This window comes from Chelonoidis abingdonii, chromosome 21, assembly GCF_003597395.2.
Source record: "Chelonoidis abingdonii isolate Lonesome George chromosome 21, CheloAbing_2.0, whole genome shotgun sequence".
Taxonomy (NCBI): Eukaryota; Metazoa; Chordata; order Testudines; family Testudinidae; genus Chelonoidis; species Chelonoidis abingdonii.
In genome coordinates this window covers 3,909,611-4,031,570 of record NC_133789.1, presented here as the reverse complement: position 1 = coordinate 4,031,570, position 121,960 = coordinate 3,909,611, and the positions used below count along the sequence as shown (strand labels likewise).

Below are 121,960 nucleotides of genomic sequence, written 5' to 3'. Positions count from 1 at the left end.
TGCATTGCCCCTGCTGGCGGGAATCAGGGCACTGTGCATGGGGGGGCAGCGCTGCCCCCTGCTGGAGGGATTTGGCTCTGTGGGTGGGTGAGTGGGTGTGTGCATTGCCCCTGCTGGCGGGAATCAGGGCACTGTGCATGCGGGGGCCAGTTCTGCCCCCTGCTGGAGGGAATTGGCTCTGTGGGTCGGTGGGTGGGTGGGTGGGTGAGTGCACTGCCCCTGCTGGCGGGAATCAGGGCACTGTGCAAAGGGGGGCAGTGCTGCCCCCTGCTGGAGGAATCAGGGCTGCTGGGGGTGGGGGGGGACGCTGGGTAGTGCTGCCCCCTGCTGGAGGAATCAGGGCTGCTGGGGATGGGGGTGGGGAGACGCTGGGTAGTGCTGCCCCCTCCTGGTGGGAATTGGGACCCTATGTGTCTTTGTGTAAAATGGTTGGCAGCAAAACACAGAGAGTCTTCATCAGTCCCAGGAAAACCCCGTCCCCGCCACCCAGGCTGCGTTGTTTGTGCTCCAGTACCACCTACCAGCCCAGTCGAGAGCAAGGGGGCACCTGAGGCGATTTATGCCCCCAGGTGCTGTGGTCAAAACAGACAGGAGACCGACGAGCAGGGCTTGCCCTGGGTCAGAGGGTCACGCTGGGAACAGAGTCCAGGTCTCCTGGGTCCCAGCCAAGTGCCCTGCCCACTCGGCCATGCTGCCTATTACCCTACCCCTGCCAGCTCCCCAGTCACCCGCAGAGTCCTCCAGGGGCGACAGGCCCAGCTACCCCTGCCAGCTCCCCAGTCACCCGCAGAGTCCTCCAGGGGCGACAGGCCCAGCTACCCCTGCCAGCTCCCCAGTCACCCGCAGAGTCCTCCAGGGGCGACAGGCCCAGCTACCCCTGCCAGCTCCCCAGTCACCCGCAGAGTCCTCCAGGGGCGACAGGCCCAGCTACCCCTGCCAGCTCCCCAGTCACCCGCAGAGTCCTCCAGGGGCGACAGGCCCAGCTACCCCTGCCAGCTCCCCAGTCACCCGCAGAGTCCTCCAGGGGCGACAGGCCCAGCTACCCCTGCCAGCTCCCCAGTCACCCGCAGAGTCCTGCAGGGGTGACAGACCCAGCGTTTCTCATGTAGACACCAAGCCCCCCATCCCTTGGGAGGGTCGGACAGGGCTCCTTGGAGCTGGTCCTCCTCCCCGCCCCCCATGCTTAATTATTCCCAGGTCCTGGAGGGAACTGCAGACAGCAGGAGGCACTGCAAAGCAAAGGGAAGTCGGCCACCATTTCAGGTTAATTATTTTTCCCATTAAAAACAGCCACCCCTGGGTCAGCAAGAACAGAGACCGAAAGTAAGAGAGAGGGAAAGCCCAGTCGTGAGGCTCCACTCCCAGTCCCAAGCTCTGGCGTCAGTCAAACTGGGCTCGGTGCTGGTCACTGGGCGAGCGGCTTTCGCCTGCATTCTGCCGGCTCAGGCTAGATTCTCGAATGCTACCCTCTAGCCCCGAATTCTGCATCGCTCAGACGTCAGCCCCCCGCCCCTGCCCACAACACAGGACTCCTGGGGAGAGCAGGGGTGACCTCCACAAAAGGCTTCAGCCTGCTCCTAGGAGGGCTGCTGGAGAAGCCTTGGGGGGCAAGAAGCGTGGGTCAGTGGGGGTGAGGCAGGGCCTGGCCCTGGAGAGCAATAGCAGGCAGGGAGAGCGTCCCTGGGACAGGCCCCACTCTCATCAGGCCTCCTGGGGGCTAAGCGGGACCACTGGCTCTGCAGGTGTGGGGCTGCCTGGGGGCATGGCTGGCACCGAGGCGGGCACAGCTTGGCTACCAGAAGCTGAAGAGGTGCTGGCGTGATGCATCCCTCTCAGCAGGCAAGGACTGGTGGGGTGAGAGCCCCTGCAGCCCCAATAGTCGCAGCAGCCCCAAGAGGAGCCCATGGAAGCACCCCCACCCATAGGGCACAGAGATCCAGCTCCAAGGGGCTGAGCTCGGAGTCCAATCAAGCTGGACTGGCACAGCTGGGGCAGGCAGGGGGGCCCCGTGCGGTGACACAAGCCAGCACAGGCTGGGAACCAGAGGGAACCGCTGGGTCTGTCTGCGTCCAGCAGCCTCGCTGAAGAAGCCCCTCGCGCATTCAGAGCAGCCGCAGTGTCTCTTCTCTCCTGCAGGGGACGCAGCTTTGGGGTTCCAGGCTCTTGGTGGAGCCTCCTGCCTGGCTCTGCGCGGCCCCCTAATCACCCCCAAACCCTGCCTGGCTCTCCTCCGCAGTGACTCCCAGCTGTGATTGGGGGTGGGGGCGCTCAGAGGTTGGGGTACTCTGTGCTTTCAGTTTGGCTGCATTGGGGGAGATGAGTGTGCAGGCCTCAGCCTCTTTCAGGGAGTGGGGGAGCAGGATCTGAGTTTTACAGATCTCCCCCAAGGATGCAGGGAGCAAGGAGAGACCCCCCGCCGCCCCTCCTCCATCCTCAGCAGCTCCTGGATCATTGCAAGGGCTGGTGTTTACTGGAAACAGGGCTTGTGTACAGCAAACACTGCGGGCGGGCACGGTTTCCCCCCGGGGCCTGTGATCCCTGCTGGGCCCTGGCCTGGAAAGGGGGGATCAGAGATAGGGGGGCTTAGAGGTGGGACTGCAGGGGAGGGGAGATGTCCCCACTCATGTTTGGAGTGGGCAAAGCCAAGGCTGGGGGGAACAGCATAGCCCCCACCCCAGGTGGGGGTCTGACAAAGGAGAGCTGTGGGGATGGAGCTCTGGAAGGCGAGACAGAGGTGGGGCAGGGGAGCCAGAGCGGATGGGGAGGGGCTAGGGGGCAGAACTGGGAACTGGGGAGCCCCCCCCCACTGGGTCTTGGAATGGGCTGGGTGGCAGGGGTAGGGGGTTGGCTATAGGGAATGAAGAACAGCAAGATGCATGGGTGACCCCCTCCTGGTCACTACCTCAGGGGGGCGCTGAGGGGACCTGACAGGGTTCCCCCCATGCCAACCCCCGGACTCCGGGGTTCAATCCTGCCACTGAGTCAGGAGCCTTGGGCTGGTTCTTCACCCTTAATCCTGATTCTGCAGCCATCTGGTTCCAGCCTGGTGTAAAGGAGCCAGGGTACCAAGGGGTTAATGCCCCCAGACCTCTCAGGCAGGGGGAGCATCGCCCCCGCAGCAGGACTTGGGCTCTCGTCCTTGGGGCCCTGGGGAACAGGGGAGCTGGTTCCTCACTGCAGCAGCAGCCTTTGCTCACTGCAATGGAAGGTGCTTCCCCCCCAGCCGCTCTGCAAGGATCAGTGTGGGGCCATCTAGCCAGGTATCCCTCCCCCCAGCTTCCCGGGCCCCCAGATCAGACCAACAGCTTGAAGTCCCTCAAAAGTCCCTCTGACCCCGGACTCCCCCCGGGTAGCACCTCCTGAAGAGCTCCCCCATCCCTGTACTAGTGAGGTCCATCTGTTTTGACACCAAACACACACGTCTTTCCAGGTTTCTGGGACAGCGTGTTATGGCCTGGGCTGTGTGCTGTGTAAACAGGGTGGGGGAGCGGACTCCATGCACCCCGCCAGCCAGCAGCATGCCCCCGTGTTTGTGCGTAAACACCACATGGGAGTATCAGTGGGGGGCGGCAGGCGTTGCCAGAGCGGGCAGGGAGCTGCTCTGATGCCAGCCCAGGGCCAACGGCATGGATGAAATCAGATGGACGGAGGGAGGGGAGATTCTTCAGTGTCCTGTTGCCCATTAATTGGTGCCCAAAAGCCCTGGCCCAGGGGGGCATCCCCCACAGGCACAGATTTGGCTCCCCTGGCTCTGGGCTCCCCCCATGTAGGTGGCAGAGTGTGCCCCCACCCCAGCTCTATCTGTGGGGCTGGCACAGCTCCTGGGTGTCATTGCAGCAGACGGACGGGGCAGCACCCGTGGCTGAAACAGCCTCCAGCAGCACTGGGTTGGGGGATGCAGGGCCTCTGTCCTGGCTCGGAGCTCTGCACAGACTCAGGGGTGAACTCAGGCCACAGGCTCCCCGGTCTCAGCCCCACGGGTCTTCCCGTCCCCAGAACCCTGCCCTTTCACCAGGCGATGCACAATTTAGGCCAACACAGGAAGGAGCAGCAGCTGCCTATTTTCCTAGTGTTCCCCCCAACCTCCTGCACTGTTTCCTGCTTTCCACCGGCCCCTTAGGCCACAGGCTCCCCAGCCCCAGCCCCATGGCTGCCCCAACCCCTGGGCCAGGGACACCTCCCAGCCCCTGCTACAGTAAACAGGGAAGACAAGAATTTCCCCAGCTCAGCAAAACAAAGGGCCCTTGGCTCTGCCTGTTTCCACAACAAACCCAAGCAAAGTGTTTGCTGTAAACCACCAGCCCTTCCCAGCCCCCCTCCCTGGGGCAGTCCTGGGCTCTGCTCACCCACCCCCTCGGCTCAGCCCTGGAGCCTGTTCCTGGAAGCCCTGGAAAGCTCCATGCAGCTGGGAAGAGACCCAGGCCCACACAGGCCACACAGCTGCTGGCTCAGCTACACCTGCTCAGGGTGGGAAGAGGTGTGGTCCTTGACCCACCCAGGTGATGGGAGGGCAGAGCTGGGAACGGGGGAGACCCTGAGCCAGCCACATGCACGCCAGGTGGGCATTGCTGGGATAGCCCATGTGCCCGGGCGGAAAGGCCCATTGTGATCTAGTCTGACCCCTGGAGAGCCCACTGCTTCCCGGGATAGAGGCCCCCATCTCAGAAGTACGGCCTGCAGTCTTCCTTCCTGACATACATGTAGCCACATTAAACCAGGCTGGCGGCAGCCGCAGACCCCAGCTTTCCGAGCACTCGGCGCCAGAGCGGAGCAAGTCAAGGAGTTTTTGGTTCGGTGCCGGGGTTCCTGCTCAAACCAGGGGCTGTGCAGACAGATGGGCCACTGCCGCCTCTGAGCCCTGCCCGCGTCTGGCCTGGCTTCGTTGCTCCTCACCGTCTGCCTCCCTACTAAAACTAAGTCTCACTTCGTTTCAACCGTAGGCCAATTTAGGTATCGTTTGTTGCTGACTCTGCAGCGTTCTCCCACCTCGGAGATGCCCCATGGGAAAAACAGGCATGTGACATGGCAGAGACGATGCAGGAAACCGGCCGTCACCGTCTCATCATGCGTGTCACATTCCCTGTCCCAGCTTTCCCAGGCCCGAGTGCACAACATGACATGCCGCAAGCTGCAGCGTCCAGGAGGTGAAAGGCCCTGGGGGATGAGGGCATGTCTGGAGTTCTCCTGCACCAGCGCAGACAGGGCATGGTAAATCCCTCGGCAAGAGAGACCTGTGTCAGTTCACGGCTTAGCTGTGCCATTACCTGTCTCCTGCGCCTCCAAAGCATGGGGAGGGGGTTACTCAGGCAATGCCTGCTATAAGGTGAAGCCTTCTGGCCCAGCTCCCCAGGGACAGCTGGACGTGGCTATGGTTTTCTGAGCTTGTTTTTGCTGTTTGTGCCAGGTCCCTGCTGCCTCCTACCACAGCTCTTGGTTAAGCGCGAGGGGCAGGAACCCATCTCTGGCTCGTGGCTCCAGCACGAGGCGCTTTGCCCGCTCATGTCCTAGCCATGACCGCCCACCTCCTATAACACAGATGAGGGCAGCTGCCGTGAAACGGCTCCAGCTTCCATCCTTCCCCCCACCCAGGGTGTGTCCAGCTGCTCAGAGCCAGATGGACGCTGGCCAATCCTTCAGCATGTCTCCCTGCACACACCCACCTGGGGAGCCTGGGAGCATAAAGGCAGGTGCCAGGAGCTGCCTCTCTGGACAACAGCCACCTGACAGCACCCCTTGGTCAGATCTGGGGACTTTTCTGTCCAGCCTCACGCCCTCACCATGCTGTTCTGGCACAGCCAGCCCGAGCACTACTGGCCAGGGCCAGGGGAGATGTACCCCTGCTCCGGTGGCAATCTGCTCAGGTAAGTGGTTTTTTCATATTCCCCAAATTGCTCCCCAACCCTCGCTGCCTCTGTGCCTCAGTTTCCACCTTCTGTAAAACAGGAATATCAATTTTTGCTTGGGCTTGGAGATCCTGTTCTGTGCTAGCTGAAGGCGTACATGTATGTGAAATGGACACATGTGAGAGGCGGCAGGGGCTCTCCTGCAAACTGCAGAAATGCAAGTGAGCGAGGAGAGGGGATTATCCCATTTCAGTACCCTCTGTATGAGAGAGAGGCCCTTCAGTGAGTGTTCGGAAAAGACCCAGGCGCTTCTCTTCGTGTGTCTGACAAAGCAGTTCACAGGCTCCAAGCTCTGGACGGGAGAAAGGCATTTGGTTTTGGTCTGTTCCCCACCCTTTGTCAAAAATGAGGATTTTTTTTTTTTAAACCCCAAGCATGAAGGACCTTTCTGGCTGGCTCGTGATGACGATGGATTGCCAAGGGCTGCCCAAGCTGTGTCACTTGTGATCAACACACAGCATGGGGAGACACGGCTGGTCTGATTGAATCTCCCCACACCAGCAGGCCCTTGGCAGGGACTGAACGTGGGGTCCCTGGAGCTCACAGCACATGCTTCTGCTGCTGGAGCTAAAAGGCCAGGCTGGCAGCACCACCCCCAATAAACCTCTACACTGCGTTCAGCCAGGAGCTGGCAGACAAGAGCCCCACCAGGATTAATGCTGGCGCCTTCCCAACACTCACAACCAGCCCTGGGAGGCAGGGACTAGAGCCAGAACAGCCCCCACTGGGCTCCAGCCACCTTCCCGAAGTCAGGGCAGGATCCTTCCCGCTTGTGTTTCCACCTGTGCTGTCCGGTCTAGGTGTCCCCAGGGCCAACGGGCTTCCACCCCCGTGAGACGATTCCAGGGTCCGGGGCATTTTCTTGCTACTCAGCAGAAATATTCCCTCCCCTTCCTCCTAACCTGAAATAATCCCTGGGGGCCCACCCCCCTTCAGGGCTAAGCACTAGCAGATGGGTCAGGATAATGCTTCTGAGGGGAAACTGAGGCTCAGGAGAGGGGGAGGGATGTGCCTAGGTCCCAGTGGTAGGAGCTGGGATGAGGTGGCTCCCAGGCCTGTGCTCAGGACACTAGGGGCTGGGGAGGAAGGGTGAGAGGAGAATTATACGCTCCTCCTCTCCTTCCAACATGCTGGGAAGGCTGCGGGGAGGGGGCGCGCACAGGGGAAGCCGCTCCCACCGCTGTGTGCTCTGCTCTGCCACAGGGAGTCCCTGGCGCTGCCCTTCCTGAAGCAGGAGGAGCAGAACAACATCTCTACGTCGGCCGAGCTGCACTGCCCGGCCTTCCAATACGTGCTCTGCACCCCCACCTCGCCCGCCATCAAACAGCACGAGGAGACCCTCACCTACCTCAACCAAGGTGAGCCAGGTGGGCCATGCCCTGGGCGGAGGGGGTCTCTGCACATGCTCACGCTGTGATCGCATCAGCTCCCACCCAGCCAAGCCGAAGAGGGTAAGCCCAGAGGCCAGCAGTGGTCCGGCTGCCCACAGCAGGGAACAGAGAACTCCTGGGGAGCCTCTGCCCGGGTCTCACACCGAGGGCCCTGCCATCTCTTCCAGGCCAGTCCTACGAGATCCGGATGCTGTGCAACCCCAAGCTGGGTGACTTCTCCGAGTGCCGGAAGCTGCTGAAGGTGAGGGGGGCAGAGAGTGGGGCCTGCGCTGTTAGTGCCCAGACTACCCCTGCTGCATGACATGACCTTTCCCTCCCCGGCTGACATGGCTCCATCGCCCATCTGCTCCTGGCCACGGAGCCCGGCTGAGTCACGGCCTGTGACAGCACCTGATGCCCCTCTCTCCCGCAGAGCGTGGCCAGGGTGGTGTTTCACGACCGGCGCCTGCAGTACACGGAGCACCAGCAGCTGGAGGGATGGAGGTGGAACCGCCCCGGCGACCGCATCCTGGACATCGGTGAGTCTGGCTGCCCCCGGGTTCACATCCCTAATATCTATCTCACACACTAAGCATGGTGCCCCTCGCTCCTGGCATCTGCAGCCCAGCCAGCTCGTAGTTAGAATCCCATCCATGTGGGCAAGGAAGCCCTCAAGAGCAATGCAGCCTCTGATGTGGGCAAAGCAGGGAGGGCAGGGGTCCCTGGGTCAGAGCCGAGAGGAACCAGAACCAGACTCTGCGCAGAGGGGACTTGGGGCAGGAGGAATCCAAGCTGGGCCTCTGTGCTAAGCAGGCTGGGCATGATCCTATTCCTGTGCTCTCTCACCTCCATCATGCCACTTACTGGTCCTGGCACCCCAGAAATGCCATCCCAGCCCTGGCAATCAGCTGAGAGTTCTGGGGGAACCCCAGGCTCCCCCTTGCTGGGTCTGGGCCAGCTCCACCACTCCACGCAGAGGCGCTGGGGGAAGGAAGCAGAGGATGAGAACAGAGGGCTGGGAACCAGGCTAAAGGAACTGGGGGCACTGGAGAGCTGATTCAATTCAGCACAGCCTACGCGGGCGCAGCTCCTGCAGATACCGGGAGCTGGGCCACCTGTGAAGATTTGAGTCCATAAAGTGCTTACAGGACAGGACTGTGAGCCTGGACTCCAGGATCGTATTCTCACCTTTGGGAGGAAGCCTGGTCTAGTGGTCAGAGCAGGCACTGGGACTGCTGGGTCCTAGCCCCTGCTTGAGGACCTTGGGCTGGTCATTCTCTCGGCCTCACTTTCAGAACAGCTGCCTACCCCTGGGGCTGGGAAGCTGAATTTGCTATGGCATAGAAGGGCTTTGTGATCCAGTTTCATGGGAGGGGTGAGAGCTCCGAGACCATAGCCAGCAGGTGGCTAGGCAGAGGCTCACGGGCACTGGATCCTTCAACCCCTTCTATTCCACCTGGGTTCCTCCATCATGTCCATCCCTGTGGTGTCTGGGCACCTGCTGCCCCACATACACGTCTCTCTGGCTCCGATCCTGCCTGATTCCTCTGTGCCCTGTTTGTAGACATCCCCATGTCTGTCGGGGTGCTGGAGCCGCATATCCATCCCACCCTGCTGAACACGGTGGAGTTCCTCTGGGACCCCACCAAGAGGACGTCCGTCTTCATGCAGGTCAGAGCACCGGGAGGGTGGAAAGGTAGACCGCGGACTGGGGGGCGGGAGCCAGGGGGCCACTCTCACCCCTCCCCTCCCGGCAGGTTCACTGCATCAGCACCGAGTTCACGCTGCGCAAGAACGGGGGTGAGAAGGGCGTCCCCTTCCGCATCCAGATCGACACCTACAAGGCCAACGAGAAGGGCGAGCATGTGGATCACCTGCACTCGGCCAGCTGCCTCGTCAAAGTGTTCAAGGTGCCAGCGCCGCCTTGCCCCAGGCATGGACTGGGCACCCTCTCTGGCTTTCCCTAACGTCCCCTGCTGCCTGGGCTGGGGGGAGGCCGGGCGGAAGCAGCATTAAAACAGACAGTCACGGTAACAGTCCTCAAGGGCAGGGGTCTGGCACCCTGGGATCAAGCCGGGGACATGGAACCCGAGTCCAACGCATCATCCTCCGATACAGCCACTAGATGGCCCAGCCCTGCCCTGGGTCCACGGCCTCGCAGTCCCGAAGAGAACCCAGGAGTCCTGCCCTGCTGTAGCCACTAAATGCTGCTCCCTCCTTTCTGTCACTGCTCCGGCTCTGCCCCCACCGGCAGTAGCTTCCCACAGCCAGGCCTGAGCTTCCACAGGATGGGGAGCAGTGCAGGCCTCAGCTCTCCCACGCTCCCCCCGACTTTTGTCTTCGAGGTCAACTCTGTCCCCCCCGCCTCAGCTTGGCAGGCTGGTGTAAGCAACACACAAGTTGTCTGTCAGGAGGCCCAGCAGAGGAGCTGTGTGTGTGTGTGTGTGGGGGGGGGGGGGTGCTCCAAGGGCTAGATTCGAAGACACCAGAGGGGTGCTAGCAACCCCGTTCAGAGATTTATATTTTGCCATCACTACCACATGGGAGGCAGTGTGGTACAGTGATTAAGACCCCAGAGTGGGACTCAGCCCGCTGGGGTTTTATTCCCAGCTCTGACCCAGACCTGCTGGGTGACTGCCCTGCTCTGCCTCAGTTTCCCCATCACCAAAATGCAGATAGCAGTACTAAGATCCTTTGCGAAGATTGATGGCTGCAGAGAGGTAGAGGGTGCTGGGGACTTTCAGAGGACCCTATCTTGCTGGCCGAGTCTGGGGGAGGGTCTGCACTTCCTGGGGCCAGTTGGAATCAGGGGAATTTTTTTTTTTCAGCCCAAGGGAGCGGACAGGAAACAAAAAACTGACCGGGAGAAAATTGAGAAACAGTCACCGCAGGAGAGAGAAAAATACCAGCCTTCCTATGAGAGCACAGTGCTGGCAGAGGTGGGTTTGTGGCAGGCATGAGGCAACCCCACAGCCCCGGGGCAGCTGAGAGGGGCACCAGCCTTGTTGGCACAGAGTTTCTAGCCGTACCTTGGGCCCCCCACGGCAGCCCAGCTGTGGGGTGTGGCAGTGCAGCGTTCCTGGGTAGGGCAGAGCTGGGCGGGCCTTGACCTTTAAAGGGGCAGGATCGGTGCTGTGCTCTCAATGGGGCAGGAAGATAACCAAAGGTGTGTCCCCTAAGTATAGGGCACTTGGAGCTAGGGTTAGGGTTCCTATGGGTAGGGCTTCCCGCCCTAGGGTTAGAGTTCCTAAGGGTAGGGCACTTGGAGCTAGGGTTAGGGTTCCTATGGGTAGTTTGCCCCACCCTAGGGTTAGGGTTCCTATGGTAGGGCGCCCTGCCCTAGGTTTAGGGTTCCGACTCCCCTGGCTGGGAAGTGCGCACTCATATAACCCCCAACACAGACAGGCAGGGTGGGAGGTGGTGGTGGGCGAGGGTGGTGACTAGGGCTCACCCTCCACCCTAGAGGTGGCTGCATTAAGGGGGGAGCTGCACGCAAAGCACAGCACTGCTAGAGATGGGGAAACTATCAAATCCTCTCCCCTCTGCTTCCAGTGCGGCCCCTGGCCAGAAGCTTCCAGCAGCCCTCAGAGCCCCCCAGCCACCCCCGGGCTCCCCTCGCCTCATGCCTTCAAACTTCTGCCCCCTGAAAGGTAAGCTGCAAGGACCCTCTGCTCTGATTACCCCCACCCTCCTGCGCTGCCTGCTGCAGGATAACCATCTCCCTTCTCCCTCGCAGGGGTTGTTCCTCGCCCAGCTGCCCCTCAGACTGCCCAGCAGAGAACACGGACGAGGTAAGAACCTGCCCGGCCCTCCCCTTTCCCTCATTCTGCTTTTCTTCCACTCTGCCACCCCCACCCTGTGCCATGGCCAGCTGCCCTCTGGTGGCAGGAGGGGACCTCGGCCTTGCATGTAACAGAGGAACCATCATTCCCTTCCCAGCGGGCGGGTGGAGGAACTCAAAGCACTTGCTTATCAAGCGAGTCTCTGCATGCTGCAGGGTGGGTGTTATTGCACCCACCTTGCCCGAGAGCAAACTGAGGCAGAGAGACTAAGTGACTTGAGCCGATGCCCTGCAGCAAGGCTGGGGTAAAACCCAGCGCAGAACCCAGGAATCCTGACTTCCATGAACCCCCTCTAGCCCTCCACTTTACATCCGCTCCTGGAGCCCAGTGCAGAACCCAGGAGTCCTGACTCCCATGAATCCCCTCTAGGCCCCTGATTGCATGTTCCCTCCCAGAGCCCAGTGCAGAACCCAGGAGTCCTGACTCCCTGCTCCTTCTCTAACCCCCAGATTGCACATCTCTGCCCAGAGCCCTGCACAGAACCCAGGAGTCCTGACTCCCATGAACCCCTCTAGGCCTCTAATCGCATGTCCCCTCCCAAAGCCCAGTGCAGAACCCAGGAGTCCTGACTCCCATGAACCAGCTCTAACCCGCGATCGCACATCCCCTCCCGGAGCCCAGTGCAGAACTCAGGAATCCTGACTCCCTGCTCCCGCTCTCATGCCCTGATCGCGCTCCCCTGCCGCTTGGGAACGGAACTCAGGGCCCTTTGCTCCTGTTCTAACCCCTGTGCCACACAGGGACCACCCTAGTCCTGCTACCGGAATAAGCTGCGGAGGTAACCAAGCTTCAGCCATCCGTGGATGCACTGGGGTTTTTACTAAACCTGCCCAATACCTTGATGAGACAGTGGCTGGCAAGAGATTGCAGGGCACAACTACCTGGCATGACGGTGGGATTCCTGCAGAGGTTAGATCTCACGCCTGGGTTGGGACACTGCAGCATTTAGTACTAGGACATGGCCTGGAGGTCTGGGCCCAGGTGGGACAGACACTGAAGGTGTTCAGGTTCCTGGGAGTTACCAGCATCACTGCACCTGGAGCCACGCCTGGCGGCTGTCTTTGCACAGGCGTCCAGCTAGCTCTCATGGTCACTCCACTAGGTCCAGGGGACCTAGGTGAGTGCTGGGCTGAGGCTTGCTGAGTATGTACAAAACTCATGATTGGGGTCTCAGCCCAGCTGTCACTCCAAACACTCCCCTCTCCATCTGTCTGTTCCAGGCTCTCAGTCCCTGTGCCTCCATCCTGGAAACCCAGCAGTGGCTGCACAAGAATCGCTTCTCCGGTTACTGCAGGATGTTGGCTAATTTCACAGGTGAGGCCGTCTCACTTCCTGAGCCCATGAAACTAGGGAGAAGTTTGGGGGCCGTGGTGGGATGCTGGGTTCTGGGCCAGGCTCAGCCTTGCGTGGCTCTGTCCCAGTCCTAAGGGGATGCTCACAAGACAAATACATCTCTGTGCTCTGGAGAAGTGCTGAGACGCATTGATAAACTCCGGGTGGCTTGGATGATGGAGAGGTTGGGGGTCAGAAGTCACATCTGTCTGTGCCCCTGGGGACCTACCATTGTCACCCCCAGAACAGCAGCCTCCACTTACAAAGGGACATGGGCCCCGTGACTGGTACCAGCTCTGCCAGCTGGGCTTTGGCCTTGTCTGAAGAACCCAGCTGAGCCAGGGGCTGGAGGAGCAGCCTGCTCTGAACAGGTCCATGCTGCTAGAGTCATTGCTCTGGTACAGAGATGGCTGCCTTCATCCCCTGCTGACCTAACCTTCCTCTACGGGGAGTCAGGGGAGGGTTTGAAACAGACAGGAGTCCTGCTCGGCTCAGTCCCACCCAGGAAGATGCTTTCCTTCCCCAGACAGGGACCTGCAGCATGGCACATCCGGCCCCTGCCTATGAACTGCTTCACCCTGGGATTTAGCGCTGCACTGGGATGATCGTGCCAGCCACACTGTCTGTCTCTCTCTTTGCAGGAGCCGACCTGCTGAAGCTTTCCCGCAGTGACCTCATCCAGATCTGTGGAGCGGCTGATGGGATCCGGCTCTCCAATGCGCTGAAAGCCAGGTGTGAGGAGGAAGAACTTCACTCTGCATCCTGGGCTGGTGGGAGGGGGAACACAGGGTCCCCTCCTGCAGTCCTCAGGCAGACCCAGAACCCACTGATTTGCACTGCAGTAGCACCTAGCAGCCCCAGTCACCATCCAGTCTCCCACTGTGCTAGGAGCTGTACATACAGAACAAAAAGACGGTCTCTGCCTGAACAGCTTTATACTCTAAGCAATCGCTTGGCTGCACCAAGTCACTGCTCTACTCATCTAGCAGTAGCTTAGAGAGAAGCTCCGTCTCCTTTGCACCCAGCTGGCGCCTGTCACAAGTCAGTAAGTTCTCAGTGCTGTCACAGGGGGTGGGATGTGGTGGCTACAGCCAGCTCAGGTTTAAGGCCTCGATTTCAGGGAGGGATTAGTGATTTGGGGGACCCCCCAGTTCTCAAAGGGCAGGTGCTCAGCCCTTGTAAGGAATCTGAACTTGGACCCCTACAATCACTAATTGCCTTTAGAAATCTTGGCCTCAGGCTGCAGGAGGTGGTGCAGTGGGTCGATGGCCCTGCCTGGCTACCCGCAGGCCAGCTCAGGACGGAGGAACAGGCTAGTCTTGTGGCGCTTACCACTGAGATAGGGCCAGGGCTCTGTTACAATTGCAGCAGCCATGGAGCGATAAGGTTCCTGCACAGGCGGACAGTGGTGACCTCATCACAAGGCCTGAGGTCTGATGCTGCTGATCTCAGGTGACGAGACGTGGGAGTGTCATGGAGTCACAGCTAGCTCCTCTCCCAGCCTGTGCAGGATCATTACCTCTTGCACACCTGCGTTACCACTCCTTCCAGCTGCTCTCGGGCCACGGGCTCCTGCTATTCAGCCTACATTGCATCCCTGCAGTTCACCCACATTCTCCAGCTGCTCTGACACGTGGGGTCTCATCCCAGCCTCCTCCATCCACTAGGCAATGCTATTGCTATCCCCACCCTCCCAAATAGCACAGCCTGGGCCCAGTTAGCTCTGTTCACACAGGAGCATGTTCCACTCACACAACCACAGTGATATTTTTCTCTCTCTCTCTCACACCCACCCACCCATCCCAGCTGGGGCAGATCAATGTAAGTCTAAGGGGTTAATTACAAGCTTCTCTTCAGCTGCAGAGGTGGTGGTGGGGGTGTCCCTGAATTCCACAGAGGAAGGAGGGGTGTGCATTTGAAGCCCTGTGCCAGGGACCCAGGAGATCTGGCTTCAGTTCCCAGCTCTGCTAAACTCCCTAGGCAGCTTCCAGTGAGTCACAAGCCCCGTGCCTCAATTTCCCCACCTGTAAAATTGGCATTGGAGGTCTTGTGGGGAGGACACGTGCACACATGCAGGCAGCACTTGACCGCTGCTGGATGCAATACATGTTACATGAGCATGGCTACAAGAGCTATAGGTCGATAGGCCAGTCAACACGTTCTCCTCTCCCGCAGGTGCGTCCGCCCTCGGCTCACCCTGTACATGTCCAGGGAGCCCCAAGCCAATGGCAGACACACACCCGAGGACTCGCCCCCAGGTAAAACAAGCAGCTACTCTTCACTGTAAGTGCTCCCGAGGGCCAAGTTCAGGGAGCCAGGTCAATGCTCCTTTGACCCTGGGCTGGGCACAGCAAGTCTTAGGCTCAGGAGAGATTCCGCACTGGACTCTAGCTATGCATTTCTGGTGCACTCATCCATGCAAAGCTGCCCCTGGCTGCATATTTGGCTCAGGGCTGGGGCCACAGTCCATTGAAGCCAACAGAATTATGCTGGATGAAATCCACTAGGACCTTTCCTATCAACTTTATGGGGAAGGGGCTAAGATCCCCCCCCGATGAGCAACTGTATAAAACCTTTAGGCAGACAGCCCTCCCTAAGCACTGGATCAAGCCCTTGGCTTGCAATCAAGCAGTGGCTGCCCTGCCTCAGGTCAGCAGGAGCTTTCAGGGATTGGGGGCAGCTACAGAGGCTGCATCTGAATCCAAACTTCCTCATACTGCAGGAGGGGCTGAAGCTGGGCTTGCAGGGCGGGTTTCTCTCCACTGTAGCTGCAGGTGATCCTGAAGGTCCTTTTGTCGCCCGACAAAGCTCTTGGGAAGGGGAAGGAAATCCCGGTACTGGCTCACTTCCTCTTTGGGGTTTTCTTTGGAAGCCACATACCAAGAGGTCTATCTGGAAGAACTCACTGCCACAGAACTGACTAGTAAACTGGCAGAGTTGCTCAGCCTCCCAGCCAACCAGATCCAGCAGGTTTCCAAGCAGGGCCCGACGGGGATTCACATCCTCATCAGTGACCTGGTAAGGGGGGATCCAGTTTGGGAAACCTGCTCTTCCCTTCACCCATTCCAACCCCTCCCTTGCTTGGCAGAGCCTGCTTTTGTGCTGGACTTTCCCATAAAAGATCAGCTGCTGCTGGTGAAGGGGTAGGACATCACATGGACGGGGGGGGGGGGGGGGGAGTCAGGAGAAGGATAAGGGGAAAGCCCCTTGAACTGGCAAGTGCATGTCCCGCCTTGTGTGTCCTTGCAGATAGAGCATTGGCCTGGGACTCAGGAAAACTGGGTTTTAGTCCCAGCTCTGTCACTGATCAGCTGGATGATCTTGGGCAACTCACTTCCCCTCTCTGTGGCCCACTTTCCTGTAAGACAGGGATAATGATGAAGATGGTGCTTTGAGATCTACCACTGAAAAGTGCTCTATAAGAGCTGGGTATTACACAATCACGCCTGCACTCAGCAAGATGACCAAGCAACTGGTACCCACCCTAGCAATTCACACCCTGCCTCTTAAAATCCTGCCAGAGCACCACTGAAGAATGAGCAGCTGACTCACACTGCAGCCTGCCCACGTTCTAACCTTGTCTCTTTCCTCTTTGGGGCACCGCAGATGGTCAGGAACCTGCCAGATGAATCCTGTTTCATAGCAGCTGTTACCAAAGGTATATGGCTTCTCTGGGAAAAGGAAAGGGTGGGAGGGGGGTGGGGGATGAGCAGTAAAAACAAGCCTGAGAGAGGAAACTCCAGTTCCGTTGTGAGCCAGGGCCATCACAACTGGATGGGGAAAATGACTCATATGAATATTGGTCATAAAAGAAGAGGGAGAAAAAATAGACCCACATGAGGTGGGAAGGGGGCTTGGGGAGGTCCTTTTGATAAACACATTTTTGGGATCTACCTACGCTGATCCCCAAATACTTTAATTTATAAACACGCCTCCATTGAAATGCAGCTTCATTGGGGGAGGAGAGAAGCAGCCAAGGAGCACATAGCACAGTCAATAGAGGGGGAAGGGCTACTGGGGGAAGCAGATGGCTACTAGAATACAGCCTGCTATTCGCTAGTACTCTATCTGCACAGCTGCCTGTGCAGGTCCAGTTGTGGGTGGGGAAAGCTCCTTCATTCTCACCATGCGACAGGATTTTGCGCTGTCCTAAAGCACCGTCTTACATCCTCTCGAAAGAACGGAGAAGCCCTCGCTCAAGCCGAATACGAGACATTAGGACTTCATTTCCCGATCGGGGAAAGTGATGGGTGCGTGTGCCTTTGTCTCTCTCAGTGCAGGCTCCAGAAGGCTACCACTTAATTTTAAGATAGGCACAGAGCGACCTAGGACACTTCAGTGCAGAGAAGCGTAATGAGAGAAGCGAATCCAAATCACTGTCTGGACCCAAGGGAGATTTCCCCACAAAGCAGCTGGTGAAGAAGCCAACAGGAGGATTTCCCAGCGAGGCAGTTCCCTCCCAGTGCTGGAAAGAATCTAGGCCAGGACAGCCGCAGCGGTCCAGGGCTGCATTTGTAAAATGGCCATGTGCCTCCTGGTTGAACACATGTTCTTTGTGTAGCCTTAGAGTGCAGCACATTATGTTTACACGGATGCTCCATGGTGGCACTGTCATACACACAGCCAGTGGCCTTCTGCACGCAGGGGCTCAGCCATACGGAGTTCACCTCTAGGCTGTTGGTGCAAATCCAGCGTAAGTCAGTAATGATATTCAGCCTCCTGGAGGCCTCTACATCATGAGGTTAGTGGGGGAAATCTGTGGACAGAGAACTTCTGGGCAGAATTTCCAGAGCACCCAACGTCCAGTGAGCTAGGCATCCAAACCCCTTGGGAACCTTTGCAAATCCCTGCCTGCTGGGGAATCCCCTCGCCCCTCTTTAAATTCTCCCCTTCACAGACCTGACTTGTAAGCAAAACCTCAGGCTGAGATAAGCAGGCTCCTTTAAATATTGTATCATTTGGTTTAATATTAACACTGAAAACCAACTGCCGTTTTTAGAGTTCTATTTTTATTTGGATGTTGTATTGTCTAATCTTTTTTATATTAAAAATAGCAGAGCTGAAGCTTCAGTCTATTACTGCCATCTGCTTCAGTTTGGGGGTGGGGGCACGTTAATGGGATTTCAAATCCCTCTCTGTATCACGGCATAGGGGGCACCTCTTAGTGATTAAACTAACCACTTGCAACTAGTTTGAGGGCAAAATGGCGGGGGGGGGGGGACCGGGAGGAGTCCGGCCTGCTCAGACACAGGATTGGGCTGTTGCACACACGTTTTTCACCATACAAAGCCAGTGGAGTACGAAAGCTGAACGCTCCAAGCCCTGGCTCTCCATTTGGACCCACACATGCAGAGCCTTGCACATGGAGCCCTAGTGGGATTGCCCCCATCAATACAACTGCAAAAGCAGGGATTAAAATTAACCCCCCCCCCCCCCAATCTCTTGGGTGCAAAGGCCTGGCTGGTTCAAACTCCTCCCCAAAACCATGTTCTGTCAGTTGTATCCTGAAAGGGAGCAGGTGACTCACACCTGAGGCACTGTTGACTAGTTATGGAGGCTAGGACTGAAATGCTTAAAAAGCCTCTGGTTAAACTTTGGCATTAGGCTCAATGCAAAGCGTCCCCCCTTCTCTCTCTTGTTTTTGTATTAAGCCTGGTTGCTAAAAATGATTTTTATAGAAATCCCCAGAGCTCTGTTTCGTGCACCACAATCAGCCATTGAAACGGGACTGAGGAAAAGCAAAAGCTGTTGAACCTTGGATGCCTTTGCTTAAAAGGGACGTGCATTCACTTCCAGGGACAGCCCTGTAGTTCAAAATCCCCCTGCACTTTCACATGGGCACATCTTAGTCACTCTAGCCTATGAAGCTTAGGACAAGTGGGGAGGTGTCATAGCTTTCCCCAAGCTGAGGGGTGGCCCCCTATGTTTAGCTTTCAGAAAAACATCTGGCCCTCATAGTGCTGATGAAAACCTGCTGAAGATGATGCAATGCTGTCTGCAGCAAGAAACATTTTTCAGAAAGGTGATAACTCTACCCACCCATAGAGCCTCAATACAGTGAGGACTCAATGCTAGCAATGACCCCTCACATTCAAAGAGCCCCTCTCATCCAGCTGGGAATGAAAATGTACCAAGGGAACCCAGATTTCTTTAACTAGATACCTGTTTGCATCCCCTTATCTGCCTTCCAGTCAAATGAAAGAGAAGCAGTGTGGTGTGATGAAACATTAATGGAGCAGACATATTTCACTTGCCATAATTAAGGCTGGAATTTTCAGAAGCATCGATAAAGGGTGGGACAACTCCCATTGCATTTGGAAATTAGGAACTTAACTCCTACACGCCTGTGTAAAGAAACCCTTATCAATCCTAAATACCAGGGATGCTCAGCATTGGAATCTCATCTTAAATAGGTTGGTTTTCTCCCTTTTCTCAACAGTCTCTTGTCATTGTTTAGCCACAGACAAACCCAAACCTGACTACATACAGCGATCGACCTGGGAGGGAAGCTGGCAGTGAATGAAATATTGATGAAGCTATTTTTGTGATCTGCCACTATCACTCCATTCCTTGTGACGACTACTCACCTGGGGTTTTCATGTTTTCTTCTTCACAGTCTAACTAGAGGGGTCCCAAAGTCCTGTAAATTACAAGTTTAGGATGCTTTGAGTAGGTAACACACACACTTATCAACAAGGATTGTGGGGGAGGGCACCTCCCCCCCCAGGTTTGGTACTAAGAAAGGAGGATAAACAACAGAAGAAGGGAATATCCTTCTTGGCTTCATCACAATGGGAGAACAGTGGTGTTGGGGCTAATGTGTCAGTGACATTCAGCTGTTGCCAAATATATTAACACTTGGTCCTTTAGTAACAAGTCTTCCACTTAGGGATCTCAAAGCACTTTACAACGTAAGCCTCAACATCCCAGAAGATTAGGTCCATATCATCCCCATTTTATAGATGGGGAAAACAGAGGCCCAGAGCAGTGACTTGCCCGAAGTCACACTGTGCATCAGTGGCCGAGCCAAGAATAGAACATAAACCCCGAGATTCCAAGTCCTACACACTGGAAAAAAGAAAGTGAGCCATTTACTTCAAAAATAATGAGAGTCAACACATGCATGCGCCAAGCAGCAATACCAAGGACTGAGGATCAGTCAGGACATGTAATCGTTCCCCCACACAATTAAGATCCTCTTTAAGTTGCGTTAATGGTGGGATTTCAGAAGTGCTCAGTGCTGGCCTAACTCTGCTCCTGTAAAGCCCAGCCTAAGTGTGTAAGAAACAGAATAGGTTAAAGAGCCTTTGTCAGATGATCCTTAGCTATTTGCTGTGTGACCTCTAAATGCAGTATTTGTGGGCACTCCTTTGCACTACCATCACCACAATGCAACCTCAGGGTTAGTCAGGATTACGGCATATCACACAGACAAAAAAAAAAGTACAATTTAGCTACATATATATATTTTTACTTTTAGTTAATTGGCAATATTATATCCACACTTAGTGTCCAGGAGAGGGGAAAGCACAGATTACAATATCATTAAAATAATATTTTACAGATCTCTCTCTATAATATATATAATTAAGGGAGTGTATGACAAGGTTCTAACTTGTGTGTCCAATAAAGTAGCCTAATGGACATGATGCAGCCACCAAAGTTTAAAAATATTTAAAGAAACCCTCTCCAACACATACAACTTTAAGAGAGCAGTACACTCAACAAATCCAAAACTGCAGCTATCTGGATTGGATCGAGATAAGAGGCTGTGGGGGGCGGGGGGGGGGGGGGAAGAAAAAGGAACTATAAGATAAGAACATTAGCCCAATCCTGAATGCTAAAAAGCAAACAATAAAACAAAGAAGTCTTCTCATCACAATAAAAACTATTTCTTTGAGTTAAATTCAATTAAAATTACGAGCCTTACAGCCAAAAATAAAAAGAGTCTGAACCACTCTCTGGAAGAACTGAAAACCAGGTCAGGACTACACTACAAAGTGACACCAGCATAGCTATGCTGGGAGGAGTGTGCAAAAAAAATATGACACCCCTTAGCTGGCATAGCTATGCCGGCAAAGTCCCCAGTTTAAATGCAACTGTCAGCATAGTTCATGTCCTTTGGGGACATGGAGTTACTATGTGGGTGGAACTCCTTTTTCTGCTGGCATACGCGGCATCTAGACTCTATACTAATGGGCTATGCCCAGCATAGGCTCTGTAGTGTAGACATGGCCTTAGTTCAGGAATTTGGTCAGCTGCAGGAATCCACAAAGGTTAAAGATTTTAGTGTGGCAGGAATGGCCTCAAAGGGAAAGGAGGATTGTAGGGGGTGACTGTGCAAGAGGGATTGTCATGGTGAGAGCTAAGTAGTCTGCAAGATCCCATCTGTCCTGGCCTTACAGCCAATCTAAGCATCATGCCTCAGTGCATGGGTAGCCATGCTGATGACATCTGGACAGAATGGATGGGGCCAAGACTGATCAACAGCCGCCACATACTAGCCTTGCTAGGCAATGGTGCAGATGGGGGCGAGGACAGGAACGGCCTTCATGTGGCTGGGGAGGGATAATGCACATCTGAGGGGACATGAGGGAGATTGTCTTAGTGGGGACAGTAAACAGAGGGATGAAGGAGCAGCAGAGGCGGGTTGGTAAAGCCGGCAATTTCACGTACCTTGGCTGTTGCTTTAAAAATCATTGTCCAAGTAAAAACAAAACCAGAAGGTAAATGTGGTGTGGAAAGCTAGACCTATTCGGTGGCTGCAAGGACATGGCAACATGTGATAACTCCACTGTGGAATCCAGAGGTACAAGGCCACGTTCCCTGCAGCTGTAAACGACAAGGGAGCAGAAGTGATCTGAGGTGGATTGTAAACAAGACGAGAAGTGTTTAAAAAACCCAGCAGACTTCACTGGAGATGTGGCTTTGTGCTGAGGAATCCACTCTGCACCCGAGCTACTGCAATTGCCATCAACTGTGCAATTGCCTGCAATTGTGTGGATCTTGGCATGGAACCTCGGGAAAGGTTATCCTCAAGGATGGAAACGAAGGGCTAAGAAGGTAAGATACCAGATTTTTGAATGTGGACTGTGAAGATTTTGGCCTGAAGCTTTGAAAGATCAAAGTATGTTTTTTGGTATGTGCCTGGAAAGCCCTTGAGGTAGGCATGGGGTTGGGAAGCCCAGTGCTGAGGGGCAGGATTGAGACTCCTGGTGCCTGGGAGTTTTCCGGTTAACTCTGCAATATCGTTGGTAAAGCCGCACAAAGAGAAAAATCTGCAGTTTGGTCAAGTTGGGTGGATGCCTCTCACAAAAAACAAACACTAAGCCACACTCTGTATGGACAAAGGATCACAGGTCCGTTCAACCCTCGGCTCTGCCCACCCCCACTAACAGGACACTGTAGTGAAGAATCTTGTCATACTGGTCTCCCCTGCACCCCCCCTCCAAAAAACCAACACACAACACCATGGGCCAGCCATGAACAACACATTCGATTAAAATTAAAAAAAAAAAAAAAAAAAAGGAAAAAGGAAGAATAATGTTTAGAAAATAGGAATTTTGTTCAGTTTTTTTTTTTTAAATATTAATTGTGACAGCATGCTACACCTTTTTGTCCCGCCCTTTTCAGGAGCAGCTCTAGAATCATGACTGAAAGTACTGCTGTCTTTTTTTTTTTTTTTTTAAATTAATTAAAAAAGCCTCTTATTTTTGGTTGCTAGAGCTTCTCACAGCACCTCTACTGGAGGATGTCAAATTCCATTAGTCCAGAGGTTCTCTGTCTATTCTGTGAACCACTTTGTACGAGACATCTTCATTTACTTTACCTTCTTGTCTGTTCTGAAGGTCGTCCCCACTCCCCCTCCCAAAAGCGCATCGACTGGTGCAGTTTGAGAACTACAGTACCAGTCTATGGACAACTTTCGGCTGCTGCATGTTGAAAAGACAGATACAGGTTACGCAGAGGAATTAATATATGGTTCAACCTATACCACTATCACTGTGGATCACGTGGATTTCCATGGAACCACCCCAGCAATTTAGGCTGCATGTGGGGATTTTTGGTGGGTGCGCAAGGCAGGAGCCAATAAGTAAATGCAACAGTTAATGGCCTGACAACGTCTTTTTTTTTTTTTTTTTTTAAGACCTGCACTGACAGTCACTGGAAACGACACTCTCCAGTGAAAGAAGTCTGGTGTCCTTCAATTTAGCTCTCATATTTGGCACAAGCAGTCATCTTCAAATCAGATTAGATATTTAGCACAGGTTTGCTCCTTGCTGAACCTCTAAGAAGTTCCACTACTTCCCATCCCTTTCCCCTCAAAAACCTCCACTCCCCCTAAAAGACGATCCCTTCATCTCAATATGTGATACCCTCCTGTATTCATCAGGTCAAACAATGGTGCACAAGTCTATTACCACTTCTGCATCAGCAACACTTAGGCTGATACATAACCCTGCTGCCAGTGCCTAGAAATCCCATATATCTGACTGATGGCTAACCAAGACAAAGTGGGAACGCACCTGAGACCTAGTCTAGAATTCCAAAAGCCGGAGCTTGTCCAAAACACTAAGCTGTTGAAGTTCTTTCCCTACAAAGGCATTCGTCTGATAAGACAAAACTTGGAAAGTGGTTGTTTATTGGTATTTATAAATACAAAACAAAGGAAGAGACCATTTAAAAGATTCTTGACATAAATGGACTCTGTCAAGTAGTTTGGGATGCCACACAAACGGTTACCCTGTTCAAGAAAACGCTTTGGATTCTAAATTGTGTTCCTCCCCCCCAGCAATCCATTGCCAAGAAATTAAACAGCTCCTCTGTAGCTGGACTTACAAAATCACTAGTTTTTCTTCTCCTGCCCCACCAGAAATTAGCTACAAGATTATTCCCAGAGCTGTGCTAACACTGACTACTTCTAGTGCCCCAATTGACATACATCTGACTTGCTCAGGAGGTCAATAAGTTGCAACATTTTAAACCAGTAGCCAGGTTCCTTCTGACATATTGAATCAAGGGAAAGTAGCAAGTTTTGCAAATGGAATTTGAGCTCTGCTGTTCAGGGGAAAGATTATCTCAGCTTCTAAAGAGGGCTTCATGAGTATAACAGATACAAAAATTAAAATATCTGTGGGGGAAAACAGCTGTCAGTATCCTTTTAAACAGCGCATACTGGGTTTCTTCTACATGCCTTTCCAGCAGATTCACAGGATCTCACAGATTCGCAAACATACTGATGGATTGGTGAAATGAATTGTAGATGAAGGAACATAGCTTATACAGTGCTTAAAAATGACCCTTTTAACTGCCTGAATGACTCAGGTGGTGATGACAGCCTGGGAAGGGTAAAACACTGCCCTCCACATAAATGTGCAGGGAAAAAACAAACCCTCAGAGCTCTGAAGTCTATTACTAGTACTTTAGAAAACCATCTCTTCTTCCCCATCTCCTGTAATTCTTCTCCATAAAAGGCGGAGTGCCGCTTCCTCAGTCTCTGACAATTACGATGATTAAGCATATTCATTCCTCTGTGTCTCAGTCAGTCGGGAACAATTCACAAAACATGTGCTCTCTCTTCTATCCCAGAGTGCTGACAGCAGGAAAAGAGCAATTCCTTACACCTGATCACTCCTTCCAGAAACCTGCTATAGTCTGATCAAGTTTGCCCCATTAAGTTCGCAATGCCAGTGCATCTGTTAGCATCTTTTGTGCTGGGCAATCTGGACTCCTGGTATCAAGGAATTAATGATTACATGGAGGCTGTCTCAGGTTCTCGACCTTCCCTTGAAGCAGCAGGGTTAAGCTTGCCTGAATCACTCAAAACGCAGCTGCTATATAGATTAACCACGTCAATGTGCTAGAATATACCCTTTTTGAAAGTTCTGAGGAACTGGAAGCATGGTATATCCTTGTGACATAGAAGAAGCTCCCATTTCACTCAAATGGATGCTTCTCCAGGACAAGACACTTACCTGTGGAACATGCAAACGTCAGCAAAGTTGCTGAGAGTTCACAAACTCAATACACAACAATGTGGCAATAATCAGTGACAGATTTTCAGGTCTTCTGTCCCTTCTGCTTCAAACAGTGAGTCATTCCTTGATGAGGGCAACAAGCAGTAATGCAATTCTGATTTTTTTTTTCTTCCCTTTTTTGGGCAGGAGCCAGGGAATCAATATTAATTGGACTGTAGAATGCAGCTGTGTCCCCTACATTGTGAGCTATGTTCTCTTTGCTGGGGTAAAACTTGAAATGCAAAAGAGGTGAGACCCAAATATTGGTAAAAATGGGCAAACAAGCCCACGAGATCCTAGCCTGCGCTCCACTCTCTCTTTCTATTTAAGATCTTTCCATCAGACAGGCAGTTTCAGGCGCGGCCTTCTAATGGTAAAAAGTGTCTTATTTTTATTGATAAATAACTTATGTTCAATAATCTCAAAAAATTACTAAATTAGAAATCTGTAAAAAAAAAAAAAAAAAGAGCAGTGGGTGGGATAAAAAAAATTGAGCCTGACATTACAGATTTCAAGCTATATCATCACAACAATCTAGGAAGCCTCTGAGCTGAATGCTACAAAACACAGAAGAAACTGATGAACCTTCAATGTGAGCATGCTCAGTGTGTTAGCATGGAAACAAGGAAGTACTGAAGCACAGTAAATCATGTCTCACAATAGCTGCTGTTTTCATTCGCTTACTGAAGAACGGAAAACAAAACCTCTTTTTTTTTTTTGACAGTGGATGCAAGAATAAAGCACATTCATTTCTCCCCCACCACCCAACTTCGAAGGATTTTGGTGCTGTTCCAACATTAAAAAAAACAAGAAACAAAAACCAGCAGCCGTCGTTTTGAGTTTGCACAACCCCCTCCCCAGTAGTTTCTTCTGAGCATGCCCAGTAGGAATGGTTCAGAATTGTATCAATCCACCTACAGCAAAAGACAACACAGATCCAGCTCCCAAGTCACAGAGTTCATCAGTTGCTGGAACAGGTGGTGCATGTGTATATGCGTGTGTATGGGTGGCTACAGGGGCCCGGTGCCACAGCCCTTTTCACTGGCCCTTGCAAATGACACTCGGATCTCTTTCACTGAAGATACGGGTGTCCACTGTAATTCTAGAAGTGTAATTAAATACTCAGTTTGCAAGGATGACCAATTCCAATGTCATAGGATGATGCAACATCTGCAGAAGCGCTGTCTGCTGCCCCCTACTGATGGAGGTGGAGTCACAGGAGCGAAGTAGGCATGGACTTTAATATTGGGTAAATGGGTCTGAAAAGATAAACACAGTATTTAAAGAAAGAACAGCTGTGGCAGTGCAATACGCAGTCACACACAGGCAAGCAACTGAAAAGCGCGTGAGACGCTGGAGGGCCTGCTGTTTTTTCTGAGCTTGGCCACCTAAATAAAAGCATGTTTCCTCTTTCACAAAATATCAAGCCTTTTACAGACCTGAGCAGAGGGTTGGAATTTTATCTTCCTGGACTGTTACCAAGTTCTTTTTCTCATCTACAATTTCCCTTTTCTGCCTAGTGAGGGTGGCCTGGAAACCTCTCCTACTCCAGCAGAGTTCACCAAAACCACATTTCCTCACCCAAAAAAATCCTTATTGGATGAGCTATGACGAGGCAGTGATAGCCTTAAATAATAGTTTTTTGCCCTTCTTTGGTCTAAGATGCTATAGTTTACTTACGAAAGCTACTAATGTTAAATTATATCATGAAATAAGTCAAACTTTGCAGATTTGCACTGTGACTTGGGGACATATTGCAGATTACCAAATTATCTGAATTAGCAAGTAGGTTAAAAAACAAGTTGTAAAGGGTAAGGCATCAAGAGATGCTGTCATTTATTTGCAAGAGATTAGATTGAGTTATTTACTAGCACATGGGGAAGTTTCAATATGAAGTGCTCTGTCATATACTTCATCAGATTATTTAATATGAACACTAGCTCAAGTTATTTCTTTGCTGAGAAGTGAGGCGAGACTCCCAGGTTTCGAGGGGGCACCATCCGGTTTGTGGATCTGTGAAGTGAGCATTAGCGAGCTGGCTTCTCCCGTACTCCTTTTTAGTTCTATTCAGCAGGAACTGTAACTGGATCCTACACAGAAGGAAGGGAGCATTCCTTCCCCACCAGCTAGTGCTTACCCATCATCAGCCTTCTCTTGAATGAAGCAGCTATCATGTTAACAGATGATGGCATTACCCTTGAAGCACTCAGGCATTTTAAGGACTTGGTCTAGATTATAGTGAGTCCGGATCCTCACAACCACCCTCTCCCCATCCAGCCATTTAGTAACGTGTAAGTAAAAGCCTTGGGTTTTTTTTTTTTTTTTTTACCCTGAGTCTCTTGATTCCTGCCCGTGAGATCTGTTGACAGTCATAAAGTTCTATCCTCTCCAGGCTATGGCAGCTCTTCAGGTGTTCCAAGGAGGCATCTGTGATCAAAGGGCAGTTGTCCAGTTCGATCACTTCCAGTCGGTCATGTGCGCAGGCACCATTCCCCAAGTGACGAATACCATCATCTGTGATCAACTCACAGTGTGACAAACTCTGCAGCCAAACAGAGGTGGTTAGTGGTCTCTGAAAACAGCACTGTACAACCATCAAGAACACCAGGCTAGGAAGCTTTCTGGAGAGATAATGGGATGAACTGAGATAAAGTCCTAGAAGAACAAAAACACCCTTGAGCAAATCTACCATAACACAGTTCTTGGCAAGTCTGCAATTGTCCCTTGATGCTGGAGAGGGTTGTGAGCTGTGAACTCTGGTGATTAGAGTCCCTGTGCCTCTAACTAGCCAAGACTTCTGTAGGCCACAGAGGAAGGTCATATAATGTAGATGAAATCGAGAAGGGAGCCAGTCGAGTTATAGAATCATAGAAACGCTGGGATGGAAGGGACCTCAGCCCCCTGCATTGAAGCAGGACCAAGAATACCTAGACCATCCCTGACAGGTGTTTGTCCAGCTGATTCTTGAAAGCTTCCCATGACAGGGATTCCACAACTTCCCTTGGTAACTTATTCCAGTGCTTAACTATCCTCAGAGTTAGAAAGTTATTCCTATTATCTAACCTAAATCTCCTTTCCTGCAGGTTAAACCCATGACTTCTTGTCCTTCCTTAAGTGGACAGGGAGAACAACTGATCACTGTCCTCTTTACAACAGCCCTTAACGTATTTGAAACCTGTTATCAGGTGCGTCTCCCACCTGCCCCCCGGCACCTCTAAAGATGCCAAGGTTTTTGTTTTTTTTTTTGTTTGTTTAGCCTTTCTTCATAGGTCAGTTTTTCTAAACTTCAGATCATTTTGTTGTCCTCCTCTGGACTCTTCAATTTGTCTACATCTTTCTCAAAGTTTGGTGCCCAAAACTGGACACACAGCTGAGCCTGCACCAGGGCAGAGCAGGGTGGAAAAAAATGACCTCCCTTGTCTTACATACAACACATATACAGCCATGTAATGTCAAAAGAAAAGACGACAACTATAAAGTTTACCCGTTCTTCAGTACTACAGTATTATACAGTACTCCCGTCACAGTGGAAGGACCCCCAGACACATATCCTCATGCTCAGACACACCCGGAAGGACTATTGTGAGCTGCAGGTACTGGATCTGTAAGGACAGAGCCTTTCACACCATTTGCGGGCTGTCCTTATTTTTAAATATTCTTGTATGTGAAACTGAACTGTATAGGGAGCTGGGAGACTTCACCATTCCACCATTGTGAGTGATGTCGGTCCATTACCAGAGCATCTGCATAGTTCATGTATCATTTACTTTGCGGAGGAACAAGGAACAAGACCTGGTGCACAGATGACTGTAGAGGAGAATGCACTGGGTGAGTGCTCCAGAGACAGAACTCTGCAGCTAAGACAACGAAGCACTGTGCGGATAGAGAGAAACCTAACGTTACAGGACTTTCCTGTCCAAAGGGTGCAAGGAAGCACAGCCAGCATGCCTGAACACTTCAGCTCTAAAATGCCAGCAGTGATGGAACTGCCACTTTAAGGCACAGGGCAGGTAGAGTGCAAGCAGTTTCAGTGAGCGCTCCCTTCCCCAGTGGCCTTTGCTGTCCCTCTCCTCACAAGAAAGGAACACGCTATTTAGAAGTGAGAAAATTTGCTTTGCTGTCACCTCACTTCAGGTTGAAGCAGACACTCCCACACAATGTGATGTCTAACTCACTAGGGACTAATACAGAACATCGAGGCTTGTCAAAGCTGGATTCAATAGTTACAGGCCAAAAGCATTCATGCTCCAAATGAGTGAAGAGAACTCCTTTAAACTTCTCCATCCCTACCCCAAGTCTTTTTATTTAGGGCCATCACTTATGCCTTCTATTCTATGACTACACCCTTGAAGAACTGTAGCCAAGGCTGTTAAATGCTAACCCACAAGTCAAAACTTCCTGTATGAGAGTGATAATGCACATTTCACACATGGAGTAAGATTCAGAGGCGACGAGTGCTATTAAACTGTCTTTCAGCAGCAACGGCTTCTGAACTATAGTGTGAAGAAAGGAAACGAGGGTGGCTGCAGATTTCTCTCTCATACTTATCTGGTCCCCATCACTGCAGTATCTGAACTGCCTCAAAATCTTAATATATTGCTCTTCACAATGCTTGCGTGAGGCAGGGTAGTGCTGCCACTTGCACTGTACAGATGGAGAATGGAGGCACAGAGAGGATAAGTGATTTGCTCAAGGTCACACGGCAAGTCTGTGGTGGAGCAGGGACTTGAACTGAGTGCTCCCAAACCTCGGGCTCATCTCTGTTCTCCCTCCCAGGGCAGACAGCCCAGCCCTTGAACGAATTATATAGACTTCTATGATCTAGGATCGTAACGTGTGCCAGGATAATTACTTTCCAAATTATATAAAGTCTGAACAGATTAATGCACTTACAGATCAGAAGTATTGCTTTAAAAACACAAATAAAAATCCAAACATATATATTACTATTATTAATATTTCTGTGGGGAAGACTGGTTAAACGGCTAAACTTAATCCCAGACCAAGGCCTATTGCTTTCAGGCCACGAAGTGTGGAATCACTGAAACAGCGTTCAAATGAGCAGACAACTGCAATGCAGTAATGAGACGGGGAAGAATTTCTTTTTTGGATTATACAATGTGTGATCAGAGCTGTGGAACCAGAATGGAGCTATAAGCTCACAGAATGGAGAGAGGATAAAATGTCACTGGAAAAGGAAAGGTGTCTGAAGGGTTTTGGCAGGAAAGCAAGGAATGAAAGCTAATGACAACAGAGAACTTTGCAGTCCCAGCTTAGTCAGTCCTATGGATATCATTCTCGTTTCCACAGGTCCCAGTTCCATATTCAGGATGACAAGGGACTGCAGACTACTCCATGTTATACAGACTAGATATAACCATCACATGCCTGGCAGATTGCAGAGGCAATCTTCAACTGGGCAAAATTTGGAGGCTCCCATTTTACAAGTGAGAACACAGAAAACTGTTGCCCAAACACTTACCAACACCTGAAGCCGTGGACAGTATATGGAAAGCTGGATTAACGTACTGTCTGTTATCTGGAAGAGAGACAAAGCCCTATTAAGACTGAAATCTTTGTACAGTCATTTCTTCCCAGCCAAAACATGACCCCAAGTTAGTATCTTAAATATTCACCATTCTTCTGCATTGGAAATGGCAATCACTATCTCAGACATTTCCAGAACTGGCATGTTTCTGGACCACATTTCAGCCAAAGGTTCCTATCATTCTTTAGAAGGAGACTGGAAAGGATTTTTAAGAAATCGGGTCTGTATTTTTTGTTTCCTTACGATGGGTAATTTAAAGGAGTTTTTTAAAGTTTTTCCTCTTTTCTTGTTCTTCCCATTTGAAATATAAGGAATGTCTCGGTCTTCCCAGGTTTTGCTGGAGTGAGCAGAATACTTACGTATCAGAGGGGTAGCCGTGTTAGTTTGGATCTGTAAAAAGCAACACAGAGTCCTGTGGCACCTTAAAGACTAACAGATGTATTGGAGCATAAGCTTTCGTGGGTGAATGCGTCTGACGAAGTGGGGATTCACCCACGAAAGCTTATGCTCCAATACATCTGTTAGTCTTTAAGGTGCCACAGGACTCTGTGTTGCTTTTTACAGAATACTTACAGATACATTTCTCCAAAATGTTCATTTATCACTGAAGTTAAATAGGCGTTAACAGCCTGGTAAACACCCCTTCTGCTCTAAACTGCTCAGATTTCGGTCTCTGGCTCCTGAAGTGTCCTCACTTCACTCATTTTTCAGTCATTAGAGTATGTCTACACTGCAAGAAAAAAACCTGTTAGCATAGCCACAGCTGGCCTGGGTCAGCTGACTGGGGCTTGCGGGGCTAAAAATTATAGTGTGGATGTTTGGTCTTGGGCTGGACTCCGGGCTCTGAACACTTCCCCCTCAGGAGGTCTCAAAGCGTGGGGGCCAGCCCAAGCCTGAACAGCTACATTGCAATTGTTCGCCCCGTAAGCCCAAGTCACTTGATCTGAGCTCCAAGTCTGAAGGCCTCAGGTTTTTTATTGCAATGTAGATGTACCCTTCCAGGCTAAACAAGACATGAATTTCTAATCTAAGAAACATACAACCCTGACTCCCCTTGCCATTTAAACACAGAAAAACCTTTTCAGATTGTCTCTGTACAAAGCAGGAAGACTGGACACAGCTTTAAATCACTTTCTGTCTGGACTACTGTCATTTCCTCTTCTGTGGCCTTCTGAAATCCCAATTTTAGAATTGTCAGGCAGTGCAGAATGTTGGGGCCAGTCTATTTTTTCATTGCAGGAGGGGAAACCCTATTACCTTCATAGTCTTCTGATCCATTTCTAATTGAAAACTGCTCTGCCCTTATGGTATTCATTCAGTCTTTAAGGGCTTCCTCATACCCACTTAACACAATATTTCACTTTACCTTTCAATCTTACCTTAATCTTATCACTCTCATGACATATTTGTTAAAGGACAGTGTTCAGTCACATATGAAGGGCATTCTAAAAAAACCCATTGAATGAGTCTGTGGCACTGAGTTAATTGGAAAGTCAGATAACAGACTCATAGGCTGGTGAAGAATTACAGCTCACTGACTTCTGGGGAGGTTTTTGGTTCGAGGGCACCTCATCTTTATTTCTAGTTATTTCCCTCCACCTTCACGCACAAGGTCACAGTTGTTCAAACACTTCAACTGCAGTAACATTTAATATTTGGAGATTACCTTTACTGATCTCTATCAGTTTATGTACCAGAGATTTTTCCATTGACTGGAAGCAAAGAACTCACCCTGGGGCTTGTAGTTCTGGCAGTTGCAAGGTTTTTCAAAGGTGCCGAGATCTGCAGAACTATACATTGTCTTTAGCAGACAAGCACACAGTCTAAATTTGATGGGATCTTCAGATTATGTTAACATTTTCAATGTTCTTTCAATACAATTCTCTGTTGAAAACTGGACTAGAGGTGATTAAACATATACAAGTAATTCATCTCGTCCAAACGTGTCTCCTTTTCTTGATCAGGATTCTGGAACAAGTTGTCTTCATTTAAAAAAAAGGATTTTGGGATTCTGTGCTCTGACCCTTTCGGTGTCGTTATTAAAACCTAACACATTTGTCACAGACCATGTTTCCGCACTGCTGAAACTTCCTGCATGAAACCACCACACTCAGAAGGCTGGGTTCTTACCTGAACACACTCTTCCAGGTCCATTTTTTCAAGCTCATGACAGTTCTATATAGTGCAGGCAGGAAATAAAAACACACAAGCAAATTAGACACTAAGCCCAGTCAGTACTTGTAAAATTATTGGATCCCTCCTTTCTCAACACAGATGAAGTGTGTTTGAAAAGAAAGTCTTCTTTCCAAAGTTGGTCAGGACAACAGATAGTTTGTTGCTCCCTGGAGGACAATGCTACTAAAAACAAGCATAATACTGAATATCTATCAAGCCTGCCCATTTAAAGACATTTATAAAATATCTACTAACTTGTTTACCTTTTTTTTTTTTTTTTTTTTTAATCTACAGAAAGGAAAAGGGGGTTTAACTCAGTGTTACTCATATGGAGTACAGGTTGATCTGTCTAATGCATGAAATTGTACAGGGATTTGTTTCCTACTAAATGTTAATAATTTCATTGACTTTAGATGCATATTACTCATGAAATTGGGAGTTGGGTGGCTAAATACAATGTTGAAAATTTAAGCAATAATGAACAATTTATTCATCTACTTAGCCCTCTCATTTCCATGCAACTTCAAAACCAAAAAGAGATGTTCTGCAAAATATAAATTCATGGGAGACAGCTACTGTTACCCTGAGCTTCCAGGAAACAGAGATGCACCAGGTACAAAGTGGAATGCAGCACTTACCTTAGCCAGAGTGGTAAAGCCCACATCCGTTAGCTGCGAACACCTTGCGACTTCTAATATTCTGTACAGAAAGAATTAAGAATGTACTAGCTATTGGGTAATCATTTTGCTTTACAGAGTCTGTTTTATTAAAAAATTGGGAGCAGAGCAGGAAGAGATTAAGTCAAGGCAGTACTCTCAAAGAGTATTATTTCCATGGAGTATTATACTCATGCACATTTGAATGGAGGTCCCCCTTCACTCCATTTGATAATCTCACCATGAGGTAGCGTATTACACGGAATAGCATTTCATGATGATGCTCAGGTCATGCACGAATAAGTACTTAATGCCATAACATATGCATTTAAAGTTTTCTAGATAGCAACTTTCTCATTCCCAGTTCAGATGGCTGCCAAAAATTCTTTGCTTCTGCTACTGCAGTTTCATGGTGCCTCCCCCTTTTCCCTCATTTGTTTTATAATGTTTTACTTCTCAATGCTATAATGCTGCAGGGGAGAGCATTATTTCCATTTCTAAAAATTGAAGATCAGGACTTTCTTTAAATGGTGTGACATACTTTGGTTTTTGGCATTTTATGCAGTTGATCTCCAGACAGAGTTAAACATAAACATGGGATCCAGTTGGAATCACAGCATTTTTATCTGCCTCTTTCAAAGTTCGAACTACATATATATGAAAACTGATACAGGTATCCATAATCTTTTACTTTATTTTTAAGCTTATTATAAAAATTCCATTTCTATTCTGGACACCACTTATTTTAGCCAAATTAAAACAGGGCACACAGCTGTAACAGACGCCAGACAATACTCATCTTTTTTCTTTTCTCTGCCATGTCATTTTCTTAATTATGCTGTAAAATCTTTATAGAGATGGCACCTGAAGCCCATTCTCTGTCTGAAATAGTGAAAATTAACAAAACCACCACTATTTTTTGCTTCACCTGTTCCAAACTATCTTCAACACGCACTAACAACTAGGTATTGAGGCAGGAATAATGCAGTTTAAACCCTGTTTCCAGTTCTTAACACAAAAAAATCTGTGGACTAATTTCAGTGGTTTTAACCAAAAATAAGGCAATACGTAGACTAGTAAAAGGAAATTGTCACTAATCCTATATAAGCTCAGAGTGGCACACAACACTGCTGCACCAAGAAAGCTTGGTTGGGCAACTCCCACCTTTCCATGTTCTCTGTATGTATATACATCTCCTCACTATATGTTCCATTCTATGAGTCCGATGAAGTGCGCTGTCGCCCACGAAAGCTTATGCTCAAATAAATGTGTTAGCTTCTAAGGTGCCACAAGTACTCCTGTTCTTTTTGCAAGATATCTTGTAGAATTATATTCTGTGGAGCCAGAAATTAGGACATAACTAAATCATTGTCAGCCTCTTCCCGCTGGACAGCTGGAAATAACTTCAGTGGTAAACTAGTGGACTTCCAGATTGGACTAGAAGTCCTGACCTTTAGAATAAAGTCAAGGAGTTCCATTACCAGGTCCCCCATATCTTTACTCAATCTGCATTGTGAGACTCCAGACTGAAAACTCACCTAAGCCGCGGGCAGTTTTGTCCCAGTGCATTCAAGATAGCATCTGTAATGTTAGAGCAGCCTGAGGCACACAAGGATTGCAATTTATGGCAACCTCTACATATTGTTATGAGACCATCATCTGTGATTTGCTACAAGAAAAAAAACAAACATCAGAACCATTAGTAGTGATGATGAAGATCCAATGCATTGCCCAATTTTACCTTTTGAGACAAGCAAGGAGGCATTCAACTTAGAGTGATGAAGGCCAAGTTACGCTTATTAGCCAAGAAATGTGTTCAAATATTTTTACGGGAGAGCTGAAACAGCATAAGGCACTCTGATATGGCTTATAAATAGTCTGCAGCTGATTCCACAGGCATGCAAATATTTTAGGGGAAGGCACCACAGAATCTGCTGCCTAACACCACAGCGCTCTCAGCTTCCTCAGCAATGCCGACAAAGTAATTCTGGCTGAAAGATTAATTAGGAAAGTCTGTTAGAGGTCACATCACCACCATAGCTTAGTTTTACAAACAATCTTTTAAAACTCAGTCTTGCTGTCTTGGTGCACAAGAGATAAGTGCTAAGACACAGGTCTGAATCCTTGTCAGATTCAGCACCTGTGTAACTTAATGAAGTTCAATGGAGCTGCATTGTGTTTGGCCAGGGATACATTTGGACCTCAGTCTACCTCCAGGAACCAGTTTGGGATGGCAACATTTGAGGCAGAACCTGTCAGGAGAGTGACATGCTGGCTGACAGCAGCAATATTAACAAAGTTCTGGAGCTCACCTGAGCCCTGCCAGCTGGAGGACAGAGTGTGATGGCAAGACCAAGATATACAGTGGGAGGAGATAAAGAAAGGAGAAGAGACGAGTCAGTATATAGACACAGGAACAAACTGGGCCTCACTGGGTTATAATAAATAGAGATATACCTATCTCCTAGAACTGGAAGGGATCTTGAAAGGTCATTAAGTCCAGCCCCCTGCCTTCACTAGCAGGACCAAGTATTGATTTTTGCCCCAGATCCCTAAGTGGCCCCCTCCAGGACTGAACTCACAACCTGGGTTTAGCAGGTCAATGCTCAAAACACTGAGCTATCCCTCCCTGCCAGGTTTTGTGACCTGGCCAGTGTTGATTTCCCACATGGAAAGCACCAGCTTGGACACTGGCAGCAGCTCTTTTGGAACAACTGCTGAAGTAGGAAAAAAGGGGGAAAAAACCTTCTACAAAGGGTTAAACGAAAGTGAGCAAGAAACTTGCAACTTTCAGAAGGAGCTGAAAGGAAAACTAAGTATCTTCCAGGTCCCAATGTCAATAGTGAAAAGTTATTGTTGACAACATCCCCGTTCTCATCATGTATACATCATCATCTCCCCTCAGAGCGTAAACACTGCTCCTTAAAACACACTGTTCTGTGAGGCACAGACCTACACCTCTCCAAGCCCCTCCAGCTTTGGGGACAGTCTGTTCATTCTGCCATATCTGAAGAGCTGGATGATGCACACAAAAAACTCTTTCCAGTTCCTTTTTTGGCTCAAAGGTACATATTTGGCACTGTTAATAGTTCCAAATTATACACCAATATCTTCCTAAGATATACGCTTAGCTAAAACTGAGGCAGAGCCAGAAAACAGCAGCAGCCACGCACTGTTGTCAGTTACATCTCATTCCCCCAGACACACCTCATTCCCCCAGACGTTTTAAAGAAATCCGTTAAGTAAAGAGCAGAAAGTTTCATTGCTCCCCAGTTGGTAAATAGGTGTTTGAAGTTCCATGAAGATTTGAGATACAATCATTTTATTACTCTGTTTCTTGGTTGGTTCAGTGTCTTTTTGTAGAGAGCAAATGTGCTGCTTGATTCAGTTTTAAAGGCTACTGTAAAAGTTTGGATGCAAACAAACTTACATTCCAGCCCACAGGAAAGAATTTTTCCAGCTAGTCCTGCAAATGTGCTTAGAAGCCCTATGGGCAGGGCAAAGAGACACAAACTGAAGCTAACAAGGCTATTTTGGAAGCTTGTATGACTCTACCAAATGCTACCACAAAAAACCCCCCCCCAAAACCCCAAAAACCCATGCATTTATTTTTAGAACTTGCCAAAGTGCAGTTCTCCAGTCTGCAAAAATGACAACATTGAAGGGTGGAGCAGATCTTATTCAATCCTGTTTAGAGATGCCCTTTAGAGCTAGATTGCATGTAATATGGTAATCACAGGAAAAGATTACTTACTAAGCAGGTTTGCAGGTTTAAAGTCACTAGTTCAGGACAGTGTGTTCCAATGTATTTGAGAGCTTCATCCTCAAGCTGGAAAGAAAAATATATAGACTGAAACAATTTGTTACATTCAAAGTGGTCTGTACATGAAAATATGAGTTATCACTGTGAATTGTCACTGGGTTGAAAAAGCCACTCAGTTCTCAAAATGCATGAAATGGCAATATGCAAGCATCATACAGTCTATCTTCCACTGTCTCTGAGATTGAGAATCTACAGATTTGCAAGGTTAGTTTATTGTAGGGCTGTCAAACGATAAAAAAATTGTGATTAATTACGCTGTTCGACAATAATAGAATACCATTTAAATATTTTTGGATGTTTTCTACATTTTCAAATATATTGATTTCAATTACAACACAGAACACAAAGTGTACAGTGCTCACTTGATATTTATTTGTTATTACAAATATTTGTACTGTGAAAAAACAAACAAAAGAAATAGTATTTCAATTCACCTAAGTACTGTACTGCAATCTCTTTATCATGAACATGCAACTTACAAATGTAGATTTTTTTTGTTACAAAGCTGCACTCAAAAACAGAACAATGGGAAACTTCAGCACCTACAAGTCCACTCAGTCCTACTTCTTGTTCAGCCAATTGCTCAGACAAACAAGTTTGTTTACATATGCAAGCGATAATGCTGCCCACTTCTTGTTTACAATGTCACATGGAAGTGAGAACAGGTGTTCGCATGGCACCATTGTAGCCAGCATCGCAAGATATTTATGTGCCAGATGTACCAAAGATTCATACACCCCTTCATACTTCAACCATCATTCCCTAGAGGACATGCATTCATGCTGATGACAGTTTCTGCTTGATAATATTCCAAAGCAGTGCATACTGACGCATGTTCATTTTCATTGTCTGAGTCAGGTGCCACCAGCAGAAGATTGATTTTCCTTTTTGGCAGTTTGGGTTTTGTCGTTTCCACATGGAAGTGTTGTTCTTTTAAGACTTTTGAAAGCATGATCCACATCTTGTCCCACTCATATTTTGGATGGCACTTCAGAATCTTAAATCTTGGGTCGAGTGCTGTAGCTATCTTTAGAAATCTTATACTGGTGTCTTTTTTGCGTTCTCAGATCTGCAGTGAAAGTGTTCTTAAAATGAGCAACACGTGCAGGGTCATCATTCGAGACTGCTATAACATGAATGCAGAATGCGGGTAAAACAGAACAGGAGACATACAATTCTCCCATAAGGAGCTCAATCACAAATTTAATGAACACATTTTTTTTACAATCATCAGCATGGAAGGATGTCGTCTGGAATGGTGACCAAAGCATAAAGGGACACACAAATCTTAAGCATATCTGGCACGTAAATGTTTTGCGACGCTGGCTACAACAGTGCCATGCGAACTCCTGTTCTCACTTCCATGTGACATTGTAAACAAGAAGTGGGCAGCATAATCTCCTGTATATGTAAACAAACTTGTTTGTCTGAGCAACTGACTGAACAAGAATTAGGACTGGAGTGGACTTTTAGGCTCCAAAGTTTCCCATTGTTCTGTTTTTGAGTGCAGTTATGTAACAAAAACACAAATCTACACCTGTAAGTTGCACTTTCATGATAAAGAGATTGCAGTACAGTACTTAGGTGAACTGAAATACTATTTCTTTTTTTTTTTTTTTTTACAGTGCAAATATTTGTAATAAAAAATAAATATCAAGTGAGCATTGTACACTTTGTATTCTGTGTTGCAGTTGAAATCAATACATTTGAAAATGTAGAAAACATCCAAAATAGTTAATGAATTTCAATTGGTATTCTATAGTTTGACAGTGCAATTAAAACTGCAATGAATTTTGTTAATTGCAATTAGTTTTTGAGTTAATCGCATGAGTTAACTGCGATTAATTGCCAGCTCTTATTTATTGATTTCAATAACTTAATCATGTATTTTTTACCTGAGCATTAACAGACGGAATGGGAGCTGAAATTACTCTCTTAATTTTGATAAATTTTTTTCTAATAAATTAATACTTCATAGGGTTCCTCTATATCACCGTTCTTCCTCCTCTATATCACTTTGGCTGCTAACAAAAAGTGATTGCCAGTCTTACACCCCTGAGAACAGATGGCAAATAACTGATAACAAGGATGTATTGCCATCAATATTTCACTGGAATCCACAAATAACCAGAAGTTCGAACTGTTTTCCAGTGATCTGAATTCTGAAAATAGGCTCGGATTGTTAAACCTCTTACCAGTCAAGTCTCCTAGGCTATTAAAAACCACAGCAACGTAAGCTTAGGAAACTACTGGCAACGGTCCTAACACTTGGGCTTGTTTTGCACATAGTGATATATGCACTACTGCTTTACTTAACATTCTAAAAATGTATCGCTTTCTACACCCATGTACAGAGAGACTAATCTTTTGGAAAGTAAATGTTATTTAAGTTTACATGTCAACATCAGATAAAATACTGATTCCGTTTCAGAGGAACAAAAAGAACTACAACCTAAACCCCAGACCTCCCACACCACAATTTCAAGATTTGGCAAAAAGCAAACCACATACATCCAAGAAGATGGCTCACAGGTTTAATCCTTAGGTTTTAATTATGTAGATTTCCTGGAACCACAGGCTGGAACTACAGAAGGGACAACTCAGCATTTCACCTTCCCAAGACAGGAATGCTGAGTTCTACGTAGTTTACTGCATGTTACTCTTTCAGTCTTTCCTGCCTGATCTGCATGTGCATTGAAGATCCCATGGCTACCTTTTCTAAAATGATAAGGGGATTTGTTCGCATGTTCTTGGGCAACATTTCTCTTGCCTTCACTGATCTTCAGCAAGCTGGGTGCCAGTTTTCTGCCTACCTACCATTCTCTCAGCCAAAAATTGATAGCTGAAGTAATTCCTATGCTTACAGACACTTTGGGATTCTTTTGTTCTTGGGATGCAATATTGTATCAGGTTCTAGTGTCACTCTGATTTAGCCAGGAGCAGGTCTGTCTGCACAAGACAATCATACATTCAAGTCCTACATCAGAACTTCGTTCATATCTGAAGACTACAATCAAGAGTACTGGAGAAGGTACTACACTGTTTGAAGCTACTCTCTTTTAGATGACATTAAAATGGGCTCCCTCGGCTTGTTTCTGGCTAGCAAGCATTAGGACCTGTAACCTGGGTATGAACCCCCGACTCACTACACGAGATTCTAATACTCAAGGCAGATATCAGCTATTCTAAGTTCACAACTATAACATCTACCTAGATAAAGTCACAGTACTATCCATATTTAACCTATTAAGTTCTTAAATACCTAGAGTATGAAAAGAGTTATGTGAGTTTCCTTCTAGTTTGAAGCGTGGGTACTTTCATGGCCCAGCATGTAAAATAGTAAGGTTAAAGAAAATTAACTCCGAACAACGAAAGGTAACTGGAATTTCAGCCTTAAAAGCTAATGCACAATTTTTAATCTAAAGCATCAGGGCTGAAGATCCATTCCTGTAATAGGTTCTAAAGATACTACATCTTGGTCTGGACACAGTCCAAAGAGCAACATGGCCAGTGGTGCAAGTGGAATCCATTTCTTACTGGTACAGGAGGGCCCGACAGCAGTCACGTGACCCTCCATGTGACTTCGCCCTGCCCCCAGCCTGGGGCCCCCACGCTCTTCCTGTCTCCTCCCCATGATCCGCTCCCCTTACCTGGGGGCAGCGGGGAAGCTCTGTCCTTCTCCCGCTGAGCCTTCAGAAACACAGCCGGGAAAATGAGCAGAACGTGGGGCTGCTGTAGCGCCCCAGCCCTTCCACGCAGGGTCTCCTCCATCTGTACAGCAGCCAACCCCACCGGAGGACTGCAGTGGGGAAAGGAGCAGAATGCTGGCAGCATCTCCAGTGGCTGTACCGCTCCCAGCACTGCCCCCTCAGCCCTATCCTCCGTCAGGGCTGCTGTCAGACGGAGGAGACCCTGCATCGAAGGACCAGGGGAGTACAGCTGCATGCACTGAAGGAGCTGCTGACATGGGTCCCTCTTTCCAGTACACCATACCAGCCATAAGTATCTTGCTGGTACAGTGTACCGGACTGCACTGCCCTACTTGCACTGCTGAACATAGTGCCATCCTTTCAGAGATGTGCCAAGTGTCTAATTTGCTGTAGGAAAACCTCTGAAACAAAACAACTACAGTCCAATTTTACATTAGCCAGCTCGAAGATTCCACTCAGTCAGGAATTTTTATCATGTGATTCCAGATGCAACTATAGCCAGGCTTTCTACTAGTGTCTGACCCTCCTACAAAGGGCTAATAAGTCTATGGACACAGCCAGGATATTTTATAGCTTATTAAAAAAATGTCAACGCAAGTGTGATTTTGCTCACGACATCCTCTGAACAGGGAGATTCCACTACTAGATAGTTTTCATTATTCAGTGTTCAGCTGTTCATGCTGGACTCAAAGCTAGTAAAGAGTTTCAATAAAGCACTTAATGTCTAGTTGGTAGATCTTGAATAGTTATTTCAATAACGTAATGTTTGGAAATACAAGCCCTACAATACTGCACACTCATTGCTGTAACTGGCGTTGAATGCATAAGACACTCATTTTTGTAGTTAGTGTAATGTCGCATGTTCTCCATAGTCATACCTGCGTACAGCCCTTCAGAAACAAGGCTTTGAGTCCTCCACAGCCTCTCACCAGAGCCTGGATGCCATCCTTAGTGACTTGGTCACACCAGGAGATATTCAGTTGTTCCAGCAGTGGGCATCCCTCACTTGGGAGGCAAAAGGAAAAGTGGGTGGAAACTTATGAAATCCAGCTTCAAGCCGGATTACAGGAAATTCCAATTTCTAGACTTCAGCTGGGCACAGGAAGCGACACGCACACCCCACACCCACATGGAACATTCACGTATTAAGCATATTAAACATAAAAATCCCCAGATGAGAGCAGCTCTCCAGTGGTAGGCTCGGAAACCAGTAACTCAATATTGTGGCGCTCTGAAAAAAGAACGTTGATCTACTGCATCTAAAGCCAGTCATAGGGCTGCTTCCCACACCCTTGTCCAGAGACTGGGCGCATCCACAGTGTTATTGGCTGAGAGGCCTAGATACAGTCAAACCAACATTAAATCAGATTCAAAGGGCTTCATTTTTGAAACACGGCCTCTGATTTTCCAGACACACATCTGTGCTTGAAAACAGCTGCTGGCACAAAGAGAATGTATACATTTGATTTGCAGTCAGGTAGACAGACATGTAAATGGTATCAATTGTGATTGCAAATAATTGCAGGCACAAAACTAACCCTATAAAATTGGAGGCCAGGTTGAAGCCCTTAAAAAAACAAAAAAAACAAAAAACAAAAACAGGCTCAATTTTCTGAAAGCTAGCTACAAAAACAAGCCTCTCTCCATTTTCTGTACTGATTCCTTTGATCTCTCAATGCAGCCTATTCACTATTTTGTTTTCCTTCAAATTAGTCTTTCTATATTTTTATCCTTTTTAGATATAAGAATTTATCATTATTTAAAACCTACTTTACTCACTTTGTTTTTGTTTTTTTAATAGTTTAGGCTTCACTCCCTATCTTTACCTTCAGGGTTCTCTTTTGCCTCCTTTCTTCTGTCCCAATCTCTTGTCACCATTGCCTGTCATTCCCTTCCATTTCTAGATTACTTGGCAAATACATTTAGTAGGGTTAAGTAGTTACCATGTCACCTAATTAGTTTAAGACAAGTAATCATGCGCCAGTCTTTATTTTGCAACTACAGGACACTTGCTATCTATGCAATGGGCGTTGTGTAATTCAAAAGTCAACTATTAACAAAAAAGGTATTTACAAGGCATGTTAATTAAAAACTTAAAAAAACCTCTGCCCCCTGCTCAAAAAATAAATAAAAATAGAAACTTCAGTGCAATCCAATTATGCTACTGCTGCTAATCATTATCAGGACAAGGCACCTTCTATTTAGTTCCTGTCTCTTTTGCAGAGCAGGAGGCATTACCCATCAGAGCTCAGCATTCATGTCTTAGGTTTGGATTGCAATCCTAGTAACCTAGTCACTTATTGAAAACTCCATCAGGGGAGTTCAGAGAACAGGGGACATGGCAGAGCAAGCTATTTAGAATTAAACTGGTGCACAGGATCTCAATGCTGCCAGTTCCTACCTCAGTGCTTTTAGAGACAGGTTGGTTATGGAAGTGCAGGAAGCCAAGTCAAGGTGCCTCAGTTTAGAGCAGAACTTACTAAGGCTGGTACATGTCCTGAAAGAGAATATTTTATTTATTTTATATATATATATATATATAAAAATACTTCAGACAGTACATTTATCCATCAAAGACATACACAAAAATGATCGTGTACATTTTTCCATCACACTATGTGCACAAGTATATTCACACAAGCCCCCACTTAAAAAAAAATAAAAGGATGGAGAATACAACATGGGCAGGTATTGGAGGTGGGCTGGTGGGGGAGAGGATAGAGGAAATGCTCTTTCTAAGCAGTCTGCGTGTGTGAAGACGACAGCGATTTCTTCACATTTTGAATCATTCAGCTTTCGTTGAGGGATTCGTTTGCTCAAAACCCAATGCTGAAGATTGTTCTATAGGGCATTTCTAACATCTGCTATCAAAAGAACCAAAATAACTCTTACATCTGTACCCTCTACCCTATTTTTCCAGCTTTCTGCTCAAGATTGTTTTGATAGTACTGAGAAACTTCTAAAAACGAACAAGGGAAAGTACCAAGCATCACATGACTAATGGCATATACTGCACACCAGAAATAGGAGCTGGGTGCTGGCAGCCGTCTAGAGTAGATGGAGCACATCCAAGGGGCTTGCTGTTTAGCTGTGACTTCAAACTCCCCGACAACAATGGCAGTGATTTCACCTGCCTAAGGATTCATTTGAGGGAATAGCAACAAAATATGATTTTGTGCAGCAAGTGCCAACTGTAGGCAACTATGTACTGAGGAAACCAGCTGCTTCTTTTATCAAAGCCTTCAAAATAATTATTCAATTAGTACAGTGTAGAAAGACCCACAAGTGCCTGAAATATACTGCGAGTGACAGCCAGTGATACCCCTTAAAAAAAAAAATCTTAGTACTGAGGCCAGTCTGAAGGCCAGCTGAGAAACTCAGATGCCATCACCGACTCTGCTATCAGGAAGAACTGCAAAGGCAGAGAGTCTGATCCCACAATGTGCTGAGCATTCTGGCCTGGAAAATAAAGACGAGCTATGCTTTTGACTCACAGGCCTATATTAAGCTTATAAAATAAATTACTAGCAATGCAAAAAGGAGTACTTCCACCTGCTAATAAATAACTCATCCCTACACATCTTTGCTGGCTACTGTTAGTCTTTGCAGGATGTGTTATCTCCAGTGGAAGGCCGCAAGATACATGAACAATGACTAGGCTGCTTTGTCTGCCCCCAAAAGTATGAGTTGTTTTTAAAAGCTATTGTAACACTGATGCTTAGAAGTTAACACAACAAAAATCTGACAACATGAAGTGAAGGTATTTCTTAACAATAGTTGCTACTTGCATCAGAAGAATATATATAAAAAAAGCTTCTTTTTAAGGGTTCCTTCAGTTGGCAGATCTTATTTCTCCAAGGATGCAAATTGATTTAGTGGATTTCACCACTATTCTTCTAAGAAGAGTATTTTAGGCCATCACACTTTCATTTTGAGACTGATCTATACTTTTAGATGCAGAATCTATAGGTAATCAGTATAGAAAGAGCATACATGCAACATGGTTCTTCCATCAGTCCCTCATGTACTGCTACTGTAGGAAACAGATCTTATAGTTTTGTAAGTGATGTTATTTTAAAGAGTTACAAATAGCACTTGAGCAGGAAGATGGCAAAGTGGCAGAGAAACTAGATAAAACTTTGATACACGCCTATTTCAAGGCAATCCAGGTGTAACCTAAAGCATAGCTGACTAGCTGTCCATAGGAAAGAATCTCAAATCTATGTGGAGTGGATGGAAAAGCAGAACTCCTCCCCCAGCTCTTAACAGTCTGTGCTCGGCAATGTGGAAGTACGGCTTGACGTGCGTCATCACAACTGACACACATTTTACTGATGACATCTGCGGTCCTCGGATAATAAAATATTAACCAAATTACATCCATCCATACTCATAGCATGTGTTAAAGAAAGTTAGAGTTTAAAGTACAGGCGGGCTGACTCTTGCCAATTCTTTTAGGAAGGTTTCTTTGCAAAGACATACACCCCCTATCTTTTCCCTGGTCAAGGCTAACGTAGATAAGGTTTTGTGAGGAACTTCCTTCCCCCCCCCCCCCTTCTGAAGCTCCCCCTCTCAGCAAAGGCTTCAAAGAGAGAGACCCCTTTCCACCAAGACAGGCAGTCTCTCCATACTCAGATTCCCTCTGAGACCGTCTCCTTTCATCACAGAAATGAGAATAAGACTGCAAAGCCTCAAAGTGAAGCCACCCCCCACCATTGGCATGAAAAAGGGGAAAAAAACTGTAGACCTTGGAATTTAACAGACAGAATCACTCAAAGGAGAATCAGAACTGCTTGAAGTATACAAGAAGTGGCAGATGAGCACAAGCACCATAAACTAAGCAACTGTAGCCACTCCATGTGCAGAGAAATTGCAGTCTCCATAAATTCTGACCTGGGAGAACAAGAACAACATCCCTGTTTTGTTCCATTACAGAGTGAGCCTTACTGTTCTGAAGTGGACACTTTAGCAGCCTTTTCTGCATCTGAAAACATGAGTCAGACCAGTCTAAAAAGAATTATTTCCTCAATATATTTTCCCCTTAATGTCAACAACCTGATATGATCATCTGCCTTGAAATAACAAGTAAGCAACGCATCATAAGAGGTTTCCTGATGTCTTCAAATTATCATCAGACCACAACAAGTCATTCCATCTAGAGGCAGATCACGTACTCACACCACATTTAGAATACAAACGGTACTAAGATCATGGGGTGGGACAATGGAGGAGAATCTGGAACCTTCCATTCAGTCGAGACAGAATTCATGTATATTAATATTTACAAGGGTTAATATTCCAACATTCCCCGTAACAAACACGTTACTTACGTATCTGTGATCTTGGTGCAGCCATTTAGGTTCAATACTTCAATATTTCTGCAGTTTTGTGCAAATATCCTTCGGGGGGGGAGGAAAGAAAAGATAAAACTACTTTTCAGACAATGCATTTCCAGAGGTTTTGAAACAGATGCTTTACCCTCAATACTACAGAAATAATTAAACAAAAACAAAAACCAGGCACTGTTTATCTTGGGCAAACTGCTGATCCTCCCCACCAGCCTTTTACATGGGTGCATCTCTCAAGCACATAGAATCAAATAGGCTGCTGAATACGGGCTTAAAGGGCAATGCAGAGCAACAATGAGCTGTTATCCATACCATGTCTTTGGAGTTCTCTCAGCCCAGGAGCAAGGGACAGAGGTTCAAGTTTGCAGTGCCAATTCCCCCAATATTGCAACACCAGGTTGACTCTATGCTGCTATTTTTTAAGAAGGGCTAGGGAGAAAGACTCATATTTCAAACACACACACACAAAAGAAGGATATGCATACTGTTCATCATTTACTTAAGCGATTATTTTTGGATGTATATTGTTATTGGTCTCACTCTAGCATATGGATGAGTGGATATACACCATTCCATCCCTCTATGGGTGGGGAAGGAGAACCATTCTTTGCTTCATAGTTAAGAGTAGAATAAGCCATACCACTACCTTAACGCGTTGTCTCCCACTCCTAGACACCCACGCAGGCTTAGCTTTCGCAAGAAACCCCCACATCTTTTAGAAATATTCTCCACTACTCGACCCTGTAAAAAGACAGGAAAAGAATTCTACTGATATCACTTTTTAGTTTCCACAATCTCTTCATTAAAGTTAAATTCAAAACTTTGTAGTTTAAAAACAGTTTGTATATTATTCCAGGCATAAGGGCACTGAACACTATTACCATCATACCAATATAAAACTAAAGGAGACCGATTCAACTTCTAAAAATGGACAAGGAACAATTACCCAAAACCCAAGGAAGAAAGCTGAGGATAAGCAATAGAAAAATCCTTTACAGTCAGAGCTAGTGGGCAGTGCAAGAGGCTGCCCAAGAGATGGCTGAAGTATAATTACTGAAGAAATACAACAAATCACAGAAATACCACGTGACAAGGATTTCCAATTGGCATGTGTTGCCGTATAAGATGTAAAGATTTTTGTTTTGGGGGACAGAGTGGAGATGAACAGTGTAGGGGACTTTTCTCTTGTGGAGGAAGCATTTCAACTTTCCTCTCAAAAACATCTGGAGAAATGGAGTTTAATGTCCTATTTTACATGAGAGAGTACCTCCTCAGAGACCCCAGGACAAGTTTGAATTTTCCACAACTTTGGATGATGAAATGGTAAAGAGACCGAGGAGAGGAGAGAAAGACTATGCAACTCTATCAGCACACACAAGTTTCAGTGTCCAGTAGTAGTTAATTCTCCTCCTCTGATCATTGGAGAATGAAAACATCAATCACTTTCAAGTGTTAGCAACTAAGAGTTTGTATTAAGAAATTTTTAATTCCTCCTTCCCAAACTAAAAATGTGTGTGAACATTAGGGTAGCTGCAAGGTATTAGCATGATCTAAAAGGGCTATCAATGTGCTGAGGCCCCCTCATTTACCTTCCTTAAAATCTACTCTGAAATACTACTACTTTTCAAATGCCAACTGCAACTAGGATGTGCTGCCAAAGTGTTGCAATGGCGAAAAGGAATAAAAGAAGATAAATCCCATGCTGCATTTTAGAAAAGGAAAGTAACAGAACTTTAAACCACACGTTTGTACAGGCCCTCAGTGGCCTCACCACAGCTGTGAATATGTTTGGGATTGCAGAGGATTCAAATATATTTTAAAGAAAACGCTTAAAAGCTGTAAGTTTATCTTCCTTTAAGAATACAACTGTAACCCCTTAGGGTTTAGAGAGCATGGCCACTTTACATTTTGGGGGGTGGGGGGGCTTTGGAGCACCAAGGGAGAGAGAGGGGGCAGCCTGCAGGCCCTCGCAAAGGAAAGCAGCAGAGAACCTGTCTGAAGCCTGGGAACTGAAGGATGGGGCAGCCGATCAGGGACACCCCAGGAGGAGCACTGTGCCAGGGAGGACAGGCTGGAGCTGGACCCAGGATCACGCCCGCCCAGAGCTTTACGGAGCTGTGAGTACTGAGGCTTGTGACTCTGCATTGGAAACAACAAGGAAGGTCGCTAAATAGTGAAGTGCGGAGGTGGTCGCTCTGTGTGGCTTTGCAGAGAGCTGCAGGAGAGGGCACTGGAGGGGTTTGTTGGGGGAAAGTTCACTGGCACCGAAGATGACCAGGAGCACCCAAGACTCATCACTGGACTGGAACTTTGCTCAGGACTCCTGAACCCTGTGTGCAGACACGTTGCTCAGTGTCTGCCCTTCCAGACTGTGCTACCCGTGGGGCCTTGGCTTGGATGCAGCCCTGTTCTGCTGCCCCCCCCCCCATATTTCCCCTTGTTGTTTTCCTCCTCTTATCCCTCTGTAAATAAATATTTCCCCTTTCTTATATCCATTGTACTTTTCCTGTGGGTGAGTGTTTACACTCTGGGGGGTTTGGAACAGGTGCCCCTGGGGTGGAAGACATTTTTTCTGCTGCATTTCTGCGCGTGCTCTCTCATCACCAGAGCTGCCTGCAGAGCAGACTCCATATTGGCCACGAGGGCACTAAAGTTACACTTGGTGACCCGCACGGGGACTTTGCAGCACACGCATGCACACACCTATGTTGCGCACCTGGAGTTTCCCTCCTTTTTTCTCACTCTCCCCCTACCCCACAGGAAAACGATTTAAAGGGGCCATGCTCTCTAAACCCCAAAGGGCTTACACAACATTTAGGACTTAGCCTGAGAATGTCCTTTTAGGTTAAGGAACAGCAGCATTTTGGAGTAGCTTGTATTAAAATAGAAGGCAATGCTAGTGCACAAATACATATTTAGCACACACAAATGAGTAAGAGAATGGAGAGACTTTAAAGCCATGTAAAAGGGAGAGAAAAGCCTAGTTTAAATTCACAGCATTACTCTCTCCTTCTTACAAAGCACCACGGCTGAGAAATTCTTTCCTCATTTCCTGCTCCTACTTTGGATCAGGGAACTCCAACCATCTCCCTGCACCTGTGTGAAAGTGAAGTCTTATCCCAGCAGAGAATTTTAGGAACGCTCTTACTAGTTTTACTTTCTCCCTTAATCAAGAGATGTGTGTCTGAAGAAACACTTGCAGTAGAGAGCAGGACAACATTTGCTTTCCTCCTTCAAAACACTCAGGGCAATTGCCAGACTTTTTGGGTATACAATTTGCCACATCAGAGGCTGGTTCCTTTATGTCTACATGAGATGCTTAGACATGTCTGGCAGAGAGAGTACGTTAATGCTTCTGTCCACAAAGCCTGTGTAACTTGCAGCTTCCACCAGGACATCAAACAAGCCATTCTCGGCTTATGTTTTTCAGTTTGTGTGGAGCTGCTCTCCTCTCCCTATCTCCAAAAAATATTTTTTTAAATGAGAATGCAACAATCTGATAAGGATTTTAGTTTAGTTTGTTTTTGAAAATTCAGCCAGGAAGAATACAGGGACTTCAGTTTTCAGAACAGTATGACTACATGAGGCACAAAAAGTTATCATAACCTACATGGACGCCACAGTTCACGTCTAACAGATTTATCCGAAGTTACAAGAAACCATTCCCGCAGAGGTACATCTTTTAGAACTAACTCAGAATCGGAAATCTCTGGCATCTTCCTGGTTTGTGCTTCCATTTCCAACAAAGGAAAACAGGCACTAGAGACTAAGAGAAATTCAGAGTCTTAATGGTATAAGTCCAAGAATACCAGATAAAAGCCATACTTGATTATGTTGAGTTGGAGAGAAAAATCTAAACCAATACTTATCAGCAATATCTTTCAGCAAAAGCACATATTTACTCTAGTTATTTCAACTCTAAGTAAACAAAAAAACTGGTTCTTTAAAATAAGTGTACATGTACACACACAAATACCATTCAGTCCTGGTACAGTTAAATAGTTCTGTCCATTTTCAAAAGCTGAATGAATTGCCAAGACTATAAAGGCTCCCTGAAGCTAAGAAAACTGAAATTAATGATTTCTATCTCCAGGGAAGGTGGAAAGGGTTATGCTGGGGGTATTAATCTATTCCATACTGTAATTATGTTTTTAAACAAGAAAAATGGGTTTGTATGTCACTTAATTATACCTCAATATCTCTCTGGAAATCAAACAGGTCAATTCGCTGCCAGTTACTGCCATCCAGGGCCAGAACATTCCATGCCTTTATTGGGGGAAAAAAGTCAGTGCATGATTAATATGAAAAAAATGCCAGTGGGAATCTAGTTACAACTTGTTCCTTTTAGAAACAACATTGTGTCTCAAGTGAAAAAGCACCAAATAATTACTGCAACTGATTAAAAACCCTTAGATCAGCAATATCCTCAGTTCAGACAAGACTTACTACACTGACACAGTGTCCTCTTAATTCCCCATATATCACTGAACACTTAGACAGGCAGGTCCAAGGTGTCACTGAGATTATCCGCACACAAATATTTCCATTTATGGGCTGCACACACTGGACTTTTTATTTTGTATTTTAGAAAGGAGCTTTCCAACTGGAGAACATACACAGGGGCAACATATGGACCTCAAAGCATTTTACAAACATTAAACCTCTTAATATCCATGCAAGGTAGATCAGTATCATGTTTTACATTTCACAGAGGCGGAAACAGACAGAGGACAGCAGGTTGATTTCAGAGTTGTGGAGCATCCACAGATTCCACTGATAGCAGTGCAAGCTGTAGATACTCAGCACCTCTAAAATACATCAGGTCACAGGTGACTTGACAAAGGTCACAGTGAATCAGTGGCATAGCCAGGAACAGGCCCAGACCACCTGACTGCTAGTCCCTTTGCTCTAAACAATAGATCACTCACTATATCTTTTTCTGGCACTTTTGCTTCCTCAGTGACAGCTGTGTTCAATCGCCAGCTTTCCGAATTCCCTGATTTCCCATCCTCTCCTTCTACTCAATTTTCAATCACTTCACAATGTTGGATTTGTGACAGCTGAATCCCAAGAAACTGACCAAGGGTCATACACACAGGATGACATCACTGTAGCGTCAAGCAGAAGGTGAGGTGGGGATGTGAAAAAGGAAACAAACACCAGTCTCCCCATATTAGCAACAGCAGCAAAGACGAATGCTGAGGAGTCACAAGCAAAGGTAATCTGCTCATGTGGGCTCCCGCATGAAAGTTACAAGTCACTAGGAGTCTCACATATCTATATCTGGGATTTCTGAAGTGACATGGAGCATCGATATAAGCAAATCCAATCAATGTACAATGGACGGTGTTTAGAATTTTTTGCTTGGCACCAATTTTGTGCTATTTAACCACAAAAAAAAACTAAAAGGGATTATTATGGAGCTGACTTAAGACATGAAAAACAAGAAAACTCAGAGTTAAGGTAGACAGCCTGTCCCACATTCACATAGGTAGTAAACAGGCCCCAGAACAGATGTTATACATCATACATGCTAAAATGCCCAACAACAACGAGGTAGGTCAAGGATGGAGCCTTAACTTAGCATTTCCTTACCTCTGTAAATTAAAAATCAGATGCTTCTTTTTTTGATGTTATGGCTTATTTTTATACCAGCAATCAAACTTCAGCAACTGAGGCTATTTTTAGAACATACACGATTTTCAGCCAGCTAAGTTACTCACCTGTAACCAGAGTATTTCAAGATGAGCCTCTGCATATTCACATTTGTGGGATCAAGGCATCTGCACAGCAAACTTCCAGAATCTTTTGGAAAGCAGTGTCCATTGGGGCCACTCACATCTCTTCCTCCCCTCCCCCCCAGGGTTCCAAGGATCTGAAAGGGGGAGTGGCCCTAACTTCCTACCAACCCCACCCACTCCCCTCCAGCTAGCTGGTTTCACTAATTCAGGAATTCCTAACCCTGGGACTCAAAGATAGGCAGGTAGTGTAAATATGTAGAGGCTCATCTCGAAGATCTCTGGTTACAGATAAGCAACCTTCATTTCTTAAAGTGGCCTCTGCATAGTTCCATTTGCGGGAGTTTAGCAAGTAGTACAACCCCCAGGAAGGGAGGGTGTGGAGTTGTAGGTAAACAAGGAAAGCAGAACTGCCAAACAAGCATCAGCTCTGGATACCAGGGCAGGAAAAGCTACCAATCTTGCTCTCCCAAAACAAGTGTAAATGAGGGAACATTTTTGCTAAACACATGTATAGTTTCAGTATCAGTAATACAACACGATGCCATGAAGAGAGAGTGACAGCATGCCAAGGACACTCCCTTTGTCCAGGATAAGGAGTGACAATTCCAGGAAGATGAAGCCTGTGAAGTCATAATTGTGAAACAGATGAACAACCTTTGGCCCATGACAGACTGGCTCCTAGCGTGTCAGTTCCTTTTCTCTAAGGGATTGGGAAACATATAGATAGGCTGTGGCCTGATACAATAACAAGTTCTTCTGAATATGAAGATGTATGATACATTCAGGGAAGGAGGCCCAGGACAGAGAGACATTCCAGCGGTCTGAAAGAGATGGAAATCTCAGACTGTTGTCTACACAAAGACGGATACCCAACCATTCATGGAGAGTAGTCATGACAGCCAGGCATTTAATAGAACACTTGCTGCCAGAGCATGGGCCAATTGATAAGGTACTTCTCTCATTAAAAATGTTTTCTTTTTCTCCAGTCAAAGCTATGTGTAGGGGGACAGACCTGTGACTATGGCACAAAAGGGTGCATAGGACTAGTACCTTTCTGGAAATGGGAGAGTTCTGTTTCTGGAACCCAGAGGTGAACACGATGAATCTTAGCGTTAGCACAGCCAGACAGCTTTTTACCCCATGCAACACAGTCCTATTGTCCACATTATACGATAGGTGAATGAGACTTGCCACATTGTGACCAGGAAACAAATCTCACACACCACTAAGCATAGGTGATGAAAATCTCAACCCTTAGGTGCAGCTGTTCTTTCCAAGATGAGAGGAAACAAAGACATGTTTACTGAGAATTCCAAAAGTGCTAAGTCAACTGCTTCATTAGATTCCAGGTCTATTTCTTCCAGGGAAAGCTTGGTAATGCTAAGGATGGGTACCTCTAGGTGTTTGATAGCCCCTTCTATTGGTTCTAGAAAGACACTACCCAATCCTAGACACTGCGTACTCCAGGGTGGAACTGGAAGTAGACCTGAAAAGTCTCCTTCCTGGCTTAGAACTGAAGGTAGGTAGCCCAGAGCCCAGTAACGTTCTAACAACATTTTCTCCTATGAGAGCTCAGACACAGATCCAACCAAATATTATGATGTCAGCTTCAAGGATTATCACAGTCCCTCACACACAGCTCTTAATCTAAAATAGGACCCACAGAGCACTGCATCTTATTTGAAGACTCTTGGCAATCCGCCTTTTGAAACAAGTCTCTCTTTTTTTGCCTTTGCATTCAAGGGTTACAAAGTGACTTAGTCAACAGGCGATCCTTTCTGGAGCATCAGATGGATCCTGTGACACTGCATCCTGTTCCTCCTATCCAGGCTGTGTTGCAAAGAAATCTCTGGAGCCGTAAATCTCAGAATCAATAGAATTGTGATGAGTACAGTACCCTCACAACCTAAGGAAGCCTCTGAGCCAGGCATCAGTTCTTGTAAATCTGGTCCTGGACAGCTTAACTGGCCTTTAGGAATGGTCTGAGTGCCCAAGAGAACCAAGGGGAATTGATAATTCCAGGACTCAGTAAATTGGCTTATACAACGACTCATAGTCAAAAAGAGTTTAAGAATAAACCAATCCTCTTTTTCTCACCTCTAGGGTAAGGGTCTGATAGATGGAGCATTGGGAGGGGAAAACCTTCTCCCAGATAAGCAGGGCATCCAGCGAGTGCATCTGAAGATGACTGAACACGAAGCACAATGTGAAAATACTATGCTGTAACAGAGAACCCACAGTCCAGACCTGATCAGAAGTTTGCAATGCATTTCCCCTTTCTGGTTTGTGAGGACCTCCAAACTGATCTGCTTGCTTTTGCCACTATGTTGGGCACAGAATCAGTCAGGCAAGCAGTTCTGCAAAGATCATGTGTTGTGGTACCAGAGTCCAATGAGCTGAGCAGATCTGGGGCCTCAGTGGTACAGAACTCTTAGACAAGTGACTCAGCAGTAACAGATGTCAGCTCCCCATGCTGGCTAGATTCCAGGTAATCAGATTCCTTCTCGGCAACTGTGCTCAGCAGTCATTCATGTCTGACTGCTGCATCTGGATTCAAGCTCTGGCCCTACCTCCCATTTGGATCCAAAGCCAAACACAGCTTCCCCCCACCCTCCCACCCCGGGCGGGTAGGGTAACTCTAGATCTGTGCTCTGTTTGAATTCAGGTTTTGCAGCTCCCAGATCCATAGGAGGCCACCAAATCTGGATCAAGATTGTACAGCCCTGCATCCATGCTAGGCCACCAGATCTTGGTTTTGCAGCCGTAGATCCACACTAGGCTGCTGGACCTGAGCTCTGTGGATCCAGATCCACCAGAAATTGGATCCAACAGCCAGAGAGCCAATTTAGGCACACAGCTAGGTATCCAGGTCAATCTGGACAAATGCAGAGACTTTTATAATGACCAGCCTGAGATGCCTCCCATGTGCCAGGGTGCAAGAGACAGCCAAACCCGCTCCAGCAAGACAATCATTGAAGCTGACTATGAACTAAATCAGTGCCAGCTCGGCTGATTGGAGGAACCTCTCCCTCCTCCCCATGAGCAGGCCCAATCTGCTCCTGTGTGTCCTGACAAAGCCCATGCTCAACAAGCATCTCCTTGTGTCTTTAAAAAGAAAAACCTGGCTAAATGACAACCCATTACAAACAAAATTTGCCTCAAAAAGACAGAAAGAGAAAAAAGAAAAACTGACAAGGACACGGTGCAATCTGAGCTCGCTGCATCTTCAGCATTTAGAAAAGGACTGAGGGATAGTTGGGGCTACTCCCCCTTTCACACCCTCAGAACTCATTAGGATGAGGGCAAGAGGCGAGTGGCCTCAATGGACACTGCTTTCTGGAAGCTTGTGGCACAAGTGCCTTGATCCTACAAGTGGGAATATGTAGAGGCCACTCAAAGAACTGACTGTAACATACAGAGACTATATATTTAATGCTCAAATTGTTAACTAATCTAAATGGAGAGGACTCCTAAAAACTGTGAGCCTATGGAATGCACCGAGGACCCTCACTGGGAAGGGGGTGGGGAACTATATAAATGTGCCCAATACCCACAATGCGAAGGTTTGATGTGTGACCCGACTGATCGTTATGCTGTTCATAACTGTCTCATTGTTACCTTGTGCTCCTCAATTTCATTTGGTGCATCTGCCTGTTCTCTAATCTTATACTTTGACTGAAAGCTCTTCAGGGCAGAACCCATCTTTTTGTAACATATTTTTACAGTGTCTAGCACAACAGGACCCTGAGCCCAGCTAGGGCTCTTGGGTGATACTGCAATATAAATTAATAAATGTGAGGACGGCTGGGACTAAGCAGGTTTCAGTAGCTAGGGGAGAGAGGGATCTGGGCAGGATTAAACATCCAAGAGGGTGATCTGGTGCTCACAGGCTATCCAAGCAGCCAAGTGTAACTTCAGTCACTCAGGGCTATTTAGTGAGACAGAGGATTCCGTACATACCCATTCATAAGCTGAATATTTTTAGTAAAAAAGGGAAGCATCAGAGAAGGAGGTTGGCTTATGAACAAGTATAGAGAGGGGAAGAGGTGGGATACAGCCCCCCCTCCCCCACAACAGAGGGGGCAATGAGAGGCAGCACAGCCAGCAGGGAAGAGGCAGGGTCAGAGTCTCTCCGCTTCTGGCCATGCTGCTCTCCCACCAGCCTCCAAAGCAGCTGAAGCTCTGGGGCTGGCAGGATGCGGCTGCATCGCCCAGCCTGCTGGCAACTCTGGCCAGGCTAGAGACATCCTCCCCTGACCCACCCCAGGCAAGGTGGGAAGGGATGGGAAGCGATGGGGAGAGTGTGGGGGTCCCAGGCTAGGAGTGGGGTGGGATGGGGTTACACGGGGAGGGGTCATGTGGGAGGTCCCGGGTTAGGGGTGGCGCCATGTAGGGGTGGTCACAGGGGTTACTCCCTTGATCCCCAGCTTTCCTCTCCCCAAATTTCTTCACCAGTTGCTGTCCCAGCCTGTCAGGGTAAGCCGCTGGTGGGCTGCGACATTTTGTTTACTTAGGTTTACCTCCATGCCTGCGGACGCTTGCAGGGGCGGCTCTAGGGATTTTGCCGCCCCAAGCACAGCAGGCAGATTGCCTCCGGCGGTTTGCCTGAGAAGCATCCGCTGGTCCTGTAGCTTTGGCGGACCCTCCGCAGGCATGCCTGCAGGAGGTCCACCGAAGCCACGGGACCAGCGGAGCCTCCGCAGGCAAGCCGTTGAGGGCAGCCTGCCTGCTGCCGTCACGGCGCTGGCGGAGCGTCCCCCAAGGCTTGCCGCCCCAAGCACACGCTTGGCGTGCTGGGGCCTGGAGCTGCCCCTGGACGCTTGAGGTAAACAAACCGTCTTGGCGCACCAGCGGCTTATCCTAATGGGCTGAGAGCCAAAGTTTGCTGACCCCTGAACTATAGGGTTGGCTTATGAATGGGTCATAAACATTTGCCATTTTTACTTTTCTATCTTGGGGGGCGGGGGAGTGTCAGTTTATAAACGAACCAGCTTATGATCGAGTATATATGGTACTTGGGATTTTATCTTTTAAATGCGAAGCGAGTAAATACACCATCTCATACATGTGCACATCATGGTAGTTACGAAGGCAGAGGAGTTACTTTGCATTCACAGAAGCCAATATGTAGATATTAACTCAGCTCTTCTTTTAAAATAAAGCAGTGGCTCAAGCCACATTGTACAACAATCTGAAAAATGAAAGACTAAGCTGTTAGTGCAAAATATCAGCAGACTTTACTTGTTCATACATAGTTCAAGGCCGCTTATATCAAACTTGAGCACACAGCAGGTTTCAGAAATTTAATAAATCCAGTAGGGGGTAGGAGGAAGAAGGAGAAACAGGGAACATTTATAATTAATACAGTGATGCTTAGCTTATACTATTTGCCACATCTCTAATATCTGGAGACCAGATTTCCATGATAAGGTCAGTGCAGTTAGGTATAGTTGGGAACCTGTATTGGAAGTCTCTGCATCTCAAAGATTACCTCGGAATGATGGAAAAACTCCATTATATCTGAAACAAACAAATCACTGCCCAGAGAAGCACCTTCCTGCTCTGAAAGAACAGACTATGAACTGTGGGGAGAGACTAATTTCCTAATAGGCCACTAAGTGAAAAGACCCAATCAACACTAAAAATTAACTTCTCAGAAAAAAAGAATTAAGGAATTTCAGGGAGGTTTGGGCATTTCTCCTTTGTAAGTCCAAACCACTGACATAAAAGGTTCTTCCATTATAAAGCTATTTGATATGTCAAGTTAGTGTCTCCCAAGTTCCAAAACTTCATCATTTATCAGCATTTCTCCATAAGCTGGGGTTATGTGAGCAGAAGGGGATGAAAACCTTGCTGAAGCCCTAAAACTTCCTATTCTCTTCTGGCTCTTCACACACGCAACTCTCTATAGTCACGCCAGTAATGATTTTCACAGGAGTGCATTTCCTCTTCTCCTTATTTTTATCCTGATGGTTTTTGCATGGACTTGCAATGCTGAGAAAGAGGCATCATTGCTAGAAGATACGCCTGGAGTCAGGCTGAGGGTAACTGTACATAATAAGAATGATATGCCAAGATGAGCACTTTCTGAGTATTCACTATGGCTATGAAGGCCTTAATACACACTGTAGGTTTGGTCTTCAGCGACACTTTTGATTTAGCTGGCACTGGCAGCGCTGGGCAAGGGATTTGATCCCAACCTGAGGCTGAGGAGATGCAGACCTCGAGACTGATATAAAAGGTGGTGCCAAGGCCAGAGCAGTAAAATGAGTCTTGGGTCCCCTGCAGAGGACTTTGGCATAGAGACTGGTTTCAGTACCCTCAATGAGCCCAGAGTATCTGGTGTAGGCATGGAGAAGCCAGATGAGCCCTCAGCCTGAAGTTTCTCTCTTCTAGTGCAAGGAGGGATGATGGCATAGCAAACTGCACATTGGCTTACCGGAGAGTCTCACACAGACAGAGAAGGAACTGGCCACAGGAGTCAGTCTCTAGTATGACTGCCAAGCAGGAGGTGCATTTCTTGAAGCCCTTATGAGGGTTGGTGTCCCAAGATGGCCCAGGTGAGGGTTGGTGTCCCAAGATGGCCAAGGATACCAGGATAAGGACACGATGTGTATGCTAAACTGTTCTATGCTACTCAAACCCAGGGATAGGCAACCTATGGCACGCGTGCCGAAGATGGCACACAAGCTGATTTTCAATGGCACTCTCACTGCCCTGGTCCTGGCCACCGGTTGGGGGCCTCTGCATTTTAATTTAATTTTAAATGATGCTTCTTAAACATTTTTAAAAACCTTATTTACTTTACATACAACAATAGTTTAGTTATATATTATAGACTTACAGAAAGAGACCTTCTAAAAACATTAAAATGTATTACTGGCACACAAAACCTTAAATTAGAGGGAATAAATGAAGACTCGGCACAGCATTTCTGAAAGGCTGCTGACCTCTGCTCTAACCACAAGAAAAATAATCTAGGCCAAGGCCATAAATGTAAATTCTATTTACACTAGGCTACAGAGGAACTGAGGCAGTTGGTGGGGGGGCGGGGGGTGCACACCCTTATGCAGAGTAGGGCAAGTATGTCACTTTACACAAGATCTCTCCTGTTTCCCCGGAGGACAAAGTTTTATAAAGCAGTTCCACAGCTCTATGGCAGGGATGCCATATTCCACAAACGGGAATACACAGAGTCCTCCAAAGAAGAATCCATTGTTAATGTTTCGCCTCCTTAATAAAATGCACTTTGCAAAACATTTTTGTAGTATCATGACTGCTTTTGTTCACTTTAAAAAGTGATTTTTTTTTTTAACGAGAAGAAATTGACAGGCTTTTAAAATATGTATTACTTACCCTATGAGTAAGCACAAGTAATTGGAGGCCTGTAGCTTGTGTTTATTAAATGCAAAAAGGTACATTAAAGTAATGTTAGGATTGAAGTTTTAAATACATAAGAGTCATGGAATATAAAGTTACGTTCTCATAGCACGTGTAACTCTGCCATCATTCTATTCATAATACACAATCGCACAAGACATGCACTGAAGTTACCATTACAGTAAGATGAAATACTGCACGTTTTATGAACAAGGAGGTAGAGTTTACAGTAGCCAATGGAATCATAATGGAATTGTCTGATTTCTGTGCATTTAAAATCTCAATTGTGATATTGCTTTTATGTCCTGTTTTTCATTGAATTACCTCCCCCCCACCCCGCTCACCTCAGAAAATACGAAGTGGAGAAGAAATGTGCCAGTGGACCCAAAACTATTCAGCTTTCTCTTACAGAGTCAGCTGATACTGGGATCAGTCAACAAGGTAATTCCAATATAGTAGTGACTCCACAGACAAAAGGATTTTTATATAAGCATTTAGAACTCGATTAATTTATATGATTCATTACGGTAATTTTTCTGTGAACAAGGTATGTGTCTTGTTAGATGATGGCAAGATAAAAAGCAGAAATTCTGGACAAGAGTCCATAAAACAAGTCTAGTAGCTCCAGCGGAATTGGCACTCGGGTTAGTGGAAGTTGTACATTCATTTTGCCTCAAGGATTCTCGAGTTGAACTATGTTTGCTGTGTTGCTTGAAGTTACAAACTACTTTACTAGTTAAACACTGAATGAAACACTCAGTTCTCCTTCCATCTCTATTTGCATCAGCTACATTGGAGCAGAAGGATAACTGTTCATTGGGCTCTCTTCATTGTGTTAAAGTTTAATTCATGAACATGGTACATCTGCATTAAAAGCTCAGATGTTACCACAACTCATTTAAAAACATCATTCAGCTAACATGAATTGAACACATTTTCCCCTTCTAAAAACTGTTCAGAAAATAAGGTAATTTTTTTTTAAAGTAGCTGAGTTTGTTTCTTCAATAGGGCCTTAGCTGCCACCAAAGGGATATACCTAGACGTTCAAACCCACGCTCTGCTGTGGTAAATACCAGAAACTCCTGGAATCACTAGATTAACTATGGAGAAAGAGGAATATGTATAAATAGCTGAAACATTCTTTGAACAGAATCTGCCGGTACGTTCTTTCCAATCTGAGAAAAAGAGAGCAATATGGAAATGTCTGAGTCGGAATAAGAGAAATAGTGCTGACAGATTTTAACTGATACATAAAGACTCTTACCCTGGAAACCTGAGCACAACGACAAAGAGTGACCACATCCAGAAAAGAGAATATTCTGTAAAGAAAACAAAAGACAAACTTTCTTTATAAAAAGGTATTTTTGTTATTTGCATCTAAAATAAAAAGAAAGTGGAAAACTTAAAAAAAGCTTGAAGATAGAAAACTTCGTTGTAATGTAGATGAAAGCTTGACTGCAAATAAAAGTGCAGACCAAGTAGTTAACAAATGAAAGCAGAGTCCCAGATATTGGACTGCTATGAAATATTTAATCTTGTACCTTGCAGTATTTGCTGACACAGTAAACTGAACAATTATTTATCAAAACAGACACTTCCTGCTACCTTGTAGCTCAGCAGTCAGAAATGTTCAATTAGTTAAGGAAACAGCAGGATAAACGATTACAGTTCAACACAATAGTTGTACAAAATCTGTTTGTTTACCAGTGAAAAATCCCTTTATCCTTAACAATTGCATAGCTCTGATGGCACTCAGTGGAGCACATAACAAGTTAAACACCTCAGTAAAAACTGAGGATCTGGTCTCACTTCAGGAATTTATATATAATTTTCTGTGATAATTAAGAATTAAATACTACAATATGAGAAATGATTAAAAACACTGTGATCCTCATGCCCCAAGGATGAGGTGGAAGGAGTATCTTGCTTTGAAATAGAAGGTAAGTGCAATTTGCATCAAGTCAGCAGAGTTCATTAGGGTGCCTGTGTAGTTGTCTAGGTCACGTGTGTCAGAAGTAAGCTGGCTGGATCACTTCTACATGGAATGCCGTTCCTTTGCATGAGGGCACTCCCAAGTATTCTGAACAGCTTGGTGCGCAGAAGTCCACCTACTTATTGCCCTGCTTATCAGAATCCGAGAAGCACTTTGTTGTACTTTGTTGTATTTTTCACTGGGCTCAGTTTTTCTACTCTCTGGTCATTTAAGCATACACAAATAAAGTACAAAATCCACTTAAACTCAGAGGAAATAAGGTGTTTATTGATACTGCTGAGACGCACTGGTCTAGGGGTAAGAGATGGGAAGACAGGCAGGCTAACTGTAGAGAAGGTGGAAAAAGCATGGTTTGGGAAACATTTGGAGTTTGGAAAACAGAACTCAAAGACATTAAACAGCAAATGCTCATGATGGCAACTATAAAATTGAATTTATCACTGGACAATAGTTTACTGCAAAGATAAGACATTTAGTTAGAGAAAAGACAGCATATATACTCATGCATCTATGAAATGTGTGTATTCATATCTAAAATTGAAGAGTTTTTAGAAAGAAGGAAACTTATTAACATTTGCATTATACAAGGGTTAAGAGGATAAACTATTTTTTCCAGGTAACTATTGACAAGGTATTTTCAGTTTACTTTCAATCAAGGTACCTTTGTTACTGTAGTAAGTGTTTATATAAGCTTAGAAAAACCAGTGACTAATTTAACTCTATTCACCCCCAGATTTTCTCTACTGGATTTGGGAGTCAATTGAACTATTAAACCCCAGAATTTTTTGCACACATTTGATTCATCTATTTTCCTTTTACATAACAGGATTAGTTTTATTGTGGAAATATCTAAGTAGTATTTTAAAACTGCTGTGACTATGATGCAGGCTTTGCTAGTGAGGAATATGGTTAGACAATATGACCGATACACAACAAACAGTTTCAAAGTGCCATAAAGAAGACTGAGAGCTTCACAAACAAATGCTCCAGAGCATTAAGCTAAGCCAGGAAATTAAGGCTGTCTAGATAGTCCACTGACACGTATGGCAGAAGTAGATGGGGCACCTAAAGACTCAATGTACCCCAACACAGCAGGAAGTTGCTGCCATAATTGCTGCCAGATTTGAACTAGGAGGGACCTGGGACGAGAGCTGACGGCACTGTAGAAGTTGGACAAGGATTTGGAAATCCTCTAGTAAGTTATTCCCCTCCTTCACCCCCATGAGTTTACTTCAGAAAACTTCTTCTCACTCCCAAGCCTCATCAACTTCTGATCTTTCTCCAAATTGGCTAGAGAGAAAGCTAAAATTGAAAAGAAGTAGAAGTGAAAAGGTAAAGACTGATAGGAATGGTGGAGTAGTACCTTATATAAAAGTGGATGATTGACAAATCTCTCTGCCTACTGGTTGATGGGCACAGATACTTCAACAGTTGGGACCACGAGGTGCTCAAATGAACAGTCCTTTAGTAGGAAGGGGCTGGCAGCATGGTGTTCTTGGTAAGGTGTCCATTGTTCTAGACTTCACTTACCTCCTTTGTTTGAGAGAGCCTGGGTACAGTGACCTCAAGAAGATCCTGCAAGACTCCATTCATTCATCCCCAAGAGAGTATAGTTCAGTGGTGCTCAACCATGTGTGCCCCACATCCAATACTATCTGTATGGCCCTGAGGATGTCACGTGGGCCACAGCTATGTGCTGACTGGGCCGCAAGCAGCCAGCGGGCTGCAGGTTGAGAACCACTGGTCTAAGTGTAAGAGATGGGAAGACAGGCAGGCTAACCGAAGGGAAGGGGGCAAAAGCATGGTTTGGGAAACACTTGGAGTTTGGAAAATATTGCCAGTAGTTTGTTTTTCCTTGCATGATTTATAAGCCTGGCAAGATCCCTGGGCTGAAACTGTTTTACATTAATTGTGTAATGCATCCACAGCCTGGGATAGATGCAGAGAATAAATTGCATAAAGTCAGCGGTAAAGCTGGGGGAAAGAGGCACTTAAAATAATGAACAAACATGTACTGGTGACAAATTCCACTTTACATCATGTAAGAATTAGGAGGGGTTATCAAGGCTGCTGCTGCTGCCAACAAACCAGCAGGACAAAGCAATTTTTGAACATTAATGTGCATACTTTGTATTCAAAGATAGTACAATTATTTGCACAATGTAATCGGTAAGGAGCAAAGTCATGGATTTGCAATTTTTCAGAAGTGGAGACTCGCAGGGCAGAATGACATGATCTGCTACAGCAAATAGCATTATCAAAAGATAGTGAAAAACTTTGACACTGTCATCAGCGGAAGCATGTCTGCTGACTACCTTGAAAGGAAATAAGATTTTTATCACATCCACTTCTCATAAAGACAGGCAAAAATTAATTCATAGACATGCGCCTCACTGGAGGTCTCATTTGTCAACATGCTGAAGGTCACCCTCATTAGCCATTTCGTTTAGCTTTGCTGTAGGAAATAGGGTTGCAAGCCCTTGTTTTCATTAACCTTCTGACTTCTGATGCTCAACAACGCTGCACTGGCTCTTAAGTAGCTCTTTCCCCTACAGACGATAGGGAGAGAGAGGAGCGCACCATGGGTGGGACAGAACATCAAGAAACCTACAGCAATGCACCGAGTGTTTTATAAGCAAAGCGGTTAAGGCCTTGTCTACCAGGGAAAGCTTTTTCAGTGTATTTTCCCCTGCTATAACTACAGCAAAAGGGTGCTGCTACACAGCTTTGTTTATGCTGGCTTAAGCTACTTCCCTTGTGAATCATTGCATTCACAAAGCTCTATGCCTTTTTTTTTTTTTTAAATAACCACACAGCATTCTGGGCACATACCCCATGGTGCAATGCTCTGCCACTGGATTCTATATATTCTATGATTTTTCTCAGTGAATTTGTAAAATGTCGCCTGGAATTCTGTGGCTTGGGGTCAATCCAAAACTCCTATGACTCCCCTTCTGACATCCCACAATTCATTTGTTTTCTGCAAACCAGCATCATTTCCACCCAGCATGGAGGAAACACTGCTGAGTGCAGTGATCTGGACAGTCATTTATATAAACAGGCTCTTCCACATGTATTGGCAGTTGTGTAGCCAGATAGCTTTGAATGAGTTGGTAGACAGCCACTGTCACGTCTCAATGATGCTTATGCTTAATCTGTCCCATCTTGTATTTAGCCTGGACACTGGTTACTTTCTCCACACCTGAGGAAGAGCTCTGGGAATCTCAAAGGCTTGTCTCCTTCACCAACAGAAGTTGGTCCAATAAAAGATATTACCTCATCCACCTTGTCTCTCCTATCCTGGAACCAACACTACAATAATACTGCAAATACCCAGCCAGTCCACTGTAGGGTGGGAAAAGAACAATTACTTATTCTACAGTAACTGTGACTCTTCAAGATGTCAGAGTGGATTTTGCTATAGGAGCACGTGGGCCTCACGTGCACAAGATGAGATTTTTTTTGCATAGCGGATCCATTGGGGCAGTGCATCACCCATGGCTGCCTCATGCTCCCATACAGGGACATAAAAGATGGGAGCACAGGCAATAAAAAAGGCCAATGTAACTGAGGACTTCTAAGAGTGGAAGGGAGAGAAGGCAGTGGGATCCACATTGACCATATCATCTCGAAGGATCACTGTTACTGCAGGATAAGCAACTGAAGTACTGCTCTCCCGAACTTGGCATCTGACCTGGCAGCCAGTCCAAGGCATGGTATTTAACAAAGGTCAATGAGTTGCCACCTTACAGATTTGATACAGGCACATTCTTGAAGCAGATGGAGGACACTGCTTGGGCCCTGGTGGAGTGAGAGGCTCACCAGCCAGCTGATAAGACAGCGAGATACGCTGTTTTCCATTTCAATATTCTCTGTGAAGAGATGGCTTGACTTTTAAAACATCTGGCTAGGGCTATAAGCAGATAGGGAGACAGTCTGAATTGTTTGGTCCTTTCCATATACATTCATAGATTCCAGGGCCAGAAGGACCATAGTTATCATCTACTCTGAGCTCCTGTGTAACAGGCCAGAGAACTTCACCAAAATAATTCCTATCTTTTAACGTGTGCAATTTCTCATTCTCCCAGCACAGAGCATAGTTTTGGGAAGAAAAAAGGCAGGTTGACTGACTGGTCTAGGTGAAAATTTTAGACCACTTTCTGCGCTGTTTTAGGAAGGTCTAAATTAAAGTAGTAACCAAAAATAAGGGGAGTAAAGGAGGACTGGTTATGACAAAACTTGTCTAGAAAAGGAGTCTGAAGCTCAAAAGAAAAGTAGCAGATAGAACTTAAGCGTCCTATCTCACTGCCACAGGCAGACAGAGGGAACTGAGGAAAGGTTGCAATAACTTTATCCTTCATGTCTTCACACAAGTATGAAGTTATGCAGAAAAACGAACTCTGTTAATCAGAAAATTTCAATCTCATGTGCACAGGGCACATGCACACCTGCTGTAGGATCCACACCGACATACTGGAAGTATGACCGCTTTTTTCAACCTAATTTTCTGGTCCTAACATCCATTTCATAATTACACACAACTCTGGTTCCAATACTGGGTTTTCAGAAAGGAATCCAATACCTTGTTTGCAAACTTTTAACAAACCCTCAGGATACAAATATCTTCCCTCAAACTAAGCATGACATCACCCAACGTATCAGCCCTCATGCGAAGACTACGGGCATGTTGGAAGCAAGGAAAATACTCTTATCTCTCTGGATTCTTGTTACATGACACACAAGTATCTATAACTACAGGAACACAACCACAGCTAAGTCATCAGGCAAGCTCACTTTCCACAAGTATAAATATTCTTTCTCAATAGAAATTCCAAGCCATTAATAAATATTCCAGTAACAGGACTGTTGGATAGCTGTCAAACTCACTACTCTGTCCCTCTCTTCCCCCTCCCCAAGGTATAAAGGATGCTAACATGGCTGACAATTGGCCCTTTCACCCTCAAGGATACATCTCTGAGGTCAGAGTAAACACAAAAGCACATGAAAAGTTTTCCTGATCCTAAAAGTCCATCTCTATATGGTCCAATATGCTTAGATTACAGGGTTCTTACTTTTCATTTCTCCTGCCACGTCTCTCTCAATAGCCTCCCTGCGCTCTTCTTGTAGGTTTTTTGACTGCCCTAGCTAGACTGGTTGCTTGGAAGTGGTTGTCTGACAATGACTAGGTTCATGGAAGACAAACAATGAATTTAAAATCGTGTTCTTAAATAGCTAATAAAATTAGCTTTGTTTTCTTTTCTTTTTTTTAAAAAAAAAGCAAAAAAGACCCTTCTAAATGCTGTCTGCACTACTTTTTCCCTAGTCTTTTCTCATTGATACCAAAAAATGACTCAGCAGAATCAGACTGAAAAAAAACACTGTTTCAGCAACAGTCACTACTCTGCTCTGCACTTTGGCTGTTTCACAACTTGGCTCCAACCTATAGCACCCCACAATTGCTGGAGAGAACACAGGAGCACACTGAATGTCCTATAGGCTGGATGACCTGAAGTTAGTTTTCCAAAGTAACTCTAAGGACAGGCTTTTCTCCTCAGAGAAACTGCTTGAGGGGAAAAACAGGTTGCCCTGCATGGCTAGGCAATGATGAAACAGGGTTCCTCCTTCAATACACACACAGTATGGGTCATAATTAAATACTGGGCTTCTCCTCACCCTGGTCTGAATTATGCAGTCTGCACAGTAGAAACAGAACACAAAAACCCAAGCACAGATAATCCAACTCTACTTACAATGTAATAAACATTTCTTGTTAATATCCCATGACTGGTTTAAAATGAGAATGTACAACAGGGAAGCATTCTGTACTTTCAGAAGTCTGGAAGAGACCTATCTGCTCCTTCCTAGATCCTACATATAGCAACATTCATTTATTAAAAAGAGCCACCTCTTGGAGTTGTTCCAAATTATTTTGGAGGCTATGCCTCAGAGCATGAAAGTGTTGCATAAAACATCCTTCTTGTCCACTGTACATCTCTATGTTGTTATTTAGCAGGCTAATAAAGACAGCTATCACTCAGAATCAAACTTTGAGAAGCTGGTAAAAAAACCTAACAGGTTATTTAATAGTCTATCTGCATGAAGACTCCTAGTTTTGCCTTACTGGATGAGAAAAATCAGCTATAATTTCAATCAATCATGAAAATACTCATTCTGTTTTTAAGTTCTACACAGCATATTTATTTTGATGAAATACATCTGCTGACATTTGACTGCTATGTTGTTGCACTTGGCCTTTTTCCTCCTCATAGAGGAGTGACAGCAAGAATAATGTTAATACATGCTGTTTAACTTCTGTTCAAACAGTCATTGGAGGGGGAAAGGCAGATACTTTTCTAAATATTATCAGCATTAACCTGAGTTAAATCTGTTTGTTATGATAGAGATTAAGTCATTCCATTGGAAAACAACAAATTATGACCATGGGGGTTCAGAAAAGCTTTATGAAAGGGCAGGATACTGCCCTCTCCGGACATACTAGCACAGTCTACAGTAAGGCAAGTAGCCACAATATATTCTATGAAGAAATGTCCAGCACATCTTTATCGTTCCAACTTCTTCAAATCCAGTCAGGATTTTCTAAGATTCCTTACTCTCTCCAATCACCACCACCATTTCCTCTGACGCTACTGAGAGTTTCGCCTTTGACTTCAAGGTGAGCTCGATGGGGCCTTTAAAGATATACAGCTGTCAAAAGACTACCATTCAATTTATCAGCTTGACCTTCAACCCAGTGAAATGCTATTCAAGTCATAAGAACAGCCATATTAGGTCAGACCAACGGTCCATCTAGGCCAGTATCCGGTCTTCCAACAGTGGCCAATGCCAGGTGCCCCAGAGGGAATCATCATGATCCATCCCCTGTCGCCCATTTCCAGCTTCAGGGAAACAGTCAAGCTTTGTTCCCTTGTTATTAAATTGGTTCCTATAGCCTGACCAAGTAGGCACAGACTACCATTTGCTGCGCCTCTCATTGGTGAACCATTCAGTTGTATTCTGTTCTTCACTCATTTGGAGCAGAATTAAAGCTACCAAAGGAGAAATCAGTATGGAGGTAGATGCAAGCCACTGCGCTGTGTGCTGAGGCAAAGCAGAAGATTATGGAGCAGCAGAGTGGGGACTGAACAGAAGGTGATCAAACCATGAGAGGGGAGGATTTTAAAGCTGAGTGACCTCATATGAACCAGTTTGGAAAAGGCAAACTCCTCAGGGCCAGAGAAGTGTATATTTGAGGAGTAAAAATTCCTTAGAAAACTAGTAGATACCGATACCACCATTTCTCTAGGAAAACCTCTTTCAGACTTTCCGATGGAGGTTGGCCTACATTCAAAAGTCAATTGGCAGCTTGCCTTAACGTATAAATGCCCTTTGTCAATGGACTATCGATGCCATCACATTCGATAGTACAGAAACTATTGGCATGCAGTTATTTTGGCAAAACAGATGTCTAAATTAACCACAACTAGTACCAAAAATGAAACATTAATTCACCCTTCAGAGTCAATAAGCCAGCTGTTGGCCCGTCTCAGGGAGGGTGCATCTGAATTCACTGCTGCACAAACCAAGGAGCTAGACATTGTCCAAATAGAAGTTGGCAGCTCTGCAGGAATGAGAAGGCGATAAACTGAATTCTACCTTTTGATGGTTTGGCTCTTTTAGAAATGTACATTTTTTTAAAAGGTGTAAGCCCCTAGAAACTCATCTGGCAGCCGCAGAGAGAAGCAGCTGAAGCAGGTACAGCAATATGGGGGGGAGGGGGAGGGAGAAGAGAAAGAGAGAAGGGAGGAGCAGAGACCCAGCCGGAGTACCTCAACCCTAATGCTCCCTGAACTCAGATCTGTGCAGAGTCTTTTGGTGCACCAGGGTCCATGCCATTCAATCCCTCACTCCAGCCATAGAAACTTGGGAGCAAAAACGGCTGGGAGTAGCCAGCCAGAGACTCAGATGGACAGAAGCAGAGAGAAGCAGCTGAAGCAGGGACATGCAGACTCTGATATCATCAGAAGGCGTGTTTACGTACGTGTACTTTTTAAATACCTTTTATTGTGGACATTCTTCCCTTTTTGCTGGATTAAGTGCATTCACTCCAGTCTTTCCTGCCCCTTCCCTTACAGTCTGTTTATTCAAGCCTCACATCCCGTCTTCCATGTACCCCTTATGTTCTACCCCCCTTTAATGTGACCTCTAGCTTCCTTATCTCTTGAAATAATCCTCTCCCAACAAAGCTCCACCCTGCAAAATTAAAAAAAAACAAAATAATCATGGAACTAATATGGCTTTTGTGAAACTTTATAGTGTTCACCTGCTTGTATGTTACATCTCTCTCCTCCACAACCCTTTGTCTGTCTTGTCTATTTAGACTGTAAACTCTTCAGGACAGAGCTCTTATTCTATATTTGCACACTGAGATCCCTAGGCACTACCATAATACAAAAATATTTGGGGCAAACCCTGAAATTTGAATGAAGATTTCGACAGCAAGATCATACAGACTGATAATTACGCTGTACAACTGGCTTCTCTTAAGAGGGATACACTCACAGAATGCAAGAATCAAGTCACTATTTCCAACAATATTGTGGGCCATGTAGCCACAGCAGAACTGCTTAGTTACTGATTTAAAATCTCCTGCTCAGGATTCAAGAGAGAGAAGAAGCATTTAGCAGATTTGCTCCCGTATAAATTCAAATCAAACATAGCTTTTTGCATTGAGCAGAGGGATGGAAATCACAGACTCTAAACCCAGAAGAGACCATTGTGATTATCTAGTCTGACCTCCTGTATAACAGGCCCCCGAATGTCCTCAAAATAGTTCTTAGAGCATGTCTTAGAAAAACATCCAATCTCAATTTAAAAATTGACCTTGGTAAATTGTTCGAATGGTTAATTACTCACTGTCAAAAATTACGCTTTATTTCCAATCTGGAACACTTAAATTACTTTTAATCTGTGCCTCCATTTCCTTATCTGTAAAAAGGACAATGAATCCATTCCTACATATTCACAAAAGTGTTTAGATAGAGACCATCTGAAGATGTAAAGTGCTATAGGTCTTCACCAAAAACTTCAGCAGCTAGGCAGGATGAGAGAATGATAATGAATTCCCAGAGATTTCTACATTGCGTGGGTGACAAGGCCTATTGTCTGCCCATTTTGCACCCTCCCACGACCGAATGGGCTCAATTACAGTTTTTCACTTCACAACCACATACATGCGACATCAATATCATCCTCAGAATGACAGAACTGGAGAACAAGAAATTATCCAGCAGCGTTGCTTACACACACACACGTCTTTGTCTTGTAGACACTGACATTCATTTACAGGAGATCCCCCTAGATAAATGCATCCAAGTCTCTTTCAAAGGCTGCATTGTCAAACTGCACTAATTAATTTTCACAGAATGCAAATGATGTATTCCAGCACTCCAACCCTTACTTATGAACTTTACCAAGGAAAAGTGATATCAAGGGATGAACTACTGGTAACCTTCCCATACTAAAATTGCATCCAGCCCTGGGATCTTTGTCTGCACTATTGCTTCCATTGACTAACAAGTGGGAGTTTTCTGGGAGTGCAAAATACCCTAGTAGACATGACCAGAGAGAGAAAAAGCTCTTCCTCCTAACATCTAGGATAAACTTCTAATCCTTAACTTCCAGTTGCAACCACTTCCCTAGATTCAGAAAGGCCTATTGATCCCTCTGAGACCTTTCCATTGTGACCACAGTGCCAGAAATCTCATTCAAGCTCTAATCATCTACTCCCTGCTGGCCTTGATGCCTGCAACCTTTCCCCCCCCACAAGTCCATTCAAATGATGCTATAACATCTTTCTAGCTTGTCACCAACTGTGTCGTCCCTTCTAACTTCCTCCACTGGAACCTCTTCTTCCACTGCATCAGACACAAAATTCTTGCCTTATCAAAACCCTTTGCAGTCTGGAACCAAACCTACCTATACATCCAATTATCTTATTGTGAGGGTCGACTCCTACCTTTGCTATACCAGTGATGCCACTTGATCACCCATTCATCCACACTCACTCCCATGCCGCACTTACAGGTGGTAACTGGTTCAGAACTGTACACGCAGCTAATCTGTGCTAAGACATCCTATATCTGTTACCCTAGCCTCATCTTCCAGCTTATCTCATCCACCTACGGTGGCTTATCTTTTATACCGTAAGCAAATGACAGTCCCTGTCCCAAAGAACTAAGTGCGTACACTGCAGATTCAAAAACAAATATTCACAACAGCAAGGAGAACTGAGGTGTCAGCTGTGAACAAAACATTTTATAGAATAATCAGTTATTTCAGTTCAAGATTTACTCCCGTATTAGGAAGGTTTGAGATGCCTGTGAAGATGGTTCTGGAAAAAGTGTTTCTTAACAGAAACCACCTGATGAAAACTCATACGACCAGAGCAAGATTCAGTGTAGCAGAGTTGGTGCTTTGAGTGGTGGGTGCACCCCAATCTGTGGTCAGTAAACAACCAGACATTACCCTTCAAGGAAGATTAGGGAATTACACGTCCAGATGCTACAATGACAAGAATGATATAAGTAAATTTTTCCACAACAAGTAAGTGACTTAAGAACCCAAGTCTCAATGATTTTCATTAAAATCACGTAGGTGTTTTTGAAAGCTTTTCCCAACATCTATGGCTCCAACTAATGGGGTATAGTGAGAAGTAACAAACATTACAGAGTATCAGATAATCTTTATTCATCTTATTTTAAATGGACAAGTGCTTTTTTCAGAGACCAGGGCTCACCTCCAAAGACTTTTTACTATCATTAAATCTTGATGATCACTGAGCAATACCTACATGCATTTCAAGAAATTTGCTCATTTTAATAATTCAGATCCTCAGCACAGACTGACAGCTACTACTCTGTACAGGCTATGCTCTAGTCCAGGGATGGGCAAACTTTTTGGCCCAAGGGCCACATCGGGGTGCAAAACTATATGGAAGGCCAGGTAAGGAAGACTGTGCCTCCCCAGACAGCCTGCCCCCGTGCCCTATCCACCCCTTACCACTTCCCACCTCCCTCAGAACCCCCAACCCATCCAGCCCCCTGCTCGTTGTTCCCTGACTGCCTCCTCCTGGGACCCCACGCCCCAAACCGTCCTCTCCCACCCCCACACCCCCTCTCCCTGTCCCCTGACTACCCCGACCGCTATCCACACCTCCACCCCCTGACAGGCATGGAAGTCCCGGGGGCCTATCCAACCACCAACTACCCCCCATGGAACTCCCTGCCCCTTATCCAACCCTGCCCTCTTACCATGCAAGTCAGAGCAGAAGGAGCTCACAGCCCCATCGCCCAGCCAGGTTTAGCTGTGCTGCCCGCGTGGCTGCAGGGGAGGGGCCAGGGGCTAGCCTCCCCAGCCAGGAGCTCAAGAGCCGGACAGGAGAGTCCTGCGGGCCAGATGTGGCCCGCAGGCTGTACTTTGCCCATCTCTCCTCTAGTCTGAGCAAAACAAGAGATGGAAAAAGGGAGATTTTTGTTTGTTTCCAGATTTGAAAAGTAACTGCCACTTATGTTGCTCCATGTTGTTTCACTTCAGTAGTGAACGTCAAGGTAATACTCACAGCATAAGAAACAGACTGATACACTAACACAAGCTAGATTCCACAATACCACGACAGGAGTCCCATCCCATGAGTTGCTGAACACTCGGCTCCTTTTAACAGCAGCTTCAGCTAAATGTGCTCAAGTGGAAACTTGGCCATCTTCCAATAGTTTCTCACATTTTAAGTCTTTGGGAGAAAGGGGTTGTGTGGGCTTTTTTCAGGTGAAACATTTCACATTAACAAGAATATAGGCAGAGTGTCCTATTTTAGACTGTATAGATATTAGCCTATACCTAGCACTTATTTTCATTAAAGGCCTTTTTGACCTATACCTTTTCATCTATGAAAATAGAGGACCAGCAAATTCATTTAACACTTCACAAAGACATAAAAAGCAACAGCGAAATATTTAGCATAAACTGTCGCTAATGCAGGCCCTTGATCAGCGTAGTGTTTATGGCTTTATAATTGAAGCAATCCAAGCTCATAACTTATGAATGAACCAGCTAAATTAGCTATTGCTTGTAAACAGACACAGTAATTCCCCAATTTCACAAATGGGAAGGCAGCTTACCGAAGCAGCAGTTCTTTCGGAAGTTTTTTGTTGATCACAGCTTCATCATTGTTTGAGAACATCTGCAAACAAAAAACAAACAGTTTAAATCATTTAGCCACCCTGTATTTTCATTATAAACCATTACTTCTAAGAGCAAAACTGCTGGGTAACAAGACAGTTTCAACTACATCAACAGGGCCAACTTTGTGCTTAAATTCTCAAGTTCTTAGATTGGGCACCGTTGTGTGATTGGCATTTTATGCCTGATGTAGTTTTGCTCAACTGGGCCAAAAATGCTTCATGGGTTGATAAAGAGGGATTAATTATAAACAGTTCTGGGAGAATAGGGGTTGTTGGGTGTTACAGACTGAAACCTACCCTGTGAAGGAGCATCTGCTCACATATGCTAACAAGGGACTTTCAATCCCTGTCACAGTGCTGTGAAGATGCATCAAAGCACAGGCATTTCCAAGGAAGGAGAAAAATAGAACATTACACCAAACAACCTTGTGCCACTAGTGCCAGGGGACAAGAAGAACTGGAAAGAAAGGCAACAATGAGGCACTCAGAGAGCCACAACGTACAGGCAATGGTGACTCAGGAAGAGTGTGTGCTAGCTCCTGTTTCCTTGACAAAAAGTGAAGAAAAGAGCAAGGAGAGCTGATGAGGAGGAGGTATTGATTGCAACTCAGGAGCCTAACTATAAGGGTACCACCACTGCCTGTACAATTACAGTAAAAGGATAAAAGAACAGCTTGTGTGAGCTTTGAAGAAAAATCACCAGCAGTGCTTTGTTCCCCTACAGGATCGTGACCACAAGGCATGGCCCGAAGAGTAGTATGATATGCATAGATCTGCAATGGGAAGAGAGGACTCAGGGAGACTACTACTTTCCTCTCCATTGGCACGTAAGCAAGAGTTTGTTCTCTCTCTCACACACACACACACACACACACTCACTCTCTCTCTCACCTCCCCCCCACCTCCCCCCCACATCCCTAAAGATTATTCAATGACATAGCAGTCCACTAATTTACAAAAGGGCTCGCTTATCAGCTAATCAATTTTAAAACCACCTCACTAGCTGTATCAAAAACAGACTAGCCAAGCCTCAGTTTTCTAGTTACCAACGAGTCTTATAAGGAAGGCAGGAGGGCAGAATCTCATGTGCTCCCATGAATGATCTGCACCTATTTAAAGGCTTAGTACTTCCTCACATTGAAAAATGCACTTAAACCTGGGGGAGGGGCAATTAGAGAATACCTGTGAATACCCAGATCACTGATGTGTGCAGCCTTGTTGCCCTATATTCTTGAGTCAAGCATTCAAGTTTCCCATATCTATCATACAGTAATGCTGAAGCACATTTCCAACTGACAGTGAAAGAGTGTTATATCAAACCTGGAAAACAAACAAGTCTAAAAATAACGAGTTTCATTCATTAACAAGGTTTCTAACCTTTCTCCCAAAACACATGCAAGAACTGTTGTGTATGGATAAGTCATACCCCACAAATGCAAAGCCTAACAAGACTGATGAGCAGTGAAGCTACATTCTGAAAAGGTTAATTCTTATCAGCTGATTGGTTTAGTGAAGCCTACTTAATCTGGCTGTATAGATGCAAGGCAAATACACCCAGCATTAATACACCACAAGGTAGGTCACTCTTCTGTTGACAGAGGATCAGATTAAGAGTTAAAAAGAACAGTAGAAATCTCCTATGTCTTAAATAGGCTGTCTGAAATACAGAAGGCAAAGTAAGGAAGACATCTGAACGTTAAAAATGCTACAGGAGACCAGAAAAAACTCCAAACTGTCCTTACATATATCATACTTTAACATGATAAACCACCATGCTGCATATATGCAGGCTCTTAGCTAGGTATCATCCACAGGCAGAGGTAATGTAGAAGGTGGTTTGTAAATGAAAGTCCACAGAATATGGGTTTCTTTTCATATATAAAAAGTAACACACGTACCACCATTCCAAGCAGGTATCAGAACTGCTCTTTGGAAATAAGGGTAAAATTTTCAATAGCACTTAGTGATTTATAAGCCCAAGTTCTATTTCCCTACCGTTAATATTACCTGATGCCTTGCAGGTAAGTATAGTGTGAATCACAAGTTTGTTGTGCTGGACTTGGGGCTGACTATGACCGGAGAACCAAAGCAGCATTGTCAACATTCTGGGAGCTGTGAGTTGCCTACAACAAAACCCATTGCTCAGTAAGGAAATGAGATTCTGGATTAAGTCTTATTGGCAAAGAAATACAGAGGTGTACCTGACCTCTCCCCCCATAATTGTTGGTGCCAGGATTGTATGTTTGAACCAACATTCCACACTCTGTGGGGGTGGGAAGAGAGAAGCCAGATAACAGTAAGATAGCAGTTAGAAAGATTCATGCTAGAAGAGATTATCCAAGGCACATGAAGTCCTGAAATAGCGATGACACCTAGAAGTGCACAACTGAACTTCTCATTCATCTCCCACCCCTCAAGCCCACCTAAACTTGGCTATTAAGTTACAACTGCTTCTTTTGGATTCTGACCACCACAGCAACCCATGCATTACATTAATTATCTCCAGTCACTAGCTGAGGCTATACTTCAAGGCTTCTTGGAAATCAGTTACTATAGAATGCAGCTGCCTGATTCAAGTTTTCCACAGGCAGCATATTACACCTGACCACTTGCTTCAGTCCATTCCATGTGCAATTCAAGGTGTTGACCTAAATCTATAAAGCCCTTCCCATTGTTTGGTTTCTGACTACTATAGAAATTGTCCTTCACCTTGTGCAATACTGAGGAAGTTGCAAATTGTTGATGGTAATAGCTTGTAAATTTAAAGTGAGGGGATTAGAGGCATGACATTTTCAGTGAAGGGCCCTCATTCTGCTCTGAAAGAATCCGAGTTTGGTGACATTCAGGCTACAGAGAACGTGCCACCTATTTTCACAAGCCTTGTCGGAAAGCATGGTACTCAAGTGATGGGGGGACGGATTGACTAGGATTGCTAATGTGGCCAGTTGGAAATCTGATTTTTACATGCACTTCAAGTTCTATAAATGCATTGTAAAAAAATCAAAATAAGATTATACAGACAAGAATTATTTACACACCATTATTTCCTCCCTATGCACTAAATGGATATGCATGAGGGGGGAACAAGCTTGGCAAGAACTAACCTTAATTATCTGGCAGTGTATCAATGATAAACCAAACTGAAGAACTGACACAAATTCCTCAGAGTAAGAGGTCCTTACCTATTTTCTCCATGTGCAATTGAAATGAAAAGGGAGAAAAAGGGTAAAGAGAAACCATTTGATGTACAGTGAAAATCTGCAGTCTTCCATGTTTAGCAATCTCCGTTCCAAGTAAAGACTGTGCTTACCTGCACAACTTTTGAACAGGGAGACTAGTTTTATTGTGGTGTGGGGGCTCACGAGCAAGTCAGCACCAAGAATACACCTAACTTCTGAAATGTAAGAAGTTAACCGGGACTTCAAATCTTTTGACTTTATTTCTAGAAGTAATTTTTAATGACCTTGGTTTTGCTTTTCTTAACATCCCTCCAACACCAGATGTTTTTCTGCTGAATGGGTTTTCTTGCCAGAAACTAAAAGAAAACAAATGCATTTATTGTGTGTTAATTTTGCTGCCCATATAAAATGTAAAACCTACCCCAAACCTCTGCCCCCACAAAAAATGAAATCCACCCCTCATGTAAAGCCCAGGATGTTTGTGCCGGGAACTATACAAGAACAAAGGGGTAGAAGGAGAGTATAGAATTTACACACACACCTCCATCGTGAAGGCAAGCCATGACACAGAAACGCAGCCCCTCCCCAGCCACTTTTCCAGTTTATCTGTTGAAACTGTTCCCATCCCCTCCAGTCGCCTCTCTACTCTGCCTACCACCACCAAAACAGCCCTTTTCAGAGGCAGTATATAGCTCTTCTGATGTGCACAAGACTCTCTATAGTATCTCAGTTTTCATATCTCCCCACCAGACAGCTACAGCCGTGATTCAGTGGTGTTGGGCTGTGCAGAGGTCTTCCACACTTGGATGACTATAACCCAAATAACACAGCTTCACTGCAATCAGTGTTTAATACCACAAACTAAGGTGCAAAAATATCTTCTTAAGACAGGAGAGAACACACCGCACTCCAACATGGAAACGGAGTGGAATTCAAAACAGGAAGTAGCATATTGTACAGGCTGCCATAACCTGCTATATGACTAGGGAAAATCTGAGGTATTTTGGCAAGATACAGGCACCAAATAAAATAACCAGAAAAAGGGGGAGAGAGAAAGAGACAGAAACAAGAGTAAGACTGTCCTGTTTAAATAATGCTATTCTCTTACTGGCCTCTGAGGGCAATGTTTGCTTGTATTTTGAAATGATTCTTTTGTTACCATGGCCAAGATATGGACAACATGCCAACATCATAATACCTAAAGGAGTTGGTCGTTAGTAGGTTAGGATGGCTTGCGTTTCCCATAAATGTATTCCAGCTCATGTGCCAAAGCTGGAAAATTGGCAGAACCTGTGGAATTTTCCAGGGCATATGTCAGCTAGAAGTTTTACATTTCACACACAGCCATTTCACTGCTCTGGAAATATTTCCCGAGCTATTGTGCCTATGCAGTTCTGCAATACTTCTACATGGAAATACCTCCCCTATTATAAGAGACAGGAAGGAAAAGGGAGATCACACAGGATTGATTTAATTGCAACTATGTGTTAGGCAGTGTGACTTCGCAACCCCGAAGAAATTATAAAGCTGATGGATTTTATCCTAAAATCAACCCTTTAAACAATGTATTAAGATATTAATTGGGCTACAAGCTACATTTATTTCCAAATAAGAAAAACTCTAACCCTATTTGACTCATGGGTAGAATTATCTTTTGTTTCCAGTATTCTGATGAGTATGTGCATACAAATACAGTGATCCAAACCAAACAGAAATCTGACTGAATGGACTTTGTATGCCCGTGGGCAAAAGTATCTGAAAGACTCAAGGAAGTACAAATCTTACAGCCTAGGAAAGTGTACAGCCCAAAAGAGGGGGTGGGGGGGAAACAGACATTCTTTTACATCAATGTCACTTGGCAGAAGGTGAAAACTATCAATTACCTAAACTGTCTAGTTTGTTTTGTCACTTTCCTTCGTCCTCCAGTTCAAACTATGCTATGATCATCCCCTCTAGTTCTTCAGGATATTAGTTATTGCAAACTGACAATATTGTAACTTTTAAGAAGTCATACCAGTGTAAGCAAATTCATCTACAGTTAATCATCTTTATATAGTAAGGATGCTGAAGTTGCTACTTAGGCATTTGCTATACCAACCATTCATTAGAGGGCATAGTGATTACAATGGGGTAATATTTTAGGCCATCAATGGAGGACTGGGCAATGGTGTCTGCATAAGGTGGCAAAATGCATTGTCTGCATTGTAGTTCAGGTAAACCTACTTATGTGTAAAATGAACCAGAGTATGTTTTTATAATTATGAATATTCTTGCATATGTAACAGTGATGTATAATATACTATATATATTGAATATAATAAATGTGAAGTTGTACAAATGCAACAATTCTTAGCGTACATGTCCTAGATCAATAAGTTACAATATACACTAGCGCTACACCATCATACTATTGCAGCAATTATTTCAGAGCTTTTCCAACTGCGCTTACACGATCACAGGCTGAGTCTCAAAAAGTGTGGGTGCAATGAGACTCTGGGTTCTGCAACTTCAGTCTGAAAGACTGTGGCGCTGGTGAGTATATTTAGTTTGGTGACAGGCTGTGCCTCCCACCAAGCCTTAGTGAAGCATATAATATGTTGCCTATGAATGAAGTTTCCATTTGCTGAACATACTGGAAAGTTTGCTTTTAAAATACAAAACATACAATTAAAGAAAACACAAACATCTCTATATTCATCTCTCTCAGGGACCCACATGCTAATATGCCTATATTGCACTGGGGAGTAGAAAACTTTCTTTAGTGAGAAGGGTGCTTAGAATTTAGTTAACGCTGAATTTAAGAAAACAGTTAAGCTTCTAGTCTTCACAGTTCCGAAGAAAACTTTATGAATATAAACCAGTGCAGTCTTGTCTTCTTGAATCTGAAAACAGTCTAAAACAAGGAACATGAACTGTTTAGGACCCCAATTCTAACCAGGCTGTGTGCTGCAAAGGTCTTCCGGGCTGGTGAAATCTTAAGAAATTTCTGTAAATGTCACCTCTGGCAGAGTGGAGGAGTGAGTGAGTGTGTGTAAGAAAGAACAGGAGGAAGTTGAACCTATGAAGAAAAACTAACTGTCAGTGTTTTTCAAGTTCTCTTTTCAATAAGATTTATAATCTTTTACTTTTATTAAAATATCTTAAAAACGGGTTGTCATTTTAAGACATCCTTGATTTACAAAAACTGTTTGAGAACATTTATCTATAGAACAAAGTCCAAATAAAATTTATTACTTTATCACTTTAAAAACTTAAAGCAATTTTCAGAGTATTGGCTTCACCTTCCAGTCTGTGACACATGTATTGTAACACACAGAACTAAAATCTTCCCTTTAAAAAGAAAGTCTGCCCCTTCCCCCTTCCAAAAAACATGTAGTTAATGCACAGTAAACCCTGGACAGCATAGCAAACAGATTCTCTTCTCTCCTACATGCAAGACAATGATAGCAGCATCCAAACTGCCAAATTCATGATGTTATCAGAGGGAGGAACTGAGACCCCATGTGTTGTCTCTGCTTTATCAACAAGTACAATTTATACGCAAGCAATTTCAAGGTTAAATTCACATTCCCTCTCATTGGAAAGATGGCTAAGATGTATATTTGCATGCTGACATTTTATTCATTGTTCATTTCCATCTAACAAACGGTTTACTCTTGTGGGTACATCACATGAGAGGTGTGGCATCCTCTATGCACTCTTTTAAAGAGACATATTGCAAATACCACCACATATAAAGAAGAAAGGAGAGGTGGTATTCCTAGTGTGTACCAACCTCAAGAGGTGGAAATGCCTTTTGACAGACATCAGTTAATGGCAACATGCTTAGTGGTCAAGAATCATATTTTACTTCAATTAAAGTGGGCATTAAAATACTAGTTACAATAGTAGCTCTTTGTGTGGTTTAAACACCAAGTAGTCAGAAATATAAGACAGTTGGTTGTGTGTATTAGCAAGGTCAGGAATGTTTCCTATGCTGCTGACAAAGTCAGCTGGTTCTCAGCTGAGATTGCATCTGGCTTTAGCATCAGTGAGGGGTTGTTTTGTTTTTTTTTTAAATCAAATCACACAGGACTTTAAGATTAAGAGAAACAGTGCCAAACACAATAATCTAACACTAAGTGTTAGCCTAGATGTGGACCTTGAACCTGAACACTGTTCTTCTAAAGCATGAAATTCAAAGCACTACAGAAAAAAGGATGCAGTTTATCTGGAGCTTTCCAAGCTAACAGCTGATAGACACAAATTCCTCCTCTAGCCTATGTTGTCACATTGAGACCTGTTATTCATCTTTATGTTCATCCAACTGAGAGACAATACGGGGGATGCCTGCCAAATCCCAGTCCTCTGACAATAGTTCCAGTGTGCGTGCAAGAGAAAAACTAAAACAGCCCAACAGAAACTAGACTGAAATGCAATGCTATTCCTATTGCAAATATTCAAGTGTTCAGCCAAGTGTGGGCTGGCATCTACAGAGAAATAAGGAGTTGAAGAGAATGAGAAAGGAGATTTTAGTTTTCAGGATTTAACAAAAAGTACAAAGCTGTGGGAGAATGGGAGAGTTAGAGCAGCATCCACACAGAAAGCCTGACACGATAAGATGACTTCAGATATTTCCGTAAATGTGTAGAGTTGCCCATTTTTGGCATTAGCTTCCCAGTTACTATAAAACATGTCTAGACATCTAAAATGTAAGATAGTGTGATTTGTTAACAAGATAGAAATTAAAATAGATGATCTACGAAATACTAGTATAAATTCTCAATTCAATATAATTTAAAAATATTGTAGCTCACTTAAATTCATTTTCTGATAATGCAGTTAAATAGGACACCAGTATTCTTTTAAAGGCATGTGATCAACTAGAAAAAAAAAATCTTTTCCATGGATTATTTTGACACTTTAGTATGTGAGATTTTTTTAAAAAATCTTGCAAGTTGTTAATCTAGACTGAACTAAAATCTGGAAGTATTGAAACTGTACTTGATAAGTTTAGTATTTGTAGGTGCCAATTCACATCCCCACCTGAAATACTCTAGTCTGTTTGAACATTATAGGCTAACAACAGAATGTTACAATATAGATAAACAATAGACTGTTTACAAGAACTATGGTCTGGTAGGTCAAATGTGAATAATGGTCCTTCAGGCTATAAAAATATAGGAATGTTGTGATTTTTTCACTTTCATTTAATAGATGCTCCTGTGTAAACAAAGAGTACAGTTTTCAATTCTAAACACTAATCAGAGAGACCTTATGAACGGCATCTTGGCTTTACAATAGCTGGCTCATATTCAAAATCTAGCATTAAATGGGATCAATGAATTCAAGAACATTACCTTTAACTTTTAGAGCCCTTATGGAATAAATGAACAAGTCTGGTACAGGTTGTGAGAGAGTGAATGAAATATAGCTCACATGGAATACAACCAAGTCCAAAGGGAGAAGAATAGTTTAGAATACCTAATGGCAATATTTTGCTGGGAAAAAAAATACTAGTTGTGATTTTTTGCTAACACTCTCCCAGAGTGCACCGATATCTCATGTCTGGCTTTGGTTAGGGAATATACCACAAGTTTCCTGTAAAATAAATTCAACGTTATTGTTAATGAAGTAACATATATATAGCATCCAATTTAGCAATATCTTTATTCAGAAGTTTTTTCTCCACAGCACACACTGTAACTGGCACTTATATTTAACAAGAATATAAGCCCAACTGTGCTGTCCTGTTTGAGGTGCTGAAAAATTCTGGTAAGGAAAGACACACAATTAAAAGTGATATTTAAATGTAAGGCTTTTCGGGACTCTGGGCATTACGTTGTTGTGAATACTAATTTATAAATAATACAAGCAGTTCCGACTGGGTGAGCTTTTCTTGTAAATTTTCCAGTTACCCAGAGGCTTCTTTTTTCTACCAAGTTTAATCTGTATCAAATCTCCTAGGGAAATGATGGTCTACTGCAGGGGTCTGCAACCTTTCAGAAGTGGTGTGCCGAGTCTTCATTTATTCACTCTAATTTAAGGTTTTCCATGCCAGTAATACATTTTAATGTTTTTTAGAAGGTCTCTTTCTATAAATCTGTAATATGTAACTAAACTAGTGTTGTATGTAAAGTAAATAAGGTTTCTAAAATGTGTAAGAAGCTTCATTTAAAATCAAATTAAAATGAAGAGCCCCCCGGACCAATGGCCAGGACCTGGGCAGTGAGAGTGTCACTGAAAAATAAGCTTGTGTGCTGCCTTTGGCACACGTGCCATAAGTTGCCTACCCTAGTCTACTGAATAAAGCTGTCACTAGCAGTCTCACTGCTTTAACATCCTCTCTAAGTATAATGTGTCAGTAGGACCAGGGAATAGGAATCTTACTGACTGTCAATTACATAGACAACTGCCCTCATTCCACACACCCCCTATTCACAGGCAGAATACGTCTACAATGCAGCTGAGCAGTGCAATTTGCAGAACGGGTAGACAGATTTGAGCTAGCTCTGTTTGAGCTAGCATGCAAAAAAATAGCACTGTGGCATGGGGACACAGGTAGCTAGCCTAGCTGCCACCCATACTGCAAGATCTCCACTGCTATTTTTAGTGCAGTAGCTTGGACAGATGGGAACTGCACCTCCCAGCTGCTGTGTAGACATACCTTCAGAGAGATTCCTGGCTTAGCACCAGACATAGGCCATAAAATGCCAAACCCAAAGTTGTGACTAAGTGGTATGAAACAGACCCTAGCCCTTGAGACTTCTCATAAGCTTATTAGTCCGAGAAATAGTTTAATATGCAATTTACTCAACATGCAAGTGACAGTTGATGAGGAAAAGTGATTTGAGAGTCTATTACGAAAGACTGAGTTCCCTACCAAGCTCACTGGTGACTAAAAGTATCAGAGAAAGATGTTTCATCCCTGCCTGTATAACCAGCCTCTAATCAGTGATTACTGAATAAGTTGCAAAAAGGCTTTTTGGTCAAATTTATAAGGACTTCTCTACACTACAGATTATGTTGGTATAACCCACATCGCTCAGAGGTGTGAACAGACTACCCCCCAAGAGTGACCTAAATTATTCCAACCTAAGCGCAGGTGTGGACAGTGCTATGTTGGCGGTAGAACTTCTCCCATCAACATAGCTACCACCTCTTGGTGAGGTGGTTTTAAAAAGCCGACAGGAAAGCTCTCTCCTGTCAGCAGAGAGCGTCTTCACCAGATGCACTACAGCAGCACAGTGGTGCAGCTGCACTGCTGTAGCATTTCTAGTGTAGACTAGCCCTGAGAGTTAATGACAGTGCTAAAAGCATTTGACTCCTCAGCGTAACAATAGAAAATCAAGCCTCTGAAGGGGGAAATTAGCCTCACTGTAAAGAATTAGGTGGCTTACTCCATATCTTGCTTCAACTTACATATGTATGTGGGGGGGGGGGGAAGGTGTGCGCGCTAGGGTTAAGAATTTTTATACAGAGACTGAAATAGCCATACATTTAGTATTCACAGTAGATTTCCTTTTTATTCTCTCCCTTACAGTTGATCAGACTTCCTGACTTCACAGGGACATGGCTTTCTCCATAAAGTATGCTATAGGTCATCCACTACCATAGTGTTTGAGCTAAGCTATATATTCCTTTCACCATTTGTTTTTTAAAACAATTACAAGAAAATTCCAGTGGTTTTCCATAAAGTTTTATATAGTCAGATATTAAAACATATCTAAGAGAAATGGTCCAGCATTAATCAAGGGCCAAAACTTCACTTGTCAAAGTTATTTGACTTTGGTAGGTCTCCAAGTTGTAAATACTACATTATGCATATAATTCAAACAATGATCCCCTCTGAGAAAGGCAAAACCATAGACAATCTGTTTCTGTAAGGCCTGGTGTTTTATACTCGGCTAACAGAGAACCAATAGAGGAACCACAAGTTCTTGAAAATCCCATTACCCGAGCTATGCTGATGTTGCTATTACTGGTGCATTTGCTAGAAAATAAAAGAAATCAAGCTATATGGACCCCATTATTAACATGGGGTGCTGGGGAGGGGACAGGACAAGTTTGCCAAACTTAAGAGAATCAGCTATTTGAAAGTGTACTTCCAATTGAAAGATCAACAGGTTAAGCTAAAACATGCATGAGCGATCCACCCACATGCGGATTTATGACAGTATATTATTAAAATTAAGTGCACCATACCACATTCATATGGCAAAAACATGTCAAGATTACTTACATAATGGGGCTAAATTAGTTTGAACAAATTAAGTAGCAAGGCAATCCAGCAGGGGAAAGGAAAACAAATTACCTGATATGTCTTAGGCCTCAAGTGAATATCCGTAGTCTGAAACAAAATGAGCCTAGCATACAAAGAATGCCTGTTTCAGTAACAAGCAAGAAAAGTGACTATTTACATGTGTGTCAAAGGGCCTAGCCAGGAGAAGTAATATGCAATCAACAGGGAGATATCATTGCTGAATCTAAAGAGGAGACGTTCGGTCAATGATCATGTAACACGTGACACTTGCAGTACAGGCCTGTACTTCACTTTACCTTTAGCCAATCAAAGGCCTTAATTTCAAGCATATGGTTCCTTCCCCACATTTTCCCCCACCCCTCAAAAAATAAAAAGCGCTCTAACTTTTCCAGAGCAGAAAATCTATTCTGGAATAATATTAATATCAACAGCCACTATTTTTTTAAAAAAAGAAACATCCGTGCTGCAATGCACTACAATTCTGGGAAACCCTGCACATGGTCATATGCTCCACTGCTCAGCTGCCCATGTTTGTCCCCCCAAAAGTCATTTGCCAGTGTCTGCACTTTAGCTGTCAGCAGTCTGCAAGTACCCTTCTTTGGTAGCAAAAGGTGTTTGAGACATCTGAGCATAGACTCTGGGACCAGAGGGCTGAGGTCAATCAAGCTACATGCTTTTTTCTTGGTACAACTCTCAGCTCCCCATCACCTTTAAAGCCATTATACTCAGTAGCTGGAAGGATGAGCAATAGTCTCCCACACTGCAGCAGGGCCACTGTCCCCACTATAACGACAACATAATGACAAAAGCTGATAGACGGCAGGACTGTAACCAATGGTAAACTCAAACCTGAGGCAATTTCAGTTATTCTCTTGAGCAAGATTCAAACATATTTTGGGTGTTCAGAAACTTTACTAAAACCCCAGTATTTACATGCAAAATATGCAAGACGCTCAGACTCTTGGCAAGTTGCCTATATGGCATCCAGAGTTGCAAAACATGGGCAATACTGCACAAGGGAGATAAATAGGGGGTGATTCATGTTACCATCTCTTCCCCCATTCCCTCCAACAAAATGCCAAGTCTTCCTGTTTAATCCTACTCCTCTCACAGCTCAGCTAAACTGACTTTTGCTTCTGAATCTGGTTAAATTCCACCCAGCCCCTTTGGTAGAGTATGTAGGTGTGGTCACTGTACCTCTATAGTGACAGAGCCACATGTGAGCGACGCATAAACTCTCAAAACGTTAAACAATCTGCTAAGCTTCAGGCAGACACTTCACTCACCTCTAGAACACAAAAGGATTTTAATATGAGTCAGTCAACAAACTGAGTGCCTGGGTCCTCAAATTACTGAAGTTTTGTTTTTGTTGGGTTTTTTTTGGGGGGGGAGGGGGGAATAAAAAAGTCTATTTTGGTATTCTGGAGATAAATTTAAAACAGATGTATATGGGAGAGAAGGGCAGCAGCATGGTGAGGCCATGACGTTTAAGGAAAAAACTTTATTCAGGAAAGTTTAAATTGATGTTTTTGCTATTTACTCACCATTTCCTATCACTATTTAATATATTTTATGTTATTAGCAGAGATCTGACAAAAGCAAATGCTGTTATGTGACTCAGGACCACCACCTGATGACTCCCACCTTCTGCTCTATGGTTTAGCTCTCTGTCAATGGCATGCCAATAGTAGCTTCTCTTCTTTTTCTGTTATGCAATACACCACACAATAGTAAGTATAACGCTGGCTACACATTAATTTATATTTTCTGGGTAGAGGAGTGAGACGAGCACACAGTAAGATCCAAACATTTATTGGCATTCCTTGTTCAATTTGTCCAGAATTTAGTTTGTTTCACTGCATTTCAGTAGACTTTAGACTGAGTAATTCAGACACCCCTGAGGTCTCCAAGACCTATCTGAGATTATAGGAATATTCAGTACAGTTATTTTTTTTACTAGCTACATCTCATCTGGAGGAAGGAGATGTCAAGCAATGGCTAATCCATTTAAAACACAGCCTGAAAATGACAAAAAGGCTGAATGAGAGCCATGCAATAATGACCAAAGACAACTACAGAAACAGTTAAAGTTAGTTCTGGATTTTAGGAGGCCAACTACAGCTCATAAATGGAAACACAACTAGAAGACCAAAGAATGATTTTAAGCAAGGAATACTGAGGGGAGAGTGGCCGCAAAAGAATTGAGATGATGCTAGGGTGTAAATTCAATTTAGATGATTCTGCTTAGAGAAATGTATAGATACAGAATGAAATAGTTTGCAACTGTATTTTGAAACAGCTGAAATATTTAGTTTTGATTTCCATTTGCATCATTTCATAGCAGGTTTAACTCCAGACAAGGCCTAACAAACATGTAGGCCATTAAAACTCTTGGAAGGAAGAATAATATTTTGAATCTGAAATATTGATAGGCAACGGATGCTAAGAAAAGAATAAAGTTGATGTACTCAAACTGCTTTAGTATGCAGGGTTATTATGGATAACACTTATTGATGCAGATATCCAAGTTGTTTAGCATCTTTCTTGGTAGGCCAATTAACTTCCTCACAAAGAATGACGTTATGGCCAGAAACAACTCCCACTAATCGGAGGGTGTGGAGTCTCCTTGAGGAAGCTGGAAAGGTTGGCTATTACTTTTGAGACTATATTGGAGACTAAGTATATTGCCATAGCATTTTTTCATGCTATAATTATTTAAGCATCAATAATGTGGCTCACTACTGTACAAAACTCAGAACATGACATAGTCCCTGCTCAGAAGCAGTTTACACTGTTGTTTGTGCTGAGAATTTTCAGGAGTCGAGCACCAGGGCAGCACAATGCATACTAGCAATGGTAGATGTGCAGCGTAGACCAGGAGCTGGTGTTTTTAACCACTTTTATCATCTAGATCTGCTCGACGATAATGCTTCCATCATTGCTTGCATTAAAATGGAAATATTGATAAAAATTCTCAGTGTAGTGCAGCCTAAACAAATACAGTAACTCTCACGTAATGTTGTAGTTATGTTCCTGAAAAATGCAACTTTAAGTGAAACAATGTTAAACAAATCCAGTTTTCCCATAAGATTTAATGTAAATGCGGGGGGTTAGGTTCCAAGGACATTTTTGGGGGGCAGACAAAAGCCATTATATACTGTACAGTACTGTACTGTGATTGAGACATGCCCCTGGCTTACCCCACACAGGCACAGCCCACTGCAGGCAAGGATACTAGGAAGCACCTTTGCAGCAGCAGCTTCCTGGAACATTCCTGGCAGAGTCCGAGCCTGTTCTTCGGGGCCCACCTCTTTCCATCCCCACTCCAACTCCTCTCTGGAGCACACCACATCCCTCCCCCACAAAAGTCCTAAACGCTGGGAGGGAGGGGGAGGCGGCGGAGAAGCGGAACTCGTGCAATGCTCCCTTGTAAAGTCACTGCTCTGCCATAGAATCTTACAAGCAGGCAGCCAAACAACGTTATAACGGAGCATTGCACAACTTTAAATGAGCATGTTCCCTAATTGAGCAGGGACATAACACTGAAACAACGTTAAGCGGGACGACATTAAATGAGGAGTTACTGTATATCACAACACACACCAGGAGACCTAGAGGAATGCTCTGCCTCAGAGAAGAACCGTCTCCTTTCATGTTTTGTGATGGGTTAGTGACAGTATTTTTTTTTTGCAGACACAGGTTTCACGGAAGGCGCAAGTTGAGAGATCTAAAAAGAGAGCAGGGTGCCTAGGGCACAGAGTACAAGGATGGTGTTCCAGGCCATCGGGACAGAACGGGCGAAGGATACTAAATGAGTGATGAGAACTAGGACCTTTCTTAAGGTTAACAGAATTTCATGCTGTAGGGTACAAACTGATTACCACAAGCATCAGGAAAGACTCTCTCCTCTCCCCCTAGTATACTGTAACATAGGTGCATTTTGCCTCTTAAGCATCAGGTATTTGCTACTGCTGGAGACAGGATACCAGATGTAGGATAGTGTTCTGATGCACTGTGACATGTCTTATATAAAAGTACAGCCAAATGAATTAAGAGTCAATCTGGGTAATGTTTTCCTTTTTTCAGTTGCTTTATTTTCTTTGTGGTGGCCACACCTCCCATAGGGAGCAGATTTACAATACGCTGTTGTTCAGCTAGTCTTGCCAAAGAGTTCATTCTTAAGAGTTTAGCTGCTGATGTATTGGTATGAGAAATCCATCTGAAATACATGTTTAGGAAATACAGCCAATATCTTATCACTGTACATTACTACTAAAGTAAAAGACTATTCCCAAAGTTAGCCTGGATTGTATTTTAAAACTCACAACAACAAAAAAATTCAAGAAACTGTTTGTACAGCTTAACAAAAGATGTATATTAAGTCTGAATAACTGGGCAGACAAACTCAATAATTTACTTTTTATTTAAAGATGTTCATCATTATTATTCATAGTTCTACAACACACTACCTTTCAGGACGGGGCATCAGCCTGTTAAGGGTCCTATTAACTTCAGAGTTCTAAGGCCATGTCTACACTAGCTAGCTTACAGCAACACAGTTGTATCGATGCAGCTGAGCAGCTGTAAGATGGCACAAGAGCGGCTATGCGAGCAGATGGGAGAGAGCTCTCCCATCAACATAATAACACTTCAACAAGCAACAGGAGCTCTCTTGCCACACTACCATTTATCCCAGTGAAACTTATGTCACTCAGGAGTGTGTTTTTTTCACACCCCTTAGCGACATAAGTTTTGCCGACCTAAGTGGTAGTGTAGACATGGCCTAACTTAAAGGTACTAAACAGAGCTATGTAGACGTAATCAGTACTATCTTTGTTTATCTTGCAATATTCCATAACTGACTAGAAAACGGCAGCTTCCAGTGTACATACTGTTTTGCATGACTGCACATTTTACACACACACACACACACACACCGTTGTTGTAGCCCCGTCAATCCCAGGATATTAGAGAGACGAGATAGCTGAGATAATATCTTTTATTGTCCCAACTTCTGTTGTTGAGAAAGACAAGCTTCTGAGCTTAGAAAAGTTCTTCATCAGGTCTGCTTTTATATATCTATATAACACATTACATTAAAAACATTTTCTTGTCAACAAATAGAATTTATGCTTCTTTGTAGCAGTAAGTAACTTCACTGCTTTAGAATACTTTTTTGACAGCACTGCTAATCTCCAACCCCCAGTAACAAAACCGTGTCATTGCATCCATGCCCTCAAATTACTAACAATAACTTAAAACCAGTGAAAATATGCTCAGAAAACATGACAATTCAGTTCTGAAACTAATTAAAATTTTGGATAACATTTGGTCTCTTTTCCATCATTCTATTTGCTACTAAAATGTTTTTAGAGTTCTCACCTGCACATGGAAGTACATGAATTTAGGTCTCAAATACTCCTTTAGCGCTTAGCTTAATTTTAGATTTTCCATTTCTTCCCTGCCTCCTTCCAGTTTCGTGAATGTACACATTTTCAGAAAAAGCATTACTTTTGCAATGATTCACATTAATCTTGTTTTGGTACATCACTTAGCGGCAGCTAATCTGAAGACTAAAATGAATAAGAACATCCAAAGGCAGGAGAGATGAAAGGTCCCTGCAACATCAAATAAATATTTCCCACAGAAGGCTGCTACTAGCATGTGCTTACTTTTCAAGCTACTCTGTGGTAAAGAAGAACTATGCAACCAAGAATGGACCAGAATGGTAAAAAACAATAACCACAGTCCTGAGACTTTTTGCATTCGGCCTTTTCTTTCTGAATGCCTATCAACTGCAAGACTTCACACAGCGGCTAATCATACATCAGGCTCCATTCAGAAGTTAAATCATACACAGGTTAAGGAAATCTGACATATATATATATATATATATATATATATAATCTGAAGTCACTGTAAACAAGGATGCTTACTGATCGCTATGGTCTCCGCATCAAAGCAGCATCAGCTGTTATAATCATGAAAAAACTTGAAATTTTTTTTACATTTGATTTCTATACCTGTCTCAATCCACTGGTCAGTTTCTGGATGAACACTCTGTTCTTCTTCATTGCAGTTATCAGACACTCCTTAAGTTGTCATTAACAAATATTTTTGCTTGATGGTGTTGACCTTCCCCCTCAGCAAAGAGAACAGTGCCATACCCAACGTTGGTTCAGTCCCTTTCTAGGTTGCTCTTCTCCCCCCATTCAAGCTGTTCTCAAGAGCAAAAGGAGCAACAGGCCGCGCAGGTGAAAAATTGAATGGTAGATACTTCCCCTCTGCATACAATCTCCGTAAAATGAGAAGTAAACCTTGCGGTTGCCCTCATTTCTGTCATCAACACTGCCTCCTCCCCCCCTTCAAAAGACAGCTGTTACAACAGTGAAGTGCTAGAAACAACCCTGACTAGATGGGGTGCTTTGTGTTATCCCAGATCAGACTGATTACATGCCATATTCTTTGAATAGCTCCTATTGTTTACCCTCTGCTCCTTGTGCTCCTTCCGCCCTCTCCATCCCCCACCCCGAGTAATCAAATTCTGCCTGCAACTGCCTGTGTATCATATCGACAGCTCAATGCAGTGCAAATGTGGCACCTCCTTCCTCTTTCCAAGCTTCCTCCTCCCCCTCAGATCTCTCTCAGGCCATCTACAGCTGGTCTGTTTTTAAGAAGGTATTTTCACATCTCTCACTCCGTCATCGACTCCGCAAGAAAAACACACACATACAATTAGCCAGCCACACATCAGCGACTCTCCCCTCACCGCAGTCCCTGCAAGGAAGTTTACATCTAGATGAATTCGCACCCTCGCGTGCTATCGTCGAATGTGCGGACGTCAAGATTGTTGCATCTTTCCCACGGTTTTTGATCATCACTCCTGGAGCATCCCCCCTTCCCCGATATACACCCAGGGACAAAGGACGTGCCCCAGGATATCTCCTTACAGTCACAAGCGCCCCGCCAGACCTCACCCACCCACCCCCGATACACTTACACCTGCCCCCACCCCCCCTGCGATGTAGGGCTCCCCCACACCCAGCGTGTCCCCCGCTACGGACAGAGTTCCCCGTCTGCCTTGCACAACCAGAACCGCCCCCCCCTTTCTCATCATCAGCCCCCGCCCCCCTGGAGGGCAGCCCGCCCCCTGGAGTGGGCAGCCCCCCCTGGAGTGGGCAGCCCCCCCCCTTGCGCGTCCCTATGGCAGCGCGGCCACTGCCAACCCTCCCCCCAGGAGCCGAGGCCGGTGCCTCCGCGGGGAGCCCGCAGCCCGTCCCGGCCGACCCAGAAGCCCGTAGCCGCCCCCCAGCGGGCGCCCCGGGCCGGACCTCACCTCAAACCCTGACTCTTGGTGACCCCGTCATCTCTGCTCCTCATGGCGGGGGCCGGTGGCTCGGGGCGGCCTAGCCCCCCCGGGTGTCCTCTGCGCCGGGTGCGCGGTGTTTGCGGCCCCGCCGGCACCGCTGTGGGGGGGGGTGGTGGGGGGGGTGGGCGGGGCTCTCCTCCGGCCTCAACTTCAACCCAAAAACAAAAGACACTCCGCACCTGCCAGCAAACGCGCCGCTCAGTTGGCCAGCGCCGGGCACTGGGGGAGGTAGGCACGGCGGAGGAGAGCAGCCCCGGCGACGGCCCCGCCGGTGGGGAGCACCGCGGACCCACGCCGGAGGAGGGGGCTGCAGCGTGGCCGGCCGGGCGGGCCGGGGCGGCCAACACCCAGCTCGTGGGCCAGGCGCCTCAGTCCCCGACATCCCCCAGTCGGAGTGTAACTCTCCCCCCCCCCGTCCCAGCATCTCCCCACGTACCATTGGGGGACTTGCACCCCTCCACCTACCCTAGGGGTCCATGTCCCACCTTCGCAGGGAGAGACCACGTCGCCCGTTCAGGACTCGGCAATCCCCCCACCCTGGAGAGCTGCACCCCTTCCAAAGCTCCTGCAATCCCCCAAAACTGGGACGACTGGTTCCCCTCCCACAGCTTCCTGCATCCCCTCATCCTGGAGGACGACTCCTGCACCCTTCCAAGCTCCTGCATCCCCAAAATGGAGACTTTGTCCCCTCCCAACGCTCCTGCATCCCCCTATCCTGGCGAGCTCACTGCACCCTTTCCCAAGCTCCTGCATCCTCCCCCAAATGGGAGGACTGTCCCCTCCCAGCTCCTGCAGTCCCCCTAGTCTGGAGAGACTCACTGCCACCCCTTCCCAAAGCGTCCTGCATCCCCCTATCCTGGAGGACTCACTTGCACCCTCCAGGCCCTGCATCACCCCCCATAGGAGAGACTTGCACCCCTTCCCGGCACCGTAGTAATTCCCCAACCCGAGGATTGCACCGGCTTCCCCGTTTCAATCCAGGGCACCCACGAGCAGCACCCCCTCTCCTTACACACGGCATCTAAAATCCAAGGAGATTGCAACTCGTCGGGCTTTAAGTCTACCTCTCCGTGGAATCGCACACATACACTCCCCTCTCCGGGGGACTCACCGCCCAATCTGCATCCCCCTTCCACCTATCCCCCGGACCTGCAAGCTGGGGAATCACCTCCGTCTCCAGGAGCCCAACGCCCCCACCCCGGCTAGAGGGCCCTGCATGCTACACCCCCCCCCCCCCCCAGGGAAACTTCAACCATCACCCCATGTCTACCCAAGGAGATCACATGCCCCAAACTGCCCCGCAGGAGATTACAACCCCGCCACTCCGGAGCTTTACCCCCTTGACCTAATCCTGTCCCCCTCCTGCACCCAGGGGGCTGAGACTGTTCACCCCGAGCTGGGGCTGATTGTGCTGCCCTGAAGCGCTCCCCCCCGTGGTGCCAGAGGAGACTGCATCATCCTCAAGCGTTTGTGGGTTCCGGGCCGACTGCAGCCCTGCCCCGGCCCGGGAAGTAGCAGCGCCCTTCCCATGCTTTGGTTCCCTGATTTGCACGGTCACGCCCTCGTGCATCTTATTCGGCCGCCTCCCGGGGGGCCGTTTTGTAGCGTAATAGGCTGGGGGGGCTGGGCGCCCTCCGCCTCAATTTCCGCTAAGAGCAGCCCCTCCCAGACTGCGACCAATCCCATCCCCGCTGGGCGCGGCTTTGGGATGACGTCTCGATGGCGGGAAAATCAAGCGTGGTGGGGAGGGTATTTAAATAGAGCGACGTAGGGGACGAGGGGCGGTGGTTCTGAACGTTCGCTGCAGCCAGAATCCCAGACGTGCTGAAGAATTCCGACAGAAAATCCATCTGAAAGGAGGACTCTCTGGGTTAGGGAATGACAGATTCCCTCAGCTACGGGAAAACAGATTCAACAGGAGAAGCACCCTAGAATCTACTATAAAACTCCAGAGTAGAAGCAAAAAGAAAAAAAAATTAGAGCTGGTGGAGCCTTTTTTATTCTCTGCTACACCCTGTGGGCAAATACCAGTTTAATACACACTGTATGTCTACAGTGCCCTCCTTCAAAGGATCTCAAGGGACCTTAGAAACTTCACTTAACTTTCCCAATAGCATTGTGAGAGAGGTCCATGTCATTTACAGATAGGAGACACTGAGGCAAAGGACCTTGCTCAAGATCACATAGTTAGCCTGTGGTATAGCTGGAATTAGAACCCAGATCCCTTGACACCTAGTCTTGTGCTTCTGCTTAACACCATCTTTGTCCTCACATCAGACCTCAGTTGGGCCAGCAAGTGCCCTCTGTATCCTGTTCAACTGTGCATGTTTTAACCTGTGGTGGATCTTAGGCAGCAACAAATCACAGGCTCGAAATTGTACTAGGACATGGAGCCATCTAAGCTCCACAGTGGTGTAGAGGAAACAACTCAGTGGAAGACAGCTGAAGCCCATCAACAGCTAACAAGCTATAATTAAGGGACTCTAAAGGACCAATATGAATACAGAACTACTGCTCTGTATAAGCTGTCTTATCCATGAGCACATAGCAAACATCTCAACTTGACAAGCCACTGAAACTTGGTGACCATTGGACCACACTGAAGTGTAACAGAACCCATTAATCCAATAGAGACATGCTTCCGCACAGGAAGCTGATCCACAAAACATTTTGCTAGAATTAAGCTAGTTGTTAGCTAACCTAGTTCTCACTTCACTAATGTCAAATTAGTTACAAGAATTCCTGCTCCTATCCAGTGATTTTAGCAATTCTGAACAAGGACTGTGTATATGCATATACAGTGCCCAATATATTGTGGGGACTAACAGAACTAAATGACAAAGACCTTGTAAACTGAATATATGATTAGATCACCAGTTCTCACTTCAAGAGCGTTAGCCATGAAAGACACACATCATTAAGGAATACAAATTTTCCTCCCCATTTTATTTGTTCCTCTTTACCATTAAATCAGATTAAGGCTGTAATTCTAAACCAAAACACTAAAAAAACCTACAGGTTGAGGTTCAGTGCTCTGACCCCCAACATATGCAGCACAGAAGGCACAGCCTGTGGACAAGTGGGGGCAAAGATGGTTGCACCCTTGGGATTCTAGGCTGCCAATGGGCTGTGTCACAGCTCAAAATCTACACTGGGCCATGCACTATGGAGATGGTCTTAGCATGGCCCCTGTACCAATGCACACAAAGGAGGTGGCTTTATGGTGTACCTGTGCCAGGGGAATTCTCCCCCAGTCTCTTGCAGCACAAGTTCTGCCTCCTTTATGCCACCAGAGCAGTGGACAGAATGTGTCTTGTACTGTCAGAACCAGTGTTTCACTGACAGGGAATAGCCATCTTTGATTTACAAAAGATCATTTTAGAAGAGTGTTGACTTTACATACCTTGAAGTTAAGACAGTTCTTGGGAAGCAAAATGCTTTTAAATAAAGATGAGACAATATTCTTACCAAAGAAATGTATTTGCATGTAAATAAACATTTTTTTTTTTTGCAGTATTCCAAAAAAGTTGAAAGTACACTCTACATTGAAAAAGAATGAAAAATTAGCAGGAAGTATTTACACAGTTGCCCACAAAAAGCAGATCTGAAGACACTTATTTACATAATGACCATTTAGGAAAGAACCATTTTCTTTTAATCTCAACATCCATTTCTTAACCTGAGATTAAAAGGTTTGCCTTTTTAAAAATTTTTTAGTTTGTTTACACTTTTATCTTTCCAATACTGAAAGATGTAAAATATCATAGAGAATAACAAAAATAGTTTAAAAATAAAACATTTGTAAGAGATCAAACATTTACATGTAAAATGTTTGTGTAATATTGACAAGTGTACCTCATCTCTGATCAGTGCAACAGAAGCATCATGCAACTGTTGCCTGACTTTTAATGGCTGTCTTTCTCCCTTACTTAGTGTACAACAAATAAGTGTATAAAGGGGAAAGAGTTACAGTGCATTATAAGCGGATTGAAAAGCTATTTACCTGCTATGACTACAGTTCAGGATTTAGTTTCTCTTGCAGCACTCAAAGTCACAGACGCTTAAAGAGGATGCAACTTTGCTCCCTGTATTTCTTTAGGTGTTAGCAACGATTCCCATCTCTTGCAGGAGAAATTTAGAACCCTGAACTTGAGTCTTCGGTAAGTAGTGAAGGAACCACATTCAGCAGTTTTCATTTAAAATATATTTATAATTTAAATCTTAATAATTTGCAAAGCTGACCAATTTTTTAAAAAGCCTTTTACTGCATCTTTTATATTGTTAAAACGCCAGTCCATTTTATTGAGGAAATTATTCCTTGAACACCCAAACCTTGCTTTGCTTTTGTAACAGTGCTGTTAGCTTCAGCTAAGCCTTTACACAGTCCAAAGTTTAAAGGGCTATTTTAAATAAAGCAACTTAAATGAGATGGACAGAACTAAAACAGATGACAACCTGTTGCCATCTGAACAAGCATTATTTCCAAGATGTAGCCACTGTAGCAGGGTCTGAAGATAAAGTCATCTGGTGTTGTATATTTCTTACATCCTCTTCATAGACACCACACAGTCATGTGATTCTGATGCTGCATCAAATAATGTCATTTGCTGTAGGTTTAGACTTTATTTACTACTGTCTATCATCTCAGCACATGAAGCTGGGAGTATTGGTGAGAGGGAAGCCATGGGATGCAGATCACTAGGAGCAAGGGATGAAGGTTGAAAAATATAAGGGAGCGCTATTGTGTGAGAGAAAGAAATTCACACCTGCTTTCTATGTGAAAACAGTAATTCCAGTATACAGCCCCAAAGACAGGAAGAATGGAAAGTCTACAGCTAGCTGCATAGAAACCAACCCACTGAAAAGATACAAGCATCCCAGTTTTTTAGAAGCTCTACATGAGCCAGAAAAGAGAAGCTGTTTTGGCCTGAAAATTATCAGGGGGCTGGACTGTATGCAAGACAGGAAATGTCTACAGTTTAAAGGAACCCTAAACGTTGAAAGCTTTTCAAACTGCAAACCCAAAATAAAGGGTATTCTCAAGCCCACAGGTGAAAAAATCCTGGCCCCGCTGAAGTCAGTGCCTAACTCAGAGGGGCAAGGATTTCAACACAATGCATTTCCCTGTAGGACCTAAAAGGAGATGGGTTCACAGTACTCTTTAGATACACTGTATTCCCTTGTCTGAAGGCTCTTCTGTGTCTTCTCCTCTATCAAAACAATCCTAACTGCTTTCATTTATCAAATAGACTTCTCGCTCCTATCCTCTCAAGGACGCAGACTAGCAAGTCTTGCCTGCATCTTCCTTTTAAGTCCTGGTGAGAGAAGGAAATCCGCCATTTGGAGAAATTTTTGCTTCTATTGCAGCCAATCAAGTTTTACAGAGCCAAGACATTTCAGCACGTTTTCAATCAACACAAGTACTAACACTGGCACAGGAATGATTCACACCTACTGGTGAGCTAACAACCTCTCAAGCGGGGGGAGAGGAGGGCATGGCGAATGCTTGTGTGTGTTACCAGAATGCTGCTGTGGGAAAATGTGATGCGCGCACACACAAATTAAAAATGCCCTGGGCACTTTTGCAACAGAAAGATTAAAAAAATTTCCACGAAACATTTGCACACACGAGTAACAACAGCAGCAGCGACTTCAAATGGGATTTTTTTTTACAATGAATAAAGTTAAGCATATTCTTAAGTATTTTGCAGGATTGGGCCCTAATTGTATCTCTATAAAGGTTGTGAATCTTCATATATACACAGCGCTGGGATTCTGGGGAATTTTGTTTCCTTTAAACCTAGCAAACAGCACTTAGATCAGGGCAAAGCATGCTGTGATTTTACCAACTTCACCAAAGCTACAGTGGCTGCACATTTTCCAGGCTTTCCTAACCCACAGCTAACCAAGCTCCCAGAGTCCCTTCAGACCCTGCATCACACAATTAAAACATAAAGACTGCATGAAAAACAAACAGCATGAGGCATTCAAATAGGAGCATAAATAAATAGCTAAAACGCAAGGTCAATCAAACATCGACATAAATATCCTTCATCACTTTGACCTGGAATAAAACGCTGATGTCCATCAAAACACAGTGCCTGATTTTGCAGAGCTGCTGATGTCAATGGAAGATGAAGTCCTCAGCACCTCTAAGAATCAGACACTAAATGATGAAGAAACTCCATAAAAGAAACCTGCAAAGCATTTCTCTTTTCTCCAGACACCCTTCAAAAAAAGAGAAAACCACAAGCCCCAAACATTAAAATATGCCCTAAAGTTATTAGTTCAAAACTTACTAAAAACTTATCATGAAAAGAAGAGGAAGGGGGGAAAATCTAATTCTTCAATAATAACTTATGTTTCTGCACCAATTTAGGGTCTGTTCCTCCAAACACTTACCCACATGCTTAATTCTACGCCCATTGACTTTATGGGACTATTAATACATGTAAAATTCAGCATGTGTGTAAATGGGCTGCTGACTGGGGGCCACAGTCAGAAGACTGGTTTGCCATTCCCAGTCAGAAAGATCGGTACTCGCAGGTATTCTGTGCAGGTTTTTGAGATCCTCAGGAATACTGTTTTCCTTTTAAACCATGTCCCTCAAGGTAAGTGTGGTATTCTGAAATGAATGATTCTTTGCTTGCTATCTCTAGAACCCACTGGGGGATCCTAGAGATCTTTTAAAATTATTTTTTTAAAAATTAATTGCCAATCAGAGCAACATCCATGAGGTCATCGTCTTCCTCCCCAATTAAAAAATCAGGACTTGGCCGGGATGGCCTGTCAGCTGATAGGATAGCACTGCTGGTCATGGACAGAGTCTGGTCAGAAGAAATAGGTGATTTAGACCAACTTTCTGGTTTAATGCTATGAGACTTCTTCTTGTCTCTGTCTTTGTCACGATCCCTATCTCTATCACGGTCTTTGTCTTTCACTTTCTTCTTCTCTTTTTTGTGCTTCTTATGTTTTTCTGAACTATATTCCGGTAGTGGCCTAATGCCATCATCAGAGCTGGGACTGTTCTGATAGGATTTCTCTGCTATAGAGGAGCCAGACTCGCTCTCACTGTCTATATTTTGAGGAGTGTATGCTGGTGACTTACTGTGGCTGGGTGAGCAGCGTTCATGCTTTGGAGTAGACCCACTGATCAGAGGGGATCCATAGCTTTTGGAAGATGCCATCTGAGGCCTTAAGCTATCCCCACCTCCTTCCCCAGGTTTCTGCAAGGTTACTTTGGCTTTTATGCTAGGGGAACCACCATCGTGTTTGCTGATGATAATCTTGGCCACTCCAGTACTACCAATGTTTTTGGAATCTGAAGTCTTCTTGGAAGAGTCAATAGATCCTCCAGAAACAGAGACTTTGGATTTGTCTTTGTCACTTTTCTCCCGCTTCCCCTGAAATTCGCCTCCAGACATGTTGTGTTTGGAGGACAAAGAATGGCTTGAGGAATTGGAACTTGGCCCCATCTGTCCATCCATTGGGTCTTCACCTCCAGGCCCACTAGTAACAACCCCATGTTTAAGTTTGTCTATGACTGCAATCAAGGATGGCTTCTTGTTTCTGCTTGGAGATTTGCCCTTGGAGCTTCCATGCTGGTTCTGAGATGAAGACATGGAAGAACCAGCAGATGAAAAGGAAGATGAAGATGCTGTAGAAGAGTTTGATGAAGGAGGTGGTTTCTGGGACATGGACCCAGAGGATCCCATTCCTGAAAAGGACTTCATATTTGACCCTGATCCAGTCCCAGACATATGTGAGCCCCCAGAACCTGAACTGATAGGTGATTTTGCTTTAGATGATGGGGGAGTACCTGGAACAGGTTTCATTGGAGAGGCAAGCTTGTCAGAACCCCCTGATGGTCTAGAATGTGAAGGAGAAATGTTTGGTTTACTCATGGAAGGGTTCATAAGTGATGAAGGCTTCCCTTGAGGCTTCATCTTCGTACTTCCAGAACTGCTGCTGAGGCCATGTTTGGTGATAGGGGAGGATCCAGGCTTTCCCACAGACTGAGCTGAGCTTTTTGACTGACCTGAACCTGAGCCACCTTGGCTCAGGTAGAGGCTGCTGCTCATCTTTGAGCCAGAAGACCCTTCTGATTTGCTGCTTTTTACTTTGCCTGAGGCAGAAGAGGAGGAGGAAGAGGAGGAGGAATGGCTGTGATGGCTTTTGCTGCTTGAGGAGACAGAGCCACTGCTTGTATACTGGCTGTGTGAAGGTTTGCCAACAGTCACTGTCCCTTTGGGGATCTGAATTGTGATTTTGGGAATAGGAGGAGTGGCTACACCAGGAGGAGTCTGAGATCTGCCTGAACTTCCAGGAGATTTTGACCCACCAGAGCTTGCTGGTGGGGTGAAAGGTCTGTTTGATGAACTATGAGAGGGAGATTTCCCTTCTGTGTCCGCTTTCTTCCGCTTTGGAAGCTTTTCTTTACTTTTACCATCACTGGACGGGGTCCGGCTGCGTTTTCCTGGCTTACCATCTAGCCCAGGACCCGATAAACTACTCCCAGAGCCATTACTGTCTTTTACCCGTTTCTGAGACTTATCCTTTCCCAAATCCCCTGTACTTAGTAAAGGGCTCTGGCTTCCACTATGATGCTCCATAATGTCAGAGGACCCCAGGGTTTTGCTCGCAGCTGCAATAATACTGAAGTCATCCATGTCTGCCTGATTGCTTCCTTTAAATTTATTTTCTCCCCCATCACCCCCTAACACTTGCACTCCCAAACTACTTAGAGCCTGGGATGCAAAGCCCTTGAAATCGTCAGCATCTCCACTCTGACTGCTCTCATCGAAGTACTCCTCCCCAAAGCCACTTTGACTCTGACTGTTCAGTAAGTCAGGATTGAAATCTACTCCGTCTGGGAAAAAATGGTTTGAAGAGTCACTGTTTGGGCTCACAGTAGCATCTGCTATAAGGTCGGCTGGGTCAGTGTATGGGTTCTCACTATTTGTCTGAAAGACATCTGGGTCAAAGAGGGCACTTTGTGAATGTCCTGAACTAGATGAGTCCCTTACAGGCGTTCCGATGGGTGGACAGTCCTCATTAGTGCTGGGGAGCTTGGCAGCTTCCTCTGCTATATCAGAAAGGATATCAGTAACATCAGCTCCAATGCTGTCTGAACTGGAAAGTCGAACCATCCTCTGAATACTGGGCTGAGAGTGAGGTATAGGCTGGGGGTACGTAGCAGGTGGAGTGCTGCACTGACTGGGCGCTGGAGTAATATGAGGGGTATCCAGAGTATCAGCGGTCATGTTGACATCAAAAATCGGGTTCTGGGAATCAACATCCATTGAAAACAGCTCTCTCTGAAAATCATCCTCAGTTTGATGCTTGGGCTTGTCTGCTGGTGTGCGAGATTTTTTTTTCTTTTGCTTGTTCCCCCCAGGGCCCATTTCCATTCTAGGGGAGCCAGAAGAAGAGTTCTGCCTTTCAAGAGGGCTGCTCCCATACAGGGTGGAGAAGTCCTGAGGAGGATTGTCTTTAAGGAGGTTCATGAGCATCGGGTGGTTCTTGGTGTTGCTTGCTGGTGAGGATACTGGTGGTGGCGTGTGATGGGGAGGGGTTGGACTTGAGCCTATGGTAGACCCCACATTCCCTGTGATCTGCAACAAACTAGTGAGAATAGGGTTCTGAGACACTTTGCTGAAGTCCTCCCCATGGCCCACCGAGTCATGCCTCTCTTTCATGCTCATGCTCATGTTAAACAGGGTAGTGATGGGCCCCCCCGGAAAAGTGTTTGTTGGTGTAGTGGTACCACTCATTGGGTTGTTGCCTGTGGTCATGCCGTACCCTGGGCTGCTGGCGGGGGGCAGGTTTTTCTTCACCATGTCTTCTACTGTCTCTGCAATAAGGGACAGGGCTGGTGTATCCGCCTGAATGGTTTCTGCCTTTCTACGAATGGCTCTCATCGTCACAGGAATGGACATACATCTGCAAGACAGAAAGTGTGAAGGATTTAGTATGCAGTTTGCTCATTTATAGAAACTGTCAACTAAAAAGAGTTCTAAAAACATTACATGATTCACAGCAGCTCTGAGAGTTAGGAATTACCCCTATTTTGCAGGACAGTAAACTAATGCAAATCACAAAGGGACTTGCCCCAGGTCACATGGTAAGATAGCAACTGAGCAAGGAATTGCCAGAATTTAGAATCTTTTGTTCCCTGCTGTAACCATTCATAGCTACTCTGTCATATGCCTCTAGCCATTGAACAACAGTGCCTCTCTATGTTGCCTTTATTAATATTATCTGCTACATTTTTAATTACAATAAAAAACTTTAATAATTAGTAACTAAGTAATGCTTAAGAGAAGGATGATCTTGTAGCTAAAGAGACTGAGTGTTAGGAGGGATAGGTTCTGTTCCCAGCTCTGCCACAGGCTCCATGTGTGACCTTGGGTAAGTCAACTGAATCTGTGCCTCAGTTTCCCCATCCATAAAATAGGAATAATCGTACTGACCCAGAAGGTAGGTAACTCATCAGTATTGATAAGGCAGTCTGTAGAGTATCAGTATGTGCAGCGCATTATTAACACCTTGTAGTTTTCTAAATGCTTCCAGTGTTGCCTGGGGCTGAGTAATTTTGATAAAGGGCCTGTATAAATGTAAAGCCTGGGGGCTGGCAGGGCTATCAAGGCTATCAAACGTTGGAACCATGCGTGAGTCACCCTCTAATTCAAAGAGAGGCAGAGACTTTGAAGGCAACTGCAAGCTCCTCAGGAAGCATGAAAACATGTACAACTCAGCCAGGCATCCAGCAAATAAATATTTAATAAGGTCAGCAGTGGCTGCTCCACAGTTAAGGTTGGAACTGAGATTCCAATACAGCCCTGCTTTTGCCTCCCTTTCTCCTGACCATCATTTGCCTGAAATCCACAGACAAAGGATGAATGGCTTCAAATGTGGTAGGTTTTGTCCAAGGCTGGCACAGAAAATTCTCAACAGAAGTTGAAGTGCATTAGAAATGGAGTTCTGGAATGATGCCACCCAGACAGAGATCTTCACCAGAATTCAGAAAAAGTCTTTTAATGACATTTTGTCTCTTTTGTAGCTAAGAAATAGAAAGGATAATGGAAGCAGTATGTACCAGTAGACAGGGCATTAGACAGAGGCACAGGTGACTTGGCTTATATTCCTGTCTTTGACACTTGCCTGCTCAGTGACCTTAAGGCATACGACTTTAAACCTACGTGCCTCAGTTTCCCCATCTGTATAATGAGAATAATGCCACTTAAGTCATTTGTAAAGTGCTTTGAGATCTATGGATGAGAACTACTACAAAGGATCTAAGCATTATTATTTATTTGTATCTTTGTAGCACGATTACTATTATACATAGATTTGAGGAGGCTAGAAATCTATGTCGCATGCTTGTAACAATGATTGTTAAGCAACATTTACTGATTTATTAACTCAGTTTCATTAGACACCACAAATGTTCAGCTATTCGAGTACTTCCTTTGGCTGAACAAACTATAGTGCTTTATAAATAACTATGGCAGATAGTCTGAGAGAGATGGCAGGTGACCTACAATGGGATCTTTCTGCAGAAAAATGAACTGTAGGACCACTGTCGCCTAGATATTTGTGAAGTGCCCACCAGTACCTGGGTGCTAGTTCTGGGAATTTATAAAAGATGCTCTGAGTAGCATCTAATAGCAACACAGAGAAGGCCTGGTTTACCTCTGAACAACTTTGGCAATGAAGTCATCTGTACAGATGAGAGCATCAGAGAGCCCTTTATATAGTTTACAGTTCACATGTGTGGAGTCCTGCACATCCATGACCACTGAAAGACAGAGAGAAGGCATTTGGGAGACATTAAACTTCTAACTGCAGTGGCAAACAAACAAAAAGAACCCAACCCTATTTTCACCTAAAATCTATTTATAAAACACATGCTTTTCACTGACCCCTACTCACCACACACCAGGGAGTCATTCACAGGATGCTGAAAGGATACACTGAAACAGGAATCGGAGAGGGGGCAAACTTCAAATTGCAGGATCCCAGGAGAATCTGAAAGACACAGGAGCTGGTAAATGCGGCATCTTCACAGCACAAGAGACGAAGACAGACATGAGCTCAAATATAGCCTTGAAAAGAAAGAAAAATGAAATGGAGAGGCAAAACAGCCTGGGCTTCTAATTTCCCATTCCCCAAACCCATTGTCTGATTCTAACACGCTACAGAAAACAATCCAGGATCATCTCCAGTCACAGAATTGTATTTATGTCGGTTAATGTGTCACCCACCTTCTTTTAAAACAGTTCGCTTGACACAACTGCCAATCAGTGTGTTGTAGGCCACTTGATGCCTGATCAAGTTGAGGATGAGAGGAACCCGGCCAGGGTGCTGGAAAGTGATTTTACTAATGAGAGTTCCTTGCAGGCTTCTTCCATCTGGAAGAGGAGCATCTTTGTTCAGGAAATAGCAGTGCTGCTGTCCTGGAAGAGCCTAGGAAACAACCTGTGCTTTACTCTAATGGTACTGGATACAAGGAAGTAAAGCCAACTACCAAAGCAAGTGCAGCTCCAAAATCTGTGTCATGCTAAATTACCTTTGTGGTTGGAATTGACAAACATTGGAGAGACACTTTCTAAATATCAAACCCTTTTATAAACCGATTTACAACCTGAACAAAATACCAGTCTAGAAATACCACTGCCGAGAATGATAATATTATTTTGCATCTCTATACTGCCCCATCAGAGGTTCTCAAAGCACTTTTATACACAGTAAACTTCACTGTCCTTTTGCGGGGTGAATAAATACTGATCCATTTTACAGTTGGGGAAACAGAGGCACAGAAGGTGAAATCTTGGCCTCACTGAATTCAGTGCGAGTTTTATATTGACTTCAGTGAGTCTAACATTTCACACAAACTGTTTAAGTGACTTACCCAAAGGTCACACAATGTAGTCGGTGGAACAGCCACATAGAGAACCCATGAATGTTAACTCCCAGATCTATGCCGTAACCACCATGGTGACATTCCACCTCTCATGATGCTTGGGTTTTATAATTACACAGTCAAAGTCAATTCCCACTCATTGTATATGCAAATGCAAAAATATCTATAAATCCCCCAAAAGCCCATTCAAATTACATTAAGAATGTAAGCTACCTATAGAAGCCAGATAATTCCATGTCAATGTGAGCATTCAGTCACTTGCTGTGTACAGATATTGGCATGTTCAATGGAAACTGCATCTTTCAATACAGTAGCCAGCCCAGAAAGTACCTTCCTCTTCCCTCCACACATTGGCTACGAGTCTTCCAGCTCATGGCAGTCACTCAGGGAAGCAGTGGTTTAACAGTACAGATGATTTCAATAACTTCCCATAAACCCAGCTCTGGCATATCATAATTTTGAGTACCCTTATAGTTCTTATCTATGCAACTAACCCAATCAAAATAGCCAGTCTGTCCTTAGGAGGACCACCTCATTAGCACAGGCACATGTTTAAAAGAGGTCATTTATCAAATGTTATTAGACCAAATTGCTGATCTTCTCTGGTCATCTTACATTCTCCACTTCCAAGACTTTTGCTTTGATCCGTGATTCTCAGTTAAATAGGAACATTAAACAAGACAACCCATGCAGACACACTCATTGGTTGCACACGCATTGGTTTATTTTCCAAGTTTGATAAAATAGTACATAGCAGTTTTGGGTTACCTTTTGTAATGGAAGTAGATCAGCTGCAAAAACTAAGTCTTGTAGTCCAGAGGATGACAAATCCACAGTTAAGACAGGACAATTAACCTACTGTGATTGTGTCTTTTCCAGCATTCTGGCTTGGATAACTTAGGTTATGTCTACACACAAAAGCTGTACCTCTTTAAGTATAACTGCAACCACTCTAGAGGCCGTACTGGAAGAACTATTGGTAAGAACATGCCCCTAATTGACAGTTATACTGGTACAAGAGAAGGCTGTAGTTGTATTTAATAGTTTCCAGTCCAGGGTTTCTAACTCTTTCCAAAAGTCCTCAGCCTGCCTCTTGTGTGTGCTTAGTTTCCCAATTCTAGTGACATACTTACTGCATAGAAGCGCATGTTGTGGTTTAAAGGTACAGAATCAGTCTCCTTGGATAACTCAAACTGCGTGATCAGCTCATACAGGGGGACAAACGTTGGCGAGGTGTCAAACAATGGGATTCCTGAGGAAACACAGCAGAGCACAATGACCACATCATGAAGCTAAAAGGAGCTGTGCAATCATATGGACCTATTCAATCCTCAAAAGTACATATAAAAGAGTATAAGAACTTGGGTTCAACTCACTTAGCGTGCTTACAGCAATCTACTAGTAAAATCTAGTGAATACTTGTCCGGTAGAGTTATAACCCACCTGTGCAGCTCTGCAGTTTCTGAATGAAAGCCCGGGATACTGGAATAGGTCGTGGGAACTTCAAGAAGAAGCAAGCTGGCAAGTCAACACTGTTGGCACTGGTGACTGATGAGAAGGATGGAGTCCTAAAGCATTGAAGTTACTTGTTTTTTTTATTACATGAATATTTATATTTATGTAGGTACATTATGCTCCTCACCGCCCTCCCCCCAAATAGTGCCTGAGCACCGTACAAACATTAATGAATTTATCTTCACAATATACATGTAAGGTAGAAAAGTATTATGGTGTATGCACAAAAACAATTTTTAAAGTGGATTTATATTTTAAGTGTAAGATACACATTTTATCCTCTGCCCAAACATAAGTATCTTGTCTGTTACTTCTGAAAGATTATGGCACTTGATTAATACCTGAAAAATAGGCTTCACTCATGTCTCAAGTACAGGGTATTTCACAGATCAGGGCCACATCAAACCCCATGACTGATGATACGACACTGTGTTATTAACATGGCTTGGAAAGAGGACTCAAAAGAGGGCCACACAGGTAGCATCTGAATGAGGCCACTGTGAGAGGCCCCAGCAGAAATGCCCTTTCCTTACCCTTTGTTGTCAACAGGATGAGATCCCATGATTAATGGTGCAATTGGGAGTTTGTACATAGCCAAGGTTCCTTCGATTGTTATCGATGCGTTCATGCCCAAAGACCGAGGGACTGGAAGAGGAGGCAAGAGAAAGGAGACGGTATAAAAAACCGCTGGAAAAACCACTGATGTGCTTTAGGAGTTAAAAATACTGCTCACATGTAGATGTGTTATTTGTCTATGTAGCATCTCTTTCAAAGTTTGATATAGTCTAGTTTGAATGTGCAGCCTTTTATTTATGCTATTTAAAGTTCTATTTCTCTTTTCTGGGGTGCGCCAATTACCTGTCAGCAATAGATTTCAAGTGAATTTACAACCTTGCAGTACATTTCTATGTGCAAAATTATTTATGATTTTGGAGCTGTTCAATCCCAATGTCTTATTTTTCCAAGTTGTCTCGCTCTTGCTAGATAGGAAGCTTGGTGTTATTGCATAAAATACTAACAAAACGCAAACCTCTATGTACAGATGTGAAAGTTTATTATTATAGTCCTACAAAAAGCCACACCCATAATCACAGCTGAAACCAGGGGAAATAATTATTTTTTTTAATTAATCAAAATAAAATAAACCTAGAGTTGCCATCCTGGATGAAATTCACCTCAGTGCAGGGGGGCAGCCTATTTTGAGGGTTTAAGTAGGACTTCAGTGACACACTGGCTTTGTGCAGGCCTGCACAGAAGTGGATTTCACCTCCAGAGGGCAACTGTATCCAGAAAATGGGAGAACCGTCCCAGGGTTTGCATGTGCTTCTCAAACCTCCATCAGTCACGATGCCCTTGATTCTCTCATATTGGAGAGCAGTGGTTGCAGAAAGCCAAATGGCCATTACTCCCTGACCCTGGCTGTCCAGCCCCAGTGGAAGCTGGAATAGCAGGGGACCTAGTCTAACTTCTGCCATTGGTGTAAGGTCCTGAATGGATCACTGACTTTATGTTAGTGGATGACCAAGAGCACTGGAGCTATGCTTTACTATGCTCCTCTCGCCTGTAGAACACATCTAACATGACCTCTCCTTTCTGTTATGGCAGGGACGAGGGGGCTGGCTGGCACAGAAAACAGAAGAGCCACCTCTGCCAGCTTTCTGCTGGTGGAGACTTCCCCTATGCAATGGGAACTCTCCATCAGCCAGCTCCACACATGAAGGCCATTTTGTGCTACTTATGAAGGAGAACCCAGCCATTGATCTTCAGAATTCTACACTTCCCTCAAAAATCTAACCTCTACCACCAGTAAGTCAGTCAATCACGCTATAACGAAGCTGCCTTCTTCTACGATATTCTTGCCTCAGACTTCATAGAAAAGTTTAAACAAACTAGGAACAACCTTTAGACAGACTGAAAATCTTATGTGCCTAAAGTACAGTCAGTGGCCAGAAGTAGCCTTTTAGGTGACCTACCGTTGTTCTCATGCAAAATAATGGGGGCTCCAGTGCCTTCTTCAAATAAATCATAGGGTGAAACGTAATACTTGAGATTCATCAGATGACCTGGGGGAAACAGGCTTGTTAATGAGGGCCTTGATGGATGAGTTACTCCGATCCTTCATAAAAGTCACTAGCAACCAGACCACACTCACTTTGCGATACTGCACAGCACATGAAAAGCAAAGCCGTTCAAACAGTCACTCTTTTTAACAGAGGCCAAGATGTTTGACAAAGAGAAACTGTGCATTGTAAATCCAGTATAGGGAGTGATTGTGTTAAAGTAAAATTACCCTGCTGGATCGTGAGGTACTTAGAAATATGTAATGACCACCACTCTTACACTGGTAACTCTTATCCACTATTACAATCTGCTGATATGAACCTCAGTTACCATCCATAAAGGTTTTTGTCACCTGAATAAAATCAGACAACTAAGAAGGGTCTGTTCAACCCCTTCTCTCTTTTGGTTACGCAAAAGACACAGATACCTCCACTTCTTGGGGTGAGATACCCAACACTGCCATGAAGAATCTTGTCGAGGAGACTTGCGTTGGTGGCTTGCCTACAACAGAGAGAATCGTAGATTTATAACGTGCTGGAGCATAGTTCAAATCCCAAATGTCTAAGCACTGGCGGCTGCTTTAAGATCCTTCAATACACAGTTCACAGCCAGATAAAAGTAAGTATCTTAAGCTCCACACTGTAACTGGAAAATGTCTCAAAGTATTGGCAAAAGGAGTTATCAGTTTCCCCACTAACTAAGTGGGTTGTAGTCCATTAAAACTACAACACTAAAAGCTAATGTAAGTGGTTCCCAACCTGTTTTGTTGGAACAACTCCTGCGATAGATTGGCAGGTGACTGATTAACCCCATCCCAGTATCTCCTCCTGCTATACGCAAGAAAAGTTGCTGTATCTATTTTTTTTCAGTCAGTCCCTCGTTTACGCTGTCTCTGCTCTTTTTCTCTCTATTCTCTCTTTTTCATCCTCAGCCTGTTTTTTCCTCACTTTCTATTTCAATTGCTCATTCTGCAGTTAAACATAGACTTTAGAAAAGCCTTACAAATGATTAACAGTTTCTGCAACATTTTGTATCAACCTCCAGTTGCACAGGGTTGCTTTAATGTCAGCATCAGTTTTTAAAAAGAAGTCAGAAAGTATGGGCCTCATCATGGTGCCAATTCATGCCCAGGTATTGAGAAAATCAAAGGTGTATAAATGTTCTTACCAGTACATCACTGCCATCTTTGAGAGATCCAGCTCCAAAGACTGAAGAGCCAAGTACATTTTAGTTTTAAGTTTGCTTGAAAAAAAGCAGCATGAAAAAAAAAAAAAAGAAGAATTCAAGAAACTGTACAGAACCTGAAGTTAACTCAGAAATTCAGATTAAATTCTTAACTAATAGTATGACCCTAATCATGGTATTAAATCACTAACGAGAGTCATTTTTTCCTATTATGGTTTCAAAATAAACTGATAAAAAACATATACACAGTGAATGATACTACGTCTCACATCTTAGATTGTATATATTTTCTCTTCTCAATTTGTATAGAGCAAATCATGTACATATGTATTCCTAATTTGGTATCTGTGTACTTCATGATTATAATAAAAGATAAAATTAAGGGATTTATACGTACATCTATGTTTTTTAAATAAAAAATGCAAGAACCACAGAGAAGAAAATGAAAATAACAAATTTTATGCTTCATAGTATTTTACCACTAAATTCATTTCAATCTCTGTCTAGAAATCAACCCTGGCTGAGCTGATCAAGTTTCTAAGATCATGCAATAAAGTGTGTGTGCAGCTGACACAGTATTTGCTCAAGACTCAACATTGCAAGGTATTAAGTATCTTCTGGGAGATGCTCAGCAGTCTCTACTCTCATTGAAGTCAATGGAGCTGTGGAGTGCTCAGCAGTTTTGAAATTAGGCCACATATGTGGATTTAGGAGTCTATGTTTAGGCTCCCTTTTTTCAGTCTTGCCCACTATGAATAGATTATTTTTTTTAATATCAGTGAAAATAGGTACTGGATTGAAATATTCCCCTGCATTGTTGAGCATCCCTAAAATAATACCACTGTGTTAGTAAGCAGTAAAATCAGAGAGAAACAAAATGAACCTGAAACTGGCCAGTTCATTATCTCACTTGATATGAAGTGAAATGTAAACATGCTGCACAAATATAGAAGTGACATTTTAAAATTTCTTTTAGTATTTTAGTAGAAACTTAGGCCCTGATCCTGCAAACATGTATGCACCTGAATAATCCAGTGTAAGCCCTTTGGGACAGGGACTGTCTTTTTGTTCACTGCTTTTACAATGCCAAGCACGATGGGATCCTGGTCCACAACTGGGACTCCTAGGCATGATGGTAATTCAAATAAATACATGGAGGATCAGGGTATTGATAAGGAAATTTGTTAATATAGTTTATCTTGACAGTGACCTTTAAATGCAGTGCTTTTTTATGTATAAAGACAGATGGTTATCAAGATAAAAAACAGCTTTTCCAAGGTCTCTTAGTGTAAGAAAATTGACAAATAGATTTCCAAGCAAATGACCTGATGTGTTAGAGATTTGTAACTTGGACTCCAATATTATAAACACTTATACACAGTCTTAACTTTAAGCACACAAGCAGGCCGATGGAAGCCAACAGGACTAACCACCTGTGTAAAATTAACATGGGTTAAGTGCTTGCAGAACTGGGGCCTAGACTGGTTATAAAACCATGGGGGAAAAGGGGTGGGGAGCAGAATACACTACATGCTATAGACACTTACTTGTCTCCAGGAAGTTTATAAAGGTTCACAAGCCCCTTTAGATGCTTAGAGAACTCATCAAAGTTTTTCTCTCTAGGAGGGAAAAAAAAATTGTCATTGTTAAGCCATTTGGATAAATCCTTCATAGTAGATCGTTTTATTTTTAAGAAGTATTACCTTTATAATAAAATTCTTAAATCACTCAGGAATTTACTTTTACAACATGAAAACAGTGAAAATGTGTTTCTTTCTTCACTCTCTGATATTGGCAATCAATTTACTTTTAGCTTTCTGTTTTTTAAATTTCTCTGCAAAACACCCTTGTCAAGAGACAATTGTGTGGCCTCGTAGAGAGGCTTCAAAGGTACCATGCATGATGAAGAGTCAGGAAGTCCTAGCCAAATGAAGCCAGAAAACCTCTTGTGAAAGTGCAGAGACTTTGTGAAGAAGGAACCGTTACCAACTACTGTATAACTCCAACCATAAAATAATACTGCTGATCATTGCATCCTGAAAAAAATTATTTTCCCTGATATTGAACAACTGTTTTTGCTCACCTCAGCTGTTGCACCAGTTCTGGACAGCTCTGAAATGGAAAGAACATACACTACCATTCACTTCAAATTAATCTGTGACTTTTGAACATTTCTATGACTATAAAATACAGGGACAGAATGAGGTTTCTGACCATTATCTTCTGGTGAGAAACAGTTTTACACTCACTGCTCTGCACCAGTATGGTTCTGATGTCCTGTTTGTCAATTACTTGCAGCATAAATTCAATTAATATTATCTCCTGTTAAACAACTATACCAGTTTTCAAACTTGGGGGCTTTAAAACTTGAACACCTAAATCTATATGTGGGCATCTACTAGAACTGCCATGGTTTTCAGAGGTGCAATTAAATCAATGGGAATTGCAGAAGCCACCGCCTCTGAAAAAATCAGGCCACTTATTTAAGATGCCTAACTTTAGGCCTCCAAGTTGAAACATTTTGACCCAAGTTTCCATCTTCCATCTACAGAACTGTAAGTTTTATCAATGATAAAGAAATCTACTGAAGGAAACAGGTAAAAAGCTGCAGATAACTGTAATTCCGCTTTGTCGGTTGATTATACTCTGACTCATAGAAAAATATGGACCATTATCTAAGTGGCTCTTATTCACATGCACAGAACTGAACTAATCACCAAATTTAGGCGTGAGAAGGAATCTCCCCATGGAGGTTTTCACCTTTCACTTGGGCCATGAGTAGAGAATTTCTATGGGAACTAGATGGACATATTTTACACAATTGATTCCCTGTGTTTGTGCAGAGGGTAGGCAAACCAACCCTGCTTGTCTTTGCCGTTACCCATCTCCTCTTTTTAGGTTATACGTACCACAGGATTTTCTCCATGGTGCGCCACCTTCACATCACACAGCAGCCCTGTAGGATCTAACTGGACTTCCACATAGAACATGTCTGAAGTGATGTAACATTCAGTGCCATTTGCACTAAGGTGAGATCCAAGGCTTACATACAAAACAAAACAAAAATTGCTATGAGATGCACACAAAAAACAATCAAACCAGCATGAGATTATGATGATTCTGTACAGATACATGGGAAATGCCTCTGCCACAAAAGAAGACTTACCCATTTTGTCTAGCTATAGATTCCAAGCGATCGGTCATGGCAGGCAGAGATGATACTAAACAGGAAAGACAAGGGAAGGTTAGACTGCATGACTCTTAATTTCTCCATAGGAGTGTATTCCTTTGGCTCCAAGTGCAGTCTCAACTCCCCTTCCTCACACACACACAAGCCAACATTATGCACTTGCACGGTTTCACATCTGGGTGCATGCACACATGAATTACCGACATGCAAAATATAGCAGGAGCAATTTTTAAAAAGAAAATACATACTACTCACCATTGCAGTCACAACTGCAAAGAAATGAACTGATATTCTACCACGTTCCCATACATAACCACTTTTGGGGTGAGGCCAGGCAAATGGTTTAGCTGGCAACCTAAACTATGACATTCTACTGTGGCATAAGAGGTAAATATGTGCATGTGAGCGTGCATGCACACATATGTAAATGCACATACCATAAACACAAAATGAAACATCTGCTATTTCTGTTTATTTTTACAATTTAATATTTCAATCATGTTTCATTCTGAACACCATGGAAAGCCTAAGCACATTTTTTGTTGTTACATTTCCAAGGAGTTTACCAACCTTTTAATGCTTTCTGCAAAGTCTCCAAACAGCTCACCAGATGTTGATGGCCCCCAGAGTTCATCGCAACCCGTTTTTCCTGAGTGAAAAGGGAGGGAAAAAACAGCATTTGTATGCAATGTTCATCAAGACTGAGTCCATAACTGTTATTCAGGGCCAAATGTTGTTTATTAAGACAATTCAAAGGTAATTAAATCCTATCCCAGAATTACTCTTCCATTTAGCTTCTTAAAATGAGAACAGGAGCAAGGTAACGTAAAGATATCCACTGCGCACGCACACTTTTTTTCCCCTTAAGCAGCTGATTGAATTGGAAGAATAGATTCTAAAAGCTTTTTATATATGCATAATCCTAAACAAATTGAGAATAATAAAGGAAGAAATGGGGGGAAATAGCCAGGCATGCAAATTTCACACACCACAGAACAATATTTGCAGAAAACTTTGCGTTATCTTTCCCTTCCCCATTGCTGCTATTTCAACAAACACAGCAGCCGAGCAGTGGTGCTAAAACTGAAAGCAACATGCCTACCATTAGGAACACTTCTACAATAACTTAGTGCAGCTCTTCACAGATTAACTGTACTTCTATCAGAAAAGGAGAATTAATGAGATCGTGCTGCACAACTGCACTAACAGCTGGTTGCCAAAGGGGACTGGTACCATAGTTCTGAGTAGAGACTGCAGTCCAGTGGTTAAGGGCAGCAGGATCATGGGTTCTATTCCTGACTCTGCCAATGTTCCATTATGTGCCCTTGGGTAAGTACTTCATCTCTTTGTGCCTGTTTCCCCTTAGTCTCTCTTGGCTATTTAAATTATAAACTTTTTCTCCCTGTTTGGGTTAGCACAATGGGAACCCTGATCTTGGCTACACCCTCTAGGTGCAAATGGTAAAACCCTACCTTCTATGAGACGTTGTAAAGATTAAGATTTTGCAAAACACTTTGAGACAGCTGTCTGAGGAGTGCTAAGGAACTACCACTACTAATCCAGACTACATAACTACACCATTCTCCCGGGAAACAATCTCATCCAGACTCCTCCAATTCTCACCATGACTTGACGGACAAGCTTCACTGTTTCAGTCCAAGGTCTGTTTTGGTTAAACTTTGCATGAAGTCTTTCCAAGAGAGAACTCATCTTATTCAGCTTCTCCGTTTCTACAGGACAAATCATATGGGACAACTCAGTCAGGGGGCCTGCTGCTGTTTAATCTCAGTGCTGACAACAATAGTCAAACTTTTACAAATAAAAACTCCTGCGAGTTCTAAATAAAAGATGTGTCCTTTGCCTTTAACAGCAAGATAAAATAATTCTGAGAAATTTTACTTCTTGCCACTTTACTCTTCTCTCTCACACACACACAGTTAAATAATGCAAAGACTGTACCAAAGGTGAGTAAGATGTGAGAGTGGGATTTGGTCCATCTTGTTTGGTCTTGGTATTGCATTAGAATTGACTGGGTACTGTTTGCAGGCACAAGAGGCTGGTTTAAAGACCTGCTGAAACCTCCAGGAAAACAGACGGTAAGAAGTACAGCAGATCTTTAAAGAGGGAAGGTTCTGCTTTTAATCTCCTGTTTCTTATTGCACTGTATACACTTACAGCTCCTTTCCAACTCTTTTGTTCTACTAACCTCATTGTATGGCAAAGATCCTCCCCACAGACCGCCTTCTCTCCCAATCACCCACTACAATCAACCATTTGTATTCAGTGAATCACCAGGAAGGAACCCCCAGACCAGCTTGAGAGCCACTGTACTCACATTCATGTATTAAATTCTATTTTTTTTAAAACACCTTCACCGCCCTGAATGGAAGTCAACATACCATACTACAAAGACTCCAACTGGAGCTCATTTACAGTGAAGGACCTGAGGCAGCGACAGTTGGAATGCGATACAGCGAGGGACTCATGCCTCTGCCCAACTGCCAGCGCCTCAGAGCGCTCAAAATTCTATGATTTAGAGGTATTCTAACCTGCCTAGTGGGATGGAGCCAATGTCTCAGGGTTGGTATCCAGTGGGGACGGTCTCATTAGATTGCAGAAATGTCCTAGACCAGGGACTGCAATTTGCACACTGCAAGGGAGTGACACAACTCGGGATTTCACAGTAAATGAGGTTTCAAGTGACACTATCACTTGAAATCTAGTCATTTTTGAAAAATGAGTGTCATGTCTCAGTCTCCTCCCTAGCACCATGACCCTAACTCATATCCCACCCTGGTGCGAAGGGGCAGTCATGGAGGGGGCACTGCACAGGATTGCAGGGGCACCCAGGTTTGGCCCAGTCACACCTCAACTGTGACAGCAGCCGCTGCCTGCAGTGAGTGCAGGGCAGGCTCACTTACCAACTCCCCCATCCCTCCTCTCTGCACCAGGCCAGGAGAAATCAATGTTTGCCTGTTCTTACACCTGTGGTTTCCTTATTTCTGTGGGTGCAACTGAACCCATGCTAAAGCCACACTGGCTTTCATTAGAAAATAAACCAGTTCCTCTATAGACTCTTTGGAATGTGCAGTAATCAGAGTTTATTTTGGCAACCTCATCTGAGTTGCCAGATCCAAGGAAAACACAGGATTATAACACTTTGATGATGTAAGTTGCTGCTCATTTAAACACACATATCTAGGGACTTTTCAAAATTCAGGTTGGTAATGGAACAGATCAGAGATCTAAACTGTGGAGAACATCTCCTGGGCAGGGGAAGCACAGCAATGCTGTTAGGGGAATGTGAGGACCTGACTGTGCTGTGCTGAAGAATCCAAGCCAAGAGGGGCCCGTCTGGTAAGGGAAGCAGAAAGGGGGCTGTTTGGACAGTCTCAGCTGTTAGGACCAGGTTCCCTGATCATCACTCCCCCACTGCCACCCATGCCAACTGGCCATCACCATGCTCTGCTGGGGAAGCCAGAAGAGACTCTGCAAGCAGGATGCTGTAGGCTGTCCCCACTACTTTTGATACCACTGCAGCACAGAGCCTCTTCCTCCCCTAGCCGTTCAGCGCAGCCCCAGGGAACCAAGTCCCAGCTGCTTCCCCTGTTGGACAGAGCCTAAGTAGAAGAATAACAGCTCAGTGCCCCAGGGCCACACTAAAGGGCCAAAGTCAGGAGCAGGCCACTACTCATAGGGTGCTGCATTCTGCTGTTCTCCTGATTCAAGGAGGGCTCCATTTGCTTCCCTGCACAGGGAAGAGTGTAACAGGCAGGGAGCCAGGTCCCATCAGCCAAGACAACCTCAACCCCTGTAAGGAGTGGAAACCACCACATAGGACACACCCACTCTGCTCTCCATAGATAGCAGGCATCCATTGTCCAACGTGGGTACTGGACACCTACCCTGTGGGTACCAGGCATCCCACACAAGGGATTGTGTGCATAAGACATGAATCGCCAAAGGAGGGCTCAGCAAAACAAAAAAAGTTTGGGAATTTCTGCACTAAATTGTATCATTCACTGGCAGTGTAATAGCAACTGAAGGGGCATGTTTGATGAAGATAAAGGTGTCTGCAATCTGATCTATTTTATGCTAGACCCATCCACCAAAGATTACAAACTCCACTATATAATGCTGTATCTTGATCAAAGGGCAAGCTATTTTAATCAACATAAAGCTTTGCAGAGTAGGACCTGTAACCTCTCATAGGCCATATTGGATCACGCTGGATAGCCAAGGCTTAGGTGCCCGTAGGCTCTGTATACCAGGAGACCATGCAGACCAAGATGAAACATCCCACACTAGACAGCTGCGTTGTCCTCAGGCTGCTCCCATGAAGATACAGCAGCCTTTGCTAGGAACCCTTCAGCTCCAGCAGCCATTCACATCCCACTGGGGCAACAGGCAGCGAAGAACTCCAGTGGGCACGGGCTGCGTTGCTGTTACGGATGTGGGTGGCCGTGGGACCCCATATTTCGGTCCCCTCCCATGCAGGGCAGCAGAGCAACATGATAACAACGGAGGCAACGTGCGCGCAGGGAGGAAGTAACTCCCCACCAGCTCAGCTAAGAGCAGGAGCAGGGATCAACCTCACCCCCCTGGAGCTGACTGGAGGGGGGTTTCCGGGGGAGCTGAAGGCAGGGGGGGGCCGCAGAATCTCAGAGGGAAGTTGGGGAGCAGATCTCCCCATTCCCTAGAGCCAGGGCTTCCCCTTCAGCGCCCGGGGCTCCCCCCGCGAGCCCCGCCCCTCCAAGGGCCACGCCTCCCCCCGGGTCCCCCCCGACCCCAGACTCACCCTCGGCGCCCCCCTGTGCCGCCTTCATCCCGTGGGCCGATGCGGGCCTGTGAGGGGGGAGGGAGAAGGGGAGGGCCCCGGGGCAGGCCGCAGGCGCCGGCCTGGCGTAGAGCAGGTACCCGCGGCCAGGCCCCTCCCGCTCGGGCCTCAGTCCGCGGCGGCCGCCGCCAGCCCAACGGCCATGGCTACGCGCCAAACCGCGCGACACTTCCGCCTTCTCGCAGCCACCGAGACATCTCGCGAGAGCAGAACGGCTCGACCTGCTGGGTGGTGGTCTCGCGAGACGTGGAGCGGTCCCTCTTCTCCCCGGCGCTGGGCTAGGTATCGAGAGGTCATGGGCAAGAGGCACGTGTGTGTCCATGCGATGCCCAGGAGAGTTGCAGGGTAGGGAGCTACTTCTGCAAGGGAAGGGGGGAGGATTTTGTGTCTGCAGGTGGGGAAAAAAATGCAATTGAAGCCAAAATGTTACAAAAAATATTTAATTGCAAGGGAAAAAAAAACTAAAAAGTTGTAAACTGAAAAGTTACATTCCATTCCCCCCCCCCCCTTGTAAAATAACTGGAGCAGCAAATCCTGGTTACTGCTTTGGGAAGGGTAGCACACATCGCAGAACCTACCATCCCAACAGCTAAAGAGACTTAATGTAAGTAATGCACAAGCAGGGCAAATTATTTTAGAGTAGGTGGGATTTTTTGCTTGAACATAGTTAATGGTGCCGTAACTTCAGCTTCATAATTCACTGTTTCAGATGTCACTTTACCATTGTGAGAAGAAGATACCTTGTCAATATGAGGCATAAACTTTCTTGTTTAAAAGGGGACAGTTAACAGCACGTATTTTATTCGTTTATAAAGTAAGTTTATCATCACCAGTGATGTGCAGGGGTTATGAAGGAAGCTGCAGAAGCAACCCCCCACTGACCAAAGTCAGACTCCATAAAACATACAGTAATCCAACCTGAACCTAGTATTGGGTTATAAAAGGGGGCAAGAAAAGGCTTGAGGGATTAGTGGTTTTATTGGGTATGACAATTACACAAATACATATGTACCTAATTCACAGTATTGTAGCCATGTAGGGTGACCAGACAGCAAATATGAAAAATCGGGGGCAGGGGGGTTATAAGAACCTCTATAAGAAAAAGACCCCAAAATTGGGACTGTCCCTATAAAATCAGGACATCTGGTCACCCTATAGCCATGTAGGTCCCAAGAGGGATGAGATAATATCTTTTATTGGACCAACTTATGCTGGTGAAAGAGACAAGATTAATACTTCGCTCCCCACCCCCCAACACTTTTCAAGATACCTGAGTCTTATACATGCCTATTACATCATTCAGTGTATTTCATCCAGTGCACTAAATGCTCCAGTAACAACTATGTGGGTGAAATGAGAAATGCTCTCAAATGAGTTCACTCAGAAAAATGATGAGAGAAGAACACTGTATGAGCTGTAAGTAAATACTTTTCACAAAATGATCACTCCCTGTCCAACCTCTTAGTCCTCATCCTCAAAGGAAACCTGCACAACACCTCCAAAATGCAAGCCTGGATAGCAGGTCACTTCACCTTGAATTGTTTCTTACAACATGTGTTAACTCCTTATATCTATTTGTTCTACCTTGTATTTTGCTATGACACTCTTGAGTATGTACCGCAGACCTAAAGAAGAGTTGTGTATATTCAAAATTTTGTCTTTCATCAACAGAAGCTGGTCTAGTAAAAGATATTACCTCACGCACTGTGTATCCATAACTTCCAACTACAGGAACTGGTAGACAAAAGTTTAGGCCTGACATGAATGGTTACAGTTCTAAACACATCTAAACTGATCTTTTAGACTTATTAAGGTTTTACACCTTTCTCCCCAAAGAAGGTTTTTAAGAGGCTATTTTAAGCACCTTTATAATTAAAAAATCCACATAAAATAAACACAAGTCTTCAAAATATATTAAGTATTTTTACATTCTTTTTATCCAGTGGCTATTTTTGCTCCCTTTGCTTGAGTCAAGTCTTCTGCAGCTGAATATTGCTTGATTTTTGCAACAGATGGTTTTCATCAGAAGGCCTCAAAGCACCTTACAAGCATGAAAGCTCACAACACCCAAGAATGAGAGGTCACTAGCCCCCTAAAGGGGAAGCAATACAAGAGTATGTGGAACTAAAAAAGCCCAAGCACATGTCATTCTTCTTGGAGCAGGATACAATCCTTCAAGTGTCTAGTTTTCCATAGGCAGTAACACTCCCCATCAGGCCCAAATGCATAGTTCTAGCTCCTTGTAGAGTAAACAAAAAGATGCTCTTTTGTAGAATCCAAGAAGTATACTTGCTTCACTCCTACAGTATAGCAAACAGATCTCTTCTTATGAGAGTTTGCCTAAGCAGTTGATTTTAACCAGCTCTCCATAGGCAGAAGCACAAGCATACCACACACTGAAGAAATCCAGCCTACTTTCATACCTTCCCTCTTTATGGCACTGACTTCCTGTTAATAAGCCACAGCTGAAGACCCTCTTCTCCAAGAGTGGCAGCTCAGGCAATCTTTATGAATGGGGTAGGATTCTCTCTTTCCCCAAGGAAGACATTTATCCCTGTTCAATGGCCTAATGTGCAGGGTACTTATCACATACCCATGTGAGGTAGTGAATACAAATAAATTAATATTTAACAAAAAAGTAATGGAAAATTGCCCTGATAAAACTAGCAGATTTGCTAATGCAATATAAATGGGGAAGAATGCTACCTAGGACTATAATAGTTGTCACTTTTTTTTTACAGAACAATCACTCTGAAATTCATGACATCTGGCGGTAAAACTCAGATCCTTCTGCTCTAGAAAGCACTGCATTCTACCATGTGAACTAAAGGAGAATCTCCTTCAGCTGTTAGCAGTATACGGCCTCTGATGCACAGGTCTGATTCCATCCAGTAGAGAATTGTGTTAAACACTTATATATGCCAGCTCATTATAATACACCTCTACCCCGATATAACGTGAGCCAATATAACACGAATTCAGATATAACACGGTAAAGCAGTTCTCCAGGGGGGGCTATGCACTCTGGCAGATCAAAGCAAGTTTGAATAACATGGTTTCACCTATAACGCGGTAAGATTTTTTGGCTCCCGAGAACAGCGTTATATCGAGGTAAAGGTGTATTTTAATAAATCACAGAGTTCCCTGTGAAACCCAACAGCTGTTACAGCAGATCAGATTGAAGAATAAAATCAAGGTGCAAGGAGGTCATCTGTCTACCAGGACTTTACTGATCCTGTAATGAGCTCCATGTAGTAGGCATCCCAAAAAGGAAGTTAGAAGGTGACTTGATTGTGGTTTTGAAGTACCTATATGTGAAGCTTTCTGATAGATTAAAAATGAACTTTACTACTAGATAAAAGCATAACAAGATCCAATGGCTTGAAATGTAAGCTAGACAAATTCAAACTGGAAATTAGATCAGATTTGCTAACAATATGTGGGGCAGGGAGGTGGGGAGAATTAATCATTGGAACAGCTTGCTGAGATGAGTGGTGGATTCTCCATCTCTTGAAGTCTTTACAAGATTGGATGTCTTTCTAAAAGATATGGTCTACTTCAATCAGAAGTTATTAGGCTTGATACAGGAATTACTGGGTGTAGTTCTGTGGGCTGTGTTAAAAAGCAGACAAGGAAAGCAGAGAAGATGATCACAGTAGTCGCTTCTGGCCTTAAAAAACTATGAAGTTAGTGGCGCTCTATGTGAGCATAAGGGGCTTTCTATACTGAGCTCACTGCAAAATTGGGGCCTGGGAGAGGAAAAAGCAGCCATAAACCACAAACTGTTTGTATTTCTTTTGCCATCCTTTAACTTAAAAACAAAGCATAGATTTGTTTTTAAAGTCTGTAAAATATGATCAAAAAAGGAAATGAATGATACTGGATAAAGCTTCTGGGTGCTGAGTGTCGACCTAAAGGCAATTTTATTGCCTAGAGACATACAAACAATTATAATTATAGCCAGAGGCTCAGTGTTCAAAGTGCTGACATGGCTACATGGAAGCCATACATACATAAATACAAATTGAATAAATGCTAATCAAAACCTAGAATTTCAGAGCTTTTGAAAAATTACCTTTAAGTGAAGTGACCATGATATGAAACTACATCTGCCTTCAACAGTAACAGTCCAAATCTTACAGTTTTCAATAGATTGCTGGGGCCACTGCTATATCATTCAGTAGCACTGATCCCCAATCCATCATGTGTAGCACTCAAGTCTCAAAATAGTCGTTTTCACTATTGTTTCTCTTTAGAATAAGATAGGGATGGAAACTGCAAGGGGGTATTTTTCATCAGAGGGAAGGGAGGGAGCATTTACTTGCTTTTTCTATTTGATTTAAAGTGTTAAAACTGGCATTTAAAGGCCCATACTCTACTACT

At 44.8% G+C, this 121,960-nt stretch overlaps 3 protein-coding genes across 8 annotated transcripts; 1 reads left to right on the top strand and 2 right to left on the bottom strand.

Moving 5' to 3' along the window:
- Positions 1-5,735: 5,735 nt before the first annotated feature.
- On the top strand, positions 5,736-22,133 carry LOC116831393 (transcription factor CP2-like protein 1). 2 transcript variants are annotated; one of them, XM_032791323.2, is made up of 15 exons: positions 5,736-5,861; positions 7,107-7,261; positions 7,462-7,535; positions 7,707-7,812; positions 8,838-8,944; positions 9,031-9,183; positions 10,102-10,212; positions 10,826-10,923; positions 11,010-11,064; positions 12,336-12,429; positions 13,089-13,179; positions 14,623-14,705; positions 15,320-15,465; positions 16,054-16,105; positions 16,723-22,133. In XM_032791323.2, the coding sequence occupies exons 1-15, from the start codon at positions 5,779-5,781 to the stop codon at positions 16,758-16,760; spliced, it is 1,446 nt and encodes a 481-aa protein (XP_032647214.1). In that variant the 5' UTR covers positions 5,736-5,778; the 3' UTR covers positions 16,761-22,133. The 2 variants fall into 2 exon arrangements, with proteins under 2 accessions (XP_032647214.1, XP_032647215.1); XM_032791324.2 differs by lacking the exons at positions 16,054-16,105; positions 16,723-22,133 and having other exon boundaries at positions 15,216-15,452.
- FBXL20 (F-box and leucine rich repeat protein 20) lies at positions 19,892-91,277 on the bottom strand. Of its 3 annotated transcripts, none has more exons than XM_075059654.1 (15): positions 91,184-91,277; positions 73,012-73,073; positions 60,110-60,164; positions 49,916-49,990; positions 46,371-46,465; positions 45,707-45,775; positions 42,778-42,873; positions 41,255-41,381; positions 36,598-36,672; positions 34,382-34,512; positions 32,826-32,886; positions 32,143-32,187; positions 29,947-30,003; positions 26,794-27,006; positions 19,892-25,723 (listed from the first exon to the last, which is right to left on the bottom strand). In XM_075059654.1, exons 1-15 carry the CDS (start codon positions 91,244-91,246, stop codon positions 25,616-25,618), a joined length of 1,332 nt encoding a protein of 443 aa, XP_074915755.1. In that variant the 5' UTR covers positions 91,247-91,277; the 3' UTR covers positions 19,892-25,615. The 3 variants fall into 3 exon arrangements, with proteins under 3 accessions (XP_074915755.1, XP_032647211.1, XP_032647213.1); XM_032791320.2 differs by having other exon boundaries at positions 90,519-91,241; XM_032791322.2 differs by lacking the exon at positions 91,184-91,277 and adding an exon at positions 76,538-76,609.
- A 6,249-nt stretch (positions 91,278-97,526) lies between these two features.
- MED1 (mediator complex subunit 1) lies at positions 97,527-117,794 on the bottom strand. 3 transcript variants are annotated; one of them, XM_032791319.2, is made up of 18 exons: positions 117,539-117,794; positions 114,364-114,470; positions 113,311-113,389; positions 112,717-112,771; positions 112,460-112,592; positions 111,634-111,662; positions 111,098-111,169; positions 109,533-109,607; positions 108,793-108,866; positions 108,278-108,367; positions 106,838-106,949; positions 106,233-106,357; positions 105,923-106,041; positions 104,131-104,332; positions 103,799-103,894; positions 103,559-103,664; positions 101,666-101,806; positions 97,527-98,092 (listed from the first exon to the last, which is right to left on the bottom strand). In XM_032791319.2, exons 1-18 carry the CDS (start codon positions 117,564-117,566, stop codon positions 98,017-98,019), a joined length of 1,719 nt encoding a protein of 572 aa, XP_032647210.1. In that variant the 5' UTR covers positions 117,567-117,794; the 3' UTR covers positions 97,527-98,016. The 3 variants fall into 3 exon arrangements, with proteins under 3 accessions (XP_032647210.1, XP_032647206.1, XP_032647208.1); XM_032791315.2 differs by having other exon boundaries at positions 97,527-101,806; positions 117,539-117,771; XM_032791317.2 differs by having other exon boundaries at positions 97,527-101,806; positions 109,533-109,573; positions 117,539-117,727.
- Between the last annotated feature and the right edge of the window lie 4,166 nt (positions 117,795-121,960).

Coding starts and splice junctions, on each gene's coding strand:
- MED1 (XM_032791315.2), bottom strand. CDS start 117,566: ATGAAGGCGGCACAGGGGGGCGCCGAGG. Junction 113,390..114,363: donor AGCTTGTCCGTCAAGTCATG/GTGAGAATTGGA, acceptor CTTTTCACTCAG/GAAAAACGGGTTGCGATGAA. Junction 112,772..113,310: donor TTTGCAGAAAGCATTAAAAG/GTTGGTAAACTC, acceptor TTTCCTGTTTAG/TATCATCTCTGCCTGCCATG.
- LOC116831393 (XM_032791323.2), top strand. CDS start 5,779: ATGCTGTTCTGGCACAGCCAGCCCGAGCACTACTGGCCAGGGCCAGGG. Junction 10,924..11,009: donor AAACTTCTGCCCCCTGAAAG/GTAAGCTGCAAG, acceptor TCTCCCTCGCAG/GGGTTGTTCCTCGCCCAGCT. Junction 12,430..13,088: donor GATGTTGGCTAATTTCACAG/GTGAGGCCGTCT, acceptor CTCTCTTTGCAG/GAGCCGACCTGCTGAAGCTT.
- FBXL20 (XM_075059654.1), bottom strand. CDS start 91,246: ATGTGTGGCTGGCTAATTGTATGTGTGTGTTTTTCTTGCGGAGTCGAT. Junction 60,165..73,011: donor CCGAAAGAACTGCTGCTTCG/GTAAGCTGCCTT, acceptor TTTTCTTTACAG/AATATTCTCTTTTCTGGATG. Junction 27,007..29,946: donor GTCCACGGCTTCAGGTGTTG/GTAAGTGTTTGG, acceptor GTTTGGCTGCAG/AGTTTGTCACACTGTGAGTT.